Genomic DNA, 133,304 nt, shown 5'->3' on the forward strand with positions numbered 1-133,304 from the left:
CACTTACAAGCCCCCGCTAATCGGCTCATTCACCAACTCGCGACGGGAGTCTTCCAACCCTGACCTTCCCCTATCGGCTGCCCCTAGGGCCCACCCTTATTCCTCCGTTTACTACCCGGCCGGTGGCTGGTTTTGGCGAGCTTGTCTTGGCCCCAGTTCCGTCATACTCCGGCGGACTATCCCCTGGGGTGGGGTGGGGGGTTCATTTCCCCCACCCCCCCACCCCTCTGCCCTTCCCTTTCTTCGAGGTGTGGCCAGGAGGGGGAAGGAGGAATCGAGCGTATTTACTGAGCGCTGAGTGGGTGCAGAGCACTGTCCCAAGCGCTCGGGAGAGGACAATAATAATGGTGGTGTTTATTAAGCGCTTACTATGTGCAAAGCACTGTTCTAAACGCTGGGGGGGATACAAGGCGATCAGATTGTCCCACGTGGCGCTCACAGTTTTAATCCCCATTTTACAGATGAGGGACCTGAGGCACAGAGAAGTTAAATGACTTGCCCAAGGTCACACAGCTGGCAGAGCCGGGATTAGAACCCATGACCTCGGACTCCCAAGCCCGGGCTCTTTCCACTGAGCCACGCTGCTTCTCGAGGACAACCGTCTCCCCTCCTCCCCCAGACTGTAAGCTCGCTGTGGGCAGGGAACGTGTCTGTTTACTGTTAAATGGTACTCTCCCAAGTACTTAGTACAGTGCTTCGCGCACGGTAAGCGCTCAGTAGGTACGATTGAATGACAATAGAACGGAGTTGGCCGTCCCGTACCCTGCCCACAAGGAGCTTCCAGTCTGGAGGGGGAAAGGAAGGTTTTTAGCGCTTCTTCCCAGAGGTGGCTGCCCGGCGGGAACGAAAACCAAGAGGTGGGAGAAAGCGATCCTCCGGGCTCTCGAGGGAGAGTCGGGAGTTCGGAGCCGGGAGCGGATAAAGCCCCGCCGCGGGAAAACCCCTAGTTGGGGGGCGGGGAGGGGGCCCCCCTGTCCGGGGTTCTGACGCCCTCCGGAACAACCCCCACATTCGCGTCTAGTGGGGAACCGGAGAGCGATGGTTTGGAGCAAGGTGGAATCAGAGAAGGAACCACAGCCACAGAGACAGAGAGAGAGGTACAGGCCAGATCCAGGCAGGGAGCCCGGAACAAAGGCTGCGGGCGGGAGCGGTCAGGAAGGAGCCGGGCAGCCTAGTTTGGTCACTGACCTCAGGCGGAGCCTGGGAGGTGCGTCTGGATCGTGGGTGGGTGTGGGCCTAGACCTGTGCGTGTCAGCGTGCGGCGGTGTACACCTATTCCCCCTTCGTCCTTACGCTCGACTGGGTGTGCTTCGCAGTGCTCCACCAGCTGCCTTTCCCCTCTTTTAAAACTTACAGCTCCTGCTATTGCCAATTTGGGCTCTCCGCTTCAGCCAAATTGGTAACCTGCTCATCCTTCACCTAACACGACTCTCCCAACCTCCCCTAGGCTATTAACCCCTGCCTGAACTGCCCTTTTCCCTTCCTCTTCAGAAAAGTCCCCCTTCAAAACTATCAGAGACCCACATCCTCCATGAACCCTTCACCAGCTAACCCCAGACTCTGGTCACTGCAGTCACTCAGACAGACTCACTTGGCCTACCCTGTAGATAAGTGGAATCTCACACCTGCCATTCCTAGGTCCACAGTAACCTCTAGCCCAGAATCCTGTCTCCAGTGGAGACAACAAAGATGCCCAGAGGAACGATGGGATGGTTACCTTCCTGGATCTCTATCTTCATAGCTTTTTTTAATGGCATCTGTTAAGCGCTTACTATGTGCCAGGCACTGTACCAAGTGCTGGGATAGATACAAGCTAATCAGGTTGGACACAGTCCGTGTCCCACACGGGGCTCATAATCTTAATCCCTATTTTACAGGTGAGTAACTGAGGCCCAGAGAAGTGAAATGACTTGCCCAAGGTCACACGACAGACATGCGATGGAGCTGGGATTAGAACCCAGGTCCGTCTGACTCCCGGGTCCGTGCTCCTTCTACTAGGCCACGCTGCTCTTCTAGTTAGATAGCCCCTGATTTATCAAACTTTCCCTTCTCCGTCTCCAACTTTTCCCTCTAGTAACCCACTGCTATTATTGAATTGATCCAAATTCCCCTTGGCCCTACTGATATTTCAGCCCCAATTCCCTGTGGCAAAGAATCTCTTGCATTCACCATCCACTGGGCGAAGAAGTACTTCCTTTTGTTTGTTTTGAACCTTCCACCTTCAAGCTTCACTGGGTTCCCCCTTGTCATGGTGGCATGGATTTGGTGAACAATTCTGTGCTCTCCTTGTCTCCCCTCTTCACGGTTTGGAAATTGCCACTCATGTCTGTACTCAGCCTGCAACTTTCTACACTCAAGAGTCCTAATCTTTTCAGTCAGACCTTGAGTGGATGTCTCTCCACCCCCTCGAACATCCTGGTTGGCCTTCTCTGTGCCTCTTTCGGCACTATTATGTTCTCATTTTTGTGTATGCCTGTTGTGGTCAAGACCGGGGTGGGGGTGGGGTGTCCCCTCATTTTTCAGGTACACATGCATGCCGTCAGGGCAATCATCTTCAAGTATGAAGGGTGACTAATTAGCCGATGTGCTTCCAAAGCTACTGCAGAGACTGGTATTCTGGCTGCAAATAAATCAACCAAGAGTATTTGTTGGGTGTATTCCGTGTGCAGAGCACTGACCTAAGCACTCGGGAGGGTACAAGAGAGTTAGTAGACATGATTCTATGTCTATTCTATGAGGAATTTATAATCTAGCAAGGGAGAAAGAAGGAAAGTGGCTATATAGGTCAATGTGTGCTTAAGTATTAGGGTATGTACAAAAATGCTACAAGTGATTGTATGTACATAAGTGTGTGTTTGGTGGAAAGCGCTGGGGTGGTAGTTGGGAGGGATAAAACCGGGGAAAAGGAGAAATTAATCAGGGAAGGCCTCTTGATGGAGATGAGATTTCAGAAGGGCTTTGACGATCGGGGGAGTTGGGGTCTGGAAGATAATAATAATGATGATGGTATTTGTTAAGCGCTTACTCTGTGCCAAGCACTGGAGACATGAAGCGGGAGGAAGTTCTAGGGAGGAGGAAGGACAGGAACTCAGAGGCAGGGGAGATGAGAGTGGAGCCCAGTGATTAGGTTGGTTTGAGGGGAGCAGAGTGCAATCTGGGGGGCTGTGGAAGATGAGAGTGGATAAGCAACAAGGAGTGAGCTGAGTGAGTGCCTTAAAGCCGGCGGTCAGATTTACGGTTGTTTTATTTAATGTTAAAACTATGCCTTTTGTCTTCTATGCCCTTCCTGAATATGCCTAGCGCTCGTATGTTTCGGTTGTCTGTACACTTATGCGCCTTTTTTTGCCCTTTGCCTCTATTTTCACTTTATGTCTACTTATGGGTTTGTCTTTGCATAGTTTTGCCCTTCCTGTTAGACTGTAAACTCTCTGTTCTTTAGAGTTCCTCACAGTGCCTAGCACAGTGCTCTACACTAGGTGCTCAATAAATGGTATTAAGTGATTGAATGAACGAAGGTACGTGTGTGTGCGTGTCTCCCTGGGTATGGTTGACCATTCGAGAATACACACTAGAAAGGAACTGGACTCCACCGGGGTTTGATGTCCAGCCTCTGCGGGCCAATTTGCCAGGGAAGTAGTCCGATGCCCCAGGCAACCTGACCAACCAGCAGCCGAGACGTTTAATGAATTTGCGAAATGCTCCTTCCACTCTAGGTTTAAAACCCCGTGGAACGCGGAGATGCCGTCGCTGGGAGCTTCGGAGTGAGGTTTCCCGAGGAGGCGGCCGGGGGCCGGTCCGGACATGACAACAGAGCTCTTCTTTCAGAAGGGACCCCTGTGGTCACAGAGCTGACCGGTCTTGCCTCTAACCCCACCCCTCCTACCTGTCCCAGTGCCTGAGCTCGGAGGGGCCCTCGGCAACGCCGGGAAGGAAGGCCTTGGTTTATCCACGGAGTTTCTGTGTCCGTTGGTCCGGCCCTCTTCCCCATTTGCGCATCTTCCCGATGCTCTCTTTGTTCGTGGCCGGTTCTCTGCCTCCACGCCGGGGGTTCCCGCGAGGCTCCCACCCGAGTTCCCTCGAGGACCGAAGAACCGTCCGTCGGGGCCGGGCTTTCAAGGCTTGAGAAGTTGGGGGAAGGGCAGCAGAGCGCTCCGGACTGGATGGGTTCTCTGCCCCGTTCTGGACCTCGGCCTCCCTCCTCAGGACGCGGGTTCGGGGCGGAGAGGGAAGACGAGCCTCTTGGCTATCGTAGCGCTCTGTGCTCCTCGAAGACGGGGCAAGAGAAAAACCTGGTCGGGGGAAGGGGCCCGGGGCGTCAGAAGGGGGTTGGAGGAAAAGGCGCCTTTCTGCTCGGGTCCTCAGGGCGGGGCCTGTCTCTTGGTTCTTCCCCCTTTCCTTCCCCCCTCCTCAGCTCCGGGAAAACACTTCCCTCTCCACATCCTCCTTCGCGCCCCGAAATAGCTCGGCCGCCTCCGATGCCGCCGGCCCGCCTGTTTACAAACACCCGGGGGCGGAACAGATTGGGAGCGGTTACCCCGGGAGCGACGGGGGGCGAGAAAGAGGTGGGGGGGGGGGTATGCGCGCATGCATGTGGGGAAGAGACAGCGTTAAGATCTTGTGAAGCGGGGGTGGGGGGCGCAGAGGGAGAGCACGGGAGGTGGGAGGGGGTATCTCGGCCGTGGCCGTGGTTCGGGGGACTCGCACCCGGGGTCCCGGTCGAGAAGGGAAGAAGCGACGCGGGGGCCCGCCCGAGGGGGGCCGGCGTTAGGAAAGGCCGATGTCAGCCGTTCCGCGAACGGCCTCACGGCTGGAAATTCAAGGTCTGGGGCCCGAGCCAGGGCGCCAGGCCAAGGAGAACGGGGGAACGAGAGGTGGGGCGGGGGAGAAACACCACGACGACAGCGGCGGCGGGGAAAGCGGCGGGGAAGGGAAAGAAACGGACCGGAAGCAGCCCGTGCAGGAAAATCATTCCCCCCGCTCGACTGGCCGGGAACGATGCCTCTTTCCCTCCCGCCCCGCTTGCTCCGGACGGGGACCCGAGAGAAAACGGACCGTGACCCGGCTCTTCTATGGGCCGAGCCGGGGCCCGGCCTAACGCCCCCGACCCCGAACGGAAACCCTCGAGCCACGAGACGACCCCCTCACCCACCCACCCCACTTCGACCCTGGGGGCTTCACGGAGGGGGAGGCTGGGAGGAGGAGGAGGAGGAGGCCGCCCATCTCGCCTCTCTCCGCCCCCCGGCCTCCAATCCCACCCCCGCCCCGGCTCCTTCCGGGCTGGAAAACATGGGGTTCGGGGAACGGAGCTGGGCGCCTCCAGCCCAGAACCGAAGGAATCGGCCCGCCCCTGCTCGACTCCACTCCAGAGCCCTCCCTACCCGAAGACCTAGGCAGATGAATCCGTTTCTCATCCTCTCGGAGCCCGCGTGAACTGCCAGAGAGGAGAGGGTGGAGCGGGCGGATCGGCAGGCGGGCGGACGGGAGCGAAGGATGGAGGAGAGGAGAGGAAGAGAAGGGGAGGGGCGGAGGACGGACGACGGGGAGGGGAGAGGAGACAGGAAGGGGAAGGAGAGAAGCTCGAAAAGTAGACGGAGAAAGAAAGGGCAACGAGAGCGGGATCGGCTTCGCCCCCGGGGCGGGTGGCCCCCGGAAAGCGCGTTCCCACCTCCACCTGCCGTGTGCCAAGAGGACGGAGGGGAGCGGGGTGGGGGGAGGTGAGGGGGGAGGAGAGGGAGGGGGCTGGAGAGCGAGGCCTCCCGCTGCTTCAGCCAATGAGCGACCTGGGCGGCGGGCAGATGGCCGCATAAAGAGGCCGGGCCGGCGGCGGCGGCGCGGCACACGGCGCGGACCTCAGGGCCGGCCACTGGGGACGCGGGGCCGGGGCCGGGGCCGAGCCGAGGCGGGACTGGGCGGCGGCGGCGGCGGCGGCTGCTGCTGTTGCTGCTGCTGCTGCTGCGGAGGCGCGTTGGTACATATCCTTTTGGCCCCGCAGCCCTCCTTCCACTCCAGAGTCCCCCGCCCCCACCAGCCCGAGGCCGGTGGGCCGAGCCGGGGGCGTCGGCAGCTCCTCCGCCCCGCGCCCCGTGCGCAGCCGCCGCCCCCCGCCCCCTCCCCCCGAAGCCGCTTTCTCTCCATTTTCACGCTCCTGCCTTTGCTCGTCTCCCGCCTCCTTCTCCTCCTTCTCCTCCTCCTCCTCCCCCTTCTTCTTCTCCTCCTCCTCCTCTTCCTCCTCCTCTCCTCCTCCCTCTCCTCCCCCCGAGCGGAGCCGGACTCCGGGAAACGCCCCTGCCGTCTTGCGTCCAATCTGCCCGTTCTTCGGTCCCCGCCGTCGAAGGAACGGGCGGCTCTGCAGACCCGAACGGAGCCGCGGGCGCCGCGGGCTCTGGATCTCTCTGGGAGTCGCTGCTGCTCGTCGCCCGCAGTTCCGAGCGTCCGGCCGGTCCGGACTCCCAACTTGGAATCGCGACTCCCGGAGCCACTGGGCGAGCGGCCTCCAGCACGGACAGCTCCCGCCGGGCCCAGAAGAATGGTCACTGTAGGTATTCACACCAAGCCCTAGCCCTTCCACCCCACCGGGCTGCCGGGAGGGGAGGGCGGAGGGCGGCGGGGCCTGGGGAGGGGGCTCCTTGGGGCTGGCAGAGTGCATCGGGGGCCTCCGCAGGAGAGGAGGAAGGGGCGGCTCTCGTCCTTCCTTCCCTCCCCGCCCGGCTCTTCTCCAAGAAAACCGGGCCTGGGCGGAGGATGGGAAAGCGCCGATTTAGGGAGACTCGGGAGGGGGATCGTCTCGACCCCCTCGTCCAGCAGAACAATGGGCTTGGCCCAGTGGCCGGCCCGGGCCTCGCTGGGGGATTCAGTCAGGGAGACGCATCCCCCCGCCCCAATTCTACCAGAGGGCCCCGGTGACCCCTCCCTCCCCGGCTCCCGGCCCCCGGGATGCTGAGGGCAGAAGGGAAGGGTCCTTTCTGGTGGAGTGCGGGAGGGGCGGGGTGGGGCAGGCGAGGGCTAGGTTCGGACGGGGACGTGGTTGCGCAGGACCCCGGGCGTTGTGTACCCGGGAAGTGGATTTGGGGGGGGGACCGGGGGAGGGGAGGGGGGGCGCCGTGTAGGGGGCCGGATCGACTAGTGCGTGAATTCATATCGGTGAGATGCTCTCCCGGGGTCTTTCTAGGTATCTGGGGGCGGGGGAGGGGGGCACGGGGGCGTTGGTGCTATATCGGGGATAGTGCTATATCGGGGACGGAATGCCCCATCCCGTTCTCGGCTTCGTTTCCCCGATATAGAGCCCTCCCCCTCTTCCCTCCTCCCACGGCCTCGCCCCACTCTGGTCTGGGGAGGTGGGGCCGGGGGTGGGGGCGTCGCGTGTCCTCGGCCCCTTCGACCTTGCGGCAGCTCGGGCGCTGGGGGAGGAGAGAGGAGGGGGTGGAGGGGAGTGGCGGGGGCAGGGGAGGCTGCCGGAATGCCGTGGGGCAGGAGCCGCGGGAGAAGACATCTCTTTGTTTCTCAGCACTTCTCCCGGGTCGCGCCGCTTCGCGCGATCGCCTTGGCCTTCGCTTATGGATTGAGGAGGGGCGAGGGGGCGATGGGGGGCTCGGGTGTGGGGGGGGCCCGGTTGGTCTGGGGGGGCGGGAGGAGAGGAGGAGGAGGAGGGCATCCGGCGGGGGGGGGGGTGAGGACGGGGGACGGCGGGGGGGGGGGGGGACGAACAGCGGGCGGCCTCGGCGGCCGGAGACGAGAGGTCAGCAATGCAGCAAGAGAGATGAAGGGAGGGAGGGATGGAGGGAGCGAGATTTCAAAACGGTCTAGCCCTGCAGGCCTTGCCAGGCGGCGGAGGACGGGGGGCGCTATGGAGTGACCCTTCCTCCCGGGCCTGGGACAGGGTCCTTTCCCCTCCTCTGCCTCCCGGGGCTGGGGGCGGGCGGGGCGGGGCGTGTCCAGCCCCGCCAGATCTCCGCACCGACATTAGTTGGGGAGGTCGAAGGGGCCGGCCAAAGGCGAGAGAGCCTCACTCCTCGGTTGCTGCGATCCGGGCGGCCCCAGTCGCGACCCCCGTCCCCCGTCCCCCGTCCCCCGGCCTCTGCTCCCTTTCCTGGGGCTCGACCGCTTGGAAGGCCAGGCCCCGGCCCCGGCCACTCCCGCGGCAGCAAGAGTCTGGGTCTGGGGCTCAGCCGGGGGCCGCCGAGCTGGGCATCGCTCCGAGGGCGCCCTGTCCCGCTCCGTTCAGAGGAGCTTAGCCCGGCGGGCCTGGGCCGCCGTCTCCATCCGTCCCTCCCTCCCTCCCGCCCTGGGCGCTGCACTAGAGAGAAGGCGCTGGCGCTGCAGCGCGCTCCCCGTTCGCTCCCTCTGACTCCGGCTCGGGCCCTGGGCAGGAGGTGCTTTCAGCAAACTCGGATGCTGGCCAGTTCCCTGGCACCGGGGGGGCTTCTGGGGTGCTCTGGCTTCGGCCTGGTGTGTCCCCCCCCCGCCCCCCAAAGGGAGCCTGGGCCCACCCCGCCCTTCAGGCTCCCCCTCGGATCCCGTCCCCTCTCCCGTCTCATGCCCACGTCCGTCTTTCCCTTTGTCCGCCCCTCTCTTCCTTGCCTTTCTTCCTGCCCCCGCCCCTCCCCTTCCTCGGTCTTTGAATAGGACCCCCCCCCGCCCCCCGTCTGCCTCCAGCCCCTCCCTCCATCCCCTGGGTCGCGATCACTCCCAGGAGCCCCCGTCCTCACTTCCCCCTGCCACCCATCTTGTCTCCGGCCCCGCCCCCCCTTCCCCTTTCCCCTGCCCGGCATTATGCTATTGTGCCGTGGCTATCGGGTGGGCCCAGGGAGGAGTTGCAGAAGCCCAGACGGAGGCCGCTGTCCATGGTCCCCTGCTTGCCTCGCTCCTTGGAGCCCAAGGATGGAGGTGCCGGGCAGGGAGGGGGGCGAGGTGGGGTGCCCCACTCGCGTTCTGGGGAGCGGCCGGTGAGCAGTCGGAAGTTGGGGGTCGGGGACTTCCTGGGTTCCAGGTTCAGTGCTCGGGGAGGACTAGGGAGCAATTTACTTTCCAGAATCCTCAGGCTGAGAGGGGCCTCCGAGGTCATTTTATCAACCCCTCCGCCCCGGGCCAGAAGTCCCCCTCAGAAGGATGGAGCTTTCTCTTGATGCTGCTCCCTCCTTTGCTTTCCCATTCTGGTGAATAATAACGGCGATGGCATTTATTCAGCTCCTACTACGTGCCGCGCGCTGTGATAAGGTACAAAATAATCCCATCGGGCCCGATCCCGGATCCACGTGAGACTCACGATCTTAAGGGTGGGGAGAACTGGCGGTTTGAGCCCCGTTTTACAGATGGGGAGAGTGGAGGCCCGAGACCCCAAGGTCACCCAGCGGGCAAATGGCCGAGCTAGGTCCGGAACCCGAATCTCCGTGCTGCATCTCAAGTCTCATCTAGGTTTTCAGATCATGATTAGGACCGGAAATCAGTCTCTCTCTCTCTCTCTCTCTCTCTCTCACACACACACACACACACACGTCCTCCACCCCTGTCTCATTTGTCGAAAGCAGAGACTGAAGACCGTGAAGAGTCGGGTTGAGATTGCAGCTTCGGTGTCTTGACTGCAAATCCAATCTCAGGAGACATGGCTGCTGTGCACCATATCTGCCTGTCATCTCTGCCCCCTAGCCAAGAAGATCCATCTGCCCCCCACCCCCTTTGCTTACTGGCTCCCACTATGGTCTGTTGGACTGCCCCCTGCACCCCCACCCAGCTCCCATGCCTTCCCCAGCTTGGAGGGAGTCCAAAGGGTGACTTTGGCAGAAGGTTCGGTTGTCCGGGCAAGTCCAAGATCCCAAACCTCTGGGGGATTTCCCCTTATGCAAGGGATGGGGCAGGTTTGCAGGAATTTTTTCCACAGAGTCCGTGTCCATCCGTCCGTTCCTCCCCCCTCCCCCCCCGGCCTTCTGAGCAAGCCCCCTTTGGTCATCTTCACCACCGCTTGGCTGAGATATCATAGTGTTTCCCTCCCCAGGGTAGGGGGCTAAGATGGGTCACAGCCCTCCCGGGCACCACCCCAGGACCAAGGCAGTCGGTGCAGAGAGATTGCCAGTCTCTCTCCCTCTCCCTCACCGGTGTTGCATCCCTCTGAAGCTCAGGTCCTGCTTCCCTTCCCACCAAATAAACAGATGTCCTGGGTAGAGTAAGCCCTCTTTTACCCCCTCAGATGGTCATTAAAGGGGAAAGGTGATCTAAATAAATAATGAGGAAACCAAAATCTGACCAGAACCGCTTAGTTCTAGCATTCCATTGGTCCCTCACCAGGCAAGGAAGTTTTCCCTCTTACTTTTTTCAAGAGGCTCCTGGTCTGTTCTGTCTGCAGCTTATAGATCTTTGGTGTGGATGGATGTGGATGTGCGTGTGTCCTCGATTGTCTTCCAACAATCCCCAAAGGTCTCATCTTTCTGTCTTTTAGACCTTCTCATCACCCACACCCCTTTTCCCCAGTCCTCGGGTGATTTCTTCTCCCTAATTATCCAGGTGGGGTTTAACAGACCCATTTAGCCCACCTGGCTAAATCACTCTGGCTGAGGGATTTGCAAAGCTTTTAGCTCAATGGCTTCATCTAGGCAGCTTTTCCCTCCTAATTGCTTTATCCTTGGAGTGGGTAGCTGGATAAATCAAAATAAGCCAACCAGCTTGTTGTGAGGGCTTTTAGTCGCCAACCCAACCTCTCCCTTCCTCTTTCTCGATTGTCGTAGTGTGGAACTCTCTCAATGAGTAAATCCATCAAGAGGGTGGATCTCAAGCCTTTCTGTCTCCCCACCCCCCACCCCACCCTATATCCTTCCTCGGGCAAGCGCATTTTATTCAATATTATAACACCCTTTTTTGACGAGAAGCCTTGGAGAGGCCCGGGGGATTTGAAGAAAGATGCCCACCCGGTCGGCCTCCAGAATCCCCGGTTTGGCCACCGTTGCTTCAGGGCCTCGGGCCTTGGCCCCCTCCTCCAGGAAGCAGCTGAAACTGGTGCACCGGGAGTCCCTCAGCCCAGGCAGGTCCCATTGCCTACAGTCCGTCCATCCCCACCCCTCTGTCCTCCCGGGAAGCCTTCTAGCTCTCAGATAGTCTCAGTCCAAGCACAACCCCCATCACAAGCATACTACGGGCAGAGAATAAGAACGGTGGCATGGCATTCATTAAGCCCCTACTATGTGTCAAGCACTGTAGTAAGCGCCGAGGGCCTAGAAGCACAGCCTTGTGGAAAGAGCCAGGGCCTGGCAAGCAGAGGATCTGGGTTCTCATCCCAGGTCCACTACGTGTCTGATGTGTGACCTTGGGCAAGTTGCTTCACTTCTCTGGATCTCAGTTTCCTTATCTGTCAAATGGGGATTTGATGCCTGTTCTCTCCTACATAGAGACTGTGAGCCCTGTGTGGGAGAGGGACTATATCCGACCTGATGATCTTGTCTCTACCCCCGTGCTTAGTGCAGTGCTTGGCACAGAGTAAGCACGTAACAAGTACCCACGGGCCTGGGAGTCAGAAGGTCATGGGTTCTAATCCCGGCTCCACCACTTGTCTGCTGTGGGCCCTTGGGCAAATCACTTCACTTCTCTGTGCCTCAGTTACCTCATCTGTAAAATGGGGAGTAAAACTGTGAGCCCTAAGAGGGACGGGGACGGTGTCCAACCCAATTTGCTTCCCTCCACCCCAGGACTTACTACAGTGCCTGGCACAAAGTAAGCGCTTAACAAATACTAAAATTATTAAGTACCCCAGGTGATTATTCTTATAGATATGAGATTGTCAGGTCGGCCCCAGGCCCCGTCCCTCATCGGGCTCAGCGTCTAAGGGAGAGGGAGAACAGGTATTGAATCTCCATTTTACAAATGAGTACACGGAGGCCCAGAGTAGTTCGGTGACTTGCCCAAGATCATCCGGCAGGTAAGCGGCCGAGGCAGGATTAGATTCCCAGGCCTGGGCCCTTTTCACTAGGCCACACTGCAGCCCATGAATTATGGTAATGGCGTTTTTCTTTTGGAATCAGGAGTTGGCCTCAGCTGTGGCCATTTCACCTCAGGCCTCAGGGACTGAAGCTGTCTCTGCCCATACAGCTGCTGACTCCCCTCCCCAAGCCATGACAGTGCCAACTTGCCCACACCCCTGCCCAGAAGTCTCTAATCTGCCCCAGACGTGGGGGAAGGAGAGGGGGGAGGAGTCCTGTTCTTCCAATTCAGAGTAACACCCAGGGGGCAGCCTGGAACCGTGACAGACACTGGTGGAGAAATCGATCCCAGGTTTCCGGCCCCCTCAGGGAGCTCCGTTACCAAAAGTGGCCAAGCTGTCGCCTCAGAGGTGCCGATTTGCACCTTCTTGGTGGCCGGCTACTTCTCCGGCCTCTGCCCACGGTCCCTAGCCTCTGGCCCTTCTCTCCCGGGTGCCTGAGTTCTCGTCTCTTTTCTCCCAACCCCCTCTCCCGTCTCCATGGAGACGGTGCCCTCCCTCGGCCTGAAAATCTTTCAAATTGGGTCTCACCTGGGTTGGTGCCCACCTGGGCAGAAGCCCCGATAGAGATACCACCTTCTCAGCCCAGCCGGCCCTGCTCCCCATCTCCCACCTCCCCAACCCACAGAGACAGGGAGGTTTCTCAGGTGCTGTGGGAGAGGTCTGCTTGGGGTCTCCGGTTGGCCCTGCTTCCAGAGCTCCCCGGCCCCCCGCTTAAGGCATCTTCATTGCACAGCGAGGGGTCCAGGCCCAAGGCTGCCGGTGTCGGGGCCTCCGGGTCGTGAGGTCGCCACAGAGCTTTCCACTCCCTTTGTTAGTGAGCTATGTTAAGGAGAGGTCTCGGGTCTCTTGGGCCTGGTCAAGCTTCCCCGGGGAGCTGGAAGGAACATCTGGAGAGATCGGAGAGGGGAACATCTGGCACAGGTCACCGCGTCTTTCACTTCCCATAGTCTTTTGTAATGAGTGCTCTTCTGACCCTGCTTCCAATCCTGCTGGCATCAACTCTCCTGCCCCTGTAGGGCATCTGCTCATGTCAGCTGGACTGGGCTGGCTCGGCCTGGCCTGGGGCATTTGGTTTAATCACTTTCTAGTCCACTGGCTCAGAAGTTAGGGAGCTAACCCCTCCCCAACCTTCCTGCCCCGCCCCAAACCATCTAAACTGGCATTCTCACCATTTCTCCCCCCTTGGGCCCCAACCAGGGAATCTAGGGCCTAGTGGGAGTTGCCGACTAAGGGTGGATGCCCCTCTCCTGCTGGACTTTCCTTCTTGGTCTGCTTGTGTTTTTTTTAATATAGTACTTGTTAAGCGCTTACGGTGTGTCAAACACTGCCCTAAGAGCTGGGATAGAAAGAAATCAATTAAGTCAGGCGCAGTCCCATTCATTCATGCAATCGTATTTATTGAGCACTTACTGTGTGCAGAGCACTGTACTAAGTGCTTGGAAAGTACAATTCAGCATGGGGCTCACGGTCTAAGTAGAAGGGAGAACAGACGAACTGAGGCACAGAGGAAGTGAAATGACTTACCCAAGGTCACACAGCAAGCGATTGGCAGAGCCAGGATGAAAACCCAGGTCCTCTGACTCCCAGGCCCCTGCTCTTTCCACGAAGCCACACTGCTTCTACTCACCTTTAGGAGTTCTGGGCTGGTGGTAGAATGGAGGGCAAGGGAGAAGAGAGAAGGGATTCAGTTCTGTCCTTAGAAGGAGGGGCTGTGCAGCCTAGGGACCACAGGCCTGGGCCGGGGTAATGGGTGTCCATCTGTCAGTCTGTCCCTCTGCTGCGGTTGGGGAGACTGAGGCTGGGAGGGAAAGGGAAAATGCCCCGAGAGGCAGTCCAGGAGGCCGGTGGGCCCAGGGGCTACTGATCTGGGTTAGACTGGGGGGTTCGGGTGGGAGTAGCATCAGGGAGGTTGGAGGCTCTGGGCTGAGGCCCCTGTTCCTGCTCTGGCTGAACTGCCGGGACCCGTCCGACCATCCGTCCCTATCTCAGAAGTCTGGCTTCCGGTGCAGGAAGGAGCCGACGGCCCTCTTCCCCTCCCCCTGCCTCCCTGGGGGCTGCTGTGGGAATGTGGAGAGAGCTGCCATTCCCCCCCTCCACCACCCCATCCCTCCCTCCGGTTCGGGGGAACGCAGGGGTGCCTGGGCTCCAGCGGGAGTGTCGATTATGGCAATAATAATACTAATGATGCTAATACTAATAATGATGATAATGAGAACGAGGGTGTAATTTATTCAGTTCTTTCTATGGGCCGAGCACTGGGGTCAGATCAGACATGGTCGGTCCCTGGCCCACGCAGGGCTCTCAGTTTAAGAGGTGTCTCCAGGAAGCAGACTGCTGTGGGGCAGGGGAGGGGAGCAGGTCGGGACAGTGGTGGCAAGAGGAGTCGGAGTTTCCTTTTTGATAAATAAATCAGCTACTCCCTCAGGTGAGAGATGATGATTGTGGGGGTTGGGTTTTTTTTTTGTATTTGTTAAGCACTTACTATTCATTCATTTAGTCGTATCTATTGAGTGCTTACTGTGTACTAAGAACTTGTATCAGGCACTTGTTTAAGTGATGGGGTGGAAAGATACAAGTTAATCAGGTAGGCCCCAGTTCCTGTCCCACATGGGGCTCACGGTCCCAGTCGGTCAGCCAGTTGTATTTATTGAGCACTTACTGTGTGCAGAGCACTGTACTAAGTGCTTGGGAGAGTACGATATAACAAGTAGGAGGGAGAACAGTGCCAAGCACCGAACAAGTCGCTGGGGTAGATACAAGATTATTATCACGGGGCTCCCAGTCTACGAACCCACAGTGAGGAGCTGAGAGGCTCCTCAGGATAAGTAGGGCAGATCTCAGATCTTGCCGAGCCAGGGAGAGACCCCGGGACCCTGGCCGGGCCCGGCCACCGTCCGTCCCCACCCCTCTGTTCTGCAGGATCCTGCCGAGCAGGTGCAAGGGGGTTCTGAAGAGGAGTGATAACTCAGAGAGGGCCAGGCAGCCTCAAGAGTCGGAGGGACCCGGGGGCCCACCGGCACCCGCCACCCCATCTCCCGCCCTACCCCGGTGCCTCCCTCTGCACTCGGCTGCCTGGCCTCTCTAGACCCTCCCCCAGCGGCAAGTGCTTCTTTCACTGGAGCTGTGGAGCATTGAGGGCGATTGTTGGAGGGCAGGGGCGGGGTGTGGGCGCCTCGTGGCCGGCCGTGGCTGGTAGCCCCCGTGCCTGCTGACGCCACATGGCTCAATGCTCCATTGTTGCCGGGAGAGGGGCTGGGCAGGGAGATCATTGTGTGTGTGTGTGTGTGTGTGTGCGCGCGCGCGCGCGTGTGTGTATACGTGTGTATATGTGTGTGTGTTTGCAGGACGAAATTGCACTGGGGAGAAAGGTGGGATAAAGTGTCTATTACTCTCCCCACCCTCCCGCCTTGGAGGATTGGAGGGTTGGTGGTTACCCCTTCCCCATAATCCTTCTCTCCAAGACTCTTGGGCAGTAATTCTCTTCATCAGGGCCCCGTCTCAGGGGCTGGCAGGTTGGGGTGGGTGGAACAGGGCAGGGAGGGGCCCATATCAAGCCTGCTTGGGCTTTTGCCTAGGCAAAAAATGGGAGCATCCTGGGAAGGGAGAAGGAAGAGGAAGTGGGGAGAGAGGGAGGGAGGCCCAGGCAAGCCCTGTGGCGAGTTGGGTTGGCACCCACGCTAGGGAGGGCCACAGAAAGTAAGAGTCTCTTGGGAGGCTCAGAGCCTGCAAGGAGGGCAGGCCCCTGGGGATGGGGCAGGGAAGGGCTCAGGGCAGGAAGGCCTTGGGGAGGGGACGTGGGGTAGACCCAGAGAGCCCTTTCTCTCAGGCCTTCTCTAGGTGTTTGGGGACCTCTTAGAATTGGGGATGGGGTCCTTCTGGCTGGATTGCTGCTAGGCCTTCCTCTCCCTGCCCTGTCCCAGCTGGGGAACTCCTGGGATATTCCAGAGATGGCACTGGGAAAGGGACCCTGGCTCTCCAGTGGCAGCCAGAGGGCCAGGCATGGGGTGGACCGAGAAGTCCTGGCAGAAATAAAGGCACAGAGCACATGAGTGTGTGTGTGTGTGTGTGTGACACACACACACACACACACAGTCTGGGGAACTTGGTGGAGCCCCTATGTGTGAGACACTATACATGTGAGGGTGAAGGAGCCCGGCAGGAGCCCACACCCTCTGGCCTGTTTTGTCCTGGCCCTAGTTGGCCTCCTATCCAAGGGCCTGCTCCTTGGCGGGGCTGGAGTGGGCTGCAGCTGTTGCCCCAGGCCTCCCAGCCTGGCCCTGCCTTGGGGAGATAGTGGAACGCCCCATGCCTGACCCCCGAACCTCGAGATGGCAACGCTGTGGGCGGGTGCAACACTGTGGACGTGTGTGGTGTTGGTGTGCGACTCCGGACATATGCCACTATAGTCTGCGGCACTGTAGAAGGGTGGATGTGTGAGGCATTGTGGGTGGGTGAACCTGTGGGCGTGGGGCCCTGTGGGGTTGTGACACTAGAGAGGTGACCCTGTGGGTGACCCTGAATTGTGCGACACGGGGTGGGTGTGTTTGTGTGTGTGCGAAGCACATCGTGTGGGGGTGGCTCTGGAGGTAGGTCTTTGTTGCTGTTGATTTCCTCTCCTGTCTCAGTCTGTCTCTTCCAGGGCTGGGAAGGATTTGGCGTTTCCCAGGGACAGGCACGCCAGCCTCTCCTCCCACCCTCACCATATGCTGCCGTGGAGGAAAAAGTCCAATCCCATTGTCCTCGGGGCGAGGGGCTGAGCTGATACCAATCCCCATTAGGGGCTTAGCCGGCTCAGCCGCACGGTGGAAATTGACACTGGCTCGGGCTCCGGCCAGGGGGCCGCTTACTGCCGACCCCATCGCCTTGGTCCCTTCTGTTCCTCTTCCCCCCCGCCCCCGCCCAGGAACTCCTTGGCTGGGGTCAGTCCAGATGTGTCGGAAGAGGAGGAGAGGGAGTTCCCGGGGCTCCATATTCCCTGGCCAGCGACCTGGGCACTGAGGCTGGAGAAACCCATGTAAACTCTTCCTCCTTCGCCTATCTTGGCCTCTGTTGACCTCTCTCCACCCCAAATTTGACCACCCTCATCCCCATCCCAGACTGATGAGCCCTCCCTCACTCGGGACAGCCACACAAAAACTGGCTGAGGAGAAGGGATTGAAGAACTTGAGCTGCTGCCAGAAAACTGACGGCGATTCCTGCTTCTAAGTTCCTAACCTAGAGCCCTGATTCCTCTGCTCTCCCGACCCTGGTCCCTTCTCCTCCCCATTCCCTCCCAGTGCCAGCAGGAAGGAGCGCCAGAAGGGTCCGGGCTGAATTCCAACTACTCTCCCCTGAGTCAATTGATCTGATCGATTGATCTATCAGTCAATCGGTGTTATCTATTGAACGCTTATTGGGTGCAGAGCTTGGGAGCCTGTAATACAAAAAAATAGGTCGACGCCATCCCTACCCACAGGGAGCTGACAGTCTAGTGGCCCTGAATGGGCCTTGCTTCCTACCCCCACTGCCCCCGTGGCAGAGGCAGAATGACTGCAGCGAGATTTAGGGGCTCCAACTCAGCCCCTTCATGAGAGGGCAGGGAGAGTGAGTGAATGGTGGGTAGAAACTACCATCACCCTCATCTTCATCCTCATCCTCATCAACTGCCAGGCTTGGTTGAGCTTCCATACCTGGACCCCTGGACTGGGGGCTGGGAGACACCCCCCACCCCCGGAGAGATCCCTCGGGGGTGGGGGTGGATAGATGGGTCCCATTTCTTCCCACTCCCCTTGGCCTTCCTCCACCGATCCCCCTCCTCCCACCTTTCTAGCCCCGCGGCCCTCGAGGGGCCGGGCAGGAAGTGGACCGGCTGACCGGCCCGCGGGGCTCTGACCTCACTTCCTGCCTAGGGGTCTGGAGAAGACTGGGGGAGGAGTTGTTTGAGGTGAGAAGGGGGTGGTGAGGAGCATGAGGATCTAAGCCATCTCCTTCCAAGACTTCTCTGTAACTGCAGCCATAGGGTTCCAGAGAGAAAACAGGGCCCGGTTTGGGGGGCTGAGATTCCAGTTCAGAAATTTCCCTCCCATCGCCGCTCCCCGCAAAGAGCAGAGTCGTGGAGGCGGTGAGGGGGGACCTCCAGGCTTGGTTCCCCACCTCCCTCTCTGGGGAAGCAGTGTGCACTGTCCTGTACAGAGAGGGAAGAAGTAAAGGAAGAGCTGAACCAGGGGGTGCCCAGCCCGATCAGTCAATGATATTTACTGAGTGCTTACTGTATGAGTGCTTACTGAGCGCTTACCGTACTCTACTGAGTGCTTGGGAGGCTACAATATAACACTAAAACAGACGCCATTACCTGCCCACAAGGAGCTTACAGTCTAGAGGGGGAAGGAATTGAGGGGTGGGGAAAGGGAGGCAGGAAGGTCCAATTGGTCAGGCATCAGTCATCCAGGTTGTGAAAGGCCAGTCAGAAGACCTCACTCCCCTCCTCAAGCCCCCGCACAGGGGTTCTCCATGACTGACTCCAGCCTCTCTCCCAACTGTCTCCCTTTTCACCCATCCACTCGATCCTCCCACTCCACCTTACCTTGTGTGCTTCTCTCCCCCGCCCCGAGCTCCTAACTGTAGCTCCATCTTGACTCTCCCATCTCTGACCCATTGACCACACCCTTCCCCTGGGGTTGGAGTGCCCTCATCATCATCACTGATGGTATTTATCAAGTGCCTACTGAGGGCGAAGCACTGTAATAATAATAATGGTGGTATTTGTTAAGCGTTTACTGTGTGCAAAGCACTGTTCTAAGCATTGTACTAAACACTTGAAAAGGAAGGCATACAACTGCCGTTCTCCGGGATCATCTAATCTAATGGGGGAGCCAGGCACACAAAAATGATTTAATAATAATAATAATAATTATGGTACTTGTTAAGCACTTACTATGTGCCAAGCACTGTTCTGAGGTAGATACGACTTAGGTTGGACACAGTCCCTGTCCCACACAGGGCTCACACTCTTAATCCCCATTTTACAGATGAGGTCATTGAGGCCCAGAGAGGTGAAATGCCTTGCCCAAGGTCACACAAAAGACACGTGCTGAGCCGGGATCAGAACCCATGATCTTCCCACTGCCAGGCCCGCCCTCTATCCACTAAGCCACGCTGCTAACAAGTAGGGGGTGAAGGAGGAACAACCGTATGGCAGGAAATGATACAGTCCACCTGAATAAACAATTGAATATACAAATAAATCTACATATTATATACAGGGGGTTCACTGTGGGATGGGGACTGCGTCCAACCTGATTAACTTGTATCCATCCCAGCACTTAGAACAGTACTTGACACATAGTAGGTGCTTAGCAAGTACCATTATTATGAAATATGCCTGCGTATATAGGTGCTGAGGAGAGGGATCAAATATCTAAGTGCTAAGGGTGGTGCTGGGTTGATGTAATGAGGCGTGGAGTGACAGTCAGGGAAGGATTCCCAGAGGAGGTGGGCTCTTAGGAGGGCTTTGAAGATGGAGAGAGCTGCTGTGGTCTGGTGGATTTTAGGACAGGGGATAGCTCTCAATCAGGGAAATAGCGTGTGCAAGGGGTCGGAGGCAGGAGTAGCATGTGAAGGAAGCTAATGCTTCAACAAATCACATCCTTCCTCTCCTTCAAAGCCCTTCTAAAAAGCCATTTCCTCCGAGAGAGCGGATCATCTCTTCGGCCATCTCAGGACTCTCCGGTAAATCTGTCGATTAATGTTACCTAGTGCTCGGGCCTGGGAGTCAGAAGGACCTGGGTTATAATCCCAGCTCTGCAGTCTGCTGTGTGACCTTGGGCAAGTCACTTCACTTCTTTGTGCTTCATTTGTAAAATGGGGATTTCTAAAAATTTGTAAAATGGGGATTTGTAAAAAGGGGATCCTCCCTTCTCTCTTTCTACTGCCCACCCCGCACACTCCGCTCCTCTGCCGCCCACCTCCTCACCATCCCTCGGTCTCGCCTATCCCGCCGTCGACCCCCGGGCCACGTCCTCCCGCGGTCCCGGAATGCCCTCCTTCCTCAACTCCGTCAATCTAATTCTCTTCCCCTCTTCAAATCCCTACTTAAAGCTCACCTCCTCCAAGAGGCCTTCCCACACTGAGCTCCCCCCTTTTTCCCTCTGCTCCTTCTACCCCCCCTTCACCTCTCCGCAGCTAAAACCCTCTTCTCCCCCCTTTCCCTCTCCTCCTCCCCCTCTCCCGTCCCACCCCCTCAGCACTGTACTCGCCCGCTCAACTGTATATATCCTCATCACCCTATTTATTTTGTTTATTTTGTTTAATGAGATGTACATCACCCTGATTCTATTTATTTGCCATTGTTTTTATGAGATGTTCTTCCCCTTGACTCTATTTACTGCCACTGTTCTCGTCTGCCTGTCTCCCCCGATTAGACTGTAAGCCCGTCAAAGGGCAGGGACTGTCTCTAATCTGTTGCCGACTTGTACATTCCAAGCGCTTAGTACAGTGCTCTGCACATAGTAAGCGCTCAATAAATACTATTGAATGAATGAATAAGACAGTGAGCCCTATGTGGGACAAGGACTGCCGTGTCTGATTATGGTGTATCTACCCCAGCGCTTAATACAGTGCCTGGCACATAGTAAGCACTTAACAAATACTTTATATACTATAGTATAGTTTATATATTTAGGCATTATCTTCATCTTCATCTTCCCTCCCAAATCCTTTCCTCCACCTAGCTTTTCCTTTACAGTGGATGACACCACCATCCTCTCTACCTCCAAAGCCCACAATCTTGGCATTATCTTTTTCATCCCTCACAGTTAGTCTGTCGCTAAATGCCATCACTTCTTCCTCCACGGCACTTCTACATCCAAATGGCCACCACCTGGTCTAGTTGATTGTCATATCCCGCCTAGCCTACTGCGTCAGCCTCCTCACTGTTCTCCCTGCCTCCATCCTCTCCCCGCTCCACTGCTGCCCGGATCATTTTTCTAAAATGTCATTCTGCACACGTCTCCCCGCTCTTCAGAAACCCTTCAGTGGTTGTCCATTCCTCTCTGCTTCAAACAGAAAATCCTGAACATCGGCTATAAGGCACTCTATTAGTCCTCTCCCTCTTACCTATCCAGTCTCTTCCCCTACTATATGCTAGCTCATGCTCTTGGTTCGTCTTCAGCTCATCTACTTAGCGTGCCTCGTTCTCCTCTCTTCCGCCTCCAGTCCCTTCCTCCTGCCTGGGACTCCCTCCCCATTTGAATCTGTCGGTCCACACGGCTCTCCCCATCTTCAAAGCCCCTCCGAAATCCCCCCTCCTCCAAGAGCTCTCCCAGATTCATTTCTCTTCCCGTACTCACGCCCAGTTCAGTCCTCTGCACACAGTAGGGACTCAATAAATACCCTCGACTTCTCTCTCTTTCTTAACTATGGCCTTTTCATCAATTCACGTCTACTGTCTCCCCGGTAGATTTCAAGCTACTTGAGAGCAGGGACCTCATCTTTCACTTCTTTCAAATGTTCCCAAGTCCCCAGGGCAATGTTCTGCTCCTGGTAAGCTGAGTCAGTGTTGGGGATACCCTGAGATGCAGAGAGGAAGTTTGGTGGATTGAGGGATCTGGAGCCTGAGAAAGGGAGAGGGGCCCAGAAGTGGAGATGTTAGAGTTCCCTTACAGGGAACCCGAAGCAGCACAGATATAAGGGAAAGCAGTGTTGCCTAGTGGAAAGAGCACAGGCTTGGGAGTCAGCGGACCTGGGTTCTAATCCTGGCTCCGACACCTCCCAGCTGTGTGACCTTGGGCAAGTCACTTCACTTCTCTGGGCCTCAGTTACTTCATCTGTAAAACCGGGATTCAATCCTACGTAGACTGTGAGCCCCTTGTGGGACAGGAACTGTGTCCAACCTGATTAACTTGTATCTACTCCAGCGCTTGGAACAATGCTTGACACAGAGGAAGCATTAACCAATATCGTTATTACCAGATATCTCTTTGGAAGCTGAGTCAACCCATCAAGAGTATTTAGTGAGTGCCTATTTTGTGCGGAACACTGTACCAAACCCTTGGGAGAATACAAAGGAGTTAGTAGAAATGGTCGCTGGCCTCGAGAAACTTACCATCTAGTGTCTTCGGGTCCCCAAGATGGTTCAGTTCCAGGGACACCCCAGTGGGTGTGGATTAGGATTGGTCCAAGTCAGACCTCCAGGAGCCTCTGCCGAAGGGTGTAGACCCTTCCCCCACCCATCCCTCGCAGGGACCCCCAGTTGAAACCTAACCCAAACCCTCCCTCCCCTGAGGGTTTGTGGGGTGGGGAGGAGAGAGTTTCTGGCTCACGGTTGGGCAACCGGGCAGCATGGGAAGGTATGTGAAGTGGGGGTGGGGGGGTTGGGCAGAAGGGAGGGAGTGTGGGGAAGCTTCGAGAATTGAAGTAAGGAGAGGGGTTCTGGAGGGCCCCCGGCTTCAGATCGGCTCAGTTCTCCTATGCGAGGTGGGAGATGGAGAGGGGGCGAAGAATGTGTGTGAGCATATGTGTGCACATGTGTATGCGTACACGGATGTGTGCACAGTGAAACATGCATGCGTTTCAGTGAGTGTGTATCTGTCTCTGTGAGTGTGTGTGTGTATTTGTGTGACTGGAGCCCAGGGGGGTGGTGGCGGCCGGGTGTGGGGGGTCGGGTTCGGGGCGGATGGGAGGATTGGCTGGGCTCTGGCTGCCGCAGCAGCAGCTCCGTCCTCAGCAGCCCTTCAGCTTCCCCAGCATTGCAGCTGAGGCCCAAGGACGTGAGTGACTTGCTCAAGGTCGTACTGCCTGGGAAACCCCCGAGGCAGGCCGGGAAGCCAGGCGCCCAGGCTCCAAGCTAGCGCCTCTTCCCCTCTGGCAGGGCTTCCAGAGCCTGGGTACCCAGGGGCTCTGAGCTCAGCCCCACTTGGGGCTCCGACTGGGGCAGGATGGTCACCGGGCACTGGGCTCCCTCTTGTCTCCAGCAGATAATTAGCACAATGGAGACTCAGGTGTCCAGCGGCCCCCCCAGCACGGCCCTCCCCAACGGGCCCCTCATCAGCACCAACGGTGCCACCGACGACAGCAAAACCAACCTCATCGTCAACTACCTGCCCCAGAACATGACTCAGGAAGAGTTCAAAAGTCTCTTTGGTAGCATTGGGGAGATCGAGTCCTGCAAGCTGGTCCGGGACAAGATTACAGGTGCTTGGGCAGTGGGGCTGGGGAAGTAGTAGTAATCCCTGTAGTAGCCGTAGTAGGAGTGCTGTGTGCAGAGCACTGGACTGAGCACTGGGACGGAACACCCGAGCGGGAATTAGACGTGGCCCCCGTCCTTCGGGGAAGACCGGAGGGGGTAGTGGGGAGCGATGGGCTGGGACGGCGTGGGAGGGAGGGAGGGGGCGGGGAGGGGGGAAGGGTGGGATTTGGAGGGACCTCAGAGATCAGGGGTTCTGGGGTCTCGCTTCCCTCCTCTGGGCTGGGACCCTGTGCCTCTCCTCCCCTCGCTAGGTCCTGGGCACTGGGTCTGGGTGACTTGGCTTTCCCGGCCCCAGCTGCAGCCTGGGGCCAGGGCCTAGAGCGGGTGAGTCATCCTCTCCAGGACTCTGGGCCTGGAGCTCTTCCCAGCAGCCCCGACCCACTGCCGCCTCAGCTCACGGCTCCTCTTCCTTCCCGTCCAGGTCAGAGTCTGGGGTACGGCTTTGTGAACTACGTGGACCCCAATGATGCCGACAAAGCAATCAACACCCTCAACGGGCTCAAGCTGCAGACCAAAACCATCAAGGTGAGTTCCACCCAGTCTCCCCTTACCCCTCCACTTCCTGGGCTCCTCCCCACTGGCTGATGTTGGGCCAGCTCTCCCGGCCGCCACCACGCTCCCTCCCTCCACCCCCCTTCCCCCAACTTGTCAGATCCACGGCTGGGCCCATATGGCAGGGCGGCTCCGGGGATGAGGGGTAGGGCCAGGATCCTCTGAGCAGGTGGCCCCAGCTGCTCCGGCCCCAGCCGCAGGGAGCGGGAGGGAGTGGCTTCGGGGTCCCTCCTCCCCCTTCCCCGATGGCCCCGATGGGGTGGGGGTGGAGGGAGGGGGGTGTGAACTGAGGAGGGGGCAGAGAGGAGTCTTGTCCTGGGGACCACCGTGGAGAGGAGGGCTTAGAAGCTTGACTCCACCGGAGGCCTGCCTGCCAGCAACCCCAAACTCCTACTCCCAATATTCTCCTACTCTCTCAACTCTCTCCTCCCCGCAACTTCTCCCGTCCCTCCTTCCCCCACCTGCAACCACACACTCCTCATCCTTTCAGGTCCCAGGTCCCCCAGGCCTCTTCTGCTCCCACTCCCTTCCTCGGATACCCCAGTGCTCCCACTCTTACCCCGCCTGCTTTCACCCCTCCCCCCTCTGACTGTATCCCCAGCAGAAGGTGGCTGACCCCCGAGGTCAGAGATTGAGTGAAAGGCAGGGACGGGGGGGGGGGGGGAGGGGAGCGGGGAAAGGGGATGGTTTTTTTGTGCGTTCCCGGCTTTTGTCATGGAAATCCCGAAGGCCGGGGAGGAGGCCGGGGGTCCCATCTGCCTTCTGCAGAGGCTAATTAGCGGGTTGGGTCGCCGCGGGGCGGGGCAGAGCAGCCGTTCGGGGATGAAGCAATCCCATTTGCCATGCCTGAGGGGGTCTGATAGTGGGGAACAGATTAGCTACCAAATGAAGTGCGGGGAAGGAGGGGGCCGACTCCACCCCTCCCTCTGGCCTAGTCTCTACTGGAGCCCTGCCCTGGGCCTGTGGCTCTGAGTGGGTCCCCCCTGCCCGGGGCAGGCATCTTGGGGATGGTGGGGGCGTTGGGGGAGGAGCAGGGGCGGCTCAAGCCCTGCTCAGCTCTCCAGTCTTCAAGGCCCCCCTCGGCCATTTGGCTGAGGGCCCTCGGGACCAGGTGGATGGAATGGGCTATTCTTATTCGGTAAGGTTGGCTCTGCAGCCCATGGGCACCCGTGGTTTTAGACAGGCCTCGGGGCCCTTGACCGAACGTACGTGCCCGTCTGGCTGGGGTCGTAGGGAACGGCGACACTGAACTGTGTGGCCATGCCTAATGGTGACCAAGGACCACCTGAGGGGACTGTGCTGAGGGACCTGCAACCCTGTGCACGTGCTGGCCTCACACGTGTCTTCAAAACCCTTCCGAGGTCACATCTCCTCCCGGAGGCCTTCCCTGATTCATCTCTCATCTCCCCTCCCCTATTCCCCCCCTCTCCCCTCCACTGCCACTTCAGCTCCTCCCCACCACCACCCCTGGGGCACTTTCTATACATCCCTTATACGCACTGTTACTCCCCCATCTGTAATATATTGGTGTGTCTATGTCTTTCCTCCCCCCCACTTCAGTCTGTGAGCTCCTCGAGGGCGGGGATCCTGTCTGCTAGCTCTTTGGTACTCCGCTGAGCTCCTAAGCATTTAGTACAGTACCCTGCACACAGGTGCTCAATAAATGCTCTTAATTAATTGATCGATTGACGCTTCTGCCACACAGGGGGCCTTTTTGGCCAGGGCCTGGGACAGCTTGTAGAGTGGGGGTTGAGGGGAGGATGGCTGAGCTGGGAGCCCCCTTAGGTTGTTCCCTGCCCATTTCCTCCTAGGAAGACTTAGGAGCTTGTTGGAGACAGACAGGGGATCAAGCTCAATCAATCGATGGTATTTATTGAGCACTTGGGTTATGCGGAGCACTGTATGAAGCGCTTGGGAGACTACAATAAAACAGGGTTGGTAGATACGCTCCCTGTCCGTCACTCCACTGACTGTGGAGGAGGGTGGGCTGATCACTGCCCCTACCTGCAATGCTAGTTTAATATTAAACATTTTCCTGTTTCCTGTTAACCTTAAACTCACCCAGGGCTCAGGGGCTCAGTGAACTAGCCCCCTGATCAGGCTCTTTTTATTTAGTGTCTTTAAAACGATAATAATAATGATAATGGTACTTATCAAACAGTTATTATGTGCCAAGCACTGATCTAAGCGCTGGGGTAGATGCAAATTAACCAGGTTGCACACAGCCCCTGTCTCACATGGGGCTCGCAGTCTAAGTAGGAAGAAGAACAGGAATTGAATCCCCATCTTACAGACGAGGCAACTGAGGCCCAGAGAAGCCAAGTGACTTGCCCAAGGTCATGCGATAGATGCGTGGCAGAGCCGGGACTAGAACCCAGGTCCTCTGATTTCCAGGCCCGTGTTCTTTCTACTGGGCCACGCTGCTTCTCTTCTATATAATAGAATATGATATATAATTATCAATGTGGACTTTGTGAAGCGCTTACTCCAGTCCCGGGGCTGGGATAGACCCCGAGATCATCGGATCGGCTCCAGTACCTGTCCCCCATCGGGTTCAGCGGCTCAAAGGGGCGGGAGAACAGGTCTTGAATCCCCATTTTACAGGTGAGGAGACTGAGACCCAGAGAAGTGAAGTGACTGGTTCCAGGGGTTCCTTCCTCAGAGCCTCCATGATTCTGTCCAACATGGCCTGTTGGGAGGGCAGCGGGCAACTTCCAAGCAATGGAGGTGACCAGGGCAAGGAGATAGGTCCTCACACATTTTGGGGGGGCTGAAGTCTGAGAAACGCTCAAGTTATCAGATACCAGGCGCCTGAGCTGTTTGGGGAATCTAAGCCCCCTGACCTTCCCAGTTTTCAGTTCTCACCCATGCCGGGGACAGTTCGGGGTGAAGGGCCGTCCTGTCACTGGACCCCCGGCAGGAGCGGAGCCGTGGAAGCAGGAATTTTGCCCCGGGAAGCCTGACCTGGCTGGCTGGGCCCTAGTCCAACAGTGACCCCGAAGGAGAGACCGGGTGCTGACCCCAGCCAGTTGGTCTTTCTTTTCGTTCTCACTTTCGGTGGCCACTCGTCTGATTTTATAAGAAACAGCCCACTTTTCGGCTGGCCCGACCCCTGGGGGTACCGCTAAGGCACCGGACAACTTAGTGCCCAGAGTTTTTATTTTAAAGGCCCAACCTCCCCCGCCTCGGTTCCCGTGGCCGAGCCCCGTGGCCTGGAAGTGGTGCCCGGATTTAGAGGGGCCTCGGAGGGGAACTCGACAGCTCTTGGAGAGCGTGGGAGGCGGGTCAGGGGTTCACCCAGCAACCCTCTCAGCGACTACCGAGGTTCTGCAAACTTCCCCAAGTAAGTTACACTGTGGGGTCACTGTACTCTTCCAGTAACCACTCCGGCCCTCTGCTGTGTGGGCCCTGTCTTTGCCCCTCTATAACCTGCTGACCTTTGTTCTCTAACTTTCTACCCTTTGTCCTTGTTCATAAGCTACCTGGCTCTCCTTTGTCTTTTTTTTTTTAAACACATTTAAACCTTGTTTTTGCTCTCTTGTCGGCAGCCTCCCTAATTGCTGCCACAGCCGGGGGTCACTATGGAAACGGGGCTCCCTGGTGGGCCAGCTCCCCCCCCCCCCCAACAGCACACTCCAATCCCTGGCATTCCCGCGGGGGCGAGAGGGGGGTAGAGGAGAGGGCGGAGGGGGAGCGGGGACCAGCCGGTCAGGCGCCACAGAGCGCCGCTCTGACTTCTCAGTGCCATTGCACAAACAAACCACCTGGGGACAGCGGGGAGATGGGGCTGTTGTCTGGGCCTGGGTTCCCTAGTGAAAGGTCCTGTCTGGGTGACCCCCTCCCCAACTTCCGGCTCCATCGCTGCCGGCCCCTCGGCCCCTAGGCCGGGGGGTGGGGCAAGAGTTGCTCTGATGGCGGCCTAGGTTCTGGCAGCCTCTCCAGAGGCCTTCAGATGGGCTGGCCCGGGTCCTCCAGGTCAGCGACGGGTGAGGGTCGGGCTTCAGTCTTAACAGCTGTGGTATAGGTTAGCGTTTACTAGGTGCCAAGCTCTGTATCAGGCGGTAGGGTAGATACAAGGTAATTGGGTCCCATGTGGGGCTCACTCTAAGTAGGAAGGAGAACGGTTATTGAATCGCCATTTTGCAGATGAGGGAACTGAGACACAGAGGTAGCGAAGTGACTTGCCCAAGGTCACACAGCAGGTTGGTGGAGGAGCCGGAATTAGAGCCCAGGTCCTCTGACTTCCAGGCCCGGGCTCTTTCCACTAGGCCGTGCTGCCTCTCACTGAGTAGGGGGCTGGGCCTATCCTTGGCAACAGGGTCCCCTGCCTTGGCTCGAACTGCTCGTGGCCAATGCAAGGGGGTTTTCATGACAATCGAGCAATGTCTGAGGAATTCCAGTGCCCCCCACCCCCCACCACATGGAACCCCTGGCTCGGCCTTTTCCCTCCCTCAGCTCCAGATCCTGGTTCCAGAAAGCAAAGGAGGTCTTCTAACCATCCCCTAACCCTTCTTCCCCACCCACTATCTCCCCTATATAATAATTTTATCTTGGTTTTTGTATAGCGCTTTATTTTTCCAAAGTGCTTTTTCATTAGTCATCGTATTTTTATCCTCACAACATCTCTGTGAGGTGGGAAGAGAGGGGTATTATTATTCCCCACCCCCACCCCCCATTTCACAGATGAGAAAAATGAGACCCAGAAAGATTAAGAAGCTTGGCTGAGGTCTCACAGCAGGCCCGGAGCAGAACTGGACCAGAACCCAGGTCTTGGGATTCCCCGGCTCATGCTCCTTTCACTAGACCATCCTCTCCTACGTCCCCCACGTCCTCTCATCCACCTTCCTCTTTGTCCTTGGCTATTTGCCCACCCCTCTGGCTTCCCCTTCCTCCCCATTTCCTTTTCTCCCTCTCTCCATGTCCTTTGTGTCCTCCTTAATTCCCCTCCCTCTGCGGGTTCCATCCTGTCATCCCCACCTCAACCCCTTTTCTTTTCACAGACTTCCCTGTTTCTCTCCTAGAGTGGTCACAGACAGCACTCAAGAATATCAGACACCCCTTTGCCGTCTCCTGCCCCTCTTTCTCCCCCTCCTCTCCCACCCCTGCCGGCCCGGGACTTGACGGGGAGCAGGCCGGCTGAAGAATGGACTAATGGCCACCCTCCCCCGTCTCCCACCCCACAGCCCACGCCACCTTCTCTGTTACCTTTCCCCCTACCCCCAGATTCCCCATGCCCTCTCTGTCCTCCCCCATACCCCGCTCTGTGGAGTGGTGACTCAGTCGTGGAGCTGATAACCTCAAAATCTACTTTGGGCTGCAGGCTGGTGCAGGCCGCAGATCGCTATGGCAACACCAGGCTGGGGGCGGCCCCGGGGAGCCGTGGGGGGGAGGGAGGGGTGCGGTAATGGGCTGTTTCTCCTTTGGGACTGCTAGCTCTGGCCGGGCGGGGTGGGCGTCATGGGGGGCGGAGGCGGGACTTGGTCGGCACCCCTGGCGGGGTGACACGCTTGGGGAGGAGAGTCCTGGGCTGGAGTGAGGGTCACTGTGGGGTGGGGACTGCCTTCATGGGTATGTATTCTGGGGCCTCAGCTGCACCAGTTCTTCTGCCTCCTTCAGGGGTAGCGTGGAAATGTTTCCAGTCAGCAGTGAGACTCGGTTTATCTAGTGAGGGTTGGGGAGAGGAAGTGATGTGCGCAAAGGGTTGTGTGTGGAGGGAAGTATTAGTGGAAAGGATATGTGTTTGCATCGCTATCCATACACACTCCCACGCACACACATCACACAGACACACAGATATAAACGTATGAGTATGTATGTTTGTGTCATCAATCAGTCGTATTTATCGAGCGCTTTCTGTGTACTGTACTTAGCACTTGGGAGAGTTCAATACACCGGAGCCGGTTGACACATTCCTTGCCCACAGTGAGCTTATAGTCTAGAGGCGGAAACAGATAAATATGTTTGGAGTGTGTTTTGAGGTGCGTGTGGGACATATTTCTGGCGACTCCATGGAGCTGGTCAGTGCCTACTACTACTACTATGGATAATAAACACCGGGGCGTTAGTTATATGTGTTAAGCCTTGGGGTAGATACAAGGTTTTCAGATTGGGCACAGACCCTGTTCCGCATGGGGACAGGGCCGCCCCTCCGCTTCCGGGGCACAGACAGGCATAGAAGGGCAATGTGGAAGGTAAGTCCCCTCTCTGTTCTATTTCTTTCCAACTCTACGTCCCTATGCTGGCTTAGCCCAGGAGAGGGTCGGTTCCCCTGCCCTATGCCTCCTGACTAATATGGAGAAGAGTGTGAAGTTGTCTGAATTCACACTGGCTTTACGTGAACTCCGTTCATCAAAACCAAAATTCTCTTGTTTCCTTTTCCCACTCTTGGACCGTGTGCCAACTGGCACGTCCATTAGCCGACCCCGTCGTGGTTACCAACGCTCGGTATATCGGAAGCGAGAGTCTCATCCGGCGGCAGCCTACGGACTGGATCCGAGCATCGGGAGGGCAGTAATCCATCGCTCTTTTTATGGGTCCTTCCGCTGGTCCGGCCGCCAGAAGGGAGCCTCTGGGGAACCGTGGTTCCCTCGGCCCTGGCTTTCTGGCCGGTGAGGAGCGGGGTTTTTTCCCCTCTCTCGCCACCCTGCTCCCTCACCATCTCCCAGCGCCGCTTCCCGATTGCCACCCCTCTGACCGGGGCGTGATCTGTGTGACGACGACAGCTCGTCGTCGGGAAAGGATGGCGTCTCTCGGAGCTCCCGGGACCCCAGCCCGGGGCGAGGCCGTCCGGCCTGACGGAGGACGGCTCGTGGAGAGGGTATGCGGAGGCGCCCGATCTCGGGCAGCTCTTTCCCCACCCGAGCGGGAGCTGACTGGACCGGCTTTTCGGCCGGGCGAATGCCGGTCTCGGGTCTTCCAGGTCGGCCCAGGGGTGAGGCTGCACTGCCCTCCAAAATGACCATCCTGCCCAAATATGCCCAGCTCTGATGCTCTGCTGTTTTCCAGCTCCAGTCTGTCTATTATCACACACAAAGGACAACCGGGCATTTGTTTGTGCTGTGTTTGTTCTCTGTGCACTTTGGGAAAAGACCCTCCCAACCGTAACTAAGCCAGTCTGAGTCTCATGCTCAATGTTGGCTTCCCAGATGGGCAAGGGCCCAGTGGTGCCTGCTACTCTGGAGGTCTCAGAGACGGTCTGTTCTGTGACCACAGGTTGCACCCGTTCTCCTTGCCAGCCGTGGCACCACGTGTGCCGCTGGCCACTGAGAGTGTGGATGGCTCCGTGCAAAACGTCGCCACTACTGTCCAAGCAACTCAACCGTGTGTCCCGCCGGTGGCAGGACATACCTTTCCGTTCTTAACCAAGGGTGTCTGGGCAACGCTCACCCGAACAGCCAGGGGCCAGAAAAGGTGCCCGACTGGATCTCCGTGGACCAAGTGGGCAAGCATGCAAGAGGGTCTCTGTCGAAGACCCTCGCTCTCACGCGGGGACCTAATCTCACTGTCGGCGTCTTCAGACCAAAGGACAACCGCTAAATGTGTTCTTGGGTGGGAGGACCACAGGTCTTTGTCATTGCCCAGGGACCCCTGGTTCCCCCCGGGCCGTCACCTTGTGAGCTCCTGCAGAGGGCACCGGGCCCTTGCTCCTTCTCCGCAGAGGGCACCGGGCCCTTGCTCCTTCTCCAGAGAAAATCTGAGCCCTCCAGTGACCATGTGGATAAGAACTCCCCACTTCTCAGCCCTCAGAGCCAGGTGGAGGCAGGAAGAGATGGGGAGGGCCTCAGAGACCCACAAATTCCCTGATCTTCATGCTCAACCTGGCCCAAGAGGAGTGGGAGAGACAGGTGAGGCAGGGACTGAAAAGCGGCCCCGCCCACTTTTCCCCCCCACCTCCTTCTCCTTCTCCTCCAGACCCAGTCCCGAGGTAGTACCTGGCTCCTCATCCTCCCTGGCCCGCCTCTTGTCACCCCCGCCACCCATCTTATCCCCGCCCACCCGCCCGAGAAGGAGCTCATCCCAAACTCTTCGTCTTCCTCCACAGGTGTCCTATGCCCGGCCCAGCTCAGCCTCCATCCGTGATGCTAACCTCTATGTCAGTGGCCTTCCAAAGACCATGAGCCAGAAGGAGATGGAACAGCTTTTCTCCCAGTATGGCCGCATCATCACCTCCCGCATCCTTGTGGACCAGGTCACAGGTGAGTGACCTGGATACCCTCCCCCCGCCCACCTGACCCTGCAAGGGTAGGGCCTGGGGGCGGCCCCAGGCCCTCCCTGACCTCCCCCTGAGGCCTCTGGGTAGCTGGGAGCCACAGGGTGGCGGAGGGTTGGGAGTGGGCCAGGAGCTGGGCTTATCCTGCCCTGCAGGATTGTTGCCTTCCCAGAATGCCCCTCTTTTCGCCCCCTCCCCACCCCGTCCCCCGTCCCCCAGCTGCTGCCGAGGCAGAGTGAGAGGGTCGAGGAGCTCACCCCATCTCCCAATCTGCTTTGGCTTTGGCCGTGTCTCTGGTTCCCAAGAGCCCTGGCCTCATTTGGCCCTGCCCTGCCCCCATCTCGACCTAAAAAGAACCTAAGACGGGAGTGAGTGACGCCATCGCTGGGTCGGCTCGTCGGTCCGTCCGACATCGGATTCTGACTCCGACAGCGGCACCGGGACACTTGGAGGAGCCGTGGGACGGTGGCTCTCCTGGACCCCCTCCCCTCTGCCCCAGCCCCCACGGCCCATCTTCACGGTTAGGGATGGACACCAGACTTCTCTCCACAACCCTAACTTTCCCTCTCGTAACTTGTCAGCCTCTCATCCATGAACTTGAACTTGTTGGCATTTTCTGCCTCCACAACTTCCGGGGGGAACAAATTCCACGTGCTCTCCCCTTCCCCCTACTCCCCGCTGGGAGAAGGAGCATTTCCTGGTGTTTGCTTTGAACCCACCACCTTCCCTTCAAGCTTCGAGTGCTCCCTGGTCCTGGTGCTGTGGCATTTCACGAACAAACAATTTCTTGTTCGCCCTGCCCGCCCTCTTCATTGAGCCTCTGATAGACCTCAGTCGTGTCTCCTCTCAGTTGTCTGGGTCTTTCTCGACTGCTGAGCCCTACCCAACCTGGTTCGGTCTCTTTTCCTCTGGAGAGCTTCTCCACGCAGCTCCTCCCCCGCCCCCCCCCCCCATCCACCCCCCCGCCTTGGCTGTCACGGTGAACGGCGGCGGCCGGGATGGGGAGGGGATGCTGATGGCAGCAAGGGCTGGCCAGGACCGACGGTGGGGCGGGGGTGTCCGGGGACAAGCATCATACTGAGCTCCCCCTGGGCACCTCTGTGGGCCCACCCCAGTGAGTCGAGGGCCAAGGACAAGGCCAGCCGACCGACCGGCTCCCCTCCCCTCGCCACAGAGTCTCTGATGGAGGTTCTAGCCCAGAGAGGGAAACGGCAGGCGATCAATAGCAACTCTTTGCAGAGCATTGATCTGAGCCACTGATCCCCCTGCTCCAGGCATATGGGATCCTGTCCATCTCAGTTCCTGGCTCTTTGGCTTTGGTCCTGTGCTGGGTCGGGGGGCGGGGGGGAAGGGGGCAGGAGGAGTGTGGCTGGGGCCCCTAGGGCACCGGGTGACCCTGAATAGGTTTGTTAGGTTGCAAGTGATTGGGGCACCCATGGAATCAAGGGCCAGGGCCCGGAGGCCACTGGGATGGGAGAGAGATGGGCTGGGGAAGATGGACAGATGGATCAGAAGAGGAGGGGGATTGTTGGGGTGGGGCGGGGGAGAGGGTGTTGGGGGGAGGAGGGAGAGGAGAGAACCGGGTGGAGAGGGCTGCAGGCTAGAGGGCCCCATGTGCCCATAATTTAGGCCTAATCAGTCCCACCCAACCTGCGCAGGGAGAGCTGCCTGAGGATTAAAAACATGTTGATTGCAGATTCCCAGCCATGGAAATTTGTAATTTGGGAAGCGGGTTTGTTATGTGCAGGCGATAAGTCTGTTATTAAATGCCAGGGAGAGGCGACGCTGTGGTGCAGTGTGAGTCTAGAAGGTCACTTTACCGCCTGGGTGTGGATGGGTGGGAAAATTTAATGTGTGGCTATGGGAAGGAGATCAATCGATTCATCAGTATTATTTATTGAGCACCTACTGTGTACAGAGCACTGTACTAAATGCTTGGAAGAGGACAGTAGAGTTTGAAGACACAGTTCCTGCCCTCAGGGACCTTACAATCTCGTGCAAGGTGCTGGGGATTTGTCCTATATATAGGGGCAGGAAGGCTAAGAAAAGGGTTCTATCTCCCGTATGTGTATGAGGGGGAGACTAGAACAGAGTATTGTGTGTGTGTGTGCGCGCGAGCGCGTGCGAGTGCACGGGGGAGGGGAGCCTAGAATGGGAGTCTGTGTCCTGTGGTTCTGTGGAAGGGCAACATGGATTGGGGGGGGAGATGTCTTCTGTGTTTATGTATTTGGTATGAGATATTAGGGGAGAATTTATCGTGTGTGTGGGTGTAGAGGAAATCTGTCTCCTGTATGTGGTGGGAAAGGGTCTGGGGCTGTGGGGGCTCCTGGGTTCGGGGATAGTTCTTTCCTGCCTTTTGTCAGAGAGCAGACATGGGAGCAGGGTAGGGGCTGGGGTGGGGTCTGAATCCCCTTAGGGGACCATGACTCTGAAGCTCAAGGCATGGGCAAGAGAAAGGAATAGATACGTAGCCCAGCAGGGTAATGCTGGGCGGAGACTTTGGCAGCGAGAGGCAGCAGAAATGATTGGGGAGGAGTTCTGGGGTGGGTTTCTCACTGACCTCCTGCAGGGGCAGGGGCCCGATTGGCTCAGGGTGGGAGTGACCATTCCCTTAGCCAGTGCTTCCCTTCGCCCTAGGAACTGCACCACACATGCCACTTTTAATCACTGGAGAGTGGCCAGCCGGCAGTATCCTGTAGCCTCTCTCTTCTCCTTCCCTCTTCTCTCTCTCTGTCTCTCTCTGTCTCTCCCCCTCCCCGCCCAACTCTTTCCTCCAGGTCCACCCTCCCTTCACAGGGGAAGGCGCAGTGACGGGGCAGGGGCGAACGGCCCCCCCGATCGAGCCCCCCACCCCACCCTGCCCTTCTCCTCTCCTCTCCCCCCGCAGGAGTCTCCCGGGGAGTCGGGTTCATCCGTTTCGATAAGAGGATAGAGGCAGAAGAAGCTATTAAGGGTCTCAATGGGCAGAAGCCTTTGGGGGCCAGTGAACCCATCACAGTCAAGTTTGCCAACAATCCCAGTCAGAAGACAGGTCAGGCACTGCTCACCCACCTGTACCAGACCACCGCCCGGCGATACACCGGGCCCTTGCACCACCAGACGCAGAGATTCAGGTAAGGGGCGGGGGGGGCACTCCCCTTGGCCTCGCCTGGGTGCTCTCCACGCTCAGCTTCGGGGAGCTCGGTTGCCAGGATCCTGGGGGTGGAGGATGGTGGCTTTCTCGGGGAGAGGAGGGAAGGTCCCCGCTTCTCTGCCCACTTTCCTGGTAGGTAGGCAGTGTCCTCCTCCCCCACCCCAGGTGGAGCAGAGGGGACAGCAATCTATCCTCTGGTCCCCTAGCCCCTTCAGTGGGGGCAAGCTGGGGGTGACTGATTGGGCCTCTCCCATGAGGCAGCACCCGGCCTAGTTCTGTCACCAGGCATCTGGGGGGGTGGGGGGGGACACTCCAGGCTGGGGGAGGCGGGGGAGAGGCTGCTTGCCGGGAAGGACATTGGGATCCTCCCTTCTCCACCACACAAGCTCTGCCACCTTGAGCTCACTGCAGGGGATAGTCGCCTGACGGAGGGATAGGGAAGGGCGGGCGGTCTGAGCTTTGGGTTGCTGAGGGTTCTGGCGACTTAGGAGCTTGGCCAGGCCCTTTGGCCCAGTGCTTCTTGGCTACCAGGCAGGAGGCCCGTGACCCGGTGTGGTGGACAGGTAGGGCCGAGGTGATGGAGGCGGGGTCCAGAGACAGAGAGCAGTGGTCAGTGCGGGGCCCCGTCCGCAGCCCTAGGCCTGGTTGATTGGCAACAGCTGGGTTGGCTGCGGCCCCTATCCTCAGATGTGTGACCCGACGGTAGATGCTGTCTCCCAGTAATCGCAGTTGTGGCATTTGTTAAGTGCTTACTATGTGCCGAGTGCTAGGGGAAATCCAAGATAATCAGGCCAGACATGGTCCCTGTCCCACATGCAGCTCACAGCCTAAGAGGGAGAGTGAATGAGTATTTTTTTACAGGAGAGGAAACTGAGGCACAGAGACGTGAAGTGACTTGCCCCAAGGTCAGAAAGAGGGCAGACGGCAGGGCTGGGGTTAAAACCCAAGTCCTCCACCTCCCAGGCCTGTGCTCTTTCTCCTCGGCCAGGCTGCTCCTCCTCCCTCTGCCCCTCCCCTTCAGGCCAAGCTCATCTGGGGCCTACTGGGCTTGCTGGAGCCAGAACAGAGTCGCCTTGGCCTTCTCTGTTCTCATCTGGAGGCCCGGGGCCTGAAGCAGCTGCCTGATCGTTCAGATTCCCTGTCCTCAGCTTCTGGAGGCTGTTGGCTGGTATATTCATATGCCTCCCTACCTCCTCCCCCAGCTCCTGTTCTAAGCGACAGTCGATCAGTCAATCAATCGATGGTATTTGTTGAGCGCTTACTGTGTGCAGAGCGCTCTACTAAGTTCTTGGGAGAGGACAAGCGCATTGGTCCAGCAGATCCCTGCCCTCAAGGAGCTTATGATCTACAGGAGGACACACAAAGGGCCCGTTTAGGCCAGGGCTGTGCCGCTCGGCTGATCTGGAAGCCAAGTGTGCGATATCCGGGTGCTCTCTCCTTCGTAGAGCCCACAGGTGCTCAGAGGATCGGGCGTGTTACGTGTGTGTGTGCTTTTGTATGTGTGTGCAAGTGTGTGTGTGTGCATGGGGGGGGCCCTAAAGGTAATGCCCGATGGCCTGCCCACCCCCGGCCCCAATCTGAAGATGTGGGTGTGAGGGGAGCTTGCCCTCTGGCCACTTTGGCAGCAGCAGCAGCAGCCCCCTCCCCTCAGCTTTGCAGAGCTCAGCTCTTAGCCGTGCCTCCAGGCCCCCACAGACCCATCCCATCCCATCCTATGCTTCCCGAATGGCCCACGGCTCATGGCCCAAGAGGAGAACCCGGGGGCCTTGCAGACTTAGGTGGAGCCAGGGGAGGGGAAGCCAGAGCTAGACAGCGCATAGCCGGACAGGGCAGGGGGTGACAGGACAAGGCTGGGCAGGTCCTGGCCAGGACGGAGCTGGTGGGGGGCGGGGGTCCAGTCCATTTCTTCTGACAAAATCTTGCAAATGGCCAGCCACCCCCAGATGAGATCGACTACTAACCGTGCATTTCCTCGTTTCCCTTTTTCTCCCACAGACTGGACAATTTGCTAAACATGGCGTACGGTGTGAAGAGGTAAATGACGTTCCTCCGAGGCCTCCACGCCCTGCTGCCGACCGGCTGGGGTGCAGCTAGAATTTCACAAGCGGCCTCCCGCTCCCCACTCCATCCCCTCCCAACCCTGCGGCCGCCCTCATCTGGGTGGCTCTGCCAAAAGTTGTCCCTCCTATTGCCCTGCCCGAAGGGACCCAGCTTTCCCCGCTCCCACTGGGGATGTGGGCGCTGCTGTGATCCAACTGGAGGTCAGGGAGGTGGGAACTTGAAGGTTGAAGGATATCAGGAAGGAGGTTGAGTGAGAAGGAGCCGAGGCCAAGAGGTTTTTTTTCTCTGGGGTCCATCCTGGTCTGGGGGTTTCCGGCCCCTTGGGAAATTATGTGCTTTGCAAATGAACCCTTTGCTTTGGGTTCATTGGTCCATTCAGCTTCCACTAATCATTTTTTTTTTTTACATTTTTTTCCTTCTTTCTACCAGCCTGGACACCCCTTCTTCCTGCCTTCTTCTTCCTCCCATTTAGTTTGCTTGGGTTTGGGACTCAGAGAGAGAGAGAGAGAGAGAGAGAGAGAGAGAGAGAGAATGTGTGTGTGTGTGTGTGTGTGTGTGTGTGTGGTTAGAATTGTGAGACATTTTGTTCCCGGGAATCTGTCTGGGACACTGTTACCTGTCCTCACTCTGCTGGCCACGGTGGCAGGAGAGTTTGCCATCTGATGAGCCGAGCCGGGCGGCAGCCCCATCTCCCCACACCGGCCACTTGGCGGGGAGGGACCAGGTCAGCGGAGCTGCCTGGAGGATGGTGGGGAGAGCAGTTGGGGACCTGCCCTGCCCCCTTGCTTCCTCTCTTATGCAAAGGGAACTTTGGAGCCATTTCCTACTCCGCGGGCCTCCCCGCTCCAATCCTCCTAAGCCTGCGAGGTGGAGGTGCTTCTCCCCGACCCGTTTCCATCCCGGAGCCATGGCTGGAGTCTGGCTGGTGCGAGGCCTACGGAGAGGCTGGGCCCATGGCTGGGGAGAGCGACAGGGAGAGTCGGAGATGAAGGGGCAGAATAGGGATGCCCTCTGGAGATTGTGGCCCAGCATTCATATGGTGTACTGGAGCAATGGGGAATGGGGGAGAAGAGGTGGGGGCTGCGGGGGGGGAGGGGGTGGTGGGGAACTTGAGGGGGAAGACCCAAGGCAGCCATTTAATCCCATGGCCTAATGTTGGCTTCAGTGAGGTGCCTCAGAGGGGTCAACGGTGAGCTAGCGAGGCAGGAGAGCAGGGCAGGGAGAGAGACGGGCGGCTTGGGTGGGAGGATCGGCCGCTTCTGATGTCTGTTCCTTTTTCTTTTGCGTTCCAAATTTTGTCGAATTTCAGCATTACACCCAAAGTAGTCCTCTGTCCTTAATCACCAGGTTCTCTCCCATCACCATCGACAGCATGACCAGTCTAGCGGGGGTCAATCTCACTGGGGCCTCCAGCGCGGGCTGGTGCATCTTCGTGTACAACCTGTCCCCGGAGGCAGATGAGAGTGTGCTGTGGCAGCTGTTTGGACCCTTCGGAGCCGTCACCAACGTCAAAGTGATCCGTGACTTCACCACTAACAAGTGCAAGGGCTTCGGCTTCGTCACCATGACCAACTACGACGAGGCAGCCATGGCCATCGCCAGCCTCAACGGCTACCGCCTGGGCGATCGCATCCTGCAGGTCTCCTTCAAGACCAGCAAGCAGCACAAGGCGTGAGAGACGGTGGGGCTGGGTGAGGGGGAGTGGGGGAAGAAGAGGGAGGGCACTGGGGGAGGGGCAGGAAGGGAGCAGGGGAGGGGGAGGTGCGAGCGCCTGAGAGAGAGGAGTAGCTTGTAGGGTGGGAAGCCGGCCTGGCCGCCCGCCGACCACCCCCTGGCCGCCCGCCTACTCGCCTGCCCGCTAGCTCCATCCGACCACTATGGAACTAAAACCTACAGAGACCAACGTCCGAAAGGACGTGTTCAAACAGTCCCTCAAACAACAACAAAAAGCAGAGAGAGAGAGGGGGGGCGGAGAGAGAGAAAAAGAGAGAGGGGCAGGCAGAGAGAGACAGAGAAATGAGACGAGAACAAAACAAAATCCCCCAACTGATGCTCTGTACACTTCCAGGCTGGGAGGATTTTTTTGCTCTTCACCAGTCTCATCCGATTCCATGGAAACCTGTATATCCGGTGGGAGATCTAGGTCTGAACCCACCTCAGAGCTAACCTGGCAGTCTGATTCAGACCAGAGTCAGAGACAGAAACTAAAATCACCTGGCCCCCCACGGGTGGTGGTTTTTCTCCTTCAAGGGGCTGGAAGCAGGTGAGAACCATCCCACCCTCAGCATCAGCTCTCAAATGCTCAAAAAGCGTGGGTTAAAGTTGAGTACTTCAAACTGAGAGAGATTTAAACCAAGGCAAAGGTCAAAAGAGAGTTTCTCTCCCCTCTCCCACTCCCACCTCCTAACTCTAGCTCTATATCGAGATGCGTTTGGGGAGGAGGTGGGGAAATGGGAAAAAAGAACACCACTCCCCCCACCCCCCCACCGAGTGCCACAGAAATAGCCCACAGATTGAGCAGTTATAGCCTTTTGGGAGAAGAAAGTGTTCACTTTGACTTTGAAATAAGCCAGGTAGGTAAAGGCAGAGCCTCTCCTGTCCTGGCCCCCTCTTGGCCTTCCTCCAGAGGTCACTGGAGAAACTCATTTGTGCTCTCTCGCTCTCTCTTTGTCTCTCCCTCTTACTCTCTCTCTCTTTCACTCTCTTTTCCTGGGTAACTGGCTCGTTTAATTCATTAAAAAAAAAAATCTTTTTTTGCAAAACGAAAGCAGATTGGCTATCCGCCAGCTAACTTTGGGCTGGAGGGTCTGGGGAGATGGAAGAGCTCTCTGAGGCACTGGCCCTGGGCAGCTGGAGGTCCCGTTCTGGGAAAGGGAGGGGACAAAAATCCAGGATCAGGGTTTAAGTCAGTCAGTCAGGCAGTGGCCAAAAGGGTGATAAAGAAGGGAGGGCGAGAGAACCCCGACAAGGTTTTCCTGGGAACTATGGAGGCCCAGCGCTCTAGGTGATAGCCACCCTGCCCTGCTTTCGGCAGATCCTGTGTTTGGCTAGCCCCTGAGTTGTGCTGGAACCCTGACTCCCCCAAACCCGCCTGCTGGATTGCAAGTTTACAAAACCTCCACAGGCTCCTGCTCCCAGCCCTGGGGACAGGCCCTGCTGAGTGGACCTACCCACCTCCAGCATTGAGGCGGTGTGTGTGTGGGGGGTGGTAGAGAAAGCCCCCCGTTTGGTGGCCCAGCCTCTCACTGATGCTGAGGGAGAGGGAGGCAGCCCCTTTCCCACCCTGCTGAGCAACCACGGGGAGTATGGCGGCCTAAGCCCAGCTGCTTCCAATAGGAGATAGAGGGAAGCGCGGGCTGACCTCATCTCCTCAGCTTTGCTTAGGTCCCCTTCTCCCTCAAGTGGTTCAAGCATTTCAGCTTCTAAATTTCTTTCATGAAATCACTCATGAACTCATGTTCCACCCTCCCACTGCCTTTTCTATTCCTCTGCAGCTTGGAAGAGCTTGGCCCAGGGCAGGGGCCTTAGAGTTTGGAGAAAGGAGTCTGGGGCAGGAGCGTGGGCCAAGTACAGTTGAGAGGGGCAGCCCACCTGGGGCTGGGGCCTCCCGGCGTGGCAATTAAGGAGGGAGGACTCTCTCTGTGATTCACCCTAGTGTTACGGTTCTCAGATCTTAGGAATTCTGAGGACCTAAAACCAAGTCCCTACCTCCCCCATTCCCCCAAGCTGCCACTCATGGACAACCAAACCTCCACACTACTTTTGCTTTCTTTTTTTTTTTTTAAACAAAAGCCCAAGCGATGAAGATGGGAGAAAGTGTGTAAAGAAACAGGTTTAAAAAATCCCAAAAAAGACATCACTAGTGAATGAGAGGCAGAAGGCAGAAGGAAAGAAAAGTGGGGAGAGAGTATGAAGGGAAATAGGGAGCAAGTCTTTGGTTTCCCTCCTCCCCTCCCTTTTTAATGTATTTATTCCCCAGGCTACACGGAACTTTGCCAAAGGGTGTGGGGGGGGGGGGAGATGGAGACAGCTTCTTTCTCACACAACAGTGGGGGAAAAAAGCCAAAAAAGAGAGGAAGAGAAAGGGAGGGGGAGAGAGAGCGAGAGGCCGAAAACAAATAAAGTGAGAAAAAAATGGGAAAAAAAGAGAAAAAAATTTATTTTTGTAAAAAAGGAAAAAGACCATGTTGAGAATTTTTACTTGGGGATTCTTGAACTTGACAAAAAAAAAAGCCAAAAAGAAAAAAAAGCCAAAAAAAAAAAAGAGAAAATATTTTGGCAGGTTTATGTTCTCCTACTGGGGAGGGGCCAGAGAGGACAGAGGTTTTTGGTTATGTGCACTCTGGATTGTTACTAAGGATTTTACAGTTAACATACACGCACGCACACACATATCCTCATACTCAACAAAAGAACAAAGACAACAGAAAAAATCCCAAATTTTCCTTTCTTTCTTTTATTTTTTGGAAACGTGTTCTGCACCCTCAGTCCGTGTGTTTGCACTGGGTTCTCGTCTTCATTTCTTAAGGATATTCTCCACTCACTAAGACCTCTCGTTTCCTTTTGGAGAGCACAGAAATCAACCCCCTGAAATCACAGGCCTGAGGGAGAGAGGATGGGGTGGGGGGTGGGAGGGGAGGCAGGAGGGACTCTCCCTCACTGCCGCCCCCCCATCCTTCCCCCACCTCAGGCGCTAAGGGCAACACTGAGACTGAAGGGATAAAAACTCCAAACTCTGGACTTCGGATGACCTGTTTCTTCTTGCTCCACCAGCTTTTTTTGGGTTTTGTTTTATGGGAAAAGCTGGCTTTATTTGGTGTGGCTGGGAATTTGGGGAGTGGAGTCCTGGGCTGGCCGGGGCCTCTCCGTCTCTCACAGCTGCTGCCTTCCCCTGGCTGACTGAGGCCATTTGCCTGAGCCTCCTGTGAGGCCCATCTCTCCCTTCCACCCTCCTCCTTCCTCTTACGGGATTTCTAGCCCTTAGGCTCTAGAAGCTTGCATCTGTGGACTTGTAGCTACCACAGTGACCTTAGTTTTTTTTGTTGGGGTGGGCGGGTGCTAGCCCACAGGCAGAAAAGGCAGAGATGAGGAGCCAGTTTGACATTCTGGGTGAGGGAAACCAGCTCCTCTCCCTTCTGGCTGCCCTGTCCTGCTGCCCTGGCTCTTCTGGAGCCCGTTGGATGGGAGCCTGAGGATAACGCCCTCGTTCCCCATCCCTGATACCCGAAGGCCCCCCGAAAGACTGAGCCAGGGAGGGAGCTACTCAAAGACCTTCCCTCAGGGCTTGAGATGTCAAGGCCTGGATAGGGAGGAGGAGGAGGAGGTGGAGGCAAAAGGGAAAGGAAAAAAAAAATGCCTCATCATTTCAAATCCAAGCTGCCCCCTGACTGGGAATCTACCTCCTCCAGGTTCCGGGTCGGCATTAGGGGGCGGCCGCCGAGAAAAGATCCGGCCCCTTCTGCTCCTTTGTGGACCCGTGTGGCCTACTCCCGGGGTCCGGAAAGGCCCCACGTCCCTCCAGCTAGAGACCGCATCAACCTCCTCACTCTCCAGAGCTAACTCCCATCCCCCAAGCTGCTCCCTGTTGTCTAAGCAAAAATGGTTGCCCAAATACCTCTCCAAAGAACTGGATGACAGACCCGTCCCCTCCTCCCCTCCTCCCCAACCCTCCCCCCCGCCACACTAGGGCATCCCAGCCTCTACCCTGGGCCTGCTCCCTCTCCATGGCAAAACCCCAAAATGGGAAGTCCCCACTGAGGGAAGGGGAGGGGTTGGTTCTTTAGATTTCTGGATGCTGGGGTAGGGGGTGGGGGGCTGGGGCCACCCTTGGTCCATTCCTTTGATTTGCTCGGTTTGTTTTCCCCCCCAAAAAAACGCTGGATGAGAAAAGAGGGAAAGCAAAACCAGCAACCGACCCCAACCTCAACCAAACGCGCAAGGGCTGTGGTCGCTCACGCTCATTTGAAGTGTCACCTTCCGATTGATTTCCGTTCATGGATCTGTCTGGAATAAGCGCATCGCTAGAGTTTCTTTTTTTATTTGTTTGTTTGACAAAGCAAACTGCCGAAAGCACCTCCTCCCCCCCCTTCCCCCACCCCCCACCCCCACATACACACCTCCCTTCCATCCAGTCCTCCCCAGTCTCTTATCGGTTTTGCTTTCTGAAAACAAAGAGCAGGAAAGAGTAAGGAAACCTTTAGCATTAGTTCCAGTTTGCCTCGTTTACTGAGTTAGACGTTAGTTTAGGGTTTCTTGGTTCGGATGCTACGTGTGCTCACTTGTGTTTGTGGAGCTTCTGCTGCAAGAAAAAAATAACAAAAACCAACAAAAAAAAAAAAGACAAAACTGGCACCATTAACTCTTGTACCTTTTTGCGGATTTTAGCTTCTCGTAGTTTAACTTATTGTTAACTTAAATATTTATTATTCCTGCCTTGTAAGAGTACATTTGTGTATATTTATGTTATTTCATCCTATTTGCAAGTTACAGGAAATATTTTTTAATTTGCTGAAAAGTGGTTATGCCTAATTTATTTATAAAAGGGAACAAACTCATTAAATAATAATAAAAATGATAATAATAAGAATAATTAAGAAACGCCTGAGGGAGGCTCTCCATAGGGGCAAAGTGCACTGAGAACAAAGAAAACACACACACACACTCAAAAAAAGAGAATTTTTCAGAGAACAAGATGGCGTGTAGTTCACCAACTATCTAGACAGTTTTTTTGTGGGTTTAGATGTTACATGATTACTTTTGTCTTGTTGAGAACTTTTTTCACTCATTCTCTTAGCTGGTAAAGATTTTAGCTTGTTGTTTATCGACATTGATCTATTTATTCTCGTGATTTTTCTAACCCCTTGCTTCCCCCCCTCCCCTTCCCATCTCCCTGAGCTGAGCAAATGAGCGGGAGATGAGAGGATTTCCCCCGCCCCACCCAGTACCTGTTCTTTTCTCTCCACTGGTCCTGGACCCTCTCTTTCCCCCCAGTCTCTATTTTTGGAGAGAAGCCCCAGTCTCTTGGGGCTCTTTCCCTCTGACCCCTGACCCACGGAGTGCCCCGCGGTACACGGGCGCTTCCGTGGCTGGAGAGTCTTCTCAGAGCAATAAGGGCGGGTGGGTGGGCTGGGGTGGGGAGAAGGGCCCCGGTTGGCTTCCAGAGCAGGACAGAAACCAATAGAGATCGAGCCACCATGGGGCTGGCGAGGGGCCGGGCCCAGTCCCTCAGCCAAGCTAGGTCCTTCCCGGGGCCGGGGCTGAGAAGGGGAGTGCAGAGAAGCTGGGTTTGCCCAATCTCGGCCCCTGTGGCCCAGGTGGCCGTTGCGGGGCCCGGCGGGCACGGCCTGCAGCTCTGCCAGCTGGGGAGGGCTGAATCCGTCTTCCATTTTCCCGGAGGGGGGCAGACGACAGGGAGGGCAGGGGTGGGGGGGGGTGGGAGGGGGGGCCGGAGGGGAAGAGAGTCGGGGCTCATCTTCCTATGCTCCGTGGCTTCATACACTTATTTATTTGGATGGTTTAAAATCATGACAGAGTCAATGTTGGAGGTTCAAAAAAAAAAAAACTGTAAAAAGAAAAAAAAAACACTTTGCGTTTAGTTTAGACTATTTATTACTGGGATTACAGGCCTGACAGCTGTAACAGACTTTTACATGGAATTGTTTAATTATTTGTACTTTTCATGCCAGAAAATAAAAGTTCAGAATCTTACGAGCTCTCTGTGTGTACACTGGTTGCGGGGTGGGGGGAGGTAGGGTGTGTGAGCCAGGCAGGGATGGGGAGATCTTTGGAGGATCCGTGCGTCTGCCCCTGCCTACCGGCCCCCCGCCCCCCGTCGCCCGCTGGGAGGACGTCTGCATCTTTGGCTTGACAGGGACCAGGGGGTTACCCGGGCTTCCCTGGGACCTGCCTTCCCCTCCCACCCCCCAACCTCTAGCTGGGAGCTGTGGTTTGGTGTGGCATGCCGGCACCGGGATCCATGACCTGCATTGTAACTCCCGAGGGAGGAGGTGGTGGAAGAGGTAGCTCGTTTCTTGTGAATTGGGGCTCTGGGGAGGGTGACAAGGTGGCGGTGACGGTTCAGGATGGGCAATGCCTCTCGCTGAAACAGTTCTAACCCTTCGCCTCAAAGGGCCTTAAATGGGAGGCAGGAGATAGTGCACTGGATGGTGGAGCAGAGCGGGGAGGAAAGCCCTAGAATATGGGGTGGGGGTGGACAGAGGCTGGCCTGCCTGTGCAGTGGGAAGGGGATAGAGATGAGGCAGGGTTTGGTAGGGGCTTAGGCTGCCTATGGCCCTCCCCCATCCCCAAGGGATGCTCCCAGCCTCTCCAAGCTGACGCTCTTCCTTCTTCCCTGCTGGAGCATCAAACCGCGACTCCCAGAAGTCTTTGGACCCCTCACCGCCACGGCCCCCTCGTTCCCCTCTTCGTAGGCTTTCCCGAGCTTCTCTCCTGCCACCCAATCTGGCTATAGGGAACATCTGGAGATCTCAGAGCCTGGGACCGGCCCCCTCCGCCCACCAACGCCAACGGCTGGCTGCCCGGGAAGACGACTGCAACCTCCCTGCCTTCCACGCTGCCCTCAAACCTGGCTGTTTGCAAGCCAGGGCCATGGCTAGGGACTGCCCTCCCCACTTCTCAGCAACGGTCCCTCCCCTCCAGTCCCGGAGTTAGAGAGGCGCCAAGAGTAGCAGCAAAAGCAGAAGGGCCAGGGGTCTGGAACGAAGGGAAAAGATCCGTCTTTATTGAAGGGGAATCTATCTCCCGAAGTCACAGAAGGGCGATCATGTAGACCGGCTGCCATTCACATCCGGGTCCTGCCATGGACCGAGGCTGCCAGTGTCGAGGAGGGCCGGGGGTGAGGCAGGGGGAAGGACGGGGATGGGGACGGGGACGTGGACCGGGAGGAGGATAGGGAGAGGAGAAGCGGTCACAATTTCTGGACATTCAGGTTCTGTAGTTTGAAGGGAGCGGCTGAGCTCACCAAAGCCCTCTCTCCAGGGTCCCGGGGTTCCCAGGCCTCTGAGGCCTCCAGGGATGTTAATGGGGGGAAGAGTAGAGAGAGAGTGAAGGGGTCTTTCCAGGATGGACCACAGGGCAGAAGGGGTGAGGAGCGGTGCCGCCGGGGGCTTAGCCCCTGCCAAGTTTGCGGGGGGGTGGTGGGGCTCCCACGCCCCACACTGAGCTAGGAGGAACCAACAATTGAGTCCGATGTGGGACCGGGGAGGGGGGCTAGGAGAAGAAGCCTGGGGGGGGCCACCTGTCCCACTCCCCTGTCACTTCGGAGCCTGAGGGAGAGAGGGAGAGAGAAGAAACGTATTAAGCACTGAAGAAATACCCCTGACTGACTGACTGATTGACTGATCTGGAGGGGGCTGTACCTGGCTCTCCCCAAGGCCTCAGAGCTCATCGTGGTCGGAGGGCTCAAAGGGCTCCTGGCACACCGCAGGTGTGATGAACTCCATGAGATATTCACAGCGGCTCGGCTCTGTAGTGCTTGCCACCACCGTCTCCTTGCCACACAGCAGCTTCACCTGCACGACCCCTGGGCGGTCACAGCAGGCAGGCGGCAGGGCGAGGGGGATACTAACCCCCTGGGAGCCCGCCCCGGGCCCAGGCACTGGCCCTGCTTGGAGGGCAAACCCAAGAGCTGGCTCATCTTGGGAGCCCAGAGCGCCGCCCCTACTCGGTTCGCTTCCTTGAGCGCACCAGGGAGGGGCCTGGCCTCCCGATTCCTCTCCCTCCCGGTCTCCCCGTGGTCCCCCACGACCCCAACCCTCACCCTGGTGGAGCGATTTGGGCCCTGCCAGCAGCCGGTCCCGTGCTCGTACTTCATGACGCTGAACTTGTCCTCGTCAGGCCCAGCCCAGGAGCCCCACGTGCTGTGCAAGGGGAGGAGAGAGCCCGGGGTGAACCAGAGAGGACTAGGGGTGAGGGGTGGAGACCGCGTGGGTGGGGGGAGCAGGGGACAACCTTACCCCAGGTTGGTCTCGGAGCCACCGTGCTTGGGTTTCTGGGAGACTCTGCTGAAGGGGCACAGGCGGTAGATGTACCTGCAGAGAGATGTTGGGACTCCTCAGAGCCACCCCCCCACTCTGAGCAGCTCCTGTGATCTCTGGCCCGGGTCGGGCTAACAGAGCTGAACCTGGCTGCCCAGCCCCGTCTTTTCGGCACCCTTACTCCAGGCAGCTGGGGGAGTCCGAACTCGTAGCCCTTTTGGGCCAACCCCCACCCCCTCGACTCCTTCCCTCCTTCCCACTGAGCAGTCAAGGAGTTCCTCCTGTCAATGGCAGGGTTTGGGGGCTGGGACAGGGACCAGGACCGGGGACCAACGTAGGGGGTAAAGATCACACGTGCTTGTTGTCTCGCAACAGCATGGGACCTACCTGGACTTACAGCCGGCCAGCCACCTCCCCACTCTGGGGGAGGGGGGCATTGAGTGTTTAGCAACGTAGGTCCTGCCTTCTGAGCACTGTCGCTGCCCAGCTCCTCCACCTGTTCTCCCTGACTTCCCTTCTCCCCACCTCCTTTTCAAGGCCCTCACGGGGTTTCTCACCAAAGCACAAGCACAGAGATGGGCTATAAATAGTCTATCTGATGTGTCAGCAGGAAACATTCTGTGCTCACAGCTCCCTCTTTTCTAAGCCCCTCACTGCTGGGTGAGAGAGAGAGAGAGAGAGAGAGAGAGAGAGAGAGAGAGAGAAAACATCTCTGACCCTTTCCCAGAACTCTTCCCTACTCCTGCCGCCCCCCGCCCCCCGCATGAGGGAGAACAAAGAACGCCCTCCACCTCTCCCTATCACCCTGCCCTGCTCTGCTCTGGATTTTCTCGCTCCTGCTCTGATGCTGGCAGGAAATGCTGATGGCGCCACCGCTGGAACACCGAAGCTGGTCGGCCTGCAAATGGCTCGGCTTCCGCCCCCTCCCTCCTTATTACTCTTTCGACATCCCTCCCCCTCCCCTTGACACACACACTCTCTCTCTCTCTCCTGCTTCCAGTGAGCTGGTGGGGAAGCCAACTGCGGGCAGTGGGAGGGTTAGTCAAACGGTGAGCTTGCTGCCCCCACTTCTATGGGCAGCCGGTTAGGTCACACCGACCTCCTGGGAGAACTGGAGGAGACCAAGCAGAACCACCTTCCTGGCTCTTCCCCCATGGTCCAGGGATGGGCAGAGATAAAACTCCGTGATTTTCCCTAAGCCAAGGGATCTGAGAGGTGTTGCCTTGCACTTCTCTACCTTGGTTTCACAGGTGGGAAGCTGGGGTGAGAAACACACTCCCCCCCACCCCCCAACCCAGGGCCCAACACCTACTCATTGGTGGTGAGCTCATAGCACTGATTGTACAGGTATGCAAACTCCCCACTGGGCCCAAAGTCAAACGAGATCTCTTGCTCCAGGCTCCTGCAGAGATAAGGAGGGTTAGAGGGTTAAGTCTCTGGGCTGAGACTTGCCAGGCTACCAGGCTACTCTCATCACCACCCCGCCGCCCCCCACCCCAATGGGCCCTATGCACTTTCTTCTCCAGGCTCCCTCCTCACCCGGTAGCCTGCCCTTCTTCCAACTCCTCTGATCGGGACTACGGTGGTTTTCAGCTGGTCTGACCCCTGTCCAGTACAGAGTCCCTTCTGTCTTGGCATTTTTAAGTACCCAGCCCCTTTTTTTGCCACGGTTCCTGCCACCAAGCTATCCAGTTCAGAGGCAGCGCCTGTGTTAACAGGGCCCTAGGAGTGAAACGACAGCTTTTTTTTTAATGGTATTTGATAGGTGCCTACTATGTGCTAGGCACTGTAGTAAGCGCTGGGGAAGATACAAGCTAATCAGGTTAGACACAGTCCCTGCACCCCACATGGGGCTCACAGACAATCCCCATTTTACAGATTAGATAACGGAAGCACAGAGAAGTTAAGTGACTTGCCCAAGGCCACACGGCAGACGAGCAAGCGACAGAGCCTTCTGACTCCCAGGCCTGTGCTCTCTATCCACTAGGCCACGTAGGTTGTGGGAGGAAGGGGGGAGAGAGTGTCCCCAGAGACACGCTGCTCTAGGTTCAGGCAGACTCCCGCAAAATGTTCCAGGTGACGCTCTCACATTACCCCATGGGCCCGGCCTGACGCATGCAATGGTGTCTGGCCTCCTCAGGGGCTCTCACTGACCCCCCACCCCGCCGCCAGTGCAATGAGCCGTGGGGGGGGAAGCAGTGGACACTAGTGTTTGCTGGGGGAGCTGGCTGGAAGGCTTTGGGGCGGGGGTGAGGCCCCTCAATACTGCCACGCTTCTGTCATTGTTCCCGCTTTGTCCTCTTGGGGAGGTCAATTCTACTTGCCAACAGGGACTTGTTTATGAAGCTGTCTCTAAAGCCTCTATGGTAGCCAAGGCTACTCCCAATTACCAGCCTCTCTGGAGGGTGGCGGAAAGGGGCAGGAAGCTGCTGCCCTGAGCCACTGGCACTGGTTCTCGCCGGCTTTGTTGTGGATCAGATGGGGGAGTTGGGGGGGGGGGGAAGGAGGGGCGCCTGGGCAGGTAGGCGCCCTGCTGGGGGGTGGGGAGGTCTAGGGGGCTGGGCCCTTAGGCCAGCCGATTTTAAATAAACACCCCAAGGGCAGAAGCTTTTTCAACTGCTCTCAGTCCAGGTCCTTCGATTCCGGGCCTCCAGGGCAGCTCCTTAGATTTGCTGCTATCTCTACTCTTGGGGCCTTAGTTTGAGCCACATTACCAGCTGGGCCAGCAGTGACCAAGCTTAAATGTGATGTTTTAAGGGGGGGGGGGGAAATGCACCCCCCAAAATCACAACTGAAATTGCTGGCCTTTCAGCCCTCCCCGTCCCTGAAAGCTGGCTCCCCCCCACCCCCCGCCCGCCACTCCCGAAATAACAGGGCCAGCCCTGGGCCAGCTGTCCCAAGCTGTCGATGGCACCTGCTGGCCTCATTTTCTCAGTGTGCAGAATGGGGCTGGCAATCTTTGCTCGCTGCCTCCGGAAGGAAGAAAGAAAAGCCCAGGGAAGTGCTGCCAGCTCCAAAGGGGAACCTGAGCATCAGGCACGGGAGTGAGGGAGTAGAGACGGGGTGAGGCCGGGGTGGGAGATGTGCATCTTCCCAGAAAGTCGCGGAGGCAGGCCGGTCCGGGGAGGCCGTCCCCAAGGGCGGTGGGATTGGGGGGGAAGCAGCAGCAGTTCCCCCGGCTGCACCCGGCGGCGGTCTCCGAGTCGGCAACCAGTTCCAAAGGGAAGTGATTACGGCAGCTAATTACGGATGGATCTATAGGAGACAGCTTGCAGGCTGGAGTTTGAGGGTTTTTTGTTTTTTTTTTTTTGAGCATCCTGAGCTCCAGGGATCCGTTGCAAGACCCAAGTCTCTCCACCCCACCCCCTCAGCCCCGTCGATTTATTTGGACCAGCTCGCAGACTGGAAGCAATGCAGAGTGACCTAGAGTGAGAGCTTGCTATTTAAATGTGTTTGGGGGTGGGGAGCAGGGGATTTGCTGGAAAAGGCTGCGCAGACAAGCCCCAAGAGCTTCAGGGCGGGGGCTGGGACCGTGCAGATGTATAAAAGGGGAAAGAGCAATCTGTTTTTTGCTGCGGCCCTCTCACGCCCCCAGGCTTGTTCCCCAAAGTTTTTTGTGGTGGGGGGGGGAGACTTTGGGGAAGGGTGGGAGAAAGGAGTTGGCTCTCTTTAAAGCACCACGACGCTTCACATCCTTACTCTCTGGCAGACCGTCTGTCTACCTCACCTAACCCAGGGAGTCCGACACACGACTCAGACTCCCCCGCTCCACTCCCGCCGGCCCGGTACCTGATGGATTCCTCCATTTCCTTCAAGGACTTCTCGGCTTCTTCAAAATGTTCCCGGGCTTTCTGGGCAGCTGGGGGGAAAAGTCACAGGACAGGAAGGTGGTGAGGAAGGAGGAGGAAAAAAGCTTCTAACGGGCAGGGAACTCTATCTGCTAATTCTGTGGTATCATACTCTCTCAAGAGCTTAGTACAGTGCTCTGCACATAGTAAGCGCTCGATAAATACCACTGAATGACTGAAAAGGGCAGAGCGGTAAGACCAGCAGAACAAGCTGGCTGCTCCTAGCCACCCCTAGCCCACTCCAGGAATCTGCCTGTGAAAGGGGCCGAGGTGTGGAGCTAGCACCCTTTCTCCAAACCGCCTTGCTTTGAACTAGGTGCTATTAGCAGTCCAAGGAGAAGGTGGGAACTGGGATGGACAGCAGTGTCAAACGCCTTTGTTAGGCCTTAAGATCACGCCCAGCTAATACCATGGGACTGAGGATGAGGAACAGCAGCGCCCTGCCTCTCCCACAAGAACTCCCAGCAGGACCAAAGGGAATTGTACCCTTTCTTTCCTGGGGATACCCGGCTGTTTCGTTCCCAAGAGGTGCCAAACCCAAGGCCCTTTTGGAGGGAGGTGGGTTGGCAGGAACAGAGTGTAAGTTATAAACTGAGTTTTAATGGTCCTGTTAAGAGGGCCGTTTTCCTGGAGACGAGATTCACACAGCAACACGGTAGCCGCTAACCTATTTCCATGCAGACCAGGTAGCTTGCTTCGTGTTCTTGATCCCTGGCTTCCCTGGCTCCGGGAACTTGGAATTCCCTGCAGGACTGAGGACAGAGCACCCCGCCCCCACATCCACATCTACCCACTGTTCATTAGTGGCCTGGCGGCAGCCCTGTTCCCCTCCTAAGAGATAGAAAAATACCGTGCTCACATCAGTGGTCGGCTGATTCTTCTTCCTTCTACTGCCCTGAAATGTCCAAATACACAGTTGCACACTAGGGAGATGGTGGAGCTCTGGGCCAGGGTGGTTTGGGAGACTTCAGCCTGGCTGCAGGATGGCCTAGTGGATAGAATCGGGGCTGGGGCCTTTGCCATTTACTTGCTGGGTGATCTTGGGTAAGTCACAGTTTCTCTGGGCCTCAGTTTCCTCATCTATAAAATGGGGGTGAATTACCTATTCCCTTTCTATTTACTGACTGTGAACCTTATGTGGGGTAGAGACTGTCTCTCCTCTGCATGTACTCTACCTATCCCGATGCATTGTAAACTACTTGGTACCTGATACGCATCTCATAATTATTATCAGTATACCACTGAATTACCACTGCCAATTAATATTAACCATATTTTATATTAATATTATTACCAAAAAATTCCCATTTTTTCGCCTACTCTGTCAAGAGCTTAGTACAGTACTCTGCACACAGTAAGCACTCACATACGATTGTTTATAATTATGGCATTTAAGTGCTTACTATGTGCCAAACACTGTTCTAACCGCTGGGGTACAGCGGTACAACAGGTCAAACACAATCCCTGTCCCACATGTGGCTCACAAATACCACTGGACCTGAGGAGGCGGGTGGGAAACCCGCTTTATTCTCCTAAACTGCTGGAGTCGGAGGGGAGCGGCACCACAGGCCTCCCCCTCGGGTGCCGCCTCTCACGCTCTGTGACCGAAGCTGGCACGGTTGCCCGGACTCCCCCCTCAGGGGAAACCATGGGAAACTCGGCCAAAAACATCAACAAATTCAAGAGGATTTGGCCACATTCATGGGTGAGTGAGTGATACTGGGCTACACGAATGGCGAGAGGAAGTTTAAGGGTGTTTGGGTGGGTGACTCAGGAAGGCAACCCTTGCTCTGGCAGGCTGTCAGAGACAGCTCCAGGGACAGAGTGGCTTACGGCCTCCAACGATTTCAAGCACGGGGCCACCCTGTCCCTGGTCTGGAACACTGGCTTGCTCCAAATCTGACAGACCACATAGCTCTTCCCTCAGCACTCCTGTATATATTCAATCGCACTATTGTGCTGATCATTCTAGCTATATTTTTATGTCCATCTCCCCCGTTAAAGAGTGTCAGCTCCTCATGGACAGGCGTGCTCCTTTGTTTTGTACTGTGCACTGTACCTAGTGGGTGCTCATTAAATACTATTACTCCTGCTACCTCCACATTCCTCACCACCCCCTTCCCCCCTCCACTAGTCATCCCTCCGCCTCAGAGGGGGTGAGGTGAATCCTTGCAAAGCAATAAATGGTATTTATTGAGCACTATGTGCAGAGCACTGTAGTAGAGTAAGCCCCCTCTAGACTGTAAGCTCGTTGTGGGTAGGGTGTCTGTTATACTGTACGCTCCTGAGTGCTTAGTACAGTGCTCTGCACACAGTCTGTGCTCAATAAATACGATCGACCGACTACAATACAACAGAGTAGCAGATAACATTCCCTGCGCACCACGAGCAAAGATGGGTGAGAATTCCTGGGTCCTCGCCTGGAGGAAAATGGGGCTTGGGGCGGAAAGGTAAGGGAGAAAAAGGGGTGCTCAGAAAATGCCCAGGTGGTGGGGACCCTGGCCCCTTCCCCCACCCAGTATATTCAGTCTGTGGCTGTGGCAGGCTGCCAGCCAAGCTCTCTGCCTCAGTCCCAGCTTCTTAGCAATTAAGGCTGGAAAATTCTCCACTCTGCTCACTGCAGGAAGCAGCACCTGGCCTCCCTGGGGATACTCTCATCTCCCCTCACCCACAGATGGACAGAGAGAGACACACACAGAGATAAGAGACAGAGAGAGAGAGAGAAAGAGACAAAGATACAGAGACACACACACTCTCCAAACAACCCAACTCTCTCTCCTTGGGGAGCCAGAGTCTAAACCCCCAAGACCTCTCTCCACCATCTGCTTCCTTGAGTCATCAAATTAAAAGGCAACAAGCAGGATCTCTGCATTCTTCCCCGCTGCCAGGGAGTCTCAGCCTGGCTGGGCGAGGTGAGGAGAGGTAACAAGACCCAGATGGTGTTCCTGAGCTGTATCTGCTGCCGCCTGCACCAGGGTCGGGCCCGGCTGTGGAAGTGCAGGTGGGCTTCCTGACCCGGAGGGGTATCAAAGCACTACAAGGTTCAATCTCATAGATCAAGGACTCTCTGGGGTGTGGCTTGGGGAAACTGCAGCCTGAGATGTTGGGTGTGGCCAAAGCGATGGGATGCAAACAAGAACCTTGATGTTTTGGCAGAGGCTCTCAAACCCCACTTAGAGAGAGAGAAAGTGTTGTTTGTATAGAATGGACTGATTGGGATGAGTCTCCGTGGAGAACCAGTTTCTTTTGACGGCTGGTCTGGAGAGGTGGAGAGTAGCACCCAATGGCTGTTGCAAGTTCCCCAGCGTGTTGGTTGGGGGTGGGGGGAGGAAGCAGGAGACAGGAAGAGAGGAGGGCGACAGTTGCAGGATTCAATTTTAAGGGGGGAGTCACGGCCTGAAGGTCAAACTTCCACGCTTCCAAGCTAGGCTTGTCTCAGCCCCTGGCAAGTGCAAGTTGGGGTGCAGAGGGGAAAGGGGAAGGCGGGAGGGTGAGAATGCCCCTCAAGCATCATTTCTGCTCAGAGATCTTTCTCGACTCTGGATACCAGAAGATCCCTCAGCATCCTCTGCCCTGACCCAACCCCTTGCTATGTCAGGACCCCCAGCTGGAATTGATGACTGGTTGGGTGTGTGGGGGGGGGGCTGGGGCGAGTTCCGAAAACTGGCTAGCAAGCTGGAATCTGAATCCTCACCACTCCCATCCACCAACAACCCAAACAAGGGCGAAGTCTCCTATGGCACTTCCAGTGGGTGCTGACAACATGGAGAAGTTGACCCGATCCCCCCTTCCCTGGCTCGCTTGCTGCATAGCCAGGCTAGTGAGACTTGGCGTGAAGGCAAATGTCCAACTTGGGGGGGGGGGGGACCCTAGAGGGAAAACAAGGACAAGTCTGTCCATCCGGCTTCCCCCGCCCCTACTTTGAACTTAAACCCCTTGAGCCTCCTCTCTGGAGGAGAGGTGCAAGGAAGAGTTCCTAGAACCAAGTTAGGCATTTTAGGGAGGGGGAGGGGGAGGGGGTGGTGGCAGACACACAGCTCGAGAGGGTTCTGTCTAGCCCTTGGCAGCAGATCTGACCTTAAAAGTAATGCTGGCTCGGGGGAAAGCTCAGAAAGTTCCCTATGCCAATGGATCAACCCCTCACCTCAGCCTTGCAGGGCCTGAGACACAGCCGCTAAGGAATGGATTAAGTTGAGCCCGGGAGCAATTTTACAAGGCTGGGGTGGGGCAGGGAGAGAGGATAAGGGTTGGGGGGAAGCTAAAAGAAAAGGAGGGTGCTGGGGGACCCCCCCCCCCCAAAAATCAACTCCCTGATCCATGAAAATGAGATTAAAAAAAATACAAAGGTCACTACCAAGCCTGCAAAAGTCTTGTCTCCACCGCCCTCCCCCCTCTCCGCCGGCATCCCAGTTTAAGGCTGGGGCAATGCTTGGCCACAGCACCAAGGCCAAATGGGGAAGAGCCCCCGTGGGTGCCGATCGAATGTCCTGAGGAATGAGTTGTCGGGGGGGAGGGGGTTTGTTTGGGTTCTATTTACTCGGGAAGAATTATTACTAGTCCCTCAAAGATGGCTGCAGTCCCCATCCCGACAGAGCCTACACTTCGGTTCCTTTCCTAACCACTCAGGAAGCTGCTCTGCCCTGGGCACCTTTAGACATGATCTTGTGGGACGCAGCGGAGAGGGGTGCATTCTAGTTCCAGACGAAGGGGACATCGCTAATCTGTCGGTGGGCATTTTCTGAGGTTCCTAAAAAGCACCCCCCACCCCGACTCCAAAGCACCTGCTTCGGCAGCAGGTACCAGGGGGCGGGAGTCAATGACGGGAGAGGCCTTCCAAAGAGAGTTTGGTAGAACAGGCCTCTCGCCTCTGTCCCTTCGAATTCTCAATATCTGTTTCCCTAGGGCACCAGATACCGTCTTCACTTCCCCCTCAAAAGGTCCAGAACTCTGCTGTTCCAGGAACTGCCCAAGATCTAATTTAGAGGTGGAGGCAAAACCCCCCCAGCTTGCCGGGGCCAAGGAGTGGAGGGGAAGGGAAACGGAGGCTGAGGAAAGCGGCGGCCTCTAACCTGGGGGGGAGGGGGAGCAGGGTGTCAGTTGTTAACAACAGGCTGACACCAATATCGGGGGTTTAGGGAAGCCCCAAACAAGTGAGATATACTCCACTCTCACAGGGGTCTGGCCCACCCCAGCTTTGCTCCTAAAGTTCTCCCGCACCCCAAAGGTTGGCAACGGGAGATACCTCTCCTCTGGGGTCACTTCCCCAATGCTGGGCCGGGCAGTCTTCCATGGGATTCTTCCTGGCCTAGGTCGGGGATACGGATTATCTTGGGGGGAGGGTTCCTTTCCAGAGGCCCTCTGCCTCTTTTTGCTCCCAAGAAGACTGAAGGGGCAAAGGGGCCAGCCCATCCACCGTGAATAGCCCCTGGATGTGCCCGTGAGAAGGACGTTTCCTTAGCTCCCCGGGCTCCCTCCCAGAACCGGGCGGGGCCGTACCGTCAATGAAGGACTGAGTTCTCTCATCGTAAGGGGGCATCTTCTCCTCCGCCTCGTCCTCATCCACCTTGTCAGACGGCTGTTTGGATGGTGGGGCCTGGGGCACACGGGAAGCAGGGAGGGTTAGTTTATGTGCGTGTGGGTGTCTGTGTGTGTGTGTGTGTGTGTGTGTGTGTGTGTAGGGGGCTGGGTTCTCAAACACCCCAACTCCAATACACAGCCTTGATCCAGAGCAACACAGAAAAACCTGGAATGGGTTAGTGGGGGGGGGGGGGGAGAGGGGAGGCAGGGGGACGGGGGGGTCCTCCCCCCACCTCAGTCTGTGTTTCAGATTCAACATTAAGAGGCTACCTGCTTCAGGGCCCAGGCAAATACTGTAACCCAGGCAGTCTGAACCGATGACTTTTTGGATAGAAGCGCCAGAGCTGAACAAAGGAAAAATCCAAGCTGAACACCAGCGTCCAAATGTGCAGGGAGAGAGAGGCTGGGCAGCAAGCAGATGGGCGAGGCTGGCAAACAGCATCTCCTGACCCTAATGGGTAATTCGACCCTCCCCTTGGGACTGCTGTCAGAACAGCAGCACTTAGTGGTGTGCTCAGGCTCCGGAGAGGGGGCCTCTTCCCTCCTTGCGGTTTGGGTGGACAGCTTCTCCAGCGACAGACTCCAAATGGGCTTCCAGGAGCCCAGCCAATTGCCGGCCTGATCGGGAAAGCTCCAGGGAGTCTCTCTCCACTTCTCAGCACTGAGTGACGTCAGCAGGACCGGGCAGCTTCCCCCACTCCCCCGGCCCCTGCCCCTGCCGGGAAAGGCCGAACGTCGGCTAAACAAAGCCACCCACTTTATCCTCCTCGGGGGTTTCCTCCTCATCGTCGTCCTCCTCCTCCTCTTCTTCCTCCTCTTCTTCTTCGTCCTCAGGGGATGGAGGGTCCACTAGGGGCTCAGGGACAGGATCTGGGTTTCCTCCTGCTGGGGCTTCCACAAGAGGTGAGGCATCGGGCAGGCCCTGGAACAAAGCTTCTTTTGGAGACCAGTCCGAGCGCTAAATACCACCCCTTCCCAACCCCCACAACTCTGGTGATCACTGAACCCAGGTCGGGGTGGGGTGGTGCGGCAACGAGGAGGACTTGGAGCTGGGATTCCTGGGTCTTTTCTCATTTAGCTGGAGCTTCCCGACCAGGGATCGGTCTCCTGATCAGACTGATCCCTCTCTCTCGGCACCAGGAGATGACAATCCCGGGGCCATCTCTTGGTTCTCTTGGCTTTTGGCCTGCCGCTGGAAGCAGAATTGGCGGGCAGGGCCAGGCTGAATGGGTCCGGCCAGTTCACCGGAGGGGGTACATTCTGAGGGTGGTCCGTGGCTGCTTTGTGTCCACTAGGCCACCGCAGATGACGGCGATTGTGCCAAGCCAGCTCCGCCCAAGGTGGATATGACTTCAACGGGGTGAGCGTCGCCGACTCCCCAGGTTCGCCGCTGGGGATAGCTGAGGTTTGGTCCTTACCAGCAGGGACACCACCGGGTCTCCTGGAAAAAGGGTCTGGCCCCTCGGGGGAAGGTGTAAAGAACAAACTCCATGAGGGTAAGGAGTTTCAGTCTTGTGATTGCTCCCTGCCCAGAAGAATAGTCGGATAGGTGCCCAGCCAATGCTGGGGGTGACAAAGTGATGAAACCCAGGACAGAATGTGGTCGGAGACTCAATTTGATTGACAGGAAATCAAGGGAGACTAGAGAAGAGAGGGCAATGGAGTTCTGGCTCTTGGCTTTCCAAGAGAGCAAGCGATGGCTCAGCAAATAGACTCCCCTCAACAACCCTCCCCCACCCTCTCCCGGGCAGACTACTTGGCTCAGGAGTTCGGTGGCTGATGGCGTCAATCGGACCCAGCCAAGCCTCTGCCCGAGGGCCAGGTTGAGCTCAGAGGCCTCGTTCCCCGGCCAGCTCGGCTCGGGGCCCCTATCACCACTCTGCTTGGTCTGGGCTTCTTGCTGATGCAGGACCTATCCACCCCCTCTCCACTGGGTCCCGCCTGCAGCCCAGGGCAAGGGGGAGGATGTGCGCGGGTACGTGCGTATGCGTGCAGAAGAGAAAGAGCACACAGGGAAGCTGCAGCCACCCCTAGGAGCAGGCACCATCATACCAGATAACTTTTCCTCTTTTAGGCTCGAAGGGTTGAGGGGAGCGGGAGGGAGGGAGGGAGGGTTAGAGGATTCAAGTTAGGGAATGGGAAGTACGAGGACCCCTAAATCAGAAAGCCTGGTGGCGGGAGTGGGTAGAGAAAGCACCACCCCCCCGGGGGAAGAGAGCGGAGCCCTCGGCTCAGAAGGAGAAAGGGTCACGGGAGAAGCAGATGGGAAAGCTGCTGTGAATCGTCGCTCTGATTTGTGGGCAGGCGAGGGGAGACGAGTGAGTAAGGAGCAGTCACCTCAGCAGAGCCGGGCAGCCGATTCGTTAGCGGCAGAGGTGGCATCTGCTCTGCCCGGACCCAGCTGGTAGGGATGGATGCACTCCAGGGATTGAAATCTTAGCCCCGCTCCCTGCCTCTCACCCGCCCAGAGCCACTCGCCTCCTTTGTGATTCACACGATCCATGGGGCTGGTAGCGGGGAGGAGAGCTCGGCGTGCAACTCTCGCCCCCTGCTGGCGACGACCCCGGCCACACTCCCAGGCCACCCCGGCGGCTACCAGGGCGTGGACCCATGGGGGTGGGGGGAAGCAAGGGGTGGGCCGCTGCACACTCACCTCGGGCCGGTATTTCTTTTTGATGGTGGCCCAGATGCTCTCCTGGAAGCTGACGGGATCCGCCTGCATGGCCTCACCCAGCAGAGCCTGGAAGAGAGCCGGGTCAGGGTCCGCCCCGGCCCAAGCAGAGGCCCACAACAGACCCAGTTTAGGGGAAGGGGGGGGGCAGAACGCCAAAATGGGGCCGGGGGATATAGATCCCACCTGCGGGAGCCATGGTCGAAAGAGGAGGCCGTGGGGCTTTGGAGGGTGGGGCCCGGGAGACTGCAGAGGCCAGCTGGCCCGTCTGTCGGCCTGCCCGCCAGCCAGGAGGCCATGTTCCCCCCCAGGCCATTTCTTTGGATTTAAATCACACGGAAAAAGCAAAGAACTCTAACGAACCGTCCTTCCCGAGGAAACTCCGGCTACACGGAATCCCCGGGGCTCTGGGCAAAAGAGCAGCAGCAACAGGGAGTAGAGGCCTCCGGGGCAAACCCGGCATGATTTGGGCGACCCGGCAGAGAAAGCTGACATCACCACAGTCACGCCCTCGGAGCCCACAGAGACAGGGCAGATTCCGCCCGCCTCACCTAGAGCTCGTGCATTCTGGGGCCCGTGTCGGGTCTGATTCCGGACTCGATCCGCAGGTGCCGGACGGCCGGGAAGGGTCGTGCCTGCGTGACTGCGGATCGTGTGCCTTTTGAAACACAGGTACAAAATGCCACCCATTGGCAGCTGGGGCCGGGGTCCTGCTGGCTCCCCGGATCTGAGCTGAATCCGGGCTGTGTTCGGGCACCCACCCGTGCTCAGTTAGAGATGGAAATCAATCAACCAGTGGTATTTATTGAGCACTTACTGTGTGCAGAGCGCTGAGCTAAGTGCTCGGGAGAGGACACTATAACCAGTTTAGGGGCCGGGTGGGGAGTTGGGGATGGGCAGTGCTTTCCCTACAGCAACACTGCCACCTGCTGGCAACGCTGGGGGCTGCTCTAACCCTGAATCCCAGAAAGGAGGAGCAGCCTCTCATTCAATTGTATTTATTAATAATAATAACAATGATACTGTTGGTATTTGTTAAGCGCTTACTATGTGCAGAGCACTGTTCTAAGCGCTGGGGGGATACAGGGTAATCAGGTTGTCCCACGTGAGGCTCACAGTTCATCCCCATTTTACAGATGAGGGAACTGAGGCACAGAAGTGACTTGCCCACAGTCACACAGCTCACAAGTGGCAGAGCCGGGAGTCGAACCCATGATCTCTGACTCCCAAGCCCTGGCTCTTTCCACTGAGCCACGCTGCTTCTCATAAGGCTTATTAAGGGCTTACTATGTGCAGAACACTGTGATAAGCACTTGGGAGAGTACAAAACAACAGAATTAGCAGACGCATTCCCTGCCCGTAACGAGTTTATAATCTAGATGGGGAGACAGATGTTAATATAAAGAAATGTTTTATAATATACAATTTAAAGACGTACTTAATTACACAGGGCCTCTCCTCAGGGGTCACCGCTCTCTCCTTTTTAGGGCTATCTTTGCTCACGAGCTGCTCCGCACCCATCCACCTCTACTGGCACCTACTAAGCGCTTAAATCCCACAATTATCATCATTATTAGCCGGAGCAAGGCGTGGCCTCAGGAACCAAAGCCTGCGCCATAACCTTTGGACTTGGTTAGGCAGGGTAGTGGAAGCGGGGCCCTGGGTGGCCCCCCTTGGGATTGAGATTCTGGCTCAAAATGGTTTTCTTGGGGGTGGGTCCAGGCCTCGCTTTCCTGAACCCCAGCCCCAACTCATCAGAACCACCTCGTGCCAGCTCTGTATCGGCTGGGCAATTGAGAAGGATCAAGTCTGAGGCCTCAAGGAGGAAGTCCACGGGCTCTGAATTTATTTCTCATTTGGGAGTCGGCGGGATGCCAGGATGGAAGCTTTTCCGTGGCTCTGATCAGAGAGAGGGGGCGGGTCAACGACAGTGCCCTCTCCAAGCGGTAGTCTAGACCCTTGGGGAAGCGAGGGGGTGAAGTGGAAGACGGCCCCCAAGGCAGTTTTACGATTCCTCACCAGTGTGGACCCCCTCACTGGGAGGGAGCTGAGTCTAAGGGTTAAGTCACGGAACTGGGAGATTGGGTGCCTGGGTTCTGGGCCCACGTCGGCTTCTGGCTCAGCCTCCGGCCCAGGTTTTCCTCTGTGTGTCTCGGATTATGCACCTCCCTGCCCACCCTGCCAACTCTGGAGAGCCAGGGTGACCTTCGGGATCCCGGGATGGAGACAAGGAGGTCGGTCATTACCTGGGCTTCTGCCTCGGTCAGAGTTCCGTCGTCATCTGGGTCCAGTTCGGGATGGGTTTGCAGCTCAGTCACTGAAATCCTAGACCCAAGTGGGAGAGTGCATATATGTGTGTGTGTGGTGGTGGTTGGGGGGTGAGGTGGGGGGGGGGGGGAGCGGGGTGCACGCACAGACCCACAGTCTGATGAGAAGCCACAGCTCCAGAGCTGCAGGGAAGTGCCGTGCGGCAGGTAGGACTAACCGGCTTCAGGTCAAGCCAGCGGCTCTCAGGTACTTTCCCCACGTGAGCTCTGACAACAGAACCCGTATGGGAATTTGAATTTCTTCCCCCAACCTTGAGATGGTCCAGAGGTGAAATGGAGGAGGAGGGGAAGGCAGTACACCACCTCCACGCTGCAGCGGCCGTTCAGAGCCCACAGCGGTCCCTGCCTCTCCTAGCCACAGGGAGGGTGCCTGTATTTTAATTCTTAAGAAAGAGTATGGGAAATGGCCAGTCCTCTTGGGGGCTGGCTCCGCCCAGGTGAAGCCATTTTAGCTTCACCCCCACGGCTCTGTGGACAGCCACAGCCACGATCAGAGAAGCGCCATGGCCTAGTGAAAGGAGTGTAGGCCTGGGAGTCAGAGGACCTGGGTTCTCAACCCGGCTCTGTCCCTTGCCTGCTGTGTGACCTTGGGCAAATTGATTCACTGGGCCTCCATTTCCTCATCTGTAAAATGGCGATTAAATCCCACTCCCCCGGACTTAAACTGTGAGCCCCATGTGGACTGAGGCTACATCCAACCTGATGAGCTTGTATCTGTCTCAGTGCTTAGTACAGTGCTTGGCACAAAGTAAGCACCTAACAAGTACCATAATGATTTTTTATTATTATTAAGAAAAGCACTGAACATGGTGGCTGAGAACTGGAGACAAAAGATCAGTCCCTTCCCACCAGACCAAATGGGTCAGCCAAATGGCCTTCCTGTGTCTCAGGTAGAAGGAGAAGCTGTAGTCTCTCTCTCCCTCCTTCCCTAGAAGGGGTGTGGGTGGAGGGGGTGCTGGAGCCCCTGCTGAAAAAGGAGCTGTTGTCCCAACCCTGGGCCACATTCCCCACTGGGGGCTGCAAAGCCCGTTGGGCCCCGGGAGGGATACGCCATTGGCAACTTCCTTCCAGGTCCATCCCTCCAGGCCCCCCACGGGAGCCGCATCGGAAGGGTAGGGAGAGGTCCGGGCTCCGTCAGGACAAAGGAGTCCCGGGGCAGAGGAAGGAGACCAACACTACTCACACTCCGTCGGCGTTGTCGTCCAGCTCCTGGAAGGCCTTACTGGCCTGGGCCTGATCGCGGGCGGCCTGGACAGCAGCTTTCTGCTCTGTTTAACATATTCCGGCCAGAGAAGAGGGAGATGATGCTGGGGTTGCCCACTCTTCCTTTCAGCCCTGGCAGCACGTCACACCCACGGGAATGGGGCGGGGGAACGGGGAGAGGCCCGACCACCAGAACGCGCCTGGAACATTTCGTCTCGGCCCTCGGAGTTTGCATGTTGGGTGCTACCGGGGTTCAGACTTCCAGGTCCAGACCAGGAAGTCTGAATTTGTGCTCCAAAAACACAGAACTACTGGAGTTTAGGGAATCTCCACCCCAAGAACCTCAAATGGGCTCCTCGACCATTGGACAACAATCCCACTGGTCCACCCCTGCTGAGTGACCTCCAAACCCTAGGGGTCCCCGAGGAGGGTGCCGGAGAGAAGGCAAGGAGAGTTTTTACCTTCCCACAGCTTCAGGTGGGTTTCCTTGGCTTCTTTCTCAGGCTTCTCCGCTTCTTCCTTCAGTGACTTGAGCCTCTCCACTTGATCCTCCAGCGACTTCTTCCCATCTTGCAACTCGACGAGCTTTTTCTGTGCGGAGGGAAAGGAAGTACAAAGCAGAAGGGCCATCAATCATTAGGGTGGCCGGGCCTGAGGCGGGAGGAAAGATCCTGAACTTTGGTTGGTCAGGGAGAGGGTCTTTCCTGTCATAGGTCCAAACTGCCCACCTAGAGTGATTCGCCCGCTCAGAGTTTCCACCCCGGGTGCTGAGCACCCGGTAACAGAAAGCACAGTGTGCAGCACGGGATCCAACAATGTTTGTCTTGGCACCCGGCATCCCTCCTTGTGTTGACTGGACAGAGGTGGTAGAGGGCAGCAGCCTGGCTGCCAACCAGATGCCCCATAGCCCGTCTCCACCGTCCCCTCATCTGACAATTTTGGGGAGCATCATCGGATCTACTTGGGTGGCTTCTGGGACCAAGCCACCCCAAGAGTCAGGGAGGAAGCCACATTTACGACAACCCCATCCTTCCGCGGGAAGTTCCGGATTTCGGAAAGGGAGCCGTTATGCCCCGGGGCACACCCTTTGCCAAGTCTGACGTGGAGAGGAGGGGTAACCTGACGCTCCTTGTCCTTTGCCCTCTAGAAGCATCACTTCGGGAAGCCTCCTGACCACGTGGTAATACTTCATGAGGCTGTTTTTTTACCCAGGAGGGTGAGGTGCATGGGGATGGGGAAAGAACCATACCTGTTTCTCTTCCTTGCCCTTGCTTGCTTCTTCGATGAGGATTTTCTTAAGCCGGAATCCTTCCCGGGCTAACTCGGCCATCTGCTGCAGGGCTTCCCTCTCTTTCCGGCCCATCTCCCTGTATACGAGAGGACACGCCCCGCCAGGTGTGTGAGGGTGATCGACCCAGTAAGGTTCAGCCCCTCTCCAGAGGACAGAAGGACCCCAGGCTGGCTCGGGGACCAATCAGGATCGGGTCCGCTCCAAATCGCCGGCGGCAACTCCGCGAGGTGGAGTGTGACCATCACCCCCGGGGGCTTGCCACCACAGAGGTGGGCACCGTTTGGGCTTCACCCCCACGGCTCTGTGGGCAGCCGCAGCTAGCCCGGCCCACCCCTCTAGGCTAGAAAGGGGCCGCCAGAGTTGAGGTGTCCCGCTTCCGCCCCTTGCCCTCTGACGGCAAGGGCGAGACCTCGGTCGGGCCCCGACACCTGCAGAGTTCCTGCTGGCCTCATGAGGCTGCGGGGCCAAGTGGGAGGCACACGTGACCAAGAGTCAGCAGACCAGGTTTCTCTGCTGGCGCTGCCACTTGCCGGCCGGGTGAGCCGTGGGTGAGTCACTCAACTCCTCTGGCCCTCGGTTCCCTCATCTGCAAAATCTGTTTTCCCTTCCTCTCTCCCTCCCTGATTGGGTCCAATCTGATTAGCTCGTCTCTGCCTCAGTGCTTAGGGCAGTGTTGGCACAGCAAACTCCTCCCCTAGACCGTAAGCTCCTCGAGGGCTGGGATCGGATCTACTGACTATATTGCATTCTACTCTCCTAAGTGCTTAGTATGGTGCCTCTGCACACAGTATGTGCTCAATAAATACTACTGCTTGATTAATTAATGTCATCAATATCATCACTGTGAGCTGTGGGAGCAGGGCAGAGACTATTACCCTCTGACACAGCGTGGCTTAGTGGAAAGAGCTCGGGCTTGGGAGTCACAGGTCGTGAGTTCTAATCCCAGCTCCGCCACTTATCAGCTCTGTGACTTTGGGCAAGTCACTTAACTTCTCTGGGCCTCAGTTACCTCATCTGTAAAATGGGGATCAAGTCTGTGAGCCCCACGTGGGACAACCTATCTTGTATCTATCCCAGTGCTTAAAAAAGTGCTTGGCACATACTAAGTGCTCAATAAATACCAGTGAATGAATGAGAAGCCACTAGAAAGGCTGTTTAAGCCCCTCGGTGTCAGGGGCTCCCTGTACCCGGCTCCTGGCCTTGTGGCCACCTGCCTGGTGTTGCAATTTGAATAACAGCTCTGGAAAACCCAACCCCAAAACGCTGCCGGCTGGCTCAGAAGTCGGGCTCCCGGGACAGGGCTGAGAGGAACCTCTGGTCTGGCCCCATAGCCCGGGAAGGGTGGAAGGAGCTTCGGGAGCAGAGGGTAGCTTCCTTACGTGACGGGGTGCCTACTGTGGGCAGAGCACAGTAATTGGGCCTCAGGGGGGTACGATAAGACTTAAGATACAGACACTGCTTTCACCAGCCTTCTTACCTTCTCTCTCTCCTCCCCTTTTTTCTACTCCACCTCAGGACTCTGTCCCAATGTCAGGCCATGCTCAAAATGCAGAGGTGGCACTCCAAACCCTGCACAGGGCTCCAGAGACCCTCCTCCTTCTCCACTCTCAGAGAGAGGAGATAGAGGAGGGTATGGGTGACATGTTCCTGCACTTGCCCCCATGAGATTAGGCTCATGGTCTCCTCCTGTGTCATTCCCGACATCCTCTTCTACCAACACCAATCTCTAGATCTGGAATTCGCCCCCTGGGACCGCCCAAGAATCTTAAAACTTTTTGGGAGCGGGGAGGGGAGAGATGTACTACACTTTGGGATGGGGGGGTTTCTAGGTTTCAAAATCCACTCCGCTGAGTGGTTAAAGCCCACTGCTCGTTCCCCACCTCTCCCCCACAGCGACCCCGACTGCAGAATTACAGGCAAGGGGCTGTCACAGCCCAGCATGCCTTGAGGAAGGAAACAGCTTTAGAAGGGAAGTTCCCAGAAGGAAGGGCAGATAGCTGTCCGGTGGGCTGCTCTCCACAGGCACCACAGTCTGAAGCAGAACCAGACCTTCACCCAGAGAAAGAATCTCTCCTTCCTCAGCGGCTTAAGGCTCTCTGAGCTTTTGAGGGGAAAAGCCACTAAGAGTAACTTAAAGGAAGAGCCTTGGAGAGAGGGCAGGAGCTGGGGCAGAGTCAACCATCTCTCTTACTTGCAGGTATTCTGGCAGACGATGCCACTGTTGTATTCATCGGTGGCGTCGCAGCAGTCTGAAAGCAGAGAGGAGTGTGCCCGTCAGCACCGTCCCTACCCTCAGGTGAGGAGCAGCGCCCACCCGAGACCCCGAGGGGTTCCTTACCACAGACGCCATCATTGACCCGGGATGAGGGGATGTACTGGGGCTTGTAGCCTGCGTTGGTGCAGTGAAACCGTCCCTCTGGGCAGGCTGCTGTCCCTGGATGGGGAAACAGGAGGAGGGAAAGAGAATGGGTTACCTTTGGGCACAAGATATCCCAGCAGCAATAGGGTATTGGGTCATTCACTCTGGGAAAAAAAGAAGATATCTTTGTCTCTCCCTCTCCTCCCACCACCCAAAAAATCAGGACCTAGACCACACACCCCTGGTCCTCCCCAGACCCTCACACCCACCAGGTTCGTCTGAGCCATCCCTGCAGTCACAGTAGTCATCGTTGACTTGGTCAAAGGTGATGGTAGAAGACCCATCCAGGCAGGTGAAGGGCTTAGATTCATCGTAGAAGTGCTGATCTGTGGAGGCAAAGGAGGGAGGGGAGAGTTTGAGAGAAGAACCCAATAAGGTCACCCCATTTCCTCATAAGCAGACATGACAGCTCCAGGACCCTAACTTCTCCCTCCCCTGCCTGGTGTTTTTGTAATCAGATCTTCATACCTCCTCTGCACCAGTTAAGCGCTTGGGTTTTCTCCCTCATCCCACAGCATTTACATGCTTATCTTGAGACTCTATTACTACTTAATCTCTGGATTTTATATCAGTCTCCCTGCTAGACTCTAAGTTCCTTGAGGTCAGCGATCGGATCTCTGTGGTACTCTCATGTGCGTCATACAGTGATCTGCACACTGTAAGCACTAACGAAATACCACAGATTAATGGACTGGCAATGAAGTGGCACTTGACATCTCGAGGGCTTATTTCTCCAAATACAGAGCAAGGCAGCTCCAAGACTTTCCTGATATATACCACCATTATCATTCAAGTGCGCATTACGTGCCAAGCACTGGGCTAAGCGCTGGGGTTGATACAATATGTGCAGATTGGACACAATCTGTCCCACATGGGGCTCGGGGTTTAAAAGGGACTGTAATAATAATAATAATAATATTGGTATTTGTTAAGCGCTTACTATGTGCAGAGCACTGTTCTAAGCGCTGGGGTAGACACAGGGGAATCAGGTTGTCCCACGTGGGGCTCCCAGTCTTAATCCCCATTTTACAGATGAGGGAACTGAGGCACAGAGAAGTGAAGTGACTTGCCCACTGTAGTGAACCCCCATTTTACAGATGAGGAAACCAAGGCACAGAGAAGTCACTTAACTTCTCTGTGCTTCCGTTACCTAATCTGTAATAAGGGGATTAAGACTGTGAGCCCCATGTGGGATGTGGACTGTGTCCACCCTGATTATCCTATATCTCCCCCCAGTGCTTAGTACAGTGCCTGGCACACAGTAAGCGCCTAAAAAATACCATTAAAAAAAAATCTAACAATCCTATTTTTGTGTGCTTACTGGGTGCAGAGCACTGTACTAAGCACTGAGGGAGACAACAGTATAACAGAGTCAGTATACATGTTCCCTGCTCACAGTGAGTTTAGTCTATTAGGTAAGTGGCAGAGGCAGGATTAGAGAAGCAGCGTAGCCCAGTGGAAAGAGTGCGGGCCTGAGAGTCAAAAGACCCGGGTTATCATCCCGGCTCTGCGGCGATCATGGGCGAGTCACTTCACCTCTCCGGACCTCGGTTTCCTCATCTGTAATATGGGGATTCGGTACCGTCCTCCCTCTTGGACCGTGAGCACGATGTGGGACAGGCTATCTGCCCGACCTGATTACCCGGTAACTATCCCAGTGCTTAGTACAGAGCTCGGCACATAGTGAGCACTTCATTAACAGTAATAATAATAATAATAGTAATGTTGGTATTTGTTAAGCGCTTACTATATGCAGAGCACTGTTCTAAGCACTGGGGTGGATACAGGGTAATCGGGTTGTCTCTCGTGAGGCTCACAGTTAATCCCCATTTTCCAGATGAGGTAACTGAGGCACAGAGAAGTTAAGTGACTTGCCCACAGTCACACAGCTGACAAGCGGCAGAGCCAGGATTCGAACTCATGACCTCTGACTCCCAAGCCCTGGCTCTTTCCACAGAGCCACGCTGCTTCAATACTTGTCACTACTATCCGAACATTGGTCCTCTGACTCCCCGATCCGTGCTCTTTCCTGTCCTGTCCAACCTTCCCAGGCCTGTGTGGGCTCCCGAGCAAGTTTCCTCCATTCGGCCTCGCCGGGCCCGAAAGGCCTCCGTGGGACTCACGGGTGAGGGAGACTCCCCGAGGCCTCTTGACCTCAACGGCAGCCGTGGCACTCAGGGCTCCCAGCAGTAACAAGAAGATCATGTCTGATCGGCTCAGTCCGGCAGCAGTAGTATCTACAGTAGCCACGAAAAAAGAGGAGAGAGGGGGGAAAAAAAAGGGGGGGGGCGGACCCCCCAAGAGTGGGCGCCCGCACCTTCCCTCACGTCGGATGATTTTTGCCCATCTCCTAGGCAATAAACTGGGGCCATCACCCTCCTCCCGGCCGATCGGGTGCGGGCGTGAAGGCTATGCGCTTAGTTGAGAAGTAAGTCTTGAGGAAAGATTTCAATCTTTCCTCCTGGTCGGGATCCCGCGCTGTGCTCCCAACTCAGCCGCACGCGGGAACTGGATGGACCTTTCCCGCTGGGAATGGGGAGTGAGGGGGGGGGTGGGGGGAGGGGGAGGAGTGAATGAGCCTCGTTCCCTTCGCCCCCCCTCCCCGACGCACCTAAAGGCGACCAGGAGACGGGGCCAAAGGTCACCCTCAGCCCCTCCGCTCGGGCTCCCGACGGCCGTTCGCGATCCGCCCGGACCTGGAAGCGGAAGGGAGGATGGCCCGGTGCACCCCATTTCCGTCAGTCAACCGCCGGAAGCCCAGAACGGCGGGGGGGCGGCGGGGGGGCTGCGCCGCCATTTTGAAAGCGGCTGACGAGCGTTTCCCCCAACGGACATCTTGGCTCCTTTAGGGCCGGAGCCTCAGAGTCTGTCGGTTAATGGTGGCGGAGGCTCGCCATCTTAGGAGTGGCGGAAAACTCCGGCCGAAAGATGTTTATGAACGAAGAAACTTCGAAAAAATCCCCCACAGACAGTAAGGACGAAAGGTCACCTCTCCAAAAGGGCCGCGGGACCGTTTGATTGAGTGGGGAGCCGCCCGCTGTTCTCCTCCTCCCTTTCGAAAGGCCCGGGAACGGGGCTTTGGGTCCCTTTTCCCTTCTTCCTCTCCAGCCCAGCCTATGACAAGGGCTCGTTGGCTAACGTGACTCGTTTCCCCAGGAGCGGAGGCGGTTGCCTGGCAACGGGAAATGCTAACAGCCTCCGCCTTCGTTCAAGGAGGTGGGAGTGAAGCTAGGGAGGAGAGGAAGAAGAGTCCCGTTCCCACCGGAGTTCCGGCCACTAGAACCAGTGTGGATCTGCCTATGACCCCAGGATCCTTCCCCTCCTAACGTTTTTCACCTCCCCATTCACATTCTCCCTCAGCTCCAAGTCTTATTCCCCACTCCATCGAGATGCTCTCATTCCGCCCCTCCTAACGGTTTTTTTTTCTCCCCCTTCCCCGTTCACCTTCAACTCCAAATCTCATCCCCTTCTCCTTTCTAGATACTCTCAGCCCTAGCCGAATCTCCTGTCTCCCAGATCAGGAGGGTCTCATGGCAGCCCGTGGCGGCTCGGGGGTCGCCAGCACTTCAGAGCCCGTGAAAGTTTCAAAAGTGAAGTCTTCCTTTCGCGAACAAATCGCTGAATTGCAGAGGAAGATCCAACTTCTGGGTAAGTCAGCCAGAGTCGAAAGCTGTAGGAAGAAGGATGACGATGAGGGCGAACAGAGCTCAGAGATCTCAGATCCTCTGTGGACGTGGAAACCATCTAGTCATCCTCCTCGTAAAAATCCCAAAGACTGTTATTAAATCACCTCTTAGCCACCAGATCACCTAACTCTAGAAGGGGACGGGGAGAAATAAGGAAATGTAGACATGGGGAGAATTAATTTTTTTTTATTGAGGCTTCAGAAGGCGAAGTGAAGAAGCATTCACACACCCACAAAAACAGTGCACACTCACACATTCTCACCCTTACACACACGCACTCTGTTTCTTAGGTGCTTCCACACTCCACCAGAGTGAAGTGGAGAGTTGGTAATTATCGGGTTAATTTCTCCAGGTTGACAGCCAAACTGGAAATATATGACCTCAAAGTGGATATTTTGGCTTGAATTTGACAGTTGGGGGGCAAAACACGGTTCCAGCTGGGCATTTGGGCCTGCCTCACCCCCTGCCCCACAAATACACACACACACACGTTCTACGATAGGCAGTGTGATCCTTTAAAAATAGACTCCACCTGCTGCTTAATATATGTGCAGTTCAATCCAACAAAAGTGGGGTTTGTAAATAGATTTTGTGGCACTTTTCATCACAGTTTGACTTTGGGAATAGCAGGTTGGGAGGTGAAGCTGCAGTTTCAGCTTACCGACTCCCTTGTGTCTCCCTCCTTACTGGCTGGGGATCTGCCCATTTGACAGCTGATGTTCAGGTGATGGGGGATAGACAGAATGGTGGATGTGTCTGCTTGGGAAAAACATATTCTTTGAAAATAATTTTCAGTAGAAAAATTGGGTTTGGGCCTGAATCTGCCTGGAGCATGCTTGATGGTAAGTACCTATCTGAGGAGCCTGGGCAAAGGAGACCAGCTAGTCAACACATCTCCTTTTCAGCCATTTCCATCCCATCCAGGGGACCTCGGGACAGCCTCCAGACTCTGGGCCAGTTGGTGATAATAATAATGATGCTGAAGGTATTTGTTAAGTGCTTATCATGTGCCAAGCACTGTTCTAAGCACTGGGGGAGATACAAGGTAATCAGGTTGTCCCACGAGGGGCTCACAGTCTTAATCCCCATTTTACAGATCAGGTAACTGAGGCACAGAAAAGTGAAATGACTTGCCCAAAGTCACACAGCTGACAAGTGGCGGAGCTGAGATTAGAACCCACGACCTCTGACTCCCAAGCCTATGCTCTGTCTACTGAGTCACAGCTGCTTGTTTGGTGATGGAATAAGGGGGGAATGTTCTGAGCTGCCGGTAATCCTGGGCAGCAGCAGCTCCTTCAGAGAGACTGCCAGTCAGCCAGCAGGCACGTGTGAAGAAGGAAATTCAAATCCCCAAACTGCCTAACTCTGTCCTCTGAGTTTTTTTCAACCTTCCCATGCTGAATTCTCACAAAAAGAAGGAAGAGCCAGTTCCCCTAGTCTTTACTTGGATAACAAGTCATATCGAGTTAGCATTGTTAGGAGAAAGGTAGGTTCTGTTTGCATGCCATTAGGGTTGCCCTGCTCAGACATTACCTATGTCTGAAGAGGTTGGAGAGAGGGGGAGGATGAGTGTAGTCAACTGCCGTTTCCAGTCTCAGGTCCTGGGGGACTGCAGCTTCTAAAGTTGTGAAGGCAGGCCCCTTGGGGGGTGGGGTAGGATGGAGGGAGAGAGGAGGGGAAGTTCCACAGGCTTCAAGGCCTTTGCAGGCTCAGCTGCAGTGTCAAGGGAGAGAGCAGGGTTTCAGCAGCTTGCAGGCCCAAAGGGGAGGGAGAGGCCAAGTCCTGGCTGCCCCCCGGGTGGCGGAGGAGGGAGGAAAGGTGACATTCAGCCTTAGCCGGCTTCGAGGCCTCTGCAGGCCTTGGTTCCCTGGTCAATAGTCCAGGCAGTTTGTGGGTCCAGTGATGAATGGGTGGAGAGAGGTTCCAGCCCCTGTCCTGAGTGGGACTTCTGGTCTTGGGGTCTCTCCCCCACCCCCTCACTTCTGGTAAGCTAGGCGCAGGCCATGTGTTTGGTCGGGAAGGGCCCCAGCGTGCAGCCGTTCTCATAAAGGTTGGTGTAGGGACCATCAGAGGAGCTCCCAGAGCTGGAGTCGGAAGAGATGTCCAAGTCTGAGACCCCGAGGTACAGGTACTTGAGCTCAGCCGGAACCGGAGAAGGTGGGTGTGTGTTAGTGTCTAAGACTGTGAATGTTTTGTACACTAGCAAGTGAGATGATTTTCGACGGAATTTTCCAGGGGACGTTTCCTTTTTAGCCACATTCATATATGGGATAAACCCGGTTGCCAGGGTCATCCCACATTGGTGGTGACTGGACTGAATAGACCTGGCTCTCTGTTAGGGAGACAAATGGCACTGGTCCCACCTCTGAGCCAATCACAGGGACCCTGACATCAGCATGTTTTCCTGGTTGACCATGAGCATCACAAAATTTCCCCAACCTCCCCTAACCAGGGCCAGTTTACAGCCCAGAAGCGCCCTGGCTTCCTGCTCTTTCCAACCTAAAAATAGCCCTGGCCGCACCGAAAGGGCACATGAAGTTTTGGAGTGTAGGAGACAACTTTGGCTTGAGAGTCCTGCCCCATAGAGAACAGACAACCCCCTCTCCCTGCCCTGCCCCCAAACATGCACATACACACAATCTGCACCCCCCCACCCCCCCCATGGATCCTTCCTTCCTGAGCACTCCAAGGTGATTTTGAGCAGTGGCCTTGGTGGAAGTGAGGTAGGAAATTGCGGAGGACCCCTCAGATGGCCAAAATGAAACCCCTCAAGGGCCACAAGGAGCCCTTCACAGGAGATGGCCTTGGGCAACTGGTTAAAGTGGGCCAACTCCTATGTCTGGCCTTCCTTTCTACTGTTGGCCAAGGGATCTCGGTGCCCTGGTCAGAGTCCAGGCAGGTGGGCAGCTGGGTGGGGAAGGAAGGCAAGAACAGAGCCACCAGCTTCAGGCATCAGTCGCCTATCAGGCAAACTCCCTGGCTAAATTGTGACCAAAGATCTCACCAAACCAACCTCTCATCACTGCAGTGAAAATAGTAGCCATCCTATTTATGGAGGATCACTGAATGCAATACACTGTCCTAAGCTCAAGCATAAGACATGTTCCCTGTCCACAAGGAACTTACACGCTCATGAGAAGACAGACATAGAAATAATCACAAGCAGTGGAATCAGGATATATAAAATAGAATGTCCATTTGAATATACAAAAGGACACAAGTAGTGAGGATGGGACTAAATAAATGAACACATGTAAGAGATGGCCAAAAGATGATAAGATGTGGGGTGCTGATAGTTGGGGAAGGCTTGTTGGAGGATGTGGGATTTTAGAAGGGGTGTGAAAGTGAAGAGGGGAGGGAGTTTCTGATCTTGGGGACAGCGTGAGCAAGAGGTCAGAGGAGACGAGAGCGGGATCCAGCAGGAGGAGCGAAGAGCGTGAGCAGGAGAGTAGGGGGATGAGGAGAGTCAATAAGTACGATGGTGCTCACTGGTGGAGAGTCTTAAAGGTAAGGACTCTTCTCTGATGCAGGAGGAGTTGGGCAACCATTGGAGGCTCTTATGGAGAGGGGAGAGATGAACTGAGCAACGTTTCAGGAAGGTGATTCAGGCAGCAGCATGGAGTGTGGGCTGAAATGGGGGGAGAGGCTGAAATGGAGGCCAGTGGGGAGGCTGATGCAGTAGTCCAGTTGGATTATGATAAGTGGTTGAACCAGGGTAGTGGCTGCATGGGTAGAGAGGAAGGGCCAGAGCCTCAAAGCATTTTTGTAGAATAATGGGCAAGTTTTAGCAATAGGATAGAAGAGCAGAATGTCAGGGAGGAATCAAAGAGGGGAGCTGAAGGCAAGTGAGTGGATGAGTTCCCCAAGGAAGTGAATGTAGAAGGAAAAGAGCAAGGAACTCAGCACAGAGCCTTGTGGGACAGGGAAAGAATGAGAGGTGGAAGAAGAGCCAGCAGAGGAAACAGGAGGAGTGGCTGGAGAGGAAGGAGGAGAAGCAGGAGAGGACTGAGTCAGCAAAACCAAGATCTGATAGCATTCAGAGGAAAAGGGAGCGGTTTACAGTGTGAAAGGCAGCCGGGAGGTCATGGAGAACTAGGACAGAATAGAATCTATTGGCTCTAACTATGAGCAGTCATTGGTGACCTTGGAGAGTGGTGCCTTGGTGGTGTGATGGAGGTGAAATCCTTACTCTAGTGGGGGAAAAAGAGAGTTGGATGGAGAGAAGGGGAAGGCAGCTGGTGGAGACAACTCCTTCAAGGAGTTTGGACAAGAAAGGGAGGAGAGGGAGGTTGGGACAATAGGCTGAGGGATCCAGAGAGGGCTGATTTAGTATGGGGAAAGTTACTAAACTTACTAATGCATTTGAAGGCTACCAATTCTACTGTACCGAACTCTCCCAAGCACTTAAATGAGCGTAGGAAGGAGTGAAAGCCATCAAAGTTAGTCATAAATCGAGGGAGGGACCAGCAGGGTGAAAAATGACAGTCACCTGAAGCTGCAGAGGGTGGTAAAGATGGACAGGGTGAGATTCAAATGAAGAGAAGGTGAGAGAGGGAATGGGTGAGGTGGAGGGGCTGGGGCAAGGAACAGGCTGACCGCTCCCCTTTTTTCCATGAAAGGGAGAGTGGGAGAAGGTGAACCTCCTCCCCCCCTCCCTCCAGGGATGAGAGGGGAGTTGACGGTGACAGCGAGGAGAAGAGGACTGAGTGGGCCAGGAACAGGTTAAGATGGACTGGAGAGTTAGCCTAGGGGGGTTCCGCAGGCCCCAGTGGACTAGAATCTTGGAAGAGCAGAGGCAGGGGGTGCAACGCATGTGACTGGGATGAGGTGATGAGTGGCCTTCTTGGGAGTTGGCGATCTGGGGGCGATGCAGATGAGAGGAGGGAGAGGATGTGGGAAGAGGGGGACACCTGGGACCAGTATGGGGAATGGCGGGGTTGAGGGTGGGAAGAGATCGTTCTGGTTATTAAACCACAGATGGTATCTGCTCCATTTGTCTGGTACAGGCCCCATATCACTCTCACTCCCACACGCATTTCCTTCACCAGCCCTGCAGATGGATTCCACAAATCCAGTGGCCCACAAAATGTCCTGCTGCCCTGGTTGGGGAATGAAGAATTTTTGCCTTATGCCTGAGGCCCTAACTTTGAGCTTCCTACATCCTGCCCTGTGCACCCCTTTCCCCCTGGGTGTTTGCCCAAGCTGTTAGCCAGGAAATCCTGGCTCCCCCACCATCTGGGGGGGGAATGGTGGGCAAGAGGGGGCATTCTTTTTGCTCCCTGACGCTCAGGCTGCCCTAGGGCCTCAGCCCAGGACTGCATGGGCCAATGGTACTATCCCGCCCCCATTTTGGAGAATCCTGCATGAAAGAGGCCTTACACAGGCCTGTCTGGCTCTGGGATCTCCCCCAGTCCTTCCTCCTTCCCCCTCTGTTCTCCTAATAACAATAATAATAATAATAAAAAAGGTGATATGTTAAGTGCTAAGCTCTGGGGCAGATATAATCAAATGCAGTCCTTATCCCACATGGGGCTCCCAACCTGAGGAGGAGGGAGAACAGATATTTAATCCTCATTTTACAGATGAGGAAACTGAGGCACAGCCAAGTGAAATGACTTGCTCATGACCACACAACAGGCAGGTGGCAGAGCCAGGATTCGAATCTGAGTCTCCTGCCTCCCAGTCCTCTGCTCTTTCCATTCTAGGCCACAGAGCTTCATGGTGACTATCAAGTGGCCAGTTGGCAGTGGTCTGGCAAGGGATTGTTCTGGGGGGCCGGCGGGGCCCACAATCCAGGAGGAGAAATTCTCTCTCTCACTCCCACTGCTGCCCACTGCTTCCCACCCATTCCCACCCTCTCATCACACCCATCCATTCGTTTCCACAGATATGAGGATATAAGTGTGGCCTAGTAGATAAAGCACAGGCCTGAGAGCCAGGGGACCTAGGTTCTAATCCCAGCTCTGCCAGCTCCTTGCTATGTGTCGTTGGGCAAGTCCACTTCTCTGAGCCTCAGTTTCCTCATCTGTAAAAGGGGAATTCACTTAGCCTATTCTCCCTTCTTGTTAGGCTGTGAGCACCGTGTGGGACAGGGGTGCTGTCTGACCTGATTAACTTGTATCTACCCCAGCGCCTAGAACAGTGCTTGACACAGAGTTTGCGCTTAAATACTATACTAATAATAGTATTTATGGATACACACCCCTCAGACGCCCCGTGCACGTGGTCACACAATCCTGGATCCGCCACTTGTCTGCTGTGTGACCTTGGGCAAGTCACTTCACTTCTCTGTGCCTCAGTTACCTGATCTGTAAAATGGGGGTTGAGACTATGAGCCCCATGTGGGACAGAGACTGTGTCCAACCCGATTTGCTTGTATCCACCTCGGTGCTTAGTACAGTGCCTAGCACACAGTAAGCACTTAACAAATACCACAATTATTATTATTCTGAATGCATTCTCCCCTCTATCCATGTATTTGCATACCCTGCAACCACCTGACCCATTCTCTTCCATCTCTGCCCTGCCCAAGCCCTGTGCCTGGGTCCTGGCCCTGCCCAAGGTGTCAAGGGTAAGGGCCCCCTGGATGGTGGTCTCTTTGTGTGGGTTTGGGGCCACGCTGGCTGTGAAGGGGTGGCTCCCTCCCTCGAAGCAGTCCTTTCTCCATGTCTGGGCTGCACGCCTTCACCAACTCTTTTGATTGGCCCTCAGAAGAGGACCAGAAGGCCTCCTTGGAAGGCACAGAATGGATGATGGAAAAGAACAAGGAACTGATCGAGTACCTGCACCAGAAGAATAGGAAGATGCGCAAGAAACTAGGGAGCCTGCTCATGGTGAGGACTGGGCCTGGGGCCAGGGGGAGGGGCTGGCCCGAGTGCTAGCACAGCACTGGAAATCATTGCTACGCCCAGTAAGCACTTACAATGTGCCCAGCCCCAAACTGAATCCCCGGCAATCACCAAACCCAGGTTCTTTTCCACGAGGGACTCCCAGTCTAGAGGAATAACCCACAAATCCAAGGAAAACAAGTTCAATGATTCAAATAGCAACAGTCAAAAATCTAACTGCTAAAACAGAAGGTGGAGGGGGCAGTCCTGGCGTGGCCCCTGGCAAACAGTCCTTGGTAACAAACCGCCACAACCTCCCCAGCGTTCTAAAGGTTGGGGATGCGGGCTTCTGCGCCACCTCTACTTTTGGTCTGGGCGAGCGGAACGGTGACTTAGCTCCTGTAGGTTCAGGGGGGAAGGGAGAAACACGCAGGGCATGGGGGCTCAGGACTCTGCCAGGGCCCCACGTGGGATGTGTGCCCGCCTCCCATTCCCCATGCTTCACTGAACCTCTGCGCAGAGAGGACCAAAAGTTCAAACCCCCCTCCTTCTACCCTCCCCCCACTCCAACCCCTCGGCCGGGCCGGTAACCTGATCAAGCGTCCCCCACGGCCGCCTGAGGCTTGGGAGTGGGGGCTGTGTTGCGTTCAGTGGAGCGGCAGGTCCTAATTGGGTCCCACAGAGCCGGGCTGTCTGGTGACATGGCCAGGCTGGGGACCCGTGGGGAGATTCCCAGACAGCCGGTGCCGAGGAATTTGCTCTCCGCTCCTCTGGGAATCTGCTTCCAGCCGAGTTCATGGCCCTGCCAATTCTCTGCATCTTTAAATCATCCTGACGGCCCTGAAACCCTGGTCTGTTTGCCCCCGGCTAGGGCGGAAGTACCAGGGGCAAGGGCTCCTGGGGTTGCTTCCTGCCCCAGGAGGGAGTGATGCTCTGAAGGCGAGGGCTAAGGAAGTATGCTTTGCTCAAATTGGCCCCCAACTCATTCTCAAGATGGGGCCAGGGTGCCCTCAGCCTCTGGCCCTCCTTTCCAATCAACGGTGCTTCAAATAATGGTATTTATTGAGCACTTACCATGTGCAGAGCACTGTACTAAGTGTTTGGGAGAGTGCAATACGTCAGAGATGCCCCAAACGAGCACATGCTCTAGAGGGGGAGACAGACGTGAATATAAATACATAAGGTTATATACCTCAAATGCTGTGAGGCTGAGGGTAGGGGGAATACCAAGCACCCAAAGGGTATTTCCCCCCAGCCTTCCCTCAGTGATGTCCATCTCTCCTAGGCGGGAATGCCAGCAGGATTGCCTTGAGGTCTTTGAGACAGGTTCTAGCAGCCAGGCAAGTCTGGAGGCTGGACACCCTTGGGTCCGGAGGATTAACTGGACCCTTGGGAAGGGAAGAGAGGAGCAGAGCAGGCCCAGAGAAACTGGCCTCCTGAGGCGGTTTGGTGGACGGGGGTAGAAGGGTCATCAACCTAAGGCAGGTCCCGCTTCAGATACTTGGCCTTCCCTAGGTGGGGAAAAAAAACATCGTGCGCTCCCCCCCGACCCCGGTTGTGGATACCTGACACCTTGGCACATAGGAAGCTGTGTGTGTTGGGCTGCGGGTACCCAGCACAAAATCGTGATGCCACATGAGGAAGCCCACCTGAACCTACAGGGTTTCTCCTGGGCGGGGGAGGGGAACGGGGACTCCTGAGCCATTGAATTATTTTCCCAGGCCCTATTTCACACAAGCACAGCTTCTGAGCCATGGGACTTAGTGACAGGAGCTGAGTCAGACAGAGGCTAAGTGCTTTCAAATTTTCAAGCCCCGCCACCCCTTCCACAAGGGGTCCCGAGGCTCTGCTTCCTTTGCTTACCTTCTGAAGCCAGTCCTGGCTCAAGGTCGCTGTTGTAGAACTCAAGCGTCCTGACTCCCTGCCTGGCCACTGCCCTTTCCGCCTGGTGGGACACCGTGATCTGGTCAGGGGGTGGAGGGGAATGACCTCTCTCGTTGCCCAGGGGGATGAACACATCATGAGGAAGCTGTTTCCGGAGCAGCGGGCAGAGAACGTGTCCCTGAGGAGCAAGAAAGGAAAGGTGAGGGTGCCCCTGGCCTTTCCCCAGCCCTGTCCCCACAGTGGCCCACAGTGGCCAGCAAGTGAGCCCCCCAGAGCCAAACTCCCAGCCCCTGGCTGTCACCCATCCTGCCCTCTGAACCCCCATGACCCCAGCCCCCATGGAGCTCAGTCCCATTCCCTGCTCTCCCCTCTTCCCCTAACAGGCAGTCTTAGAGTTGATGGACCTCCGGCTGTGCAAGAAAGTCAAGCAGCTAAATACCTTGAAGTACCAGGTGGAGCTCCGCCATCAGTACCTGCAGGAGCTCGAGCTGCAATATCAGATGAAGCTGCAGGAGACCGTGGACCTGCAAGCTACCCAGAATGAAAGTACTGAGGAGAACAAGGTGAGGCTGGACCCCTGGAGGGCAGGGCCAGGCCTGGCATTGGTGGCAGTTGGACCCAGTTTGCCCCTAACTGCCTCCCCACCCCCCTCAGGTCCTTCGCGACTTGGAGAATCAGCTGGAGAAGACTAGGTACAAGATGGAGGAAGCCAAACACATTACCAAATTCTACCATCAGCTGAAGGCACACATGCAGGTGGGTCCCTCCCTTTGTTTCTCTCTCCTGTCACCTCACCTGTTTTCTGCTCTCACCCCCCACCCCTCCACAACCTCCTTGAACCGGGCCTTGGCTCTTGCCTTTCCCCTTGCCCTTCTACCTACAGGGCTGGGGAGCATCGGAGGAGGAGTGGAATGGGGAGTGCTAGAAATGGCTGTGGGAGAACTGTTGGGGTCAGAATCACAGGGGGAAGAACAGCAGATACTGGGGACACCATGGAGAGAAGAACCATGGCTGAAGAAATGGGCTAAAGGGTTGGGGGTGGGAAGCTGGCTGTGCCTTTTGCTTTTTAAAGAGCAATGAAAATGAGGTGCAGCTCAGCCTGGAACTCACAAGAGGCCATGGGAGCACTGTGGCGCAGGGTCTGCAGGCCGTCTGACCTCCGCCCAACCCCCAGCTGAGCTCGTCAGTCACCGGCGTCTTTCTCTGCTCCCCTGTGCCCCAGGAGGAAAGACTGACCTTCCAGGGGAAGCTGAACAGCGTGGAAGCGGAGGTCATCCGTCTGCAGCAGGATTGCACCACCCTGGATGGGATAAAGCACAAGGCCCAGGCCAACCGAAACTCAGCCAGGGTACAGACTGGGGCCGGGATCCAGCACACTGCCCCACCCTACCCACGCCAGGTCACGGTCCCAGCTTCCTGTCTGCCCAGGAAGGACTTGGAGGGATCCATCTTTGCTCCCTGCACCCCGTCCCCACCCCAAGTGCCTGAGTCCCATCCCCCAGGGGCCTCAGGACAGGGAAACGACCCGAACCTCACCTCTCAGTGACCTCTCCCTGTTTTCCAGGCCCAGTTGCAGGATTTAGAAGAAACCGTGTACCTCAGTCGGAAACAGCAGGAGAAGGATCTGAATGACTACAAGAAGCAGGCCGAGGAGAGGAAGATTCAGAACGAGCGGCTAGAGAAAAAGGTAGGGCAGAGCTAGTGCTGGGTGGCACAACCTGGGGATCTGGGGACGAGGGGAGACGGAGTCCTCGGTTGAGTTACGGTCTGGAGGCTCAAGGTCAGAGGCTGAGCCTCGGGGTGAGGAGGGTGGGAAGCACCCCAGCCAAAGTGGGGTCCCCACAGCTCACTCCCTCTGCCCTCAACTGAAGCTTCCTTGTCATTTGCCTTGCTAGACTTGGGACTCACTTTTGGCAGAAGCCATTGGCAGAGCCAGGAATTCCAGACTTCTAAGACTAGCAATCAGCCAATCAGTCACTCAATCGGTGGGATTTATTGAGGGTTTACTGCGTGCAGAGCCCTGTACTAAGCGCTTGGGAGAGGAGCAGTGCAGTAGAGCCGATAGACACCATCCCTGCCCACAAGGACCTTACGGTCGGGGAAGATATGATGTGCAGCTAGGAGGTAAAATAGAGATCACTTGTTATCACTTGTGATAAATGGAGAGGTGGATAAATATGTGCGTAAATAGTAGAGCGTGTAACCCGCTAGTTACAGAAGCGCTCCGGGTAGCTGTGAGTACATAAGCGCTGAGGCGGCAGTTGGAATGATCCGGTCTGAGAAGAAGGAAATTAATCAGGGAACTCTTCCTGGAGGAAGGGGAATTTTGGGAAGGTTTGAAGCTGGGGAAAATTGTGATCTGGCAGTCTTGAAACGGGAGGGTGTTTCAGGTAGGGAGATGGGTGTAAGCAAGGGATCGGAGTGAGGAGAGGTAAGAGGGACAGAGAGAAGAAAGGTTTGCTTGGGAGGAGTGGAGAGTTGCCGGGGGTGGTGGTGGGGGTGGGGGAGAGCAGATATGAAGAAGGAGAGAGCTGGGGGAGAGCTTTGAACCAATGGGCAGTCCTCTAGACTGTAACCTTCTTGTGGCCAGGGATCATGCCTACCAATTCTACTGTACTGTACTCTCCCAAGCGCATAGTACAGTATATATGAATGAATGAATAAATGAATGAAGGAGATTTTGCTTGATGTGAAGGGAAGAGGATGTTTATAGTCCTGGGGAGGTGGACACACACCCCCACCCCCACTCCCTTCTCCCCCATGCCCCCACCCCAGGGTTGGAGCTTAGGGTCCAGCCTCTTTGCTTGTTGACTCAAGGGCGAGCAAGGCCTTGTGCAAGTGCCCATTGCCGAAGTCAGCTTCTGGCCAGCCCCCTTCTTACCAAGAGGTATAGGGGCACACAGCCCCAAAAGCTAGTGACTTCACTCTCACAGTGCCAATTCCAAGAGGGCAATGTCCCCCACCACCCCTCCTCCCCAGGGTTGGCACCTCTGACTGGGCATATGTCACCCCGCAGTGCTCCTGGAATATTGCTGTAATGTATTTTCCAAGTGCTTAGTACAGGGTTCTGCACACAGAAAGCACTCAAAGGCGATTGATTGAATGAATGAATGAATGATTGAACTCCCCAGAGCTCAGGCCCATTGCCTGGAGCTGACTGATGCCTTCTGTTCCCCGACTGGTAACTCTCTCTTCAGGCCCAGCGGGACAACATCCCTATCCCAGTGGAGGAGCTTACCACCAGCGATTCCCAAGTTTCCCAGCCTGAAGAGGAGAAGGAGGAGTGGCTGGTCCAGATGGAGCAGGCTTTCGAGGTAGTCAGAGAGGCCACTGGGATTCCTGACGCCCAGGTAAGTAGCCTCCTGGGTTGGGGATCCCTGCCCCCCACCCCCTCTCCCATGAGCTGGAGCAGATTTGGGTGTCCTGACTCTTAGGAACCCATGGCCACAGTCAGGACCACCTGTCCTGGGAAGGGAACCCAGGAGTCCCATGGAAGGTGACCAGATGTTCCACTTTAGGGGTTCCATTCCACGAGGTTCTCCCTTTCGACCAGGGCACCTCAAGCATGGCAACTGTGGAGGTGGGGCCCAGCAGCAGGGAGGAGCAGCTGGGGAGGAGAGGCTACCCAGCCTCTCTCTCTCAGCAGCAGCAGCCACCGGCCATCGACACCGTGGCCGGACTAGCTCGCCCCGAGACCACTCTGGTGCAGCCGAAAATCTCCCTCCCTCTTTCGCTTGTCCCTAGTGCAGCGGAGCAGGGATGCATCTCCACTGTTCAGTCTGAGCCAAATATCTCCTTGCTTTCAACCTGTGGACCCCACTCCCTTGCCTGCCCCAGAATCTACTTGGGCCTCACTGTTACTGAGTCAGAACTGTTACCTGGACAATTGCTCACCACACAAAACATAGGCTTCCCCGCTGCTTCCTCAGACTTCTCTCTCTTGGGCCACACCAGCTGGGGAGAGAGATGGCTGAAGCCACAGAGAGAGCGAGCTCTACAGGGCTGCAGAATACAAATATTTAAGCACAGCCCCAGGGACACCTACACCCCCCTACACACTCACACTGACAAAATCAAAGGCACAGGCAGGCACAAGGACACACCCTCTGACACAGACACACACTGACCCAGACCCAGGGGCAAAGAAATAACACCTGTACAACATGGGCACACCTACACCGACAAATGCACACACTCACACACGACACTCTGACCGAGATCCAGGGATCCGCACAGATTGAGACACTCAAAAAACAAACTGACCCAGAGACACAGATGCAAGGACACACACAGAACAGAGCTACACTCTGAGGGTGTTGCAAAAGTTGTGTTCCCTATGGGTTCCTGACCTTGGGACATATAAGGGAATTCCTACTAGTTCTCCCCCTCCTGTCCCAGAGCGGGGGACTCTTTTGGGGGTAGGAGGAGGAAGAGGGGTGTTCCCACGATGGAGGCATTAATGTCTAGGACTCTGGCCTGACAGATTCTCTTGCTCTCTCGCTTTCTTGTTCTCTCTCTCTCTTACACTCTCTATCTCTCCTCTAATGCCAGGACTGCATTCCTGAAGAACCTCATATTCATTAAAACTCACACTGTAATCCTCACACCTCAGTTGGCATCATGCACTTGCACAAATCCCTCTCTTCTGACTGCACTGCACTGTATCACAGACAGATGCGCATTGTCAGAAGAACGTTCCCTAATTCCTCCATGGCATTCTCTCCAAAATATGTAATGCAAACACACGCTCTTCAAGAGCTTCCTTCTAGATAGGTCGTACTCGAAGAAGACAGCACCTACAGGGAAGTTCACCTATGACTGTTGTGAGACTGAAGTGGCTAATGTGGGATCTGCCATCCTGACCATACTATGCACACACAGAGAGACAGGTACACACTCTGAGGTAAAGGCATACTCACCTGAACACAGAGACGCACAGAAATAGATTGACACACAAATGCACACCACCTCCCTTCTGCCCAAGGGCAGACGCCCTAACAAAGAACACCCCCCCAAACACACACACTCTCTCTCTCTCACACATACACACACAAAAAAAACTATAGGGATTCCTAGGTGTTCCACACTGCTGCTATGGCTTGGGAATAATCCTTTTGAAGACCCGCAGTCCGCCAACCCAACCCAATCATCAATGGTATTTACTGAGCACTTACTTTGTGCAGAGCACTGTACTAAGCAGTTAGGAGAGGACAGTACGATAGAGTTGACAGACATGTTCCCTGCCTGTTGCTGTTGTGGTTCATGAGCTGAAGATGAGGTGCTTTATTTTACCCTGCTCCCTGCAAGCAGGCTGGTTCCTGGAGCAAATGTTGGGGGCCTATTGCCAGGGAGAGGCTCCGAACTCCGTTATGACTTCTTCTCCCCCTCCCCCTCCCCCCCCTTCCCTGGCCCAGATGGTCCTGAAGCAGTTCCTGACCCAGGGAGACGTCTTTAGTCACCTGGAGGTTTTGAAGGAAGAAAATGAGGAGTTGCTGGTTCAGCTTAAGAAGAAAAAACAGCAGAAGCAGCAGGAGCTCCAGGACCTCAAGTTCAAAGGGGAGGCCCAGGTGGCCAGGTGAGCTGGAAGGGGAGCCAAGGCAGTGCCCCCGTCCCCTGACTCGGGCCCATAACAGCCTGCTAGCCTGCCCGCCCACCTACCTAGCCATTCCTAGAAGGTACCCACCCTCTACCCAATCTGCCCCATCCCTTCCAGCTCCAGGAGGAGTAGGAGGTTCCTCTTCAGTACCTCCTACTCCTCCCTGCTTCCCTCCCCTAGGAGGAATCAGCTGCTGGCAGACTTGAAGCAGCAGCTGCAGGCAGAGGAGAATCGGCGCAACCAGGCCCGGAAACGCATGGAGCGGATGATGCAGATGCTGATGATGGCAAAGGCCAGCGTGGAGCATCTGTCCTGCAGGCTGCAGCACATCACCATTGTAAGAGGGGGACCTTGCCTCCCCCTTCCCCAACCAACCCAGGGACCCTCCCCACCCCCCTTCATAAAGGCCTTTGGGATCTCCCCCACCCTCTTCTCCAGCAGTCCAGCTGCCTTGTACAAGCAGTTCCCTCAGTTGGCTCCATCCACACATACTTCCACCCCCTGCTCAAGAAACCACCTCCCACCTCTATCCCTCTGAGCCCAGGGCTTGGAGCTAGGAGTTAGCCTGTTTCTGGCGGTAGCATTGTGAACAGCAGGTTTGTTGTGTGAGATGAAGACGTATGGTCCAGTGGAAAGAGCCTGGGCCTGGGTTCTAAGTCTGGCTCCACCACCTGCCTGCTGGAGGACCTGGGGCAAGTCATTCAACTCCTCTGGGCCTCAATTTCTTCTGCTGTAAAATGGGGATTAAATCCCCTTAGACCGAGAGCCCCATTTGCGTGAGGGGACTGTGTCTGATATGGTCAGATCGTATCTTCCCCCAGTGCTTAGTGCAGGGCTCGGTACACTGTAAGCAGTTAACAGATATCACAGTCATTATTTTTTGTCATTATGAGGGCCTGTGGATTCTGTTCCTGCCTGGGCCCCGGCCGGGCGACAGCTGGGGTACCTCAAGTCTCCCTGGGTTTCAGTTTCTCCCGCCCTGTTTCTTCACTGACTCTCTCCCATCCTATGTCCATAGGCCAGAGGTACTGTAGGGACACCCTTAGCAATGGAACAGAGCTTTCTCTGAAAAAAGCCAAGTCTTTGAGTTTGTTGTTCAGAAGAGGGGTGGGATAGTGGGAAAGAAGGGACAGTCTCTTCTCCAGCTCCTGCTCAGAGGATGTATCTCAGGGCCCCAAGATGGGCTGGGAGGCAGAGAAGGATTGGTTAGGATTCAGGGGGCCATCACCAGCCAGCGCACCCCACCCTTGCCCAGTTCAGTGGCTCTCCATTTAGCCCCATTGCCTCTTTCCCACCAGGAACCCGGCCCTGACTCTGAAGTGGAGCCGGACCCGGATACTAATGACCACATCCTATACCAGCTGTCCCAGATAGAGAAGAAGATCATGAAGATTCTGCACCAGCTGGAGGGGCAGGACATAGGCGAAATGTTGAAGCAGATTTCTGAAGAGGAGGTGAGCAGGGCTTGAGGCGAGCTGGATGACGGGGCAGGGGCTGAATGGAGAAGGGGCTCAGAAAAGGCATGCCCACAGAGGTGGGGGCAGAGCTGCTGTTGGTTCAGGTGATTTCTAAGTGCCCATCTTCTCCTGTGGACTGTGTCACCTATCGAAGAGGGGTGGGCAGAGCACTTTCCACATTGGCAGCAGAGGCCCTGCAAGGAGCATAATGGCAGCTGCCTAGAACGCTTTCTGCCTAGGGCAGGGGTCATGAGATTCTGCTCAGCCCCTGACCTCAGCCCCCGCCTTGGCCCTTAATACCCTTTCCCTTCCCTGGTCGCTTCACTACTGGCCAGCTCCCTGTTCCTCCTCTGACCTCCAAATCTCCTTTCCCTTGTCGTCACCCCAGTTCCAGAACAGTCTGGAAGGGAAGCTGCCCCCCTGCAATGTTCGTATCACTTTTGACAAAGAACAGCCCCAGGACAAGTTATTTGGTAAGTCGTGGCTCCGTGGGGCCTTAGACTTCTGTTCACCCTGACCTGACTCCCTAGGAGAGGGAGGGAAGGAAGGAGGGTGGAGGGAGAGAAGGGGGAGGGAGAGGGGGAGGAAAGGGGCAGGAGTGTGGGGAGGGAAGGGGAGGGAGGAAAGAGGAAGGGAGGGAGGAGAGTGTGAGAATGAGAATTAGGCTCAGAGGCTTGGAGAGTGAACTGAGGCAAGATGCCTCCCAGGTTGGGGCAGAGCGTCTGTACTACCCTCCTTTTCCTAGAGGGTCCCCAAAGCCTTGAGGTTCTCTCCTCCATCCAAGTTTCTTCTGCTCTTTCATCCCACATTCTTCCCAAAAGATGAGGACAGTGGGGATGATCAGCGGGAGGTGATGACCCGAGCTGCTCTCAAGCTCCAGTCCCAGAAGATCATTGAGATGCAGAGCAAGAAGGGGCGTGCAAAGAAGAAGGAATAGCAGCAGTAATCCCTAAAATTGGAAGCTGCAGCCTCCCCTCCCGCACAACCCTGCTTTCTCCCACCCTTACTACTTGCCTAGCCTCCTGTGGTGATGTCCTGAGGGAACCAGGCAAGGGGCCAAGGGACACTTCAGTCCACCCTCCCCACCCCTTGCTTTCCTCTTCCTGCCCCTAACCCTGGTGACATGACACGCTTGTGCCCTCTGCTCATTTGGCCTGAGCAGCTCTCCCCGGGGCCTGGGAGAGACGGGGGCCTCCTCATGGTGCTGTATAAGAACAAGTCCCAGCTGTACAAGAACTCTGCGGACCCCAGTCCCTGGGGGAGGCTCCCGGCAAAGAGCCCCAAGCAAGGGAGGTACTAGATGGTTCCCACCATCAATCTTCCAGCGGCAACGGCAGCGGCTGCCACCGTGAGTCCAGGGGGAGGGGTTGGCAGCTGTAGAGCCGGCCTTGTCCCTGCTGTCAGCCTGCGCTGGGTCCCCCTTTGTGAATAAGAGGTGGGATAGAAGGGAGCCGTCTCCTCCCCGGGCCCGTCACCTTCTTGCCCCCTTCGTTTCCTCTTTCCACACTCCTCTGGTCTTCCCCAACACCCTGTGCCTCTTTAGTAAATTATTACTTATTCAAGCGAATAAAGGTTGCAGAGAAGATCGTGGTCCTACAGCGCTTTCTAGCCCCAACTCAGCTGGCTCCCTCACCCACGAGTCTTCCCTGTCTTTCTCGGGGGTGGGGGGTGGGGTCATGGTTTCAGTACTATGGAGAAGGATTTATCCAACTGAGAGTACAGCCTCCTCTCTTCTCCCCTTTCTCCTCGCCCTCCCTAAGACAAATATCGAGATGGGAGAGACTTCCCTGTATTAAGCTTAGGATCAGGATCTCATTGAGATCTTGTGCCACCCTGGCCGTTTCCAGGCGGTTTCAGGAGGACCAAGGCCCCTGCTCTCTGAGCTGCATTAAGAAGGGAGTCGAAACCTATATCCGGGGTGGGTGCCTGGGGCCTTCTCAGAGCCTCCTCCCTCTCGCTTAGATTTGGAGCCTTGCTCCGGGGGGGGGGTCGGGGGGGGGCGTCCCAATCCCTCCCTCCTGTTTTTGTCACCCCGTCCGAGGACAGACTCCCTAAAGGAAATGACAGAAAGAAGGGCTGGCGACGCTGGGGGCGTAGGAAGAAGTGAAGACAGCGGGGGGGGGGGGGGGGGGGTGGTGGAGGCGGCGCCCGCTCCACCTTTGCTCCCGGCTTCAGGGACGTAGGCCCCTCTCGCCAAAGCTACCAGTCGGAGGGAGGGAAGCCGGGTTTAAGCGGTTCCCACGGACCTGACGCTTTCGACCCGAGTCTGGGAGCTCCCCTCTGCGTCAATTCCCCGGTGCCACCTTCGCCTCCCGCGACCCGTGGTGTTGAACCGGCACGGCCTCCTCGGCCACCGCCACCTGAAGCTGGACTTAGCTCCCCCGGCCGGCGGCATCGCCCTCGAGGGCTACCTTCGGGAGGGGGGAGCACAGGTCCGGCGGGCCGGTGGCTGCTCTGGCCAAGTGACCGGTAGCAGGGGCCGGACCGGCTCGGACCGGGCCGGGCCAGGGCTTCCCCTCTCCGTCTCCGCCCCGTCGTTGGCTCTGTTATGGAAATAACCCGTGGGCTCCGTGTAGCCAACATGTGGAGGTGTCGGGGGGTGTCCCGCCTCCGTCCCCGGTGCAACGCGCCCTCCCGGGGACCCAGCGCGGGGAAAGTGAGCCCGTCAGTGGGCGAGGGTCGTCTCTCTCTGTTGCCGAATTCCAAGCGCTCGATAAATCCGATCGAATGAATGAAAGGGCTGACAGCCGAGCGACGTCCGGGGAGGGAGCTGACCCCGCGCGTCGGACAGTCGGCCGCGGAGGCCAGACCGGCCTCCCCCTCCCCTGTTCCACGTGAGGGCTCCCGGCCCCATTGGCTGCCGTTCCCCGCTCCCCCCGCCCCGCCTCTCTCCCTTGGCGTTTCTCCCCGCTGCCTCCTCCTCCTCGTCGTCGTCCTCCCTCGTCCCCCCTCACCCCCATCGCCTCCGAGTCCCGGCCGCTCTTCCGGCACAGTCCCAGGGGCCGCCCGGGGAGCGCCGATGGAGCGGCCAGAACGGCCCCCGGGGAAAGAGCTCGCCATGGTAACTCGGGAGGGCGGGGGCGTCCCTTCCCCGGGCCGCGGCCAGGGCCGCCCCCGGCTCCGGGCCACCTTCGCTCCTCTCCCCTCGGTAGCCCCTCCGGGCAGCGCCCCCGCCCCGAGGCCCGGCCCGGTGCCCTCCCCTCCAGCCCCGCGGGGGCTCCCCGGCTTGTGTTCGGCAGACGCCGCTGCAGGACTGGGGCGAGGAGACGGAGGACGGAGCCGTGTACGGGGTCACCCTGCGGCGGCTCGGGGCCGGACCGGCCGGGCCCGGACCGCGGACGGGAGGCTCCCGGGGCCAGGTACGGCGGGGCAAGAGCGCGAGGCCACCTGCGCCGTCCACTTCGGCTCTTGGGGCGGGGGGCGGGGAGCGGGGTTTTGCCCCCCTTTTTCCTTTTCCTCCCGTCCCCGGCCTCTAACCCCCACCATTCGGTGCCCCTGCGCCTGGTCCGACAGGCCTCCTCGGGGATCGATGCCACCCCCCGGACCGTGGTGGGCCGGGAATGTGGCCTTTAGACTGTGGCATCTTACTCTCCCGGGCGCTTAGTACAGTGCTCCGCCCACAGTGAGCGCTCCCGCAGGAGCTCCGTCAAGCACGCAGTCATTCGGCGGTATTGACCGAGCGTTCACCGTATACAGGGAGATCTCCCGCCTCCTCTGAAGATCGACCTCCCACATGTGCCCCCGACCCCTCCACTCCTTATCAAAACTCTTGCTCCCTCCCTGACTGCCGCCTTCAACCCCCGCCGTCCAATGACTGCTTTCAATTCCCCTTTTCCCTAACTTTCCCTTGATCCCACGGCACCCTTCATATCCTCCACTCTTCCCAGCTTCAAAGCACTATTAAAATCACATCTCCTCCAAGAAATCTCTCATTTCCCCACCGTGTTCTCCCTCCCTTCCGCGTCACCCGTGCACTCGGGTCCGGGCCCCTTAAGCGCTTTGATACTCACCTCAGCCCCAGTCCGCACAGCACTTAGAGGTACGCGCCCTTACACTCCGCCACTTCCCCTCTCTGTACTTTATTCCAACGTCTGCTCCCGGCTCTAGACGGTAAGCTCCTCGAGGGCATGGATCAGGTCTTCGGACTGTACGGTCTTGTACTCACCTAAGCAGTTAGTACTGTGCCCGGCACGCAGTAAGCGCTCAATAAGTACGATTGAAAGAATGCACGCGGTAGGCGTTCATTACCATCGATTGACCAGCTAAGTGCCAGAAGTGACTGACCTGCCCTCTGACGCTGGCTTGCCCCATCCCACCCAGGCAGCCCCATCTCCCGGGCTCACCCCAACGGGCGCTTTTGTCCTGTACCGGACCTGCAAAGTGCGGACCCTAAAAGCTGGACGGTTGGACCGGCTGGTGGAGGAACTGGTGTCGGGGGACCAGGCTCAGGACCCTACATTTGTGCCTGTGTTCCTGGCCACTCACCGGGCTTTCACCTCCACCTCCGGGGTCCTGGAGCTTCTGTTGCCACTGGCAAACAAGTAAACCGTGCCCCCCCGCGCCCCACGACACTCCCCACCTGCCGCCCAGAGTTCTCTCTCCCTGCCCAGACCTCGTTCCCCCTTGCCCCGAACCCTCCAGCTTCACCCCCACCTCCCCCATCCCACCCTCTGTCCCAGTCCCACCGCTGGGCCTCTCTGACTGATGGTGGAGGGGACGGCTCTTTCCAGGTCAGAGGGAGAGAATGCGAAAGAGACCACTAGGCCCCTGGGCGGGAGCCAAGGCCAGAAGCAGAGGTGAGTGCCCCTCCTGACCTCCTCGTCTCTGGAGGCACTGGCAGCAGAGGGGGCCCCGAGGGAGTGGGCAGTGTGTTGAGGTTGTGGGGAGGCTTTGGGAGGCCCCACGGGCCTCAGATTCTGGGGGGGTCTCGGGCTGGTAGGGCCCTGCTGGCCACACTGGGATCCTGGCTGCGGGATCAACCCGAGGATTTCCGAGAGCCGCCGACCCACCCTGCCCTGCACCGAGTCTGCACTTTCCTGAGCTGCCTGGCGCCCGGGGGTCCCGAGGAGCGCGAGGCCAAGCAGTTGCTGAGCCGCTTCCTAGCTGAGGAGGTGCTGCAGGAGGGGACAGAGGAGGAGGAGGCGAAGGAGGAGGAGGAGGAGGAGCTGGACCCTGCAGGTCAGGGCTTGGGGTGAGGGTGCTGGACCTTGCAGGTGAGGGGGCCCTCCTCCTGCTTCTCCTCCTCCTCTTTCATTTGCCAGCCTAGTTCCCTCTGATCCTGAGGTCCCTGGGGAGAAGAATAACACCCCGCCTGCAAAAGTTGGGTCTGGGAAGGGAGAAGGCCCCCGTCTTATATCCTCCCCTTTTCGCTCCTCAGGCTCCCCTTGCCCTCTGTGATTCCCCTCTTCCTGTCCCTCCCCCCACTGACTTTGGCCGCCTCCTCTTCCTCCTCTTCTCTCTAGGGTCCTCTGCCCAGGTGGGCGTTTTGGGGAAGGAGCAGGAGGGAGCAGGCAGCCTGGAGAAGGGGCTGGACCTACTGGATTTCAGCACTGACAAAGTGGCCGAGCAGCTAACCCTGATGGATGTGGTGAGATGTCGTACCCCCGTACCCCGCTGGGCTTTCTGACCCCCACCTCACCTTCTCTCTGTACTTCCTGGCCTCTGGGGAAACACTCAGGGCATCTGTGGTGGGTGAGGGAGAAGCCAAGCTGGCAGGTGAGAGGGGAGGGTGCCGGGTGGCCGGAGAGGTAGCGGAGGGTCACCACGTGTCAACCCTCACCCCACTCCCTGGCCCCGGGGTCACGGTGTCCCCCTCCATCCCAGGAACTGTTCCGGAGAGTGCGTCCTTCAGACTGCCTGGGCTGCATCTGGTCCCAGCGGGATCGGGGGCCTAGTGGGGGCAGAGCGACCAGCTCGGTCCGAGCCACTGTGGCCCAGTTCAACGCGGTGACTGGCTGTGTCATCACCTCAGTGCTGGGAGACCCCACCCTGCGCCCTGCCCTGCGGGCCCTGAGGCTCGACAAGTGGATCCGCGTGGCCCAGGTTGGGGGTTGGCGGGGTGGGGGTGGGGGGAGGCAGTGAACCCTAAAGGTCAGGGGCTTATGGGGAGGCTCGGGGGTCCAGATCACAGGTGGTGGCAGGGCCCTAAGGGATTGGGAAGGCGGGGTCGGGGGAGGGGGACTTGAGCGGGCGGGGGGAATCCGGAGGGCAGTGGCTAGAATTAGAGATCTCTTGGAGGGAGGCCTCTGGGAGAGCGTTCAGAGATCTTTGGGATATTGGGTCTGTCCCACAGCACTGCCGGGAGCTGAGGAATTTCTCTTCGCTCCGGGCCATCTTGTCGGCTCTGCAGTCCAACCCTGTATATCGGCTGAAGAGGAGCTGGGCAGCTGTGAGCCGGTGAGACTGAGTTGAGGGGGAGCGCCGAAGGGGGCTGGGAGAGGGAGAACCTGCAGTGGATAGTCGGTTAGGTTAGGGTAGGAATTGCATGGCTGAATCGAGGAAGTGCCAGTCAACTGGGCAGGGAAGGGGGCTAACTCAGCTCCTCCCCCTCCTCCTTCTTTCTCCTCTTCCCCCTCTTCTCCCACTCCCATCTCCTTCCCCTTCCACTCCTCCTCCTGCTCCTCCTCCTCCCCATCTTTCTCTGGGTTCAGTCTCCCTCTCCACCACCAGGCTCTCTTGGCTATAACCTCCTGCTCCTCTCCCGATCCGCAGGGAGCCCCTGTCTGTTTTCCGGAAACTCTCCCAGATTTTTTCTGATGAGAACAACCACCTCAGCAGTCGAGAGATCCTCACCCAGGTACTGAGGTCCAGAAGGTGGAATCCTAGGGACTGGGGCTTCCAACAGATGCCAGGGTCTGGGGGAAAGTGATGGTTGGAAGAGGTTGGGAATCCAGGTGCTGGCATTCTGGGGGCAGGCCCAGACCTGACTTGTTTTCTTTTTAATCGGGTCTCTCCTCCACCTCCCGTCCCCAAAGGAAGAGATGGCCCCAGGCCCCCTCGATGGGGAAAACAGCCTCCACGGAGGCCAGCAAGATCCCCGGCCAGTGAGTAGCTGCAGGGACAGATCAGTATGCCACGGTGGTGGAGCTGGGTAGGGGGAGGGGGGAGAGGCCCCTACGGTGTGGGGAGGGGCCAGGGGGAAGGAGAGGGGTGGGGGTGGGGACCCTGACATTGCCTTGATGGTTCCAGGAACTGCCCCCAGGCCCGGTCCCGTACCTGGGCACCTTCCTGACTGACCTGATCATGCTGGACACGGCTCTGCCCGACCTAGTAGAGGTGAGGTCACTCCCCCGGCCCTCTCTGAAGCCTCTGCGTGGCCCCTTCCCTGTTATGGGGGAGCCCCTACATGGCATTGGTCCAGGAGGAAATTTGGGGTTTACGTCATTTGTGCCCTCTCTGACCCTCCAGGGAGAGCTCATCAACTTTGAGAAGAGGCGGAAGGTGAGTGCTGAGGGAAGGGAGAGAAGGGGTTGGGGGCAAATGGGACTGAGGGCAGAGGGGACCTGAGGAGAGAGGGAGTAGCCTGACTGGCAAAGCCTCTGCAGGAGTGGGACATCCTGTCACGTATCCAGCAGCTGCAACGGCGCTGCCTCCGCTATTCCCTGACCCCGTGCCCACCTATCCTGGCCGCCTTCCGGGGGCACCGCCAACTCAGCGAGGAGCAGAGGTAACCGGGGGAGCGGGGAGAGGCTCACGGTCTGCTTTTCACTTTCCTGGCCTCCCCACCCCCTTTCCGCTCCCTGATGTTCAGGTCCCCCCGCCATTCCCTGACATGAAACCCTGCTCAGGTTGGATTTTTCTAGCCCAGACTGCCTTACCCATCCCTGGTTCTGACCTCAGCCCGGCTCCAGCTAGCCTCTTGGACTGAGCCATTCCGGGCCATCCAGTGATCCCAGAAGGAGGCCCGGGGGAGAGGCTGCCAGCCATTCATTCATTCATTCATTCATTCAATAGTATTTATTGAGCGCTTACTATGTGCAGAGCACTGTACTAAGCACTTGGGATGAACAAGTCAGCAACAGATAGACAGTTCCTGCCGTTTGACGGGCTTACAGTCTAATCGGGGGAGACGGACAGACAAGAACAATGGCAATAAATAGAGTCAAGGGGAAGAACATCTCGTAAAAACAATGGCAACTAAATAGAATCGAGGCGATGTACAATTCATTAACAAAATAAATAGGGTAATGGAAATATATACAGTTGAGCGGACGAGTACAGTGCTGTGGGGATGGGAAGGGAGAGGTGGAGGAGCAGAGGGAAAAGGGGAAAAAGAGGGTTTAGCTGCGGAGAGGTAAAGGGGGGGGGTGGCAGAGGGAGTAGAGGGAGAAGAGGAGCTCAGTCTGGGAAGGCCTCTTGGAGGAGGTGAGTTTTAAGTAGGGTTTTGAAGAGGGGAAGAGAATCAGTTTGGCGGAGGTGAGGAGGGAGGGCGTTCCAGGACCGCGGGAGGACGTGGCCCAGGGGTCGACGGCAGGATAAGCGAGACCGAGGGAGGGTGAGGAGGTGGGCGGCGGAGGAGCGGAGCGTGCGGGGTGGGTGGTAGAAAGAGAGAAGGGAGGAGAAGTAGGAAGGGGCAAGGTGATGTAGAGCCTTGAAGCCTAGAGTGAGGAGTTTTTGTTTGGAGCGGAGGTCGATAGGCAATCACTGGAGTTGTTTAAGAAGGGGAGTGACATGCCCAGATCGTTTCTGCAGGAAGATGAGCCGGGCAGCGGAGTGAAGAATAGACTGGAGCAGGGCGAGAGAGGAGGAAGGGAGGTCAGAGAGAAGGCTGACACAGTAGTCTAGCCGGGATATAACGAGAGCTCGTAATAGTAAAGTAGCCGTTTGGGTGGAGAGGAAAGGGCGGATCAGTGGGGTCCCATTTAGGTCCTCCCCCAGGCCTGAAACTGAGGGATGTGAAGATATCATCTGAGGAGCAGCGTGGCCTAGTAGATGAAGCACGGGCCCGAGAGTCAGAAGGACCTGGGTTCTAATTCCGGCTCTGCCACTTGTCTGCTGTGTGACCTTGGGCAAGTCACTTCACTTCCTCTGTGTCTCGGTTCCCTCATCTGTAAAATGGGGATTAAGACTGTGTGCCCCATGTGGGACATGGACAGGTGTCCAATCTGATTAGCTTGTATCTACCCCAATGCTAAGTACAGTGGCTGGCACATAGTTAAGCGCTTAACAAATATCATAAAAAAATATCAATCCTAAGCAGGCTTTGAGCTTGATCCCGAGGCTGGCCCTGGCCCTAGCTCTGACTCACCTTCTTGTCCCCTCACCCAGTTACAGAATATCCCGCATCATTGAGCCCCCAGCCTCCTCCTGCCCCAACTCCCCCAAAGTCCGCCGCAGCCTCACCAAGCGACTGAGCGCGTGAGTAAACCCCTTCTGGAGTTGGGCCGGGTCGGGGTGGGGGCCAGGTGTTGCGGGAGGTGGGGGAGGGGGAGCTGGGCGGGGTGTTCACCCGGTGCCTTGAAGGAGAAGGGATTTGAGCCTACTCCCTCCTGGCCTCCCGCTCTCTCCGTCAGGAAACTTTCTCGGGAGTGCAGCTCATCACCTGGCCGGCGCCCTGGAGACCCAGGCTCTCCCACTGCTGGGCCCAGGTGAGGATTGCAGAGTTCTTGGCCAATCAGTCATTCAGTCAATCAATCGGGGTGTTTATTGAGCAGAGCGCTGAACTGAACGCTTGGGAGAGAACAGTGCAACAGAGTCGGTAATCGATCAATCAGGCATATTTATGGAGCACTTACTATTTGCAGAGCACGGTACTAACCTCTCAGGAGAGTGCAGTATCACAGAGTCGGTAGACACTTACCCTGCTCACAAGGAGCTTACAGTCTAGAGGGGGAGTTACATTAATATAAATAAATGGATTACGGATATGGACATGAGTGCTGTGGGGTTGGGGGGGAGATGAATAAAGGGAGCAAATCCCAGTACAAGGGAGGCACAGAAGGGAGTGGGCGAAGAGGAAGTGAGGGCTCCGTCGGGGAAGGCCTCTTGGAGATGTGCCTTCAATAAGGCTTTGAAGGTGGGAAGAGTGATCCTCTGTGGGACATGAAGAGTGAGGGGGTTCCTGGCCAGAGGCAGGTAGTCCCCATCCCTGCCCCAGTGGAGCTTATGACCCTGTGGGGGCCGGGGGAGACAGACATGAAAATCAGTTACAGGTAGGGGAAGGAACCGAGTATACGGATGTGAATGTAAGCGCTAGGGAGAGGAGGAGGGGGGTGAGTCCCCAAGGGCTTTGGAGTCCCAGCACCCCCACAGGGCATGCCCACCTGTCCATTCTCTGCACACAGGCAGCGCTTAATCAATACCGTCACTACTAAGGGTCCCCCGAACCTTCGGAGGTGCAATATGGGGAAGCTAGGTGAGGATCAGGTCGGTACTCTTCCGAGCACTTAGTACAGTGTTCCGCACCCAGAAGACTTGGAGGCATGGCCAGTGGGCTCTGAGCTTTGAGCCTGGACCTCTCACTTTCTTAGTCTTTGTCTCTTTCCCTTGAGCTCGGAGAACACTGGCTCCCCACCCCTGTCCAGCCCTCGGGAGCGGGAGCCCCCGACTCTCAGCCCCCCCGCTTCGCCGAAGGAAGGTGGTGGTGGCAGAGGCAGCAAGGTGTGAATTGCCTTTCATGTGTGTATCCAGGTCAATGTGTGTGTGTGTGTGTGTGTGTGTGTATGTATACATGCACCCAGGTCACTCTTTATATGTGTGAATGAGTGCTCTGGTGGTGGTGTGTGTATCTTTGGTTGTGTGTGCGAGAGAGAGAGAGAGAGTGTGTGTGGGTGTGTGGGTGTGCTTCTGGGTCTGTGATTGTGTAAATGTGTGCACACATCCATCCAGACCTGTGTCTTTTTGTGGGTGTGTGCATGCGACTGGGTTTGTGTGAATATGTGTGCTCCATGGTCTGTGTCTGAATGAATGCATGCACATATCCGGATCTGGGCTGTGTGCATATCCAAGTCTATATGTGTCCTTGTGCAGGTGTGCTTATGTGTGCACTTATGTATCTGGGCCTCTCTATCTGTGTCTGCATGGGCATCCTGGGGTGCGTGTGTCTGTGTGGGTGTATTTGTACATTTCTTGGTCTGACTGTGAAAGTATGTGTGTATCTCTTGGTGTGTGTTTGTGAACATTGCACAGGCATCTGCTTGTTGTTTGTGTGTGCGTATCTGTGCTTTTGTCTGTGCGTATGTGAGTGCGCATACCTTTCATTCATTCAATAGTATTTATTGAGCGCTTACTATGTGCAGAGCACTGTACTAAGCGCTTGGGATGAACAAGTCGGCAACAGATAGAGACAGTCCCTGCCGTTTGATGGGCTTACAGTCTAATCGGGGGAGACGGACAGACAAGAACAATGGCACTAAACAGCGTCAAGGGGAAGAACATCTCATAAAAACAATGGCAACTAAATAGAATCGAGGCGATGTACAATTCATTAACAAAATAAATAGGGTAACGAAAATATATACAGTTGAGCGGACGAGTACGGTGCTGTGGGGATGGGAAGGGAGAGGTGGAGGAGCAGAGGGAAAAGGGGAAAATGAGGCTTTAGCTGCGGAGAGGTAAAGGGGGGATGGCAGAGGGAGTAGAGGGGGAAGAGGAGCTCAGTCTGGGAACGCCTCTTGGAGGAGGTGATTTTTAAGTAAGGTTTTGAAGAGGGAAAGAGAATCAGTTTGGCGGAGGTGAGGAGGGAGGGCGTTCCAGGACCGCGGGAGGACGTGACCCAGGGGTCGACGGCGGGATAGGCGAGACCGAGGGACGGCGAGGAGGTGGGCGGCAGAGGAGCGGAGCGTGCGGGGTGGGCGGTAGAAAGAGAGAAGGGAGGAGAGGTAGGAAGGGGCAAGGTGATGGAGAGCCTTGAAGCCTAGAGTGAGGAGTTTTTGTTTGGAGCGGAGGTCGATGGGCAACCACTGGAGTTGTTTAAGAAGGGGAGTGACATGCCCAGATCGTTTCTGCAGGAAGATGAGCCGGGCAGCGGAGTGAAGAATAGACCGGAGCGGGGCGAGAGAGGAGGAAGGGAGGTCAGAGAGAAGGCTGACACAGTAGTCTAGCCGGGATATAACGAGAGCTCGTAATAGTAAAGTAGCCGTTTGGGTGGAGAGGAAAGGGCGGATCTTGGCGATATTGTAGAGGTGAAACCGGCAGGTCTTGGTAACGGATAGGATGTGTGGGGTGAACGAGAGGGACGAGTCAAGGATGACACCGAGATTGCGGGCCTGTGGGACGGGAAGGATGGTCGTGCCATCCACAGTGATAGAGAAGTCTGGGAGCGGACCCGGTTTGGGAGGGAAGATGAGGAGCTCAGTCTTGCTCATGTTGAGTTTTAGGTGGCGGGCCGACATCCAGGTGGAGACGTCCCGGAGGCAGGAGGAGATGCGAGCCTGAAGGGAGGGGGAGAGGACAGGGGCGGAGATGTAGATCTGCGTGTCATCTGCGTAGAGATGGTAGTCAAAGCCGTGAGAGCGGATGAGTTCACCGAGGGAGTGAGTGTAAATGGAGAACAGAAGAGGGCCAAGAACTGACCCTTGAGGAACTCCAACAGTTAAAGGATGGGAGGGGGAGGAGGCTCCAGCGTAGGAGACCGAGAATGATCGGCCAGAGAGGTAAGAGGAGAACCGGGAGAGGACAGAGTCCGTGAAGCCAAGCTGAGATAAGGTATGGAGGAGGAGGGGATGGTCGACAGTGTCAAAGGCAGCAGAGAGGTCAAGGAGGATCAGAATGGAGTAGGAGCCATTGGATTTGGCAAGAAGGAGGTCACGGGTGACCTTAGAGAGAGCAGTCTCGGTAGAGTGGAGGGGACGGAAGCCAGATTGGAGGGGGTCTAGGAGAGAATGGGAGTTAAGGAATTCTAAGCATCGATTGTAGACGACTCGTTCTAAGATTTTGGAAAGGAAGGGTAGTAGGGAGATAGGACGATAACTGGAGGGGGAAGTGGGGTCAAGAGCGGGTTTTTTTAGGATGGGGGAGACGTGGGCATGTTTGAAGGCAGAGGGGAAGGAGCCCTTGGAGATTGAGTGGTTAAAAATAGAAGTTAAGGAAGGGAGGAGGGCAGGGGCGATGGTTTTAAGAAGGTGAGAGGGAATGGGGTCCGAGGCGCAGGTGGAGGGGGTGGCACTTGCGAGGAGGGAGGAGATCTCCTCTGAGGATACTGCAAGGAAGGATGGGAAAGTAGGGGAGGGGGTTGTTGGGGGGGAGGGGAGAGGTGGAGGGGTGACTTTGGGGAGCTCAGACCTGATCGTGTTGATTTTCGTGAGGAAATAGGTGGCCAGATCATTAGGGGTGAGAGATGGGGAAGGGGGAGGAACAGGGGGCCTAAGGAGAGAGTTAAAGGTCCGGAACAATCGGCGGGGGTGACGGGCATGGGTGTCGATGAGGGAGGAGAAGAAGCTTTGCCTGGCGGAGGAGAGGGCAGAGTTAAGGCAGGAAAGGATAAATTTGAAGTGTGTGAGGTCGGCTTGGTGCTTGGACTTTCGCCAGCAGCGCTCAGCAGCTCGAGCATAGGAGCGTAGGAGGCGGACGGAGGAGGTGATCCAGGGCTGTGGGTTAGTGGAGCGAGAGCGGCGGAGGGAAAGGGGGGCGAGAGAGTCGAGATGAGTAGAGAGGGTGGAGTTGAGAGCGGAGACCCGCTCGTCGAGAGTGGGAAGAGAGGACAGGGCGGCGAGGTGAGGCGAGATGCTATTGGAAAGACCTGCATGCCTGCATGCATCTGGGTCTCGTATCTGGGTGCATTCACCCAAGTGTCTGTGTATGTGTTTGGGTGCCTGTGCTGACATCTGGGTCTGTGTTTGTGTGTGTTTTGTGTGTGTGTGCATGCTTCTGGGTCCGTGTGTGGGGAGGGGATCAAGGTGTGTGTGTGTATGCATGCTTCTGGCTTTACTCATGTGGGTGTACATGGGCATACAGGTGTGTGTGTGCATCTGGGTCTCTGTGTGTCTCTGTGTTTGCCTGCCTGTGCATGTGAGTATGTGCCTGTCTCTGTGGGGGTGTGTGCACATGCATCCAGGTCTCTTGTGGGTGTGTATGCAAGTGCAGACATCCATTTCTCTGTGTGTTGTTTTTGCAGACATCCAGCTGTGTGTGTTTGCATGCGCATGTGCATCTGAGTCTGTGTGTGTGTGTGTGTGTGTGTGTGTGTGCCTTTGGGCCCCTGTGTCCGTGTGTGTTCTTTGTGAGCATGTATGTGTGGACATCTGTGTGTCTGTGTATATGTGGATAGGCGTGAGGTGGGGGGGACTGGACCCTTCTTGCCATCCTGTTTCCCAGTGCTCTCTAGAACTGACCCTGGGCCCTGACGCTCCCACCACTGCCCTCTCATCCCGGGGGCCAACCTCACCAGTGGGCAGTGCCCGCCCTGGGCCTCCCGGCCAGCACAGCCCAGATGCCTGCATCATCCGCGTCAGCATGGACAATGACCACGGCAACCTGTATCGCAGCATCCTGGTAAGGGCCTGGCCGCACCACCCTGTGGGACAGAAGCAGTGAGACCAGGGGATCGGTCCTGACTCTGGCAACCTCCAGTTGGTAGAATATGGCATAATAAACTTCCCGCCCAGAGCTTTACCCTGGGGTTGGGGGAGGAGGGAGAGCGACATCTCTCCTTTTTGGGGCCCTCCCAAGGGTCCTTGCCCCAACTACTTCCATGCCCGCACGATTCACAGCTCACGAGCCAGGACAAGACCCCCGGAGTTGTTTTGCGGGCACTGCAGAAACACAACCTGGATGGGCCCCAGCCCCAGGGCTATCAGCTGTTTCAGGTCCTCCCAGGAAACAAAGGTGAGGTGGGACCTTGGGGGAGGGGGTGGGATGGGGACTGGGACAGTGGTTTGGAGACTGGGAAAGATAGGGGGACTTGGCTCTGCATAACAGGGGAGGTAGAAGGTGGCGGGGGGGGGGGGGGGGACCAGAGTCCCCGCAACCCCCTTCTTCCCCTCCCCTCCCCTCCCTTCTTTCAGAGCTGTTCATTCCGGACAATGCCAACGTCTTCTATGCCATGAGCCCGGCAGCCCCGGGTGACTTTGTGCTGAGGAGGAAGGAGGCACCGTGTTCACTCTCCCCACTGCACAGCTGAGGCTGCTCCCCAAGAATCTGGAGCCACCCTTGGTGGGGAGAAGGGCACCGAGAGCCTTTGGCCCTGTGGTGGTCTCCCTGGCATCCCGCCCCCTCCAGAGGGCACTGGTCCTAACACCGCTTCCCTGGATAGTACCTGCCTCTTGAGTTTCCTCTTGCCCTTCTGCCCCCTCTCAGTGACCCAAGAAAGGAGGGAAGCCATGAGTGATCAGCTACTGATCAGCTGGCAAGTTTGGATTTGAGCCAGGCTGCGTGGAGCAGGGTCAAAGGGGTCACTGGATGGACACCAAGCAGAGATGGGCAGGAAGATCCAACCTTTGATGTCCCCAATGCTCTTGTATCTGGCTGCTTTGGTTTGGGGGGGGGGTTTTCTCGCATCATCCGTGAGGCCTTGGGCAAGTCCCCTAACCACTCTGTGCCTCAATTTCTTCATCTATAAAATGAGGATAAAACATCCCTTCTCTCTCTCTCCCTTTTAGACTGTGAGCCCCAGGTGGGACAGGCTCTGGGTCCGATCTGATTACCCGTGTATCTGCCCCAGTGCTTAGCACAGTGCTTGGTATGTAGTAAGTGCTTAATAAAGACCATTACTAAAATTATTATTAGCTGGGATGGAAATGGCTTTCATTAGGTATTGCTTTTCAGGCTCTCCCCTTGGGCTGCCTGGGAAGAGGGGAGAGAGAGAAAGAGAGAGACAGAGAGGTCTGATCTGATTATCTTGTATCTGCTCCACTGCTTGGCACGGTGTTTGGTACGTAGTAAGTGCTTAATAAAGACCATTACTATAATTATTCTTATTAGCTGGGACGGACATGGCTTTCACTGGGTATTGCTTTTCCGGTTCTCCCCTTGGGCTGCCTGGGAAGAGGGGAGAGAGAGGGTTAGAGATAGTGAGATAGAGAGGGGGGGAGGAAGAAAGAAAGCGATATAGGGGAGAAAGGGGGACAAAAAGGGAGGGAAAGGGGGTAAAGAGAGGGAGAAAGAATGAAAGAGAGAGGGAGGGAGAAAGAAGGAGAGAAAGAGAAAAAGAAGGGAGTCGCTCGGTCTTCTCTGCCCCTGCCCTGGGGGCCCATTCTTGCCATTCCCATTCCAGGCCAGTAGATGTCAGGCTTCCCATGCTGGGGCAGGGGCGCCCCTCGCGTGGGTCCCCACTGGGGACTGGGCAGCGGCCCCCCAGGGATGAAGGAGGCTAGCCTGGGCGCCCCAGGGATGAAGGAGGCTGGCCTGAGACTTCTGGAAGACAACCTGTTGGTTTGGCTACCGACAAGGCGGCTGGGCTCTTCTGACCCCCTGCCCTCACGTCCCCCTTCATCTCAGGGTTGGGGGTCCCCAGAAAGCCCGCCGAGTGTCACCCCAGGGCAACTCAGTTTCCAGATCTAACTTCTCTTTGGCACCCACCCCGCCCATGCCGTGTGCTCTCCGCACACACAGAGAAGCGGTGCGGTCTAGTGGATAGAGTCTGGACCTGGGAGTCGGAAGAGTTCTGATCCTGGCTCTGTCATCTGTCTGCTGTGTGACCTTGGGCAAGTCACTTCTCTGTGCCTCAGTTACCTCATCTGTAAAATGGGGATAAGATAAAAATAATAATAAAAAGGAGAGACACAGGGAGTTGTACTGGCCCACAAGCACCTGACCATTGGGCTTCAAGACTACTCCAGTTGGCTCTCTCATACTGGGGCAATTTAGACTATCCTGCTGGGGTTTCTTAAGACTACAAGGTCATATACATCTGCAGAAGTCAGGAATTTTCCCTAACTCGTACAGTCAGGGTTTGTTGTGATCCCAGGCCCCTCACCCATCCACACTCCGGGGCCCACTAGGGCACTTCAAGATACTCCGATTACATGATTAGGCTGCACTTTGGCCCTGGTTTATGCTTCCTGGTTGTGGGGGAGGGGAGGGATTGGAATCTTCATCTTTCTCTCGGTCCGCGAGTCATGAGATCGGGGTTCTAGCCCCATCTTGGCCGCTGCTGACCTGCTGTGTGACCTGGGGTAAATTCCTCAATCTTTTTGCACCTCCGCTTTCTCATCTGTAAAGCCTCGGACCCCATTCCCTCTCACCTTATTAAAACCATCGCCCCTGCCCTCCTACCTTCCTTAACTTCTATTTTTAACCACTCAATCTCCAATGGCTCCTTCCCCGCTGCCTTCAAACATGCCCACGTCTCCCCCATCCTAAAAAAAAACCCGCTCTTGACCCCACTTCCCCCTCTAGTTATCGCCCTATCTCCCTACTACCCTTCCTTTCCAAAATCTTAGAACGAGTCGTCTACAATCGATGCTTAGAATTCCTTAACTCCCATTCTCTCCTAGACCCCCTCCAATCTGGCTTCCGTCCCCTCCACTCTACCAAGACTGCTCTCTCTAAGGTCACCCATGACCTCCTTCTTGCCAAATCCAATGGCTCCCACTCCATTCTGATCCTCCTTGACCTCTCTGCTGCCTTTGACACTGTCGACCATCCCCTCCTCCTCCATACCTTATCTCAGCTTGGCTTCACGGACTCTGTCCTCTCCCGGTTCTCCTCTTACCTCTCTGGCCGGTCATTCTCGGTCTCCTTCGCTGGAGCCTCCTCCCCCTCCCATCCTTTAACTGTTGGAGTTCCTCAAGGGTCAGTTATTGGCCCTCTTCTGTTCTCCATTTACACTCACTCCCTCGGTGAACTCATTCGCTCTCACGGCTTTGACTACCATCTCTACGCAGATGACACGCAGATCTACATCTCCGCCCCTGTCCTCTCCCCCTCCCTTCAGGCTCGCATCTCCTCCTGCCTCCGGGACGTCTCCACCTGGATGTCGGCCCGCCACCTAAAACTCAACATGAGCAAGACTGAGCTCCTCATCTTCCCTCCCAAACCCGGTCCTCTCCCAGACTTCTCTATCACCGTGGATGGCACGACCATCCTTCCCGTCTCTCAGGCCCGCAATCTCGGTGTCATCCTTGACTCGTCTCTCTCGTTCACCCCACGCATCCTATCCGTTACCAAGACCTGCCGGTTTCACCTCTACAATATCGCCAAGATCCGCCCTTTCCTCTCCACCCAAACGGCTACCTTACTGTTACAGGCTCTCGTTATATCCCGGCTAGACTACTGTGTCAGCCTTCTCTCTGACCTCCCTTCCTCCTCTCTCGCCCCGCTCCAGTCTATTTTTCACTGCGCTGCCCGGCTCATCTTCCTGCAGAAACGATCTGGGCATGTCACTCCCCTTCTTAAACAACTCCAGTGGTTGCCTATCGACCTCCGCTCCAAACAAAAACTCCTCACTCTAGGCTTCAAGGCTCTCCATCACCTTGCCCCTTCCTACCTCTCCTCCCTTCTCTCTTTCTACCACCCACCCCGCACGCTCCGCTCCTCTACCGCCCACCTCCTCACCGTGCCCTGGTCTCGCCTATCCCTCCGTCGACCCCTGGGCCACGTCCTCCCGCGGTCCTGGAACGCCCTCCCTCCTCACCTCCGCCAAACTGATTCTCTTCCCCTCTTCAAAACCCTACTTAAAACTCACCTCCTCCAAGAGGCCTTCCCAGACTGAGCTCCTCTTCTCCCTCTATTCCCTCTGCCACCCCCCCCTTTACCTCTCCGCAGCTATACCCTCTTTTTCCACTTTTCCCTCTGCTCCTCCACCTCTCCCTTCCCCTCCCCACAGCACTGTACTCGTCCGCTCAACTGTATATATTTTCATTACCCTATTTATTTTGTTAATGAATTGTACATCGCCTCGATTCTATTTAGTTGCCATTGTTTTTACGAGATGTTCTTCCTCTTGACTCTATTTATTGCCATTGTTCTTGTCTGTCCGTCTCCCCCGATTAGACTGTAAGCCCGTCAAACGGCAGGGACTGTCTCTATCTGTTGCCGACTTGTTCATCCCAAGCGCTTAGTACAGTGCTCTGCACATAATAAGCGCTCAATAAATACTATTGAATAAAGTGGAGAGTACATTCTCTCGTACCTCACGGGAATGATGAAATCGTGGATGTGAAAGGACTTCGTGAAAGAGAAAAGAAAAGCACTATACAAATGCAAGGGATTAGTATTTTTCCCTTTTATGTAAGAAAGAAGATAAAAAGGTATTTTACTAAAGCTAAAAATAGTTCAGTTTTGGACACCAGCAGATAAAGTTACAGGGAGTCTTCAATGTAAGGTGTTTCCAGTTAAGACAAATGGCACCTACAATAGTCCTATCAATCAATCAATTGGTATTTATTGAGAGTAAAAGTGTGCAGAGCACTGTACTAAGCACTTGAGAAGTGCAATACAATGGAGTTGGTAGACATGTTCCCTGCCTACGAGGAGCTTACAGTCTAGATGGGGAGGCCGTTAACAAGTAAATTATGGATATGTATGTAAGTGCTGTGGGGCTGAGGGTGGGGTGAACATCAAGTGCTTAAAAGGTACAGATTCAAGTGCATAGATGATGCAGAAAGGAGGGGGAGGAGGTGAAATGGGGGTTTAATTGGGGAAGGTCTCTGGGAGGAGATGTGATTTTAATAAGGCTTTGGCAGGGGTCTGGTGGTCTGGCATACATGGAGGGGGAGGGCATTCCAAGCCAGAGGAAGATTGTGGACAAAGGGGTCAGTGGCAAAATAGACGAGATTGAAGTACAGTGAGTAAATTGGTATCAGTGGCAAGATAGACGAGATTGAAGTACAGTGAGTAAATTGGTATTAGAGGAGCAAAGTGTATGGACTGGGTTGTAGTAATAATGATAATGGTATTTGTTAAGCACTTACTATGTGTCAAGCACTGTTCTAAGGAGTAGGATTTAGTTTCCATTTTACAGATGAGGACACTGAGGGACAGAGAAGTCAAGTGACTTGCCCACGGCCACACAGCTGACCGGTGGCAGAGCCAGGTGTAGAACCCGGATCCTGTGACTCCCAGGCCCGTGCTTTTTCCACTAGGCTGCACTGCTTCCCTGTAGGAAATAAGTGAGGTAAAGTAGGAGGGGACAAGGTGACTGAGTGCTTTCAAGCTGATGATAAAGAGTCTGTTTGATGAGGAGGGGATGCAGGCGGTGGTGGTTTGGTGAGGGGGTGGTGTGGAGGGCAACTGGGAGCCAAAAAAACGAGGAAACAATTTTAAAAGTCCCAACGTGGGAGAAGTTTTAAAGAAGGTGGGGAGGGCAGGCGGAAGGTTTCCTATTTACCAGCTGAAATCTCCAGGGAAGGCTAATACGTTCAGATCTCAGCTTTACCGACTCCTGCTCCTCTTACCTCTGTCTCTAATTCCATCGCTGGCTCCTCTTCCAACTCCCATCCCCAAACCGTGGGGGTCCCTAAAGGCTGTGTTGGGTCTTTTGCTCTTCTCCGCCTCTTCACTCACTCTCTAGGGGAACTCTTCTGGTAGCTTGGTGTCAGCTACTTCCTCTATGCAAGTGACCCCCAAACATACCTCTGACCTCCCTTTCTGTCCTGTCTCTTACCTCCAGGACATCTCCACCTGGATGATCAAGGGGCGCCTTAAACTCCACCTGCTCCAAACAGAGCTTTTAAATGCTCCCCTCCCCCCAACCTTCCCACTTTCATTGACTCCCTCTTCGCTGGTCTCCCAGCCTCCAGCCTCTCCCCCCACCTCCAATCTTTATTTCTCGCCGCTGCACGGATCGTCTTTCTGAAGCATCGCTCTCCCCACTTCCCTGCTCTCCTCAAAATAGTCCACCGGCTTCCCGTGTCTCTTCACATCAATCAGAAACTCCTCACCATCGGCTTTGAGGGTCTCCACCACCGGCCCCACCTGATGGATCTACTCTCTTCACCTGCTAGCAGTGTGGCTCAGTGGAAAGAGCACCGGTTTAGGAGTCAGAGGTCAGGGGTTCTAATCCCCGCTCCGCCACATCAGCTGTGTGACTTTGGGCAAGTCACGTAACTTCTCGGTGCCTCAGTTACCTCATCTGTAAAATGTGGATTGAAAATGTGAGCCTCATGTAGGACAACCTGATTACCCTGTATCTACCTTAGCGCTTAGAACAGTGCTCGGCCTATAGTAAGCGCTTAACAAATACCAACATTATTACCATTATTATTATTATTATTTTCCTACTCTCTCTCTTTGCTCCTCCCAAGCCGCTTCACCACTTGCCTGCTTTGTCACCTTGGACAAGTCACTGACCTTCTCTGTGCCTCAGTTTCCTCAACTGTAAATTTGGGGGTTCATTACCTGGTCTCCCTCCTACTTAGACTGTGAGTCCCATGTGAAACAGGGGTTGTGTCCTACCTGATTGATTTGTATGTACCCCAGCCTTTCCTGACTTAACTCTCGTTTTCTCTCTTCGCTCTCCCTTCTGCATCGACAGTGCACTTGGCTGTATACCCCTTAAGCCCTTGATATTCAGCCCAGCCCCACAACACTTACGTCCACATCCCTATACTCTCCCATTTCCCCTATCTGTAATTTATTTTAACGTCCATCTCCCCCTATAGAATGTAAGCTCCTTGAGGGTAGGGATCGTGATACCAACTGTGTTGTACTGTACTTTCCCAGGTGCTCAATACAGTGCTCTGCCCACAATAAATGCTCAGTAAATGAGTCATTGACTCCAAATTGGTTCTCCTCACCTGCTATTCCTCCCCAGCTCACCTTCATCTTCAAAGTCTTCTTAAAATCCCACCTTTGTCCAACAAGCCTTCCCCTGTTTAATTCCCATCCCCTACTAATACCAACCCACAAGCCACTGCTAGTACTTCAGTATTTATTTATGCCCATCCTCCGCACTTGGGTATATTCAGTTTCACATCCGATTATTCTGATTTCACTGTATGTAGGTATTTTTAAGTTAGCGTCATTAGAGTGTAAACTCCTCATGGGAAGGGGATGAGTCTTGTATGTCTGTTGTACTTTCCCAAGTTATTAGTACAGTGCTCTTCCCTGACCTGCAATTTATTTTGATGTCCATCTCCCCTTCTAGTCTGTAAGCTTTCTGAGGGCAGGGATCGTGCTTACCGACTCGTATTGTATTCTCCCAAGTGCTTAGTACAGTGCTCTTCACCCAGTAAGTGCTCAATAATTGCCATTGATTGATTGGTTGTTACCCAATGAGTGCTCAATAAATACCACTACTATTAATAATACTAATGATGGCATTTGTTAAGCGCTTACTATGTGCAAAGCACTGTTCTAAGCGGTGGGGAGGATACAAGGTGATCAGGTTGTCCCACGTGGGGCTCACAGTCTTAATCCCCATTTTACAGATGGGGTAACTGAGGCCCAGAGAAGTGAAGTGACTTGCCCAGAATCACACAGCTGACAAGTGGCTGAGCCTGCCCTTTTTTCCCACCACACCCTCACCTCTGCTCTGTTAAGCCTAAACAAATTTACCCATAGTCTCCCTCCACCCACCTCCAACCCCTTCTTCATATCATTCTGCCTATTTAGAATGTCCACCCCCTCTCTCCTCCAGTGTCAGTCTCCTCTTCAAAGCCCTTCTAAAAAGCCATCCCCATCAAGTCTTTCCTTGATCACTTCTCCCATCATGCCTCAGTCAGCACTCAAACACCTTTCAAATAGATTCATTTATTCACTTGGGTTTATTTTTAATTTGTGCTCATGCCTTCCACTAGTAATATATTCTTTTCCTCTTGTCTTCCACATTAGAATATAAACTCCTTGAGAGTTTATCTTTTACTATTTCTGTAAATTCAACAGCATTCTGAAGCCCACCTAATGCATAGCTCAGAATTCAGGATGCGCCTAATAATGACCATTGATGATGTCAGAGGCCTGGCTTGCCTCATTGGCAGTCAGGGGCTTGGCAGTCTCACTGCGCCCAGACATTCCAGTGTTGGGTGAGCTGTGGGTAGTCACCATGACTCCACTGCTGCTGGCACTGATGGTGACTTTATCGCTGTATACATCCCAGTTTCAAGTTGGTGAGACTGAGGGGGTGGGTGGGAAGAGGAGGGAAGGGGACTGTGGGGTGGGAGAGATGGGTGCCCTCTGGCATGAAGGTCCCAAGGAACTTCCCATCCCAGGATCCTGCAAGCTAAGGGTGGAGAAATGAAGTGTAACTTTGTGCCTCTACTCCATGATCTAGGTGCCAGACCAATACCTGGCGATCTGGAGGATAGTATTGATTATGATCAGGAGAACGACACCCTGTTAACTACTCCATCAGGTAAGGCTCCCCACCTCCAACCCCGCAGGCCCTCCTAGGCTCACCTGAGTCCCCATCCCAGCAGCCTCCGTTCCCCGACCAGAGGTCTTGCCTACCCCTGGGTGATGGGGCCGGGCTGAGATGGGGAGTCCCGGAGCGAGTCCCCATCCCGTCCCTCGCCCGCGCCCCTCGACTCCACTCCCTGTCAGCTTGTGGCTGAGCTGCCAGGGCATCAGAGGTCCAAGAGCCAGTAGTCTCCCGGGGCCTGTCAGCGCGTGCCCCTCTCTCCATTTCTTCATTCGTCCTTCTCTCGGCCGTGATTTCTGCCCACATCCGTCTTGGCTCCAATTCTAGGCAAAGACAATGAAGAACAAGGCAGTTACTTGATGATGATGCTGAACCAACTCTCCGGTGCCAGATACAACCCTTCGCCATTAGCCATTGGTAAGTGCCCCCTGAAGGCAGGCAGGGTGGTGGGCCGGCTGAGGTGTTTGGGGAATCTGCTCTCCTCCTTCCTCCTGAGCCCCCCATTCTTTTTCACCCCTTAGTTGAAGTCATGCTGATCATACTGGCTCTGAGCAGTGCAGCCTGCTATTTTTGGACCCTGTGGCAATGGAAGGAAGAAAAAGAGGAGAAGCTGTGAGTGTTTGCTGGATCCCTTGGAAGTTGCGGGTAGGGGAAGAGCATGGGGGAGGGAGGGTTCTCCAGGATGAAGGTGGGGGAGGGTCTCCAGGATGGAGGCGGGGACAAGCAGAACCGTGTCAACCTTTCTCCTGGTTAGGCCTCAGTCCAGGTCCATGGAGCAGTGCTAAGATTCTTCCAAGACATGAACAAGTAAGTCCACCCAGCCCTGCTTACCCTGCTTGGATCGGGGGTTGGGGTGGTGGGCAGTTGACTGTCGGGGGGTGAGCTTGGTCCTGGAGGAGGTGGAGGAAGGGAGTGGGGGACCCCAACAGCCTCTGACCATATCCTCTTTTCTCTTCAGCTGTTCGAGTCTCTTAGAGAATCAAGAACAGGCAGCCTAAGGGAAGAATAAACTGTGTTTAATGCTCTGTGGCCTCAGTTCCTTTTCTACTTCCTGGGCCCTGGAGGTGTCTGAGGGAATGGGATTGAGTTCAGCCCGTCAGCAAAACCCCCTTCTTCCTCTCAAATTAGAGGAGCTGGCTGGATGTGTGTGTATGTGTGGGGGTAGGGGGTAGGTAGATGATTGGGCCTTGAGCACTCATTGCAGGGCTCTGGCAGGTTCTCCAGGGCCATCCCTATTCCTCATATATAGAAAATAGGGGGAGAGGAAGGGCCAGAGTAGGGGAAGAGAGGGTTGGAGGAGAGAGAGGAAGAAGGGGGGGGGGGAAGAATGGGAGGGACGACAGAGTGGGGGATTAGAGAGAGGGGGAGAAGGTGGAGGGGGGAGAGAGGGGAGGGAGGGGGAGAGAGAGAGAGGGACAGAGTGGGAGGAAAGAGGAACGGGGGGGGGGGGAGAAAGGGAGAATGAGGGAGGGAGGGACAGAGTGAGAGGGAGGGAGGAGGAGAGGAAGAAGAAGGGAGGAGGGAGAGACAGAAAGGGAGGGAGAGAGTTTGAAGTTGACACTATGTACAGTGAGAATTCTCAATGGAATGGCAAGGGGCCAGAAGAGGTACACTGTATTTTCCTGATTAAAGATGCCCTCCTACATTCAAGCGCTTAGTACAGTGCTCTGCACCCAGTAAGTGCTCAAAAAATATGAATGAATGAATACATTCATTTGACCTTCTGATCAGGGGGCCGGCTGGGGTGGCCTTTTGTCTGATAGTCAGGGAAAGAACAGGTGAGTGAGGCCGGGAGCAGGGGCAGGGGACAGATGGAGGTGGGGGGGCTGCTGGACCTGGTCTCCCTGACAACCCCAGTGGCAGGACTTATCTCTCTGCCAATTCCTCGCCCACATCCTGCCTCTGGCCTGGAACAACCTCCCTCTTCATGTCCAACAGACAATCACTCTCCCCACATTCAAAGCCTTATTATGAAAACATCCCCTCCAAGAGGCCTTCCCCAATTAGGTCCTTATTTCTTCTTCTCCCACTCCCTTCTGTGGCGCCCTTGCACTGGATTTGTACCCTTTATTCGCCTCTCTCTCAGCCCCACAACACCTGTCTACATACCCGTAATTTATTTATATTAATGTCCGTCTCCCCTCGTGGGCATGGAACGTGTCTACTGACTCTGTTATATTGTCCACTCCCAAGCGCTTAGTACAGTGCTGTGCACACAGTAAGTGCTCAATAAATCCAACTGGTTGATTGATTGAGGAGAGGAGCTGGACAAACAGGGAATTGAAGTGCCAGGTGTGTGTGTGTGTGTGTGTGTGTGTGTGTGTGTGTGTGTGGAGAGGGAGGGATGAGGAGTCAGAAGCTGGCTAGAGCCCCAGCTGGTGACCTTCCACTGTGCAGGAAAAGGAAGTCCCAGAGATAGCAAAACCTTTAGCCTTCTGAGCAGGGGAACTGGGCTCTATTCCCCCATGACTAGCAGTGGGGTCCGGAGACGGTGCTGAGGGAGAAGAGGGGTTGTTGGAGGCTCAGAGAGGAAGATACACTGATCCCTATAACCCCTGAGGGGAAGGATCCGACCCCTCCCTGTAGGTAAATCCCATCCCCTCTCTGGTACTATTCTAATCTAGCACTGTTTGCCCCAGGGGTAGTCCGAACCCCAACTTGAGAAGCAGCGTGGCCTAGTGGATAGGTCTGGGAGTCAGAAGGACCTGAGTTCTAATCCCAGCTCTGCCACGTCTCTGCTGTGTGACCTTGGTCAAGTCATTTCACTTCTCTGGGCCTCAGTTACCTCATCTGTAAAATGGGCATTAAGACAATGAGCCCCGTGTGGGACATGGCCTGTGTCCAAACTGATTAGCTTGTATCTATCCCAACATTCAGTACAGTGTCTGACCCACAGTAGGTGCTTTAACAAGAAGCAGTGTGGCCTAGTGGAAAAATAAAATAATAATGAATATGGTATTTGTTAAGCGCTTACTATGTGCTAAGCACTGGGGTAAATACAAGGTAATCAGGTTGTTCCACTTGGGGCTCCCAGTCTCAATCCCCATTTTACAGATGAAAATGGGGCCAGGGAGTCAGAGGACCAGGGTTCTAATTCCAACTCCACCACGTGTCTGCTGTGTGACCTTGGACAAGTCATTTCACTGCTTTGTGCCTCAGTTCCCTCATCTGTAAAATGAGGATTAAGACAGTGAGCCCTCTGAGGGACAGGAATTGTCTTGTATCTACCCCAGCATTTAGTACAGTTCCTGGCACATAGTAAGTACTTAACAAATATCATTATTGTTGTTCTTATTATTAATAACAAATACCATAAAACTTGAGGCCACGGAAGCAGAATCAAGAGAGAAGACATCCCCCTTTCTGCCTCTTTCAGTACCACCCTGCTCCGGGCTTCACCTTGGCAGGCCTAGGCTTGGTCCCCTTCTCTTCTCATACCACAGTCGCTCCCTTTGGAAATCTCATCTACTCCCACCTCTAAGGAGCTGACCCCTAAATCTCTCTTGCTAGCTCTGACTTCTCTCCTTCTCTGCGTCTCCTCCTGCCCCCAGGATATTTCTACCTGGTTGTCTCACAGACACTCTCAAAATCAACATGTCCAAAACTGAACTCTGTGTCAGTCAATCAAGCAATCTACGGTATCTATTGAGCGCTGTGTGCCGAGCACTATTGTAAGCACTTGAGGAGAATACAATATAATGGAGTCGGTAGATATGATCCCTCCCCTGAAAGAGCTGACCACCTAGTGAGGGGTATCTTCTCTTCCAAATTTTCTCTGCCCCAAGATGTTCCCATAGCCATTATTCTCCTTATCTCACAAATACACAACCTTGGCATTAGCCTCAACTCCTAGGCCGGGTGTGTCGCTTCTGTGTCGGTTCCAACTCTCGGCAGCCAATTCCTGGGGAATGGGCATGGTGGGCTTCCAGCCTCTCTTCTCGAATACCAAGGGTTTAATCAGTGGGGCAGAAATGGCACTGCCCCAAAGCCGGGACCTGATTCCCTCTCTCCTTGTTTCCCTTACCCCTCCCCCATCTCAACACACTCAGCCAAGGCCCTGAAGCTGGCACTGATCCCAGAGATGCATGGAGCGAGCCAAGGCCAAAGGGAATGAAATGGATACGATCACCTCTTGCGTCCCAAAGACCAATGGGAGAGGACATCGACCCCTCCAAGCCACCACCAGGACAACCCGGTTATGGCCCTGGGTTCACCAGACACAGTAGCAGGAGGATGGTCTTTGGGTACTCAGGGAAGGGAGGCAGAGAGAGAAATGGGGGAGGCAAGAGTGAGGGGCCAGGGGGACCACCTGGGCCAACACCTAGAGAAGCAGCGTGGCCTGGGATAGAGCCCGAGGCCTGGGAGTCAGAAGAGCCTGAGTTCTAATCCCGGCTCTGCCACTTTGTCTGCTGTGTGACCTTGGGCAAGTCATTTCACTTCTCTGGGCCTCAGTTACCTCATCTCTAAAATGGGGATTAAGACTGTGAGTCCAATGTGGGACAGGGACTATGTCCCACCTAATTCGCTTCTATCTACCCCAGTGTTTAGAACAGTGCTTGGCACATAGTAAGCACTTAACAAATACCATTTAAAAAAGAGTGGAGGCAGGATTAGAACCCACATCCTCTGGCTCTCATGCCCGAGCTCTTTCCATTAGAACACACTGCTTCCCTGGGAAGCCATGGCTTGGGTGGAGGCAGGGGACGGTTTGTGCCTAGACACTGGACCAGAACCTGGCCTGAGGCTCTGACTCTCTATCTTCTTGGCCCAGATTCCATTCTAGTTGGTCCCTGGGAGCTGGTGTGGAACCAGGATCCAGCCCACCCTCAGGCGAAAAACCTTCCGAATTCCCAGTATTAGGCCACCGAAGGCATAACCAAGGGTTCACTGTCAAGGGTCCGTGAGGAGGACCCTGGGGCTGGAAATGTTTATCAGACAGGAGTTCCAGCAACCTGTGTACAACAGATATGATGTCCTACTCTCAACCCCATGGGCCCCCATGACCTTGTGGGAAGCAATGTGGCCTGGTGGCGAGAGTACGGGCCTGGAAGTCAGAGGATCTTGGTTCTAATCCTAGCTCTGCCACTTGTCTCCTGGGTGACCTTGAGCAAGTCACTTCACTTCTCTGGGTCTCAGTTTCCTCATCTGTAAAATGAGGATTAATGGGGATTCCCTCCTACTTAGACTGTGAACCCCATGTGGGGCAAGAGTTGTGTTCAATCTGATTATCTTGTATCTACCCCAGAGCTTAGTACAGTGCTTAATAATGATGTATTTGTTAAGCGCTTACTACGTGTCAAGCACTGTTCTAAGCGCTGGGGTAGATGCAAGCTAATCAGGTTGGATAAAGGCCCTGTCCCACATGTGCCTCACAGTCTGAGTCCCCATTTTACAGGTGAGGTAACAGGCACAGAGAAGTCAAGTTACTTGCCGAGGTCACCCAGCAGACATTCCCACCCTCTACTTCAGCAGGCCCGGCCCTTGGCCTGTGACCCCCTGACCACTGAGTCCAGGGCCCGGGGGTGGTCACAAGGAATTTGGGCCTTGATTGTAGGATCCTGTCCCCCTCTGACTTCATTCATTCATTCATGGTATTATTTCTGGAGCACTTACTGTGTGCAATCAATTACTCAGTGGTATTTATTGAGCACTTACGGTGTGCAGAGCATCACCCTAAACGCTTGGGAGAGGGCAATGGAGTACGTAGACTCGATCCCTACCTTCAAGGAGCTTACAATCTAGTGGGGGGTGTAGGGGTGAGGTGGGCAGGTAGCAGCGTGGCTCAGTGGAAAGAGCCCGGGCTTGGGAGTCAGAGGTCATGGATTTGAATCCCAACTCTGTCCCTTGTCAGCTGTGTGACTGTGGGCAAGTCACTTCACTTCTCTGTGCCTCAGTTCCCTCATCTGTAAAATGGGGATGAAGACTGTGAGCCTCACGTGGGACAATCTCATTCCCCTGTATTTACCCCAGCGTTTAGAATAGTGCTCTGCACATAGTAAGTGCTTAACAAATACCAACATTATTATTATTATTATTAATAATAAAGGAAATTACAGTTAGGGGAAACCAAGTATAAAGCAGTGCTGGGCTGCTGGGTAGGAGGGTGAGTACCCAACTAGTACCCAACAGGAGTGTTGGGAAGAAAGCCACAAAGGACAAACAAAACTTGGTCCCTGGCCCTTAGGGGGCTTACAGTCTAAGCAGGGGGTGGGCTGGGAGGTTGGCAGTGGGCACGTAAAAAGACAAAAGCAACGATAAACCGGCTTCATGTATTTATTGAGTGCCAAGAGTTGAGAATGCGGTCCTCAAAGGCAGGCTGGCGGTTCTCCCCAAAGAACAAAATATCATATTTGCCTTTGTCACTCTGCGTATGGCCCTCTCCTCCCTTCTGTGGCTTCCCTTTCCTCTGTTCCCTGTTTGCAGCCCCCGCTGCCCTGCTTCCCCATCTGCTTCCCTCTTCCCACCCCATCTCATCTGACTCAGAGACCCTAATGCCTGCATGTAGCCCAAACAGACCCAGAGTTCCTGGAAATCCAAGAGAAGCAGCGTGGGCTAGTGGATAGAGCACAGGCCTGGGAGTGAGAAGGATGTGGGTTCTAATCCCTGCTCTGCCACCTGTCTGCTGTAGGACCTTGGGTAAGTCACTCCACTTCTCTGTGCCTCAGTTACTTCATCTGTAAAATGAGGATTAGGATCGTGAACCCCGTTTGGGACATGGACTGTGTCCCCCACCTGATTAGCATGTACCTACCCCAGCACTTAGTACAGTCCCAGGCATAGAGAAAGCACTTAATAAATGCCAGTAAAAAAAAAACAAACCCGTGAAGAGAAAGATTCGAGGAAGGACTGTATAGTTTTTGGGCCCACTGCCCGGACTGGGGAAGGGGGCATAAGGAGAGCGGGAAGCAGCGACCCTTCCCCGCCCCTGACCCCGCCGCTTTGGCTTGGGGGATCCCTCCCTCCAATTTCCTGTGTTTCTGGCCTCTTTCAGTCCCGGACCCTGTCCCTTCCTTTCTTCCCGGCCCTTCCTTCTGACCAAAGATCTTTTAGCGAAAAGGGGAAAATGCTTGTCAGCCCTAGAGCTGGGGAGTTCTGACCGCCAGGACCCCACTTAGTCATGAACTGATGCCTTCCCTCTCCTCCTAATAGTAATAATAATAATAACTGTGGTATTCGTTAAGCGCTTACTATGTGCCTGGCACTGTACTAAGTGCTGGGGTAGATACTAGCAAATCGGGTTGGAAACAGTCCCTGTCACGATCTTAATCCCCATATGACAGATGAGGAAACTGAGGCACTTCTCTTCCCTGCGACCCTCCCTCCCCCAGAGTGATGTGCCCTGAGACCTCCGTTTTGGGCCCAGTTCAAGGGGCAGACAATCAATCAATGGTATTTATTGAACACTTACAGTGTGCAGAGCACCCTACTAAGCACTTACAATGCAGTGGGGTCAGTAAACACGATCCCTGCCCACAAGGATTTAGTTCTAATTCATTTATTCATATTAACGTCTGTCTCCCCCTCTAGACTGTAAACTTGCTTGTTATGGGCAGGGAACATGTCTGATTCTGTTGTTTTGTACTCTCTCAAGTGATTAGTACAGTGCTCCACACATAGTAAGTGCTCAATAAATATAATCGATTGATCGACTGAGTAGCTGAGAGTCTATCGGGGCAATGGACAATAAACGACAGATAACTTGGCCACCCTCAGACAAAGCTACGTTTCAGAGAGGGTCCAGTGTAAAGCATAAAGGATTTCTTCCAGGCCTTCAGCTACTCCCCTCCCGCCTCTCTCCCCGCCACTCCCCATCCCCCCGCCCCCAAGCTACCCATTCCCTTCCCCGTGGTTGCGCCAGGGGTGGCGGGCGGGTGGGCGGTCCTGGGTTGTTTTGCTCTTTTCTTTTCCTTTCCCTCCCCGAGCCTAGAGCAGGGGCCCCCAGGAGGCCCAGCATCCCTTATCTGTCTGGCCCCAGCCAGGGCTGCCCCAGCCACACCGCTGCTGAGGCCGCCACTTCTCTCACAGCCTTTCCGCGGGAGCGGAGCTTCAGCTGGCGAGCTGGGCCTGGCTGCTGCTGCAGCTGCTGACCCCAGCTGTGGCCTCCCCTGGGACCTTCCCCCCCCCAGCCCGGGGGCAGGGGAGGAGGGAAGAGGTCCAGGTACCCGTGGAGCGCAGCGGCCAGAGGAGGAGGAGAGGGGACCCGCTGGGGCCAGACGGCGGACCCCCAGAGCACAATGGAGCAGCCGCTGGGCCCCGGCTGGCCCTCCATGGCCTCTCTCTGCCTCCTGCTGGCTGGGGCCACCTGTGGCCCTCCTGAGAGAGACCCCGCCCCATCCTCTGCCAGCTTCGACAGCAAAGGTACTTCCCTGTTGGGGTCGGGGCAGGAGCCGACTGGGCACCGAGGGTAGACGAGGGAATCAGCCCAGATCAGCTGACCGGATCTATCCAGGGGCAGGGGTATGACACTGACAGGCAGGAGCAAACAGGCTTCTCTGGGAAAGCCAGTGAACTAGGTCTGCCGTCATCATCGTAATAATGATTGTGGTACTTATTAAGCGCTTGTTATGTGCCGAGCACTGCACTAAACGCTGCCGTAGACACTAGATCCTCAGTCCCACATGGGTCTCACAGTCCAAGTAGGAGGGAGAACAGGTATCAAATCCCCATTTTGCAGATGTGGGAACTGAGACACAGAGAAGCTAACGGACTTGACCAAGGTCACACAACAGACAAGTGGAGGAGTCGGCATTTGAACTCAGGTCCTCTGACTCTCAGGCCTGGGCTCTTTCCCCTAGGCCACGCTGCTTTCATAGGTCCCTGCTCCCACCCTCTTGATAATGCCTCCTTTGTTTCCTTCCCTCCAACTCCCAGGGTGCTCTAGGCAGACACACCGTCCCTTTTCTCATTTTTCTGGGGGGGGAGGGGGGGGGGAAACTGAGGCCCTGAGGAAGGACAGGAAGTGGTTTGTATTCAGTGTCTCCCGGAGAGGCAGTGTCGGCTGGAAATGAATCTAAGAGCCCAGACCCACTGCTGAAACCACACTCCCCCCGCCCACCGAATCTTGCCATCTGCTCTGATTTCTGGTGAAGAGTCCTCGGTGGTCGCAGGCCGAGGGGGCGGAGGGAATGGAGGGAGGGGGCAGAGAGAGGCGAGGAATCGAGGAAGGAAAACACAAGTCAGTGGCCCCAGCTCCAGGCAGGTAGCAGGGTAGAATGGAGAGTTGTTGACTGAGACTTTGAAAAATAACCCAAACCAGCTAATGGGTGTAAATAGGGGGGTGGCGCTCGTGCGTGCGTGTGTGTTTGTGTGTGTTGAGGAGGGTGTGTGGGTGTCTGTATGTGTGTGTGTGGGTAGGTGGGGGGGCTTTTTGCTAAACGGGCAGTTTACGGGCAGGGACACCTCTCTCCAAACGGTGAGGTGGAGGAGTCCTGGCCGCTCAGCAGTCCTGTTCCTTCTGTTGGCTTTATCTTTGCAGAGTCCTGCCTGTTCGGTGGCTGATAAGGGTAGGCGGGAGGGTGTGAGGGTGGCTTCTCATGTGGCCGCACAGTACACACAAACCTTTCAAATCTCCTTGATCAAAGAGCTACCTCTCCTCTCTCACTGGCTAGGGCATAGGCTTAGAGAAGCAGCGTGGCTCAGTGGAAAGAACACGGGCTTCTGAGTCTGAGGTCATGGGTTCGAATCCCCGCTCTGCCACTTGTCAGCTGTATGACTGTGGGCAAGTCACTTAACTTCTCTGTGCCTCAGTTACTTTATCTGTAAAAGGGGATTAAGACTGTGAGCCTCACGTGGGACAACCTGATTACCCTGCATCTACCCCAGAGCTTAGAACAGTGCTCTGCACATAGTAAGCGCTTAACAAATACCAACATTATTATAGGCTTAGGCAGAGGACCTCTTGGGCAGAAACAGCTGTCTGGCTTCCCTGAGCCTGAGCTCCGTGGTCCCATCAGAGCCTCACTGGCCCTCAGCTGGCCATCTGGATGTTGGAGGGAGCTGTTGGAGCCGCCTAGTCTTCGGCCTCCTTCCTGACATGGTTCTTCTCAGCTCGCTGGGTGGGCCCCGGGCCCAACAGCCTCCCACCGAGCAGGTCACCCTCCCATTCCCCTCGACTCTTTGGCTAGAACAGCAAGCTTGAAGTTGGTCCCAGATCCTCTGGCTTGGTGCTGAGGTGTCCCTCCCACCCCCCAACTCTCCAGTCATCTGGACAGCAGAGGGGGACGGGGAGAGGAAAGAAAATGATCTGAAGCCAAAATGCATAAAAAGTACAGCCTGATCCATAATTTAGCAGATCAATGGAATTGAAGACACAGATCAGTGAGAGGCGGGGACACTGTTGCCTACACAGTTCTGGTCACAGCCCGAGGCTGGGAGTCTTGTGAGCATCTGCGTGTGCGTGTGTGTGCATATGTGTGTGTGTGTGTGTGTGACATCCAGCCATTTCCCTGGTGCCCAAGACTCTTCTTCCTTAGACTTACGCTGTGCTGTGCTCTCCTCATCTCCAAAGCCTTATTGAGGTCACCTCTCCTCCAGGAGGCCTTCCCCAATTAAGCCCTTTTTTCCCCAGCTCAGTCACCCTTGTGCACTTGGATCTTTATTCCTTTAGGCATTTTATATTTACCCCACCCTCAGCCCCGCAGCACTTACATACTTATCTATAAATTATATAGTATAAAATATTGATTTATATTAATGTCTGTCTCCCTAGACTGTCAGCTCGATGTGGGCAGGGAACGTCTCCCACCTCTGTTGTACTGTACTCTCCCAAGCACTTAGTATAATGTTCTGCACCCAGTAAGCCCTCAATAAATACAATTGATGATGATGTGGGCTAGTGAGCCTGGAGATGCTTGAGAGGAATAGTACCTTTCCTTTCCCTCCTGGCTGCAGTTTCTGAATGTGGGAGAATACCCAGCCCCAGCCCAATTGGCTCAAAATTTCCTGGGGTCTGAAGGAACAAAGGGCCTGCTGTGGGGGAAGTAGAAATGATATGTGTGTCAGGGCAGGAAACTGTTTCTGCTGGCAGCTTGGAAACCTGGTGCTTGGGCTGCAGCTCTGAACCTCTACAGAGGTAGAGCTGGGGAGCTGCCCACCCCCAACATGGGCAAGGAGGGGGGTGCTGCAGGCCCTACCTCCTTCCTGGCATCTCCCCTTGAATTCCCAAAGATCTTGGTGCTCCCACAACCTCTCACACTGGGGGAAAAAGGAGGGGAGGGAAGAGAAGGAAAAAAAACCCAAAAAACAACAACAGAGGCAGAATGTTTGTCAGCTTCCTTATCTCCCCAAACCGATGCTAAGCTGGGCTGGGGGAAGGGGGAGGATGGGGGGCAGGGGAGGGGAGGCGGTGGGAGAGGTGGGTATAAGTATGTGACTCTGTGTTTGAGTGCTTGATTATAGGGAAGGAAAAGCTAAGCCATATGCCTGTGTTGAAGGGCAATGGGGGTGATAATAATACACATTATTCTTACTCCATTCTAGGTGTGTACGCAAGATAAGAGTCCCTTCTAACACCATTAACATGAGCCAATGTAGTAAACACACATACACACATGTGTTTAGGGGACCTAGGGAAGGCAGACCTTGGATCCAAAAAGGTGGTTATGAATGGCAGCTGGGCATGTTGTTCCCATATGGGCAGGTGTGTTTGTGGTAGGGAAACCTGCCCCTCTCTCCCCTTACTCCTGCCTCTGGCCATATACCAGTGAACCTCACTAGGAGTGGAAAGAGCCGGGATCTAGGAGTCAGAGGACCTGGCTTCTTATCCCAGCTCTTCCACTTGTGTGCTGTGTATGACCTTAAGCAAGTCACTTCATCTCTCTGTGCCTCAGTTTCTTCAACTGTAAAGTGGGGATTGAATAATATTCCCTCCTACTTAGACTGAGTCCCATGTAGGACAGCATCTACCCCATCGCTTAACACATAGTAACTGTTTAGCAAGTACTATTGAAAAAAACAACTGTGCTCTGATGAAAACTTTCTCCCCTCCCTTGTAGTTGCCACCCTGCTGGCAAAAGAACCTGAGGATCCCAAGTGTTTCACTCAGCGGTTAGAAGACTTTGTCTGCTTCTGGGAGGAGAGGACCAACCACAGCAAAGTCAACTACAGCTTCTTCTACCAGCTAGAGTAAGTCAATACCCCCTACCCTACCCCCAGGACCCCTGCAGAAACAGCCTGGGCCACAGGGTAATTACAGTGAAGAAAACTGGGGACCCTCTCTCAACTTTTTGATAGCCAATTGCCCCTTCCCTTCCCCCAGCAGGAGAGAAGCCAACATCAAAACACAATTCCTTCCCCTAAAATGGATGACATCATAATGTACTATTGCCTCCTACAGACAACCCCCCTCCCCGCCCCCCAGGATAATGTCAAAATGCCTACATTCTCCCCACATTGGGGAATATGTCATAATGTACACACCGTCCCACCGCAGGATGATACAACAGTCCTAGACTATCCCTTTGACCCCATCCCCTCTCACCTTCTAAAACCCCTCTCTCTCCTCCCTTCCCTCTCTGACTGCCCTCTTCAACTGCTGCCTCTCCCACGGCTCCTTCCCCACTGCCTTCAAACATGCTCGTGTCTCCACTGAACTAAAAAAAACAACTGGAACTCAGTGGACCCGTCCCGCTTTTGCCCCATCTCCCTGCTCCCATTTCAATCCCAATTCCTTGAACTGGTTGTATATACCTGCTGCCTCCACTTCCTGTCCAACTCTCTTCTTGACCTACTCCAATCCAGTTTCCACCCTCTTCACTGAGCTCCCTCTCTCCAAGGTCACCAAAGACTTCATCTGTGCCAACTCTAACGGCCTCTTCTCTATTAGCTCTTGGCTGCCTCGGACCTTGCGGGCCACTCCCTTCTCCTGGAAACACTATCTAACGTTGGTTTGACCCACATGGTCCTCTACTGGTTCGCCTCTTTCCTCCTCGGCTGTTCCTTTTCAATCTCTATCGCCGGCTGCTCTTTTGCTTCCCACCCACCTATCCCGCTGCTGCCCCTTTGTCCACGTTCTCCCTTGAGCCTGGAACTCCTTTCCCCTTCCTCTCTGTTGAGAAGCAGCGTGCCCTAGCAGAAAAGGCAGGGATCTGGGAGTCAGAGGACCTGGGTTCTAATTCCGGTTCCTTCACTTGTCAGCTGTGTGACCTTGAGTAAGTTACTTCACTTCTCTGTGCCACGGTTTCCTCATCTGTAAACAGGAGATTCAGTGAACCTATTCTCCCGCCTACTTGGACTGCGAGCCCCATGTGGGACAAGGACTCTGTCCCACCTATTTAACTTGGTTTAACTTGTATCTACCCCAGTACTTAGAACAGTGCTTGACACCTAATAAGGGCTTAACAAATATCATAATCAATAATTAACCCTTATACATGTGGTAACCCTTATACTCTACTATTCCCCCTCTCTGTAATTTATTTTTTTGTCTGTCTCCCTCTGTAGACTGTAAGCTTCTTATGGGTAGGGATCATGTCTGCCAACTCTGATATTTTGTACTCTCTTAAACCCTTAGTACAGTGCTCTGTACACAGTAAGCACTCAATAAATCCCATTGATAGATTGATTGATATTCCCTCCCTAACATTTCCCTTCCTCCTCAACCAAATGGTCACCACCTTGGTTCAGGTGCTTGTCATATTACCTCTTGACTGCTGTTATCAACTCCTCACTGGCCTCCCTGCCTCCAGCCTCTGCCCTCTCAATCAATCAATGACATTAAGAGAGTGTTACTGAGTGTACAGCATTGTCCTAAGTGCTTGGGAGAGCACAATAATACAGAGTTGGTAGGCACGTTCTCTGCCCACAAGGCACTTACAGTCTCCAGTCTCCAGTCCACACTTCACTCTGCTGCCTGGATCAGTCTTCTAAAAAGCCATTGTGCCCACGTCTCCTGACCCTTCAGAAACGTCCAGTGGTCGCCCATTCCTCTCTGCATCCGACAGAAATTCCTGACCATTAGTTCTAAGGCACTCCGTCAGCTCTCTCCCTCTTACTTATCCACTCTTTTCTCCCACTACATACCGGTTTGCACTTATTCCTCCCAAACTCACCTACTCACTGTGCCTCGTTCTCATCTCGTCAGCCTCTGCCTCCAGGCTAACACCCTTCCTCCTGTCTGAAACTCCCTCCCCCTTCAAACCCACCAGACCTCAGCTCTCTCCATCTTTGACACTCTTCAGAAATCTTACCCTCTCCAGGAGGCTTTCCTCAATTCATTTTTTTCCCTCCTAATTTATTTTGGGTGCCTCCCCACTAGATTGTAAGATCCTTGAGGGTAGGGATCAAGTCTCCTAACTCCCCCAAAGTGCTCGGTGCAGTGCTCCGCCCACAGTAGACAGTCAGTAAACATTGCTGGAAATCTGAGAGCTGTGGCCCACTCCAGACTGAGCCTTCGCTCAGCCCGGCATTGGGTCCCACGACCTGGCACATGCAGAAACTTGCCCGTGTCTGGTAATGGCCCAATGGCCTTGCCACGGTCCCCCGGGCCTCGAATCCCCTCCAGTGGGAGGTGGCTGGGAGGCTGCGGGAACGGCCTGGGGCTGCCCCCGGCCAGACCCCGAGGAAGTGCAAGTGGGCACTATCTTGGGACCAGTGGGATCAAAGACTGGGCCCCGCCCATGTGGCGCTCCGGCCCTTGGGGAAGGATGAGCTGGGAAGGACCCTTTTGTGGAGCTGCAGGCATCTGTGGGTCTACCTCTCAGGGGAGAACCGAGGAAAGAGTGCAGGCTGAAGGTGACCAAGACAGCAAGAAACACCGTGCGCTACACCTGCAACTTCCCTGTGGCTGACACCTCGTGTTTCACCCCTCTGGCCCTCAGCATCACCACCGGCAAGCCTAACTCTGAGGTCCATAACAGGACTGTCTTCATCAACCAAGTGGGTATGTCCACCGCAGGGCCAGGAGAGCAGAAAAACTCATGCCCTCCGTCCGGGTCTCTGCCATCCCTCCCCCGTAGGGTCGCCTATGCCCACCCCAGGGCTTAGGCTCCCCCATTCCTCCTCTCCCTTTGGCAAAATTGGACCCGGGTCCTTTTGCCGGCTGCTGCTTGAATGTCAGCGTTCAGGGCCGAGGGAGCTCTGTCTTCTGCTTCCCAGGCTTGATCGATCTCTCTCTCCTCACTCAGTCCAAAGTAGTCTGGCTGCCTCTCACCCTGATCTCCCTTCCCTCGGCAGTGTTCCTGGACCCCCCATCCAACCTGACAGTGCGCAAGACCGAGAAGCCAGGACAGGTCCATCTGCGCTGGCTCCCACCAAACATCCCGCACATGACCCGCGACATCCGCTACGAGGTCAATTTCTCTGCGGTGGGGGCCGACATGCAGAAGGTAAGGGCTCCCGTCACTCACCTCCTACCCACCACCCCCCTTCACGCTGACCTCCAACTTGCCGACCGAGGGCAGCTTCCACCCCACATCGTCCTGCCTCTCCTACCCTGCCCTTTCTGGTTGTGTCGCTGCACGCCCTGGCCTAAGACCACCGAAATTGTGGGGAGGCGCAGGCCCGAGGGTCTGGACAGGACAAGGTCCCCAGGACCAACCAGGGCCTGGGCAGGACTCTTCTGCCTCCCTCCCCCACCCGCTTCTGCTTCTCAGGTGGACATCCTGGAAGGGCGGACCGAGTGTCTGATCGTCAACCTCCGCGGGCAGACTCGCTACCGCTTTGCCGTGCGTGCCAAACTGGATGACCTCAGCTACAATGGCTACTGGAGCGCGTGGTCCGAGCCGGCTACAGTGCTGACAGCCAGTGGTGAGATGGGGGTGGGGGTGGGGGAGATGGAGATTAGGTGCCCTTGGAAATGGGTTCTGCAATTTCCCCAAAGCCCAGACAGGATGACTCTGGTCAACCACATCCTCTTAGGAGCCAAACTCCCAGCCTGCCCTTCCTTAGTCTGCCCTGGGCTAAGTCCTTCTGCCACTGGCCTCCAGTGTGCCCCCCCACCCCGCCCCCCTGCCGGGCCCCTCTCTGGCCACTCCTTTCTCTTTGTCATCTACAAGGCACCTCCTCCGGCGACCTGTGGCCTTACATGACCACTGACAGCAAGCCTAGGAGCTTCTCAGAGTCCCAGCAAACTAAGGCCTTGGCACTGGGTGTGGGGGGAGGGGGAGAAGAGAGGAAATGGGTAGTCTTGGGAAGGGGCACAGAAAAGCACCTTGAACCCCCTTCTCCCTCTTTTGAAGCAGCATGGCGTAGCAGATAGAACCCAGTCAGAAGGACATGGGTTCTGATCCCAGCTCTGCCACTTGTTTGCTGTGTGACCTTGGGCAAGTGACTTCACTTCTCTGGGCCTCAATTCCCTCATCTGTAAAATGGGAATTGAGACTGTGAGCCCCACTGTGTCTAACCCAATTTGCTCGAATCCAGCCCAGCGCTTAGTACAGTGCCTGACACATAGTGTGTGCTTAACAAATGCCATTGTTATTATTATTATTCTGCCTTTCAGACCTGGATCCCTTGATCCTGACCCTCTCCCTCATCCTACTGTTCATCCTGCTGCTCCTGGCCATGATGGCACTGTTCTCACACCGCAGGTAACAGCTCTGGCTGGGCGGGCCCTCTGGGCACCACACTGCGGGCACCACACTGTAGGCACTGCACTGCGGACACTGCAGACACCACATGGTGGGCCCTGAGGGGGGTGCAGAGGTTGGGGAGGCAGCAGATCTCCCAGCGGCTACCTCGCCAGTAGGCATCTTGGGATATGTGGAGGGGTTTGGAGTTGGGGAGCCACCAGGCCTGGCCTTACAGAGGCTTAATGGCTTGGGTTCTGGCTTCTTTCTTCACCTCCCGGACAGGTTTCTGAAGAAAAAGATCTGGCCGGGGATCCCCAGTCCAGAGCACGAATTTGAGGGGCTCTTCACCATCCATAAGGGAAACTTCCAGGTAGTGCCCCACTCCGCCCCACCCAGTCCTGCCAAAACCTGCCCACGGTTCTCCTGTACCCTCTCCTCGGCCCCTACGTGCAGGATGGGGTGAGAGGCTGGACTGCTTCCCTCCTGTTTCTCATGGCCCCAGAGCTGGGGGTGGGGGTGGGCACCTCAGGTGGCCAGGTTGATGTCCTGCCCACCTGGAGAAGCCCCAGGAGTGATCTGGGGGCTGGCTGACCTGGGGTGTGTGTGTGGGGGGGGGTGTTGGCATTCTCATTGGCAGCTCTGGCTGGGACAGAGAAACGCCTACTTATGGTGGGGCCACCGCTTTGCCTACCTGGAGGATCAGCCCACCCTGCTGGAGGTCCTGTCTGAACTTCCCTGGGCCTCGGGCAGCCTCCTGCCCCCGACTGGCAATTTGACCGTGGACGAGGCACCCTTGCTGAGGTCCAAGAGCAAGAATGGGCCAGGGGAAGGGTTAAAAGGAGGTCGCCTGTCCGGGGAGCTTCTGTCGGAAACTAAGGACGACTACTTGGTACTGGATGAACACCTGCTGCCACAGAGCCCCGGTGGAGGGAGCGATTCGTTCCACGGACAATTCCACCTGCGGCTCCTGGGCTCGGGCAGCAGCGTGGGCACTGCTCCCAGCCCCGAGGAGGAGGAGGAGGAAGAGGAAGAGGGCGAGGAGGAGGAGGGCAAGCTGCGCTCCCCTTCGATTGCTTCTGCCCTAGAACCCGGCCAAGAGGAGAGGGCTTCTGCTTCCAGCTTTGAGTACACAGTCGTCGACCCCAGCTCCAAGATCCTCTCGCCTCGGGCTCGCCTGCCTTCTCCAGCCCAGGCCGAGCTCAAGTACATGTACCTCGTGGTCTCAGACTCTGGCATCTCTGCCGACTCCAGCTCTGGGACCTCTCCTGACGGCCCCTACTCCAACCTCTACGAGAACAGCTGCACGCTGGGGCCCTTCCCGACCAACTACGTGACCTGCTCCTAGCTTTCCAGCATTGGCGGGAGGAGACGGGAGGGGAGGGGAGGGTAGTGGAGGACAAGAGGTGGTGGGGGCTGAGATCGGAAGCCCCACCCAGGACAGGAGCTGGGACCTCTCTCTACTGACTTCTGAAGCCACAACACTCTGGGCCAGAGCAGCCAGGAGGAGCAGGCACCCTAGGGCCTGGGGGAATAGAGGCCTGCCCTCCTCAGTTCGAAAATCCGGAGGGTCAGGAGACACACGTGACCTGCTGGCTTTCACCAACCCACTAGCCCCCTCCCTGATTCCTTCCACACCCATCCATGGTTTCTGGTTCCTGCTTCAGGTTCTCCACCAGCCTCTGAGTGACCTTAATCCTTCTGGGGTTCCCACCTCCCCTCCAAATCCCCAGGTAAGTCTAGGGACACACAGGAAAGACTCAGAGAGCAAATGTTCTTCTGGCTAGAGATGCAGCATGACCAAGTGGATAGAACACGGGCCTGGGAGTCAGAAGGACGTGGGTTCTAATCCCAGATCCGCCACTTGTCTGTTGTGAGACCTTGGACAAGTCCCTTCACTTCTTTGTTCCTCAGTTTCCTCATCTGTAAAATGGGGATTAAGACAGTCAACCCCACATGGGACAGGGACTGTGCCCAACCGGATTAGCTTGCATCTACCCCAGGGCTTAGTACAGTGCCTGGCACATAGTAAGCACTTAACAAATACCATTTTTAAAAAAAAGGTGGGGCGGGGGCGGCCAGTGGCCCTGGGGTTGGAAGATGGACCTAAGGGAATCTAGGGATGGCTTCCCATCCTGGACAACAAGCTGTTGGGGATAAGAGAAGTAATATGCTCTTTTGACCAACTGCTGGCTAGCTGGCCCCTCCCTTTTCTGGAGCTGCCTCTCTTGGCCGTGTCTGGAGCCTTTTAAGAATATTGTCAGGTTCACTGCAGGGCTTCTGGGAGCAGTAGGGACAGGGATTTGCTATGGATTTTTTTTGGAAATTGTTTTGATAATGAAATCATTTTTTTCCACATAGGAGTCTCACTCCCGGGAGGTTAGAAGGTGAGGGGGGTGAGGAGAAATGGAGGGGGAAGAAAGCTGTATGTCTTTGAGGAAGTCCCTGGCCTCTTTGAGGAAACCTGAGGAAACATGCCCCAGGGGAAATGACCCTGGCATAGTCACTTCCACCCCAAGGGCTTGAGGAACCCTGGGCAGAGAGTATCACGGGGCGGAAAAGACAACAATGAAGCCAGCACTTCAGAATAACGGAGTCTGGTTTCCTGTGGTTTATGCCCACAGAAAAGAAATAGCCAGGCCTCATCCTCACTGTTCTTTCACACTCAGCTCCCACTTGGGGGGTGCCGAGGCTCTTTTTTCCCTTGAGATTGGGGAACGCGGAGGGTGGGCCCCAAAGGGGAGGGCGAGGGGATCAGTCCATTAAAAGGTAGAGAGGAGGGGCTGAGTCCAACCCTGCCCAGAACCAAGGAAGAGAGAGGCCGGGCCCCAATCTGCACTAGACAAGGCCGGAGCCACTAAGGGACTTTCCGACCACCCCACCCTTCTGCTCGGGGCAGAAGCTTCCGCCAGCCACCCCAAAGTCCGGCTGAGTCCAGGTTCAGGCTGTTGTTCCTGGAGGCAGAAGCCAGAACCTCTGGGGGTCCTGGCCCCATCCCCTCCTGGCCTGCAACCAGGCTCTTGCTAACTGCTAGACGGTGAGCTCCTTGTGAGCAGGGATCGTGTCTACCGACTCAGTTATACTGTCCTCTCCCAAACGCTTAGTATAGTGCTCTGCATCCAGTAAGTGCTCAATAAATACCACTGATTGATTGATTGATTGATTGATTGATTGATTGATAGTCTGGGGCTTTGTGACACCTTCCCTGTCCTTCCTGCCTCCTTCCTGTGGAAAATCTGCTCTGGAAGAGATTCCTAAGCAGACAGGAGTCTCTTCCTGCACCAAGTCATGGCTGGCCAGCTGGGAGTTAGCTCGACTCAATTACGACTTTGGGCTGCTTCGCTGGGCAGAGGCTCCACCAATAGAACGGCTCTTTCTTTGTGAGATGTATTTCCCCTCTTTCTCTCCCAGGATGTGTGGCTGGAGATGGTTGGGGAGGGGGGCTTTGGAGGAACAGGAGGAGGGGAAACAGACGCTGGAAACTTTCACGGTGGCGAGAACTCCTCTGGCACAAACAGGACTTTAGCTTCCTTGCTAGGGTGGTCTGATCCCCTAAGACCCCCCTTGGGGCCTCAAAACAGCCCTGGAAACATCTCTGCTTCTAAGACCAGGTGATGTCCACTAAGGGAGACTTTCAGAACTTGAAACCTGAGGAAATCTCTCCAAGTAAGCTCCTCCTCTAGATTGGGAGCTCGTTGTGGGCAGGGATTATGTCTACCAGCTGTTAAATTATCCTCTCCCAAGCGCTTAGCATGTTGCTCTGCACACAGTAAGTGTTCAGTAAATATCACTGATTGACTGATTGAAGTCCAACCTCTCACTTGCTGACTACCAGAAGCCCCCCAAAAGATCCAAGGCTGCCATAAATGCAGTGGGGCCATGGACTGTCGAATCCTACCTTGCACCTCCCTCTCCTCATCTGTTAAGAGGAGGTAGCCTCCGTCTGCTAGACTTGGGGTCAAGGAGTCAGCCTCCACTCCACATGAGCCCACTGGGTTCCAGGGAGGGCCCGGCACCTGAAATATCCCTGATAGCTCCTGTCCCCCAAAATACCCCTAATCACCTCTGTTCAGGTCTCCCACAACTAATGTGGAGCCACCGCTGAGGGCAAGATCTAATCCCAGCTCTACCACTTGACTTCTGTTTGACCTTGGGTAAGTCATTTCACTTTTCTGTGCCTCAGTTATCTGTAAAATGGGGATTAAAATTGTGAGCTCCATGTGGGACAGGGACTGTGTCCAATCTGATTAACGTACATCTAACCCAGCGCTTAGTACAGTGCCTGGAATATGGGAAACACTTAACGAATACCCTAAAACGAAAAGAACCAGATAGTCCTTATTTACAGGTTCAAATGGGGGCTTGCAGTTTGAGCTGCTGGGTGGTTTTTTTAGGTATTTAGATTTTGTTGTGTTTTTTTTAAAAAAAAGGACATCAAAAATGCCATTATTATTAAGTTCCACCCAAACCACCTTTCTTACTGTACCTTGCCCTCAACTCTCTTACTTCCCTCTTCTCACCCTCACTGTTCTCCAGGCCTGGAATGCCCTCCCCTCCCAGCCACTGTAGGGGAGGGGAGTAAGCGCTAAATAAATATCATTGATTGATTTGACTCTCGGGTTCAAAGCCCCCCTAAAATACCACCTTCTCTAACCAGCCCTTCCCGCAGAATTGCCACCTCTTGAGTTCAGACCAGCCCGACAGTCATTTATGTATTTGTCTTGCCCTTCCTCTGCCCTGGAGTATACATTTTTATATAATCAATTGTAGTCAGCTATGAACTCTAATTTCTCTACTTGTTAAAGAATATTGTGTCTGTTGCTCCCATTAGAGTGTAAGCACCTTGTGGGCAGTGGACCCGTCTTGTGCTTCTGTTGTACTTGCCCAAGTGCTTAGTACAGTGTATTGTACACAGCGGATGCTCAATAAATACTTTTCTTACTAGGTCGGGCCCGTGACTCCTTGAATCCGGGACTGTGTCTTCAGTAGGGACAAATCTGCTGCTTGGAGGCTAGGGACGGTTGACCTCCTGCATATCCATCTTCATGGTTAGGGTGGGATGATGAAACAGATCCTAACTTTGCCTCTAGGAGCCCATCATGTACCACTTGTCCATGAATTTAGCCCAACCTCACTTGAGAATGTGCTGATATTTTTGGCTTACTTCATGTGGGAACAAATTCCAGACGTTTACCACCGGCTTGGGGGTGGGGAGAGATGTTTCCTTTTGTTCTGAACTGGCATCCTTTAGTGTGTGGTGGGAATTGGTGGTGGAAGAATATTCCCCAGTTCCATACACTTCAAACATATCTCCTGGGATGGGTCTGACAGCAGAGTCGTAACCCATCATCTCTGTCTAGCCTCCTACGGAAGCGTCTCCATTCCCCAGCCTCTTGCCTGGAGCCGAGGCCTGCAGTCGATGAAAAGCCTGAGTGACTGGCGTCACCCGTCACGTGGGGATGGGTTCGAGGATCGGAGTGGTGAGAGGGAGAGACTGGAGTCAGAAAGGCTGAGCCATGTGAGATTCATTCTACGGGGCTAATTGAACTTCCCTTTAGGGAGGAATGCACTCATTTTTAGTTATTCTCACGTGACAAATTGAACTTGGGAGGAACACACCTGTACATTACTCGCACGTGGCGAAACATCTACCTCCCACCCACGAATGCTTCCCACTTGGGAGGAATCCATTTATGCATTACACGCACATGGTGAAGCGCCCTAGCTTCCAGCCCCACGAGTGCTCAGCGGGACACTGGCCTGTCCCGCGCTCACTTGGTGCAGGCAGAGCGAGCACCCCACGCTCTGGGAAGAGGTGACCCGCAGCCGGCTGCCTCCAGTCTCGATCCGCTGCCCAGAATGTCCGAGGCGGCAGGTATTTATCAACTGTCCTTCCGGGCCGTTCGGACTTCTGTATGTCCAATGTCCATCCCCCCGCCCTCCTCCATACCTTATTTGGTGGGGACAGGGGTGAGGGACGCCTGCTGTATTCCCGGCCCGGGATGTCTGTCTAGCGGTTTCGGTTGCGGGGGTGGTATCCCGCCCGTGCTTCCAAGTTCCGCTCTGCTGGCTCAGGCAGTCAGGAGATAGCGTTTGAACTTGAGATGGTGGATGCCCTGGTTCACCTTGGAACCGCTGCCCTGCTAGAGCAGCTGTGGGGGGGGGGGGGGGAGGGGGTGTTGGATCAGCAGATGGAAGGAAAGCAGCAGCTTGGTCTGAGATCAGCTGTGTGGCCTAGTGGAAAGAACACGGGCCTGGGACTCAAAGGACCTGGATTTATCCATTCATATTCATGTCTGTCTCCCCCTCTAGACTGTAAGCTCGTTGTGGGCAGGAAATGTGTCTGTTTATTGTTCTATTGTACTCTCCCAAGGGCTTAGTACAGTGCTTTGCACACAGTAAGCGCTCAATAAATACGATTGAATGATTCTCATTCTGGCTCTGCCAATGGCCTGCTGTGTGACCTTGGGCAAGTCACCTCACTTCTGTTTCCCCAACTGTAAAGTGGGGGTTCAATACCTGTTCTCCCTCTTACTTAGACTGTGCGTTCCAAGTGGGACAGAGATTGTATCCGACCTGATTAACTTGGATCTACCAGTGCCCAGAACAGGGCTTGACATACAGTAAGCGCTTAACGAATGCCCTAATAATAATAATGATGATGATAATAATAATAAAAGGAGACGAAACCAGCCCAGCTGCCTGTGCCGGTGGCTCAGGCCACCAGGAGAAATCGCAGGCCTTTCGGCCATTAGACGCTCCTGGCTTGAGGGGAGATTCATTCGTTTACATACCGTCAATCATTTTCAGAATGGACAGCTCACCTGATGACTTCTGTTGGAGCTCAGCCAATTCCAGGGTAGGCCTGGGACAAAGGGGAGGTCAGAAGGAAAAGGGAGGCTGAGAGGAAGGAGCTCTCTTCCCTTCCCTGATCTGAACAAGTTTGTTCTGGATGAGCGATCCAGCCAAATAAGCAGCTCCTCGGGGAGGGCCTTCCACCAGAAGAGCTAAGTAGATGTTGCTAGTTTGGGGGTAACCCAGGTTAATTCAAGGATCATTACCAGACTAGGGGAAGTGTGGTTAATCCAGGATTTTGGATTAAAGTCTCTGGGGCCTAATTACAGTTTCTGTTATTTTCTGAGAGACTAAAATTTGGACTTGGCTTCGGTATACATAGTAAATACTTTTATATCGCTTCTTTGGTATAAAAGAAGGGTACCTGAGTTTGCTGTAAATACTGCTCTGGGGGAGGAAGTGGAGGCAATTGGCTTTCAACCCTCAATCAATGGCATCTAGAGAAGCAGTGTGGCCTAGTGGAATGAGCACGGGCCTGGGAGTCAGAGGACCTGGCTTCTAATCTCCTGCTAACTGCTTGCTGAGTGACATGGGGCAAGTAACTTCACTTCCTGTACCTCAGTTTCTTCAACTGTAAAATGGAGATTAAATACCTGTTTTCCCTCCTACTTAGCCTGTGAGCACCAAGTAGGACAGGGATTGTGTCTAACCTCATTATTTTGTATCCACCTCAGCGCTCAGAACAGTGTTTGACACATAATACATGAGAAGCAACATGGTGTAGTGGATGAAGCATGGGCCTGGGAGTCAGAAGGGCATGGGTTCCAATCCCGACTCCACCACTTGTCTGCTGTGTGACCTTGGGCAAGCCACTTAACTTCTCTGTGCCTTCTGGAACTTCTCAGT

General features: G+C 55.6%; 5 protein-coding genes and 1 long non-coding RNA gene across 12 annotated transcripts; 4 read left to right on the forward strand and 2 right to left on the reverse strand.

Annotated features, from left to right (window-relative positions):
• Window positions 1–3,591: 3,591 nt before the first annotated feature.
• LOC114807357 lies at window positions 3,592–5,794 on the reverse strand. Its single transcript, XR_003755430.2, has 2 exons — window positions 5,379–5,794; window positions 3,592–4,289 (listed from the first exon to the last, which is right to left on the reverse strand). It is a non-coding gene; the product is annotated as an uncharacterized LOC114807357 (long non-coding RNA).
• A 388-nt stretch (window positions 5,795–6,182) lies between these two features.
• ELAVL3 (ELAV like RNA binding protein 3) lies at window positions 6,183–38,865 on the forward strand. Of its 3 annotated transcripts, none has more exons than XM_029052732.1 (7): window positions 6,183–6,535; window positions 22,912–23,131; window positions 23,608–23,711; window positions 31,780–31,933; window positions 34,835–35,060; window positions 37,076–37,114; window positions 38,468–38,865. In XM_029052732.1, exons 1-7 carry the CDS (start codon window positions 6,527–6,529, stop codon window positions 38,814–38,816), a joined length of 1,101 nt encoding a protein of 366 aa, XP_028908565.1. In that variant the 5' UTR covers window positions 6,183–6,526; the 3' UTR covers window positions 38,817–38,865. The 3 variants fall into 3 exon arrangements, with proteins under 3 accessions (XP_028908565.1, XP_028908567.1, XP_028908566.1); XM_029052734.1 differs by having other exon boundaries at window positions 38,489–38,865; XM_029052733.1 differs by having other exon boundaries at window positions 22,915–23,131.
• Window positions 38,866–45,852: 6,987 nt separating this feature from the next.
• On the reverse strand, window positions 45,853–69,667 carry PRKCSH (protein kinase C substrate 80K-H). Of its 2 annotated transcripts, XM_029052741.1 has the most exons (19): window positions 69,462–69,667; window positions 69,084–69,168; window positions 68,596–68,709; window positions 66,682–66,798; window positions 66,392–66,487; window positions 66,245–66,302; window positions 64,012–64,129; window positions 63,224–63,353; window positions 62,743–62,827; window positions 61,479–61,557; window positions 59,215–59,301; window positions 57,319–57,483; window positions 56,481–56,577; window positions 50,926–50,995; window positions 48,449–48,538; window positions 47,116–47,190; window positions 46,920–47,019; window positions 46,519–46,671; window positions 45,853–46,425 (listed from the first exon to the last, which is right to left on the reverse strand). In XM_029052741.1, the coding sequence occupies exons 3-18, from the start codon at window positions 68,675–68,677 to the stop codon at window positions 46,537–46,539; spliced, it is 1,584 nt and encodes a 527-aa protein (XP_028908574.1). In that variant the 5' UTR covers window positions 68,678–68,709; window positions 69,084–69,168; window positions 69,462–69,667; the 3' UTR covers window positions 45,853–46,425; window positions 46,519–46,536. The 2 variants fall into 2 exon arrangements, with proteins under 2 accessions (XP_028908574.1, XP_028908575.1); XM_029052742.1 differs by lacking the exon at window positions 57,319–57,483.
• On the forward strand, window positions 69,256–87,518 carry ODAD3 (outer dynein arm docking complex subunit 3). 2 transcript variants are annotated; one of them, XM_029052740.2, is made up of 14 exons: window positions 69,256–69,443; window positions 69,953–70,120; window positions 76,870–76,991; window positions 78,991–79,068; window positions 79,253–79,432; window positions 79,524–79,625; window positions 80,092–80,217; window positions 80,434–80,556; window positions 82,067–82,219; window positions 84,284–84,444; window positions 84,646–84,802; window positions 85,764–85,919; window positions 86,311–86,395; window positions 86,744–87,518. In XM_029052740.2, the coding sequence occupies exons 1-14, from the start codon at window positions 69,401–69,403 to the stop codon at window positions 86,857–86,859; spliced, it is 1,770 nt and encodes a 589-aa protein (XP_028908573.1). In that variant the 5' UTR covers window positions 69,256–69,400; the 3' UTR covers window positions 86,860–87,518. The 2 variants fall into 2 exon arrangements, with proteins under 2 accessions (XP_028908573.1, XP_028908572.1); XM_029052739.2 differs by lacking the exon at window positions 69,256–69,443 and adding an exon at window positions 69,643–69,757.
• Window positions 87,519–88,862: 1,344 nt separating this feature from the next.
• On the forward strand, window positions 88,863–101,396 carry RGL3 (ral guanine nucleotide dissociation stimulator like 3). 3 transcript variants are annotated; one of them, XM_029052735.2, is made up of 19 exons: window positions 88,863–88,983; window positions 89,162–89,281; window positions 90,243–90,463; window positions 90,653–90,718; window positions 90,862–91,100; window positions 91,385–91,509; window positions 91,746–91,964; window positions 92,215–92,318; window positions 92,634–92,718; window positions 92,897–92,965; window positions 93,111–93,197; window positions 93,330–93,362; window positions 93,467–93,588; window positions 95,190–95,279; window positions 95,435–95,509; window positions 96,413–96,521; window positions 100,176–100,352; window positions 100,571–100,685; window positions 100,865–101,396. In XM_029052735.2, the coding sequence occupies exons 1-19, from the start codon at window positions 88,942–88,944 to the stop codon at window positions 100,978–100,980; spliced, it is 2,214 nt and encodes a 737-aa protein (XP_028908568.1). In that variant the 5' UTR covers window positions 88,863–88,941; the 3' UTR covers window positions 100,981–101,396. The 3 variants fall into 3 exon arrangements, with proteins under 3 accessions (XP_028908568.1, XP_028908569.1, XP_028908571.1); XM_029052736.2 differs by having other exon boundaries at window positions 93,494–93,588; XM_029052738.2 differs by lacking the exon at window positions 92,897–92,965.
• Window positions 101,397–117,030: 15,634 nt separating this feature from the next.
• Window positions 117,031–127,459, forward strand: EPOR (erythropoietin receptor). Its single transcript, XM_029053104.2, has 8 exons — window positions 117,031–117,456; window positions 121,092–121,221; window positions 123,798–123,976; window positions 124,270–124,421; window positions 124,689–124,842; window positions 125,537–125,624; window positions 125,889–125,976; window positions 126,244–127,459. The coding sequence occupies exons 1-8, from the start codon at window positions 117,333–117,335 to the stop codon at window positions 126,949–126,951; spliced, it is 1,623 nt and encodes a 540-aa protein (XP_028908937.1). The 5' UTR covers window positions 117,031–117,332; the 3' UTR covers window positions 126,952–127,459.
• Window positions 127,460–133,304: the final 5,845 nt, after the last annotated feature.

Source organism: Ornithorhynchus anatinus, chromosome X2 (genome assembly GCF_004115215.2).
Source record: "Ornithorhynchus anatinus isolate Pmale09 chromosome X2, mOrnAna1.pri.v4, whole genome shotgun sequence".
NCBI classification, from domain to species: Eukaryota; Metazoa; Chordata; class Mammalia; order Monotremata; family Ornithorhynchidae; genus Ornithorhynchus; species Ornithorhynchus anatinus.

Coding starts and splice junctions, on each gene's coding strand:
- ELAVL3 (XM_029052732.1), top strand. Junction 23,712..31,779: donor TGCAGACCAAAACCATCAAG/GTGAGTTCCACC, acceptor CTTCCTCCACAG/GTGTCCTATGCCCGGCCCAG. Junction 35,061..37,075: donor CACCAGACGCAGAGATTCAG/GTAAGGGGCGGG, acceptor TTTCTCCCACAG/ACTGGACAATTTGCTAAACA.
- RGL3 (XM_029052735.2), top strand. CDS start 88,942: ATGGAGCGGCCAGAACGGCCCCCGGGGAAAGAGCTCGCCATG. Junction 92,966..93,110: donor GCCAGCAAGATCCCCGGCCA/GTGAGTAGCTGC, acceptor TGATGGTTCCAG/GAACTGCCCCCAGGCCCGGT. Junction 93,589..95,189: donor CAACTCAGCGAGGAGCAGAG/GTAACCGGGGGA, acceptor CCCCTCACCCAG/TTACAGAATATCCCGCATCA.
- PRKCSH (XM_029052741.1), bottom strand. CDS start 68,677: ATGATCTTCTTGTTACTGCTGGGAGCCCTGAGTGCCACGGCTGCCGTT. Junction 57,484..59,214: donor AAAAGAAATACCGGCCCGAG/GTGAGTGTGCAG, acceptor GCTTTGTTCCAG/GGCCTGCCCGATGCCTCACC. Junction 48,539..50,925: donor GAAATGGAGGAATCCATCAG/GTACCGGGCCGG, acceptor TTATCTCTGCAG/GAGCCTGGAGCAAGAGATCT.
- EPOR (XM_029053104.2), top strand. CDS start 117,333: ATGGAGCAGCCGCTGGGCCCCGGCTGGCCCTCCATGGCCTCTCTCTGC. Junction 124,422..124,688: donor TGGGGGCCGACATGCAGAAG/GTAAGGGCTCCC, acceptor TCTGCTTCTCAG/GTGGACATCCTGGAAGGGCG. Junction 125,625..125,888: donor GCACTGTTCTCACACCGCAG/GTAACAGCTCTG, acceptor CCTCCCGGACAG/GTTTCTGAAGAAAAAGATCT.
- ODAD3 (XM_029052739.2), top strand. CDS start 69,658: ATGCTAACAGCCTCCGCCTTCGTTCAAGGAGGTGGGAGTGAAGCTAGG. Junction 85,920..86,310: donor AGCAGATTTCTGAAGAGGAG/GTGAGCAGGGCT, acceptor TCGTCACCCCAG/TTCCAGAACAGTCTGGAAGG. Junction 86,396..86,743: donor GCCCCAGGACAAGTTATTTG/GTAAGTCGTGGC, acceptor TCTTCCCAAAAG/ATGAGGACAGTGGGGATGAT.